The 144,179-nt window shown below is 31.1% G+C and overlaps 6 protein-coding genes and 1 long non-coding RNA gene across 10 annotated transcripts in view; 2 read left to right on the plus strand and 5 right to left on the minus strand.

Annotated features, from left to right (window-relative positions):
• LOC136986979 (uncharacterized) overlaps positions 1-12,921 on the minus strand; it is a 20,807-nt gene extending 7,886 nt beyond the window's left edge. Inside the window, exon 1 of the mRNA XM_067284607.1 lies at positions 12,833-12,921. The gene's annotated coding sequence lies outside the window, so the exon portion shown is untranslated. The remainder of the gene's footprint in view (positions 1-12,832) is intronic.
• LOC136986990 (uncharacterized) lies at positions 3,790-6,405 on the minus strand. Its single transcript, XM_067284623.1, has 4 exons — positions 6,348-6,405; positions 6,109-6,214; positions 4,148-4,292; positions 3,790-4,078 (listed from the first exon to the last, which is right to left on the minus strand). The coding sequence occupies exons 2-4, from the start codon at positions 6,194-6,196 to the stop codon at positions 3,940-3,942; spliced, it is 372 nt and encodes a 123-aa protein (XP_067140724.1). The 5' UTR covers positions 6,197-6,214; positions 6,348-6,405; the 3' UTR covers positions 3,790-3,939.
• A 6,429-nt stretch (positions 12,922-19,350) lies between the features above and the next one.
• On the minus strand, positions 19,351-20,383 carry LOC136987000 (uncharacterized). The gene is made up of 3 exons (XR_010882566.1): positions 20,314-20,383; positions 20,162-20,251; positions 19,351-19,406 (listed from the first exon to the last, which is right to left on the minus strand). It is a non-coding gene; the product is annotated as an uncharacterized lncRNA (long non-coding RNA).
• Positions 20,384-25,443: 5,060 nt separating this feature from the next.
• LOC136986998 (uncharacterized) lies at positions 25,444-28,355 on the plus strand. Its single transcript, XM_067284632.1, has 3 exons — positions 25,444-26,196; positions 26,601-26,775; positions 28,161-28,355. Exons 1-3 carry the CDS (start codon positions 25,651-25,653, stop codon positions 28,331-28,333), a joined length of 894 nt encoding a protein of 297 aa, XP_067140733.1. The 5' UTR covers positions 25,444-25,650; the 3' UTR covers positions 28,334-28,355.
• Positions 28,356-28,537: 182 nt separating this feature from the next.
• LOC136986999 (ubiquitin-conjugating enzyme E2 A) lies at positions 28,538-77,957 on the minus strand. Its single transcript, XM_067284634.1, has 5 exons — positions 77,742-77,957; positions 57,624-57,704; positions 45,222-45,337; positions 36,270-36,358; positions 28,538-30,073 (listed from the first exon to the last, which is right to left on the minus strand). The coding sequence occupies exons 1-5, from the start codon at positions 77,783-77,785 to the stop codon at positions 29,909-29,911; spliced, it is 495 nt and encodes a 164-aa protein (XP_067140735.1). The 5' UTR covers positions 77,786-77,957; the 3' UTR covers positions 28,538-29,908.
• A 16,582-nt stretch (positions 77,958-94,539) lies between these two features.
• On the minus strand, positions 94,540-107,883 carry LOC136986996 (alpha-latrocrustotoxin-Lt1a-like). 3 transcript variants are annotated; one of them, XM_067284630.1, is made up of 7 exons: positions 107,576-107,883; positions 103,194-103,355; positions 102,454-102,545; positions 100,945-100,983; positions 99,904-100,244; positions 97,279-97,478; positions 94,540-95,483 (listed from the first exon to the last, which is right to left on the minus strand). In XM_067284630.1, the coding sequence occupies exons 1-6, from the start codon at positions 107,855-107,857 to the stop codon at positions 97,312-97,314; spliced, it is 1,083 nt and encodes a 360-aa protein (XP_067140731.1). In that variant the 5' UTR covers positions 107,858-107,883; the 3' UTR covers positions 94,540-95,483; positions 97,279-97,311. The 3 variants fall into 3 exon arrangements, with proteins under 3 accessions (XP_067140731.1, XP_067140730.1, XP_067140732.1); XM_067284629.1 differs by having other exon boundaries at positions 94,540-96,063; XM_067284631.1 differs by lacking the exons at positions 94,540-95,483; positions 100,945-100,983 and having other exon boundaries at positions 96,788-97,478.
• An 8,154-nt stretch (positions 107,884-116,037) lies between these two features.
• LOC136986994 (uncharacterized) lies at positions 116,038-132,936 on the plus strand. 2 transcript variants are annotated; one of them, XM_067284626.1, is made up of 11 exons: positions 116,038-116,129; positions 117,259-117,400; positions 117,483-117,749; positions 117,879-117,982; positions 118,433-118,652; positions 120,185-120,364; positions 120,452-120,684; positions 122,899-122,974; positions 123,769-123,932; positions 132,211-132,339; positions 132,803-132,936. In XM_067284626.1, exons 1-11 carry the CDS (start codon positions 116,109-116,111, stop codon positions 132,917-132,919), a joined length of 1,653 nt encoding a protein of 550 aa, XP_067140727.1. In that variant the 5' UTR covers positions 116,038-116,108; the 3' UTR covers positions 132,920-132,936. The 2 variants fall into 2 exon arrangements, with proteins under 2 accessions (XP_067140727.1, XP_067140728.1); XM_067284627.1 differs by lacking the exon at positions 132,211-132,339.
• Positions 132,937-144,179: the final 11,243 nt, after the last annotated feature.

The following is a 144,179-nucleotide window of genomic DNA, read 5'->3' on the forward strand; positions in this document are numbered from 1 at the left end:
ATAATACACTTGTATAAAGTTACGAATTAAAATTGCAATGCACATTTTGTTGTTTTATAAAATATTTATTGATTATACAGAGTTTATGTTTGCAAAAATGTTTGCATATCTCTTCTTTGTCATTATATATATATATATATAATATATTATTAATAAAATATATTGCCAGTTTATAAACAGATCTTGTTGTATTCAATTGTTTTCATTATATCGATTATATATTCATATTATATTTTCAATTGAACTTTTATACTTTGTAAATATTCACATATCACATTATATTTCATTTGTTTAAATCTATACTACTTGTAATTATGTAAAAAATATTTTTATAACATTTATTTTCTTTTTATATGTTTTTAATTATTTTTTAAGCTATTGTGACCTAATCTACGAACGGCAGCTTCCCATGCATCACATAGAATTTCTATGGGAAAGCCATCATTGCACACGTAAAGTTGCCTCTAAAGTTGTTTATCCGGGAAAGATGCCATTCAGAAACTATTTTCGACATATTCAAACAAAATAAATATACACACTTTTTAAAATTTCTAATAAATATTTATTTCAATAATCAAAAGCTATACATTTTTCCACATCCCTCCTCATCACTTTTTCCTTCTGAATTTTTCTTCTAAACTTGCCTTTTTTCCTTCGACACATTATGCAAATGAGTGCTCATTTGCATAATGTGTTGCATTTATCAGAAAATTCGAGGTGAAGACCTGCAGTAATTAGAAGGAGACATACACAGTAATTAATGACAGATTTTTTTCTCTATATTATTTATGTCTGTTACCCTGAAATTAAATACAATTGTCGAGGGAATCAATAGTATATAAAGCCTTTGCTGAAGTGCGGGATTAATCGTTTCGCCATGCCGAAGCCTATAGTAAACGAAATTTGTCAACTGGTGATCAGCCATCAAGAGGATGGGAAGCCAATATCTAAAATAGCGGAATGCCTGCGTATTTCTCCAAGAAGCGTGTCGCGCATCTTAAAATTGTACAGACACTGAGTCAGTGTCGCCTGGACACTCATCTGGCCGACCGTGCCTGACGAGCGACTCAAGGCGGAAAGCCAGGCGAATCCGTTCGCCACGGCGTCAACCCTCAGGTCTGCAGTGAACCTGAACGTGTCAGTAAATACAGTAAAGCGGAGGTTAGTAACATTCGTAGTATAATATTCCAACCTTGCAATGAAATATATTTCTATCGATAAGATGAACCGCCAGACATTTCTGTTAACGTGCTCTTGCATATACAGAAATGTAGGAAGCAGGATCATACATATTTTTTTTATTCATAGGTTGCGAGAAGCAAACCTCTTTGGCAGAATAGCTGCCAAGAAACAAGCCTTAAGTATAGGCAATCAAATGGACAGGGTTGGGTTCGACCAACAATTTTCACAATGGACCACGGCAGATTGGTCAAAAGTAATATTTTCCGATGAGAAGGTATTCTGCTCATGCAGCAGTGGGCCGATTTTGGTGCGTCGCCCATCAGGTACTCGACATGATCCGAAATACGTGTGGCGCACCCAAAGAAGCGGGCGTTTTTCGTTAGGTGAGTGTTTTTAATGTGTTTTCGTGTATATATGTCATTACCTCTTTGAACATGACAACTTATCTGCTTTTTCTGTTTACAGGCGTCTGGGGATGGATGAGCGATGCGGGTCCCGGGGAGTTGGTTCGCATAGACGGTCATCTCACCGCCGTGCAGTATGTCGAGATCTTAGATCAAGTATTACTGCCGACGGTGAGGGCCGTCTACGGCAATGAGCGTTTTTTTTTTCGTTCACGACCGCTCCCCGGTGCATACATCACGCATCGTTAGGCGGTGGATAGACTAACATCCACAAGTAGTGGATATGGGATGGCCGGGGAGAGGGGCGGACCTCAACCCAATTGAACATCTTTGGGCGAAACTCACCAAGGGCTCCATTCAGGCAGCCAATCCCAACGAACTTTGGGACATCGCCTCTGTTCGTTGGGAGAGGCTTCGCAAGGGCACGTTTTGTCACACTCTTGTGGAAAGCATGCCTGAGCGAGTGAATGAGGTCGTTGAAAGAGTTGGATTGTGGTCGAGGTTCTAAACCTCTCCCCTCCATCTGCGTTTTTTTTTCCTTTTTTTTTTGTTAGCGGGAGCTAACACAGTTTTGTTTTGTTACGTGTAATTGCTATGTTCTGTTAGCAATTAAGCAACATTTTGATTCGTTATGTTCTGTTAACGAAATGTTTGTAAATAAAGTTAATAAATGTATTTACTCATTTCTAATCTGTGTTTTTCTAATTCTGAATAAGTCCCAAAAACACTTAGCGCGTTGTTGTCATTTAGGGTGGGGAGTGGGTGGCAGCTCAGATGACACCCTGTTGCGAAAGTAATAAACTTTCACTGACCTTGACACACGATCTACCCCTCTTCAATTACTAAAAATAACAACTGGGGAGCAGTTGTTTAAACAGTAATAAAACATTTGGCGGTATATTAAGTAACTTCTCCCCTCTACTCAGATTACCTCAAAAACAATTAACACTTAACAGTGGAAATTGACACAGGGTCCTATTCCTCTCCGATTACAAAGGAACTGACAACAATCGGTGAAAGTTGAGATAATCTATTGGCAAGTGAGACCTGATCTGTTTATTTTAAAGCTGTATAGTCTCAAATTACAGGAAAATAAACGTAGAATAAAACATTATACAGAAAGAAAAGTATAAAGATAACGGATAAAATCATATTTCTGACGATCAGTGGCGGCAAATTTACAATATTAAAAGAAAAACGGCCAATGCTGCACACGCAGTGCTAGGCAAGCGATGAGCGATAAGTCTTGTCAACCTACTGCACGCTTAAGTCCCTCCGGCTCGATTTCCTCACCCCTATTACGGCTCAAATCGGATCAGTCCACCTGAAACGCCTTTTCTAAGAGATAGAACGTCCTGGCGTAACAAGCGATCAATTTCCAGAGCTGCGCAACCGATCGACTGATAGTCAACCATTTTGGTTGGGACTGTACGTCATAAGAATGGACATTAAGAAGAGATTTTTGAAAATTACCCCCGCTGGGGAGAAAGAGAGAGAAAAGGATATAAGTTAAACATTACCCTAAAAAACTCGATTTCTATTGTACTATTTTAGACGCGGTTTTTTGCGCGTTTTGTGGGAAATCGAACATATTTTTAAACCCATCTAAAAATTCTCTAATTTGCCTCGGAAGAGAGAAACCTAATTCTTGCACCTGGTGAAAACGGATCACATCGGCTATATGACAATAAAGGTTATCTGACGTAAGGGTTTTATCACACTGAGTGCCCAATCTAACACATTTTAAAAATACTTTATTCCTCTACTATAGACAATTTAAAGAATTTTTAAAATGAGTTACATTGGGCACTCGGTGTGATAAACTCTTATGCAAGATAACCTTTGTAAATATAAATCAAATACTACAATATAATATAGTACAAGTGTTAGAAGTACGAAATGATCTAATAATTTTAGAAACACTTTCACCTATAATCGGAGTAAGCATAGAATATTTCTGAACATTTTAAAAAATATTTAGGCTAACTTCTCAAAAAATTTAGAGCAATTTACAATTACTTTTTATTTGAAATAAATGTATAATTGGACTATTTTTAATGATGTTTTTGATGTAAACAACCGTTAAAATTACATATGTACAAGAAACCCGAGAATTATTCGTTCTCGAATTTCTTTTACATGGGTCTATGTATACAAAATTAAATTTCTTTAAGATTATACATATTCTACACAGTAACTCAAATTAGTTTCAATATTGTTTATTGAATATTTCATGAATAATTTTACTAAGAATTACATAGTATGAATGTTGTTTAAGACATTAGAATTAAGTTTATTTAAGATAGTATTATAGTATCTTCTATTTGGTCGTTAACATGTATTTCAGATATATTTATTTGAAATCGAATATATAGTTATAATCTTCTTCCTTACATTCTAATTCTCCAAAACAGCAATCCGGATATTTTCCTGTTGTGCTTTTATAGCTGCAAACAGTACCATTACCATACGTCATCTGTGCTGTCCCGCATCTGTTTCAATGGAACATACATCGTTATTTGAAAACTCATAAAAAGTAATATTTAACTGGATTTTCTTACCCTGATACATTGACGAGAGCATATTTCTTATCAACTTTTTCCTTTCTTCTTGGTGATCTTTTCGTACAAGTCCATAATTGACACTTTTGTTCATCCATATATTCTTCTCCAGGTTTAAACAATTTCCCATTAATCTCGCATTTTCCTATTTAAATTTTAAAAGAAAAAAATTAACTTCCTTATTAATGTTTCATATGGCCAACACGAAGAGCGAATTCTGAAAGTCATTCAAAGAGTAATTGAAAGAATAATGTGCTGAAGTAAAGTTGAACACGAGAGGTCCTATGTCCATGAGATCTTAGCGATAAGAAACGTGGTAAAATTCTATTGATAATAGTAAGAAGGAATGAACTTGCCATGTGGCAACAATGAACAATAGAGTAACATTGAAAGTAACTGTACGTTAAACATTCTGTATATTAAATATTAATTTAAGAATATTAAAAAGCCCTGTCAACATTAACAATTAATATTGAATCTAACTTAGAACTATCTTTTTATGTTTTCATATCTTATAAATCGATTAAATTCATCTGTTTCATTATTTAAAAGTACAATGTGTCCCAAATTAGTAAAAATTTCCAGCATTTCGTTAAGGCATTCTCAAACTTTCATGATTTTCTTATAAATAGTTTTTGCTGTAGTCAACTGGAAAATGTCAAGTTTAATTTGAGGCATTATATATATACACTTTGTATATACATTATATATACAAAGTGTTTCAAAATGGATGCCATTTATTTTACTGTAATTATGTTAATTATTATCTGAGAAAGATTCTATGTACTTTCCATCAATCGATAGAGTAATTATCCAAGTTTCAACTCTCAGTGCTACAACAAGATGTTTGAATGTAAACTATCTCCAAGAAACGCCGTAAACGAAAATAGCGAGAAGGCGTGCTTTTGCTCTGTTTACTGTTTTCATTCAAATATAACAGGAGATTAAAGCTACATTCAAAAAATAGATGTTTAAACTCAAAATATCTGAGTAAAAACTATTTTTATTTCTTAAGCAGGGTACACACGTACTGTGATATCTGAACACGTGAATGCAAATATCTGTCATCCACACGTTAAGACGCTCTTTCAGATATACCAGTACATATGTATCCGACGTTATACTTGGTGCTTCCATAATGAAAATGTTATCCATATCCTCTAAAAATATATTTTAAACAATTTGCAAGTAGTTATAACGTCTCAAACGAAACATCGAGTAGTGTTTTGTATTTTCAGATTATTACTTTTCTGGCTGTTATATAACGGCCTAACAGAGGGAAGGTATAGCGGTCGGTCAAAATAACCTTCCAAAATTTTTACATTTTAAGAGTCAGGAACCATTGAGACGTCGAAAAATACGAAAAAAAAAAAATCGCGAGTTGTTTTCTGTATGCATGGTTGTTAGTGTTTTGTGTTGCACGATTACGTTTACCTTCTTTCAATCTTTTTCTTCGAAAATCTCTGAAATTTTGCAAGGTTGTTTGTATATTAAAGGGGTTGATGCGGTTAAATTTTGTTGGTTAAAGATTTACCGGGTGACCGGGTGGAGAGAAAAGGGAATCGTGTGTAATATGACTTTACTCGTTATTAGCATTCAGATTTTCTTTATAAAACTCATTCCTACCCTCAAAATTAAGCTTTTTGTTATTTTATAATAATTAAAAAGATTAAAAAGATTTTAACAATAATATATCATAACGGATGGCATCACACGCAGTTTTAAATGTTGCCAAAAAAAAATTAGGCAACTCGTTGCTGGATATTTTAAGAGTTGATCCGGAAATGTTTCGTTAAATAACATGACCATGAAATATGATTTCTGATAAAATATACCTTTAATTTGTTTAAATGGAGATTGCACGATTGGAAAATTAATTTCAAACAGAATATTGTTATTTTAAATTTAATAAATTTAATGCTTTAAATTATGATAAACATCTAAAATTAATTTATACTTACCGTTAACTTTAGGAACATCTAGAATCGCTGTGGAACCATTAACTTCGAACACAACACACATCAAAGAAATTAAAAAGATGTAAATCATTCTTGCTTTCCTTTTCTTCTAAATTAACAATAAGAATGTTCTATAGCCTATAGTATTTATTTCGTTATATAGAATTTACTTTATCTTTCATATAGGAAAGTGCAATTAACTTACTAGGTTATTCTAGAAATTGTAACTTGATATATCTTACCTGTTCGATGCTGAGGAATTATCAAGCGATTCCTGCAGTTTGCTTACATTTTATGGACTAATAATTAGCCAAATTATCTAATCCACATGTGTTTTTCCACTGCGCAGATGCAATACGAAGAGGATGTTCCGCCAATTTCGGTATAGTTTCAATTTGCATCTACGATTCGAACTTTGCTTCTCATATAGACAATTTTTAATTCATATCGCTCAATTCATCATGATAAAATATAGAATTATTATTTCATTACATAATAGTAGATGCCATTTTTATGGTTTAATTAGTTCCTGTTAAAGATCCACAAAAGTGGGCTCTTTTATTACCCATTAGCTCAATGTTATAAATTAAGATCATGTTCCTGGATATCCATTTTAAAAATAATGTTTATTACGAAGAGACGTCAAGTGAAAATTGCATTATTTCGTACAGTCATTATAGAAATCTAGAATCTGTCATAAAGCAGGAGTCGTAAAGCGAGCGGTCGTAAAGCGGGGTTTTAACTAACTGCTTAAATTATTGTGGAAATATATATACAGTCTAACTCGTTTATAACGTCATCCATGGGACCGGCAATTTTTTGACGTTATAACCGAGTGTCGTTATCTGCGAAGTCTATTATTATCATCATAAATTTATTATCATATGTATAAAAATACTTTGCATATTTTAAATATACAAAAAGTTGGGCACAACTTATATAGTTGATTCTCTTCTATCATTTTAATTAAGAAAAAAATAAATAAATAACGTACAAAATTTAAACATAATTTGTAACTTTTATTCACTTTATTTTATATTTTATAAAATTATATTTAGAATATTATAGAGCTATTCGTACAAATTTCGGTAAATATTCTTTGTTTGGCAGCTGCTGGCCATTCGTTGCGCTTCAATTAATAAAATTTTTATTGGAATTTCGGATTTAATGTCTATAAATTATGATTGTGGATATTATAATGAATAATTTATATACAATTTTTATAATTATTTGATAAAAAGCATATTTTCAATAACAATTTCTATTGTCTAAATCATAAATCAATTAATAATGATTATTATTCGTATACACAAAAGTGTAATAAAAAATATTAACAAATAAATTTTCGACAGTTTTCTTATGCATTATTCGTTCTCTCCAGTCTTATTAACGTTTGAAAATTATTTTACAATGCTATAAAGTTTTATGCTACATCTGGGTAATGGTTTAATTATATTTTCTTTACTAATCATAAAATGAAGAAAATTACTCAGAAAATTCCATTATTTCAATTTTATAAGTTTGTAAATGATGATAAAACTCTTTTAAATAAATAAAACTACGTCCTTTTTTCGAATCAGTATTTGTTCCTAAATGCAATTTTGTACGATCTCGGTAATTCGGCATATTTGGGACCGAAATAGTATCGGATTCAATATGTTGGAAGTAAACTGAATTTAATGAAAAGGAAACATTTGTTTATTTGCATGATAGTTCTGTACATTGTATTAATCAAAAACATATATGTGACCGGGGGGGCGGCACCTCTTCGATGCCTCGTCAGGATTGACACCACCGTGTCTTAGCTGACACGGAAGCCGCGGCGGTTCAAAGATTGGACACGCGAGCGGTGGCGTTACGGAGCGATCGGATTCGGGATGGAGGGAGAGACAACGCACCGGAAGTACACACAGGCCTCGTTAACTAAAGTACAACGTTTATTTACGCAGAGCATGACTCTACATACGAAGAAAAGCAAAGGGGAGATAGGCCTAACACCGCGATTTTTAGAGAGAGAGAGAGTTTACATAAGATCCGCGTGGCGATAAATACCTGATGGTAATCGGTGGTCTGACTTAGGAGCTTCCGGGACGTTAGTTCGGCAATTAATCCAATAGGCGATTAGTCCAATAGACGATAATCCCCAAGGCGATGAGTTGAAAGGATCACACACACAAGGAATTGGAAGTCTCGACGATTCTAGGTCCGCGCGACAACTGACTAATTTGATGTGTTGTTTTTCTTTGGATGAATGAAATCAGAAACTTAGATCGAAAAGGTGGTGAGAAAGTGTCCCTTAGGTGACTGAGAACCGAGCAGATGTTTCTCTCTCAGGCGTAAAAGTTGAGAGTTAGTCGTTAGATAGTTGACAAAAAGGTGACGAACTATGATGTCATGCCATAACACGGAAAATATAATGTAAGCCAATAATTCGGATACTCACATATACCAGGGTGACTCGATTTGACTCACCCTGTATATGTTTTTGTCCCTTCCACCCTTTTCGTTCCAAAAGTACTTACCAGTGGCCGAGTGGATATAACCACTGAACACTGGTAACTTATTTAGTCGTGGGTTCGCTGCTCGCCAATGGCCTGGTCAAGTAAAGTTTTCGCGGTTTTCTTCTCGTTTGTAACTCCTAAATAGGTGCCAGTTTCCCATAAAATACTTTTCGGTATTTGTGTTGAACTATTTTGCTTTATATAATCGATCCCCATGGACCAAACATTTTGGAATTTAGAAAAATACCTTTATATGGTAATAGCATCAAAGTCCCACTATGCAGAAGTGTATGGATATTAGGTTAATGTTACCTATGGTAGCGAAACATGGCGGCTCTTCCGGTAATCTCGACGTCATGAGTTTTTAGAAATGAAATGTAGATGGCGCTTATCGTACCGATGAATTTGTATGCAAATTTTTAGCAAAAATTTTCCGTTCTGGGCATGTGAGGAATAATGTGAATTTCGGTTTCGGTTACGATGTAAGAGGATCGTGCATATTGTTAACTCTTCTAAAGGTGTCCGTGTTTATTTAAAGTTTGTACAATTTTTTCTATTTTTTTTTTTTTTTTTTTTTTTTTAATTTAACGAGTAGGAAAATTTAGCCAATGTTAATTATCGTGTTAAATGTGTCCTAAATGTGTTAAATGGGTGTTAATTGTGTTAAACGTGTTAAATGGGTGTTAAACGTGTCATAAACAAGGATATATTTCTCGTGATTTCCGACGCCATGAGACAATGCAATTGACACATGATAGGCGAGGTGTTCGTGGATCGTAGGAGCCAAGCTCTGTGGAGACGTTGCCTCTCGTAGTCGTAAAGGCGAGAGATGTGAATCGCAAGGTTGCAGTTCTTAGAGGCTAAAACTTTTACGTACTGTACACTCCAGGAAAATTCTGCTCGAACCACTGATGTATCCAATCTCGTAAATCACTACGACCAGTTATCGATGGATTTAAGGTAGAATGATGAACTTTTTGTTTTTCGTCTTCGATCTGAAAAAAGGAAATGAAACCAAAGTCTCAGGAAAAAGTAAGTAGCAAATTCACGTTTTACAAATGTTTTAGTTTAGAAAAAAGTTTAAATGTAGTCGCGTATTTGTTAATCTCGACGGTCGCCATCTTGTTTGCACATATGCGTGCGCAAACAAGATGGCGACCGGAAGAGCCGCCATGTTTCGCTACCATAGGTAACATTAACCGGATATTATAAATGAATAAAGGAAATAGAAAGGACAGGAGTCATATCTCTAGTGAAATAAGACTTAATGAGAATTTTCTTTTTTATGTGCATCTAAAATATTTTGAAAAATTTACTCTATTTTAAAACACGGTATAGCTTTTGCCTTTACTAATAATAATGACTTACAAAATTTTATTATAAATAATATTTTAAAACAGATGGCTCAACACACTATTTTACCGGTAATACTGAGCCTTTTCGTGCTCCTCTGTAATATTAATAATTTATTCTTAAAGTTAACTATTTTTATTAAATAGAAAAATTTCTCATAATTCAACAAAATTATCCTTTTAACATTTATTATTATTTAAATTTTATATGATAGTATAAGTGAAAATAACCGTACTTATATTTCTGGTTCCTTTAATTTTCCTGCTTGAAAACCGTGAAAGTCTTGCAAGAGCCCTTGCAGCTTTTTTTCATGGGAAGCAGTAATGTGCCGTGACATTTGATGATAGGGAAGCTGTGTTTCCGTAAAAATTTGAAACAAATACTGGAAATGACAAAAAAGAAACAGCTTATTTATTTTAATTCTATAGTAGATAATTGACACGAAACAAAGATATAAAAACGTTTTTATTATTTTTTTATAAACTAATTCTATTCCGCAATTTTTTCCGGAAAGTCGTTAATTATTTTATCATAAAATCACTTGTCGCTTACTCCATCAAAGTATTGTAAAAGCTTTTTGTCTATTGAAAGCAACGCACGTGACGACAATCTTTCTTCTGACAGTGTGTTCCTTTTCGAATGTATCAATTCGCTTCAAGGTTGAAAAGCTGCGCTCAACAGATGCACTCATATTAATATGCAAATACGAATTTATATTCGAATATACAATAATAATCTTATCGCTGTTTTTCACATGCATAGAAATTTGTAATAAAATACATAATGCAGTTATAATAGAATATTAATTTTAAGTAACTCAGAGTCCGTTAAAATATGAAAATAATCGCACAATATGTATTTAGGTTTTAGAAAATACGAGGGAAGCAGCAGTTTCGCAGCTTCACTAGACAGCCCGCCACTGATGGCAAGCGTGGTTCGGATAGCTCTGGCCCAATATGAAGAGACCCGTCTTTCACAACCGGCCAGTTCTTAGTCGTCCTGGCCAAACCTACGATACGTATGACATAATGTCTCTCTTAATGTGACAGAGACTTACAAAAATACAAAACTCTAATCAGTGACTTCAAAATAAAATCGATAAACTATACTCTGTGGTTTAGCGATTGCATATTTTTGACACTGTCGTCATTACTTTACATATCGATTATCCAGACGGCATGATCGTAAGACTAGGTTTAGGCGCCCACATGGCAAGCAGCCAACAAGCAAGCCAATGACAGCATCCGTTTTATATATCAAACAAAGTATTTAATTATCTTGCAATTTCAATATAGTAACTTCATATCTTAAATCTTGAAATTGTTTGTATTGTAATACCCGAAAAATTCTTCTATTTTGATACCGATGTATTGTAACTTTATTATTATTATTATTTTATGATTTACACCAAAACGTAACATTTCTAAAACATAAATCTAATCATCACAGTGAAAGACACACTTGTAATGACATATTCGTTAATTTTGTTTCACAATTTAATGTTCTATGAAATATTCTACTGAATCGAATTGAGACTGATGGTAATCAGAGTCTAATTGTAGCTATTTGTCAAAAAACATTTTTAAATAAAAATTTTTCTAATTACAATACATGATTATCAATACAGTAGAGCATCGATTATCGACCCCCGATTAACCGACTTATCGGTTAACCGACCGCGTTCTAGTCGGCAAATTCAAATGTCCGCTAGTGATGTGGCGCTACAATGTTTGGTTATGTCTTGGCTACTTTAATATTATTTTTGTTAAATTTTTGCATATTTTAGCTGGCAGCACTGGCTCGACCATGAAAGGGAGGCTAGTATTTAAACCAGGCCTAATACACTATACTAATAATGTATTTTTTCATACTTTTCGGTTATCCTACTTTTCAGTTATCCGACCAACCCCAGTCCCCAATTAAGTCGGATAATCGATGCTCTACTGTATATGCATTCGTAATTTTTACATAAACAGAAGAACACCATTATTTTATTGTGATTCAGATTATAAATGTATTCCGTCGCTTTTTTCGTAATTCGTAAACGAACAAAGTTAATCTTGAAACAGATATTCTACTCCGAATATCAATTGTTTAGAACTGCAGCTAACCGAGTAACAACGTTAGCGTTGATCCTTTTTTATTATTTTATTATTTTCTGTTTAATATACCAGTGTTTTAAGAAAAAAGCGACAAAAACATCTGCTTTGAAATATCTAAATATTCAATTAGAGTAAATTTCTCTGTTAATTTTAGAGAAATTTCCATTTTTACTCAACACCTGTCTTCCTTTCTGATTTGTCGTTCTTTCTAATTCAATCAAAGAATTCAGCAGCGAGTAAATTGCACTGATTACCTGAAAATAGAAATAATTATATATTATAATAAGCTGACAACTTCACATACAAGATTATAATATTGCATTTAAATATTGAAAGGTTTTATTATTTTTATTTTTTATTTTTCCAACCTGAAGACATTAAGTTGTACTTTTAAACGGTCAAATAGCGGAATAACCTGTCTCAGAGAGACTATTCCGCTTCCACGCGCTAATCGTGACTGCGCGACTGCCCTGACATACACGTACCCATCGACAAACCTCAAAGAATTAGCGAATTGCTGTTAAAAACTAACTTAACATTTTAAAACATAAGAACTTACTCTTATAAAGAATGTCTTTTTGACGTAAAAGAATCCCCCGATATTCAAATCAATTGGAAATCTTCCGAATCTCTTCATGAAGTTCAAGATCTAACACAGAAAAACACAATTAAACACGGAGTCCATTGTTACGACAAATAAAATAAATAAAAAATCCGTAACAAATGGGAAAAAGAATCTCTCCAGATTCATTTATTTTCTGAATAAAAGACCGTAAATGAAAGTGCTTCTGAATGACTTTTTCAAATTGATGAGCATTTTTGCTTACTTTTCCGACGATCCGAATGAAAGAATGCTTCAAACGCTGGAATCAATAGTGTAACACAATACCCATTGTCATCGAAATTAACAAAAAGCTCAGGACGAAATAATTTACGTATATAAGTATGAGCGATATATTTATATGGCAGAATAGAATTTCCTGTAAAGATGCATTTGTGAAACAAAGATAAAGATAAAAATCTATACACAATATTTCAATTATAGTCAAATTTAACCAAGTGACTAATGTCATCATACACAAAAGACTTATTTTTCGGGCGAAATTACAATCGACAGAATAAAGATATTCATTCGGATCTGGAAAACTATTTCTTCGAAAAAAACTGGAAATGAAATTATGAAATGCAAGTATCAAAATTTCAATTGATAATAAGAAAACGTTTGAATTTGATAGTAATTTGAAGCTATCTTTACAAATAATATCAACGCCAATCATGTACAAAAAACGAATAAAAAATTAAGATAAAGAAAAACTTCGATAATGTACTGATAGAATGCGTATAACTTGGATTGTAGTTTTGTTTTCTTGAAATTCTGTTCTTCGAAATAACTGATCCCGTATATACGAGAAATTCTGTGCATGAAGTATAAGTTCTCCATGTGTGCAGATACACTCTCCTGAGATGCAATGCTATGTCTATTATTTTAGTGAATTATGTTGAAATGTACAAATTAGCATTTCTTGCATGTTTTAAATTTTTACGATAGTGGATATTGGTATATAAACTTACAGTTCTCATAAATCATTGATTACAAAAGCGTAAAGCTAATGGATGCACTTAAAATTTTTGAACTATTTTAACGTAAAGTTTTCGATTGTAATAAAATTTAGTAGCCTGCAATGTAATAAATTTTTATACTTATTCTTCATAATTTTATAATAGCAAACTAGTTTAGCATGTAATAAATTTAATGCTGCATCGGCAATGTTTTTACTATGACATGCAATATAAATTCCTTAAAAATATGTAAAATCGTAATGAATTTCCTATGAAATTATCCTTAATAGCAATCTAAGAAAAGCAATTTCTTAGTTTCTTAATTTTTTAATAGGAATTTAAAAGTTCATGTTCCTTTTGATTTTAATTAACGGATACTTTCAATTAATTTTGTTTTTATACAGAAGTTAGGAGGCTGTCCATTAATGAATTGAGCTTAGCCTCATAGAAGAAAGTAGTGAAGCGAGGGATTAAGTTGTCGCAGATGGAAATGCTAAGAGAATTTAGAGAATAGTTAGAAGGGGAGGAATGAAAGAGTTGCGTAGGTTGGAAAAGAAGGTGGGTGGGCCTAAGTGCGACCGCATCGCAATTATTAATAAAATACAGATTAAAGCGCAAGATCAACAATGCAGTGATGGAAACAATAAAAGCCCGACAATTTGTTTAAGCGCGGAGATGAGGCTGCAGAAGACCGCTATGTACAGAAATAAAATAAAACCGTATAAGCTTGGTAACAGCTTGAGTTGGGGATGACAATGGCAGGGCAGACTTTATAAGGGGTTATAAATTGTTAATAACCAAACAAATTAAGGAAGATCGCGGTTACACAGGATCGTAAACACTGTCGGCGGGAGACCCGGGATCGAATCCGAACGAGTCGAATAATCCCCAGGAATTTTTCGGGGGATGGTCCGTTTGGATATGTCGGGCCCCGTCCCTCACCACCCGGTCGCCCCATTGTGGGCCTGGCCGAACCCATAATGGGCCTACTAAAAGAGGCCCTCTTAGTGCCCACAGGGCGGAAAGAGTTAAAAAAACACTGTCGGCAATCCGCGGTACAAAATAACTGGGCTGAAATTCTTAAAATCGAAATAAAGAATTGCGTGTAGATATAGAACCAGTGTAATATAAATTAAAAGTGATCGCGGTTACAAGATGCATTAAGCAATGTAAAGGATCCAAGATACAGAAGCATGGGAAGGAACCGTACTCAGGGTCGCGGGATGAGATAAAACCGAAACCATAACCAGAGTTATATGCAAAATGAACGTAAATTAACAATAACAGTTCGTGATTAAGTATTAGGCGTGGTAACCAGTCCAATGTTTCTTGCAAGGGGATAACCACAAATGTCGACAGTTAAGCAAGGGTGACAGCCAATGGGGAAATGGTGTTCAGTCACTAAAGAGTCTATTCATCCACTGAGGTGTTCTTCTTCAGGTAGGCTAGTGTTCTGTTGTGGGTAGGAGATAAGGGCTCTGGTCCTGTTGAGGAAGTTGATTAAATCCTTCCAGAGTTCTGTTTTGGAATAAGTCCATTGCTCCGGGTGGCCAAGTTAGCCCTTCAGGCAATTAGTAATTAGTCCTAGTCATAGGTGGCCGAAGTTGGGGCAATGGAACGCTAGGTGTAACGCATCTCCGACGGATTGGGTTGAGCACGTACAGTTGCTGTTGTTAGGTTTCCCGAACCGGTGAAGGTAGGCGGGAAAGTTACCATGTCCTGTGATGTGTCCGCATCAGGAGTGTAATGCTTGGCGTTGTTTCTAGCAAGATGTTCGGGATGAACTTAAAATTACTCCTGCTGCCAAAGGGCCTCAGCAAAGGCTCGAAGGCGATTCATCAAAGTGGATTGAGGAATCTCGTCGAATGAGTGATGGATGACACGAGGATCTGCTGCCAATTTTCACCAACTTGTCCGCTGTTTCGTTTCCCTTGATGCGACTGTGCGAAGGGATCCAACTAAATTGTAGGATGCGAATTGATCCAAGGTCTTTTGCTGCTAACAACATTCTGGAAGCAAGCCTAGTAAGGCGGTTGTTCCTGTAGAAGGTACAGAGCACCATTCTGCTGTCCGTTAAAATAAGGATTTTCCCTTTGAATTAACGAATGTTATTGGTTATATGAATGATGGCTTTCAGGATGACCCACATTTCTGCTTGGGAGATGGAGCAGTGGGTGGCCAGCTTACGATAAGCCTGGTAAGAAGTCCTCCATTTAGAATTGATAATGACGAAGCCAGAACCATTGCCTGTGTCGTTGCTCGAACCATCAGTGTAAACGGTCCAATTTGCCTTAAGGTTTTGTACGTCGTGGAAGTCCCAGTTGATGGTGTAGCCGAGATCGTCAGCTGGATGGTGGTTGTGTTCGTCCCTTTTCAGAGTTCTGTCTACACCATATTTATGTATGTTGCGGACTAACGAAGTATTTATTGTCTTTAATGAGGTCTGCAAAGATGTAGTTATGGGTAGCAGTGTTATCCTGCCACGGATAGGTACTGGGACTAGTCAAGTGCCAATACCAATTTAAAAGCTTCGCCTGGATGTGAATAGGAGGAGATCTGCCATGACAAGAAGTGCATTACAAGGAGCCGTCCTGTAGGCTTTGCAGATCCTAACGGTGAATTTTCTCTGGGTAGAGGCAAGCTTGCGGCGAATATGTTGTTTCTTTAGCGCCTCTTGCCGAACCGGGACAGCATAGAGAATGGCGGACTCGATCGCTACTTTAGCCGCGTTTCTTTATGCAGCGAGAGTGTAGCGAAATGACGTGTTGGACGATTAGAAACCAGTTCCAGTGTGTTCGCTGTGAAGCACTTCTCGAGCGCTGCATAAAGAAACGCGGCATTTGTAAATTAATCTACTATTTTTATATTTAGTAATTATAATTGCCTTACAGTCCTTATTTCTAAAGTTATTTTTAATTGTCTACATGGACATTACTCATTAATAGGACTTTACACTGGTGTTTAGATTTGACACAAGAATGAGAAATTAATTCAGAAAAAACAAATTTTCTTTTATTATATCACCTGTAGTAATTTTCCCTGTACACATATTACACGTGTTTCGGGCTTGCATGCCCCTCATCAGCAGTATTACTACAAAACACTAAAAATAATAATAAAATAAGACGTTGCATGTAATAATTTCCCGACAATAAAATACTATTTGAAAAAAAACTCACAATAAATACGTATTCCAACATTGAGTACAACAACAAGATGACATTTCTCGTTTTAAATTTACATAACATTTCACTGTATAATTAAAAATAAATAAGTAAAATAAATAAAGATGGAAATTAATAATTGTATGCTTTTAATAATTATACAGGTATATTTAATAATATACCTGTGGTCGCTTGCTGACAGGCAGAGAAGCGTCTCACAGTTCTCGATGAGGTGGGACATATTCTCGGAGACCAGGAAGACATCTGTCCAGCCTCTACCATGCGGAATGAAAAAAGTAGGGTGGGTAGTCATATGACGTTGAATTCGCTCATAGCATTGGCAATCAACCGTCCCCTCCTGTCCTCTTTCTCATGGAACCAGATTGCCGATTTTCCGTTCAAATCACCCGCAATGATCAGTCTCCTGTTTTCAATTTTTCTAATCACCTCCGTTAGTTCCATAATGCATTCTTCGTCGTTTGCTTCCGGAGAAAAGTATGGATAAATATTATAGGATTAGCTTGGTGCAGTATTGCGGTAGTAATCCTGCTCGAGCTAAGATGAGGGATCGTTGCAATGTCCAAATTTGGGTTGCAGACAACGATGCGCTTTTCGGCTTGGTATCCTTGCTGCCCATGAGAATGTTCCAGTTGCCGAAAAGTACGATACTATTGTTGATTACACACGGCTCTTGAAGGAGAACCACGTCAATCTATCTGTCGTTCGCAGTTTTATTAAGAAGAGTGCTGGCCGCCTTGCTGTGCTGGGTATTGATCTGTAGAATGTTTAGTAGAGCCTCTTCGCGAACAGGTGTAGGATTAGTAGCTTGACTGTTGGGTGTACTTGGGTGAGGTTAGCGAGTTTTAAAGGTCAATATCCATAATATGTGGTGTTTATCGATTGTTCCTTTAGTTTTAGTAAGGTCGGACATCTTAATGCGCTGTGATGAATATGCCTCTTTTTATGTTCAGGCTGCCCATGGTTAAATTTGTTACAGTTTATGTATACAGGAGTTAGTTAAATTTAAATGGAATATTAATATTTTTATTAGTAGTTTTATGCACAATGGTGCATAATACTACTGTAACCCAGAGGGGAGGAAAAAAACCTTGGCATCCACCAAAAAAAAAAAAAAAGGAAAAAATACCAAATTTTTCAAACATCTTTTCCTGACTAATATTTTTTTTTTGGGCTGCAATTCGAAAAAAATTGTATACATATAAATTTTCACTGTCGTCGGTGTGTTTGTCTATTCTTTCTTAATTTTGAAAAAGGAGTTAGATACATGAAAAAAGACGATATTTAGAAAACTGGTTGGCAGGAAGCCTCGATTAACTGCATAGGAACTTCTGGTGCAACCGGAAGTCACGTTATTTCAATTCAAAAGTTTTCTTCCGGAAGGAGTAGATGACGGACACAACATCACTACTTACAAAAAGAGTTTAATATATACTAGCACTACTGATCTACTGATTTGAGGTGAATAGGATGTATTTAAAATCAAATAAATTAAAATTATGATTTAAAATTGCAGCCCGGCATTGTAACGATGTCACAATAAATAATTGCGCATTGTTGTTAAATTTGTTATGTACAGTTTTTAACGTTATCGAAAACTTATTTTTTATGTTCATTCCCATTTTATGAAGTTGAAGATCTAGAATAGTAAGACACTCGAACCTGGGTCTATGTTACGAAAAATAGAATCAAGTTGCGTTCAGTTTGTCTATAACAGAAAACTCGACATTAGAAAGAATATTACAATCAGAGTACATATTCTACAAACAAAATTTAATATTTTTATTACTTATACAATCATTTTCACTGCAATGTATAAAACGAGGTGATTCAGTTCTTTTTAACCTGATTGATGCCTTCTGTTCTTTTATTCTTTTTTTCCAATAATATTGCAGTTTCTCCAATATGATAAACTTTATCTGCACGTGTACACGACATTTTGTATACGACACCGGATTTTTCTAATTTATCTTGTTTAGTAGATATATATTTTTGATCAATTTTGGAAATTATCTTTAGCACAAAGTTGATATAAAGGAACAGTTTTGTGTTTAGTGTGATGGCTACTTCATGTTCTGCTACTTTTCTTAGGGAAATTCTTCGTTTTTCCAATGTAACATATTCTTTGGGTGCACGTAAACATCAGTTTGTACAGTACTGCTACTGTTTTTAATTTGTTTTTTGTTGTTGTTGCTGTTCTCTTCGATCTCAAAATGAAAGAAGGCTACCCATCAAGAATGCACATGTAGTGGTAAATTCTTCGATTTAATTTCTCAGTTTAAAGTTTTATCAAATATTCTACTGAACAAACTTGAAACCGATGATGAACAGAGTGGAATTGAAGCCATTTGTCAATAAATAACCATTTATAAATCGAAAATATTCAATTAAAATATCAGATTATCAATGTAGACATTCGAAATTCTTCACTAAGAACAGAAGAACATCTTTGCTTCAAAATATCAGAATGTTCCATTGGAGTAAAATTCGATGTATATTTTTGAAAAATTTCCATCTTTCCTCAACACGTGTCTGCATTTCTTATTTGTCGATCTTTCTAATTCAATAAGAGAAGACAGAAGAGAGTACATTGCACTGATTGCCTGAAAATAGAAATAAAGGTATGCTGTAATAAGCTTACAGCTCAGAAATATAAAATTACTAGCAGATGAGTCCGGCGTTGTCCTGGCAAACATTAACAACAAAGATAAAGATTATCAGATTATTAGAATGTTCACATTAAACACTTCCGACATGGCCAGATTTATTGTAACGTCGAAGAAATTACGTGTAATCATCCTTAAAAATATAGCAAAACGACGATATATGGCCTGCGTCGAAACGAAGATGACATTTGGAATAGTTACTTCAGGCCGTGCCCTTAATTACGAGATACAAAAAATATAAATACTTATTGAATAATTTACGCTACTATGATTCTGTGTCTGCCTATTATCGACGAGAATATCAGCAGATTGTGTTACGTTAAGTAACGTTCATTTGCCATACACCTACTCCTTTCCGCCCTTTGATGTTTCTGCTTTGCGTGATGAGGATATTTCAAGAACTTTATTCTTCTGTTGTACACAATTTACAGAAATTTTAAAATGGGTTACATTGGGCGCTTTGTGTGATAAACTCTTACGTAAGATAATCCGTATAGTTATATAAATCAAATACTATAATGTAATATAATAGAAAGGTTAGCAGTACGAAATACTCTGTTACAGTATTTCGTACTTTTAATCTTAATCTTTGGTGTTGTTATTTTTTCTTCGGACAATCTGCTAGTTAATATCGATACAAATACAAACTAATGTTACAAAGTAACTTAACATTTTAGAAAGTAAGAACTTACTCTTATAAGGAATGTCTTTTTGACGTAAAAGAATCCCCCGATATTCAAACCAATTGGAAATCTTCCGAATCTCTTCATGAAGTTCAAGATCTAACACGGAAAAACACAATTAAACACGGAGTCCATTGTTACGACAAATAAAATAAATTTACCTTCAATTTGTATATAACAGGAAACTCGACGTTAGAAAGAATATTGCAATCACAGTAATTACCATAAACCTGCAACAAGAACAAATCATTTTATTAGTGAATATCATCAATTAATAATATTGAATAGAATAATGAATGTCAACTAACCGCTGCGGTAATTCTCGATAATCTATAAGCATACAAAAGGCCTATTAATAGCGATAGAATGGAGACGATTGTCCAAATTATTTTCATACCCGGATCCAAATTATACATAATCGCAAAAAATAAAGAAAAACAAGTAAAATAAATACCAAATCCGTAACCAATGGGAAAAAGAATCTCTCCAGTTTCATTTATTTTATTAATGAAAAACCATAAGTGAAAATGATTCTCAATGACTTTTTCGAATTGATGAGCATTTCTGTTTAATTTTCCGACGATCTCAACGAATAAATAGTTCAAACGATGGAATGAATGGTGTAACAAAATACCTATTATCATCGAAATTAAGAAAAAGCTCAGGACGAAATAATTTACGTATATAAGTAAGAGCGATATATTTATGTGGCAGAATAGAGTTTCCAGTAAAGATGCATTTGTGAAACAAGGATAAAGATAAAAATCTATATGCAATATTTCAATTATAGTCAAATTTAACCAAGTGACTAATGTCATCATACACAAAAGACTTATTTTTCGGGCGAAATTACAATCGACAGAATAAAGATATTCATTCGGATCTGGAAAACTATTTCTTCGAAAAAAACTGAAAATGAAATTGTGAAATGCAATTAACATGATGAGAATCGATACGATGAAAATATTTGAATTCGATAGAAATTTTGAACTATCCTGACAAATAATACCAACGCCAAATATGTGTAAAGACAAGACTAAGAGATTAAAATTAAAAATAGTTTCGATAAGATATTGATAGAATGCATACAACTTGGACTGTAATTTTGTTTTCTTGGAATTTTGTTCTTCGAAGTAATTAATACCAAATATACGAGAAATGTTCTGGATAAAGTCTAAATTCTCCATGTGCATATACTTTTCTGAAATGCAAATCTCTGTCTATTCTTTCGCTGAGTTCTGTGTAAAATGTTCACGTTAATATCTCTTGCGTGTCTTAAATTTATAAGATAATGGAACCATTAGCTTTATGCTTTTGTAATCGATTATATACAAGATCCGTATTACTTTATCGATATAGAGCCAAATAGATCTCTTAGACTGTATACATAACTGATTACAGGAGCATAGACTAATGAATTCGCTTAAATTTCCTGAACTATTTGAACACAGAATTCTCGATTGGTAAAAATACTATTAAATAATAAACAAATTGCGTATTGCTTACGTATTGCGAAAACACGAATGTTGGAGCCATTACTTACGACGACGTATTTGGCTGTGTATCGCCAATTATTTAAAATGCACTGACCCTATGTCGTGACACACGTTTGATTCGTCTTAAAACTCACATCGTGATCGATATTACTCATTAACAATACAAACAATGAAAATGACAGTTATGAAAATGCAAACTGATCAAAGTAGAACAAAGTTGTTGAGTATTTTATGTGAAAAATACATTTTTTATATGTTTATAATAAAAAAATTTAGGGAGGCCACAAACTATAAAAATACAACATCGTATATTATTTAAGGAGTTTTAAACTCTGTGATACGACGATCATATGTGAATTATTAATTAAATAAATTTATGAAATCAAGTAATAGAATTGTTAGTTCTTTGATCACAATTATGGTTCGTATCTGAAGAGAACATTGAATATATGACTCATGCTTCAAGAGCTGAATGTTCACGTTTGAAGTACATAGGCCTATATCGACCTGTTTACCTTACTGATTAGTCATTTTATGACTATACTTAAAATCATTAGTTTTTTTTAATCATTTTCCTTCAATTAAAACGCATAAATTTTTTATCACCTTCATATAATTCGCATTATCTTGGTGTATACATCTTCCTATATTACATTTTATTGCATGACTTTAATTAAAGAGTGGAAAGTTTAAGAAAGCATTTAGAAAGCACGATTGATATACCGAACAATATTTTAAATGGTTTTACTAACTAAAATGTATATTTACTGGCCTAAGTATTTATAATAATGAAAGTGCAAAACACAAAATAATGGCTCAAGATAACATTAACAGTATCTTCGTTTGCCCTATAGACTTACCATTGTACCTTTGCCACTTTGCCACGCATGAACCATTGCACCTTTCTCAAATCTCTCTTCAGTGGCATCATCTACGGGATAAGAGCTTTAATTTGATACTTGAACCGTATTTTTGCCCCAGCCGTTTAGTCAATCTAAGTCAGACAATCTGAAAATCTCTCTCAATTAATATATATATTTCTGCAAGTTGCTGAAACAATAACGATGAGCCCGATTCATCTGGATCTTATTTAATTTCTGGGGTCAAACTCAACCCTGAGCCTACTCTACAGATTGGTAGACAGGATTGGCCCTTTATCACGTCGGACATTCGTCTGTCTTCTTGTCTGTTCGTCAGAGAAAATGATAAAATGTTGAATTTAGAGTAGCACCTAAGGCGAGATTCCACTAATAAATTATAATATTTATTACTGTTATTTTTTATTTTTCTTTATAACATGCAACGAGGGGCACCGAAGCTTGTATGGGGCCTAGGGAATATCTGGCCCTCTGACATTAGGGATAATCCCAGTGGCGTGTTATAGCTCTATTAGGGATTAGGGACCCCATATACTAGTGTTGACTTCAGACATGTTTCATAGAGAATTTTTTGGAGGAAATATTTTCTTATAAAAGATTAGTTCTGGGCCCCATGCAATTGCCTATAAGATAACGCACCACTGGGTAAGATCAGACAGAGTGCCAGCAGGACCATTTAGTTCCAGTCTAACATAATTCACTGATTTTGAGGCCACTCAATGTAAAAAATCGCGTTACAAAATACAGATTAAGTTTTATTTTATTTGTTTGACTTTATTCGCACAATTTTAAGGCTTTGGAGAGAAATGGGCCTCAGATTTCTAATTGATACGGCTCTACCCCCTCTCTCGGGCCTAAATTATGGAATGTAACTAATCTTTAGAATGGTCCTTTATATTTTAGTGAATTTGCTGAATCCAAGGGGGGAAAAATCAGTATTTTATATTATTACGTTACAAAGAAATATATACAAGGTGATCCAAAAGTCAGTTAACTGTTCTTAAAATACATCTAGTGTATACACGGGTAATCTCCCCGATAGCGGCATTTTTCTGCAACAGTTTCATTTGATAAATAATACATTGACATTTCTAGTATGCAAAATTTCTCCCCTTATCACTACTCAATTAACACAAGACATAAATATGTCTACAATTTTCGATCCTTATCAATATGACCCATCGTTTCTTCAACTAAAAAACATATATATATATATATATATCATGCAATATTTGACCAAGCCCAGATACAGAGGAAAGCCGTGAAGGCCCCAAAATTTAGTTTTCTATAAAAAAATACACGCGGTATTTCTGATTTTATTTAACTCATATATTTTTATGGCCATCAGAGAGAGTGAAGCCCTACATTTGCGAGTGATCCGGACCCCATTCACCTCTCTCGGGCCCTTTTATTCACAGTTACAAGTTTCACAAAAATTTTCGGCAGTGTTTTCAGTAAAATCCAGTAGATGTCGCCACTGGAGTTTCTCGTCCTAATTACGTTTTACCGTCGATAAACATCGATTATCGGTAAAACAATTCGTATAAAATGCAATTTTAAATGGTCTTAAATGTAATATTTTAAAAAGTAAAAGTGTTTCCTCTACTCGGAAATGTGTTATGATTAATTTCCTTAGCGAGAGCAGCCAAAAAAAGCCTACGCCAAGCACTTGACCTTCAAAACACACCAAGAAAACTGCTATACTGTTGCAGACTTGAATGAAATAATCTCGAGTAAAATATTTTAAAAAATTATAATTAATTAAATTAATAAAAATAAGCATTCCAAATTTGGTTATTTAATAGATTTAAATTTATTTTAAAAACAGGAAGAAAAATATAAACAAATTTCATCCCTGAAAATTCAAGGATTTCCTGCTTAATATTTTACGTTTATTAAAAATTTTAATTGCTTAAATTAGAATTTAGAATAATAATAATAATTAATTCTTAAACGTAATTAACTGCCCGAATTTTCAAAAAATTCTTTTTTAAAAACAACAAACAAATCTCAAATTAGTTTTTCCTAACCTTTGAACCGTTACAAAATAATCTTTCACCGTTAATGATTTGCTATTTAAAAATGAAAAAAAAAATTCGAGAGAAAGATAATTAAATATATATATATATAAAGGTCCTTTTTAAATTGTAATTTATATCTCAATTATAATTATTATAAAAACTTATTGAATTTAATTTCAAATCCGGAATCTTGATAGAATATTTTGGAAAAAAGAGGTCATTCCATGTGACAAAGCGCAGGCGACATTCCGACAATTGACGTTTATTAATAAATCATGTTAAATTTTCTTCCATTCAACATTAATTCATTGAAGAACAGAAACTTCCATCTAAGAAAACACATTTTAGGCTTGACTTTTTCTAGAACTCTAGAAAAAGGTTTATAATAATAATAATATAAATTAATTCTAGAATTCAATCAATAATGATTACATTGCCTATTGTTACTGTACGTGTTTAATTCTTACAACTGTTTTGTATACATACAGCAGACTCCGTTATCTAGAATTATTACGTAAGTAATTAAAATACTCTAGAATCGAATTTAAATTCGATTCTAGAGTATTTTAATTACTTACATTCTAGAGTATGTATAAATTAATGATGTAATAAGTAGGTAATAGATGATATTTATAGAAACGTATTGATTGGTTAAATTCTAGATAAATTTCTAGCCGTTGTAGACAATTAAATTTAAAGGTAGTCAATTAAAAACATAATTTTTTAAGTAGGGAGGTCTTAGGTAGTTGTGTGGAAGATACGAAAATAAACAGTGTTACTTATGACGCAATCGTAGTTTAAATATAGTTCTGCCAAAGCAGCGCTTCGCCAACCAAAGAGGATAGAGATGCAAGAAGGGAAGGAAAAAAAATAAACAAAAAGAAAAAAAAGGCCATTCGGAGCTCGTCGTTTGCCAAGCGAGATCTAAAAGAACTGGTTCACGTGTCTGCGATGCGTTGACCCTTATATTCTGACACTTTTTCAAACTAGTTTGCGAAGTGCGTACAACGATTTAAGGGCGGGGCCGCGCGGTGGAGGATTACTAAATCGTCTTTATTAAGATATAGGAAATGCGAGCGCCCTCTCGTCTACACTAAAACACAATGTCTAGTTTCGGTTTGTCGTGTAAACCAAGGCCCAGCGATGCAGGAATTTGCAACGATTTGGGATATCGTGACAAGTATCTGGAGGCCCTTTATAAAACACTACTGGCGGAATGCCGCGAAATGACCAAAGAGGACGACTGGAAACGCGTGGAAGTTTTGGAAGTGGGATCGGGATACGGAGTTTCTACTTACCAGATATCGGAATGTATACCCGAAATCAGATCGGTTTTGGGTGTGGATGCGGATCCCGAAATAGTCGACAGCGCTTTCGAGTTGCACGCTGACGAGAAGGTCGATTTCGCTTGCGCCAATATCGAGGACATCACTAGCTTTAATATCAAATGGGCAGGAGCTTTCGACTGGTTGTTTTCCACTCACCCCCTTTTGTGGGCCAAAGAGCAGACCAACATCCTGAGGAATTTGATGTGGTGCTTGAAACCCGGTGGTCGTTGTTTTTTCGCCGTTCCTGCGAGCAAACCGCCTGACGTACACTCGGCAGCTACTAGGGTAATAAACTCGACTAACTGGAAAAAGTACTTTGAAGTAAGTTCTTAGTGTTTAATTCACGTGTTAGGGCACACTGAGTAGGTTAAGTGTCGCGTTGTTACTAAAGTAGTGTGCTATTTCTGTTTATAAAATTATAAAATAGCGTTTTCAACAAGTATTGATGCAGAGGAAAGAATAGTTTTAATGAATCCAATACTTCCGGGAAGTATTTAAATAGCAATTAAAGCTATTTTTAATGAATATCTGAATAATTTTTGCCTATCTGCAACGTTATTAGTTAAACTAAGAATTAATTGTATCAAATTAACATCACTCACGTTCTGTAGCTGACAATACTAATGATTCATTTAGTTACACTTGCCGCGTGCAAAGGTTGTGCGCGTCGTGCCGGGAGGACAAACTATACGTATTTATCATTCGTGTGTCTTCTTTGTTTACAGTCGATTTCTGACGTAGTCGCTGACTTGACGGACGAGAATTTTAATCGTTTGTGGTTCCATCATCCACAAGCCGATCGAGTGTATTCGGCTCTGTTAGAACAAGTGGGGTACCAGGTGTTGCACACCAGACAAATTCAATTTCGATACGTGTTCCTCACAGAAGACGAGTATAAAGGTAAGGGTTTAATGAATCGAAATATTTATAATTTAACAATAGTCAACGTCTCCGCTGTAGGAGTAATCGCGTCGCGTGGAGTCGAGACAACAGTTGTTGCATACTGTTATCCAGTAATTGTATTGTATAATTGAGGTTCGCGACGCGACGCGTGCGATTCCTGCAATTTATTTACACGTCACTCCAAAGCGACGTCAGCATATTCCATTAATAGTGTTTTAAATAACAGAATATTACATCTCCGCACTTAAAAAAAACCTCTTTTAAATTACAATTATTTTGTCATTGAATCTATTTAATTTTTTAAGAAATTTGATTATGCTAGATTAAGGTTATTATTATTACATTTTATTAGAAGTTTTATTTTTATAGAAAATAATACATTTATAATTTAATATAGATTCATAAGGAACTTTTCTCTTTATAACATTTATTTTTAAACTTAAAATCTATTTATTTATTATATAAAAAAGTATAACGTCTATAATTCAAGACCAAGGAAGATTGCCAATAATGCATCTGATGCAAACAGCTAAAAAAATATACTGGAGGGGAGGAAAAAAAATGCTAATTGGTTAAAAATACAGTTTGTCAAAAGGCTATTTTAAAATGTCTTCAAGTTCAAAACTATTTTACGGAAATAATATATATTAATTTTAAAATTTACATCTAATCGTTAAAAGAAAATTTTACATATATACAGTAAAAACCTGTCTAAATGAAAATTCTGCCAAACCAGTATCAGTTTAAGCAGATTTTACTGTATATAATACATGTATTATTTAATGAATTATCTATAAAAGACCCTGCTTCTACTAAATTATGTTTAAATTAAACAATTCAAAATTAATTTATAAATTACAGGGTGGACTAAAAGTCAGTTAACTAGTATAAATACATATGTTTTTCTTTACATTATTTGCTTCTTGTCTTTAAGATTTAATAGTTTAATGGTCCCAAAGTTTTGTTAAATGAAGGAAGGAATTGCACATACTGGAGGCCAGCAATCGTGTAGCACAAGTTTATTGTAAACACGTGCTAAAAATTCGGCATTTAGGACCATAGGCCCTCGTCCTTCTAACACAATGTTTTGTAACTTTTCACCTGTGAAGGGCTACCGCCAAAATGCTGAATTGTTAGCATACAGAAGTGTTTACAATGATGATCTATTATTATTATTATTATTATTATTATATTATTATTATTACTGGTCTCTAGTGTGTGTGATTCCTTCTTTCATGTAACAAAATGTTTGTGAATCAATTAAACCACTAAAACAAATTATTTTCCTTTGTCTTACAATATGCAAGTGTTTCTGTGACCTGGTTAACTGATTTTAGGTCCATCCTGTACAGATATATATTTACACAAAACTTTATATTTAGAATGCTTGAGAGAGATATTCAGGAAACCCATTGAAACCGTACAAGAAAGCAAGAGGGCGGCATTGATTAAAGACCTGATCAAAGCGGCCACCAAAAAAGTCAAGAAGACCAACAACAGAAAGTATGTCTGGTCCATACACTATGTAGCGGTTATAGCGAAAAGACCAGATTAAATTAATCTCTCTTAAACAAAGATTTCAATTTTAGATGTTTCACTATTGATTGTTGCTGAATTTTCACTTAAGATATTAATAAAAATTAGAGTATATTTAAAATTTTATATATATATACATACATACACACAAACATAAAAAAAAGACTTTGTCAGTTCAAACTAAACAATAAACAATGTATTTTTATAAATTAAATAAAAAGCATTATCAGTTTTTGAAGAGAATTTTTCTTACACATCTTTATTACTTTTTTTAAATGTAAATGAACATTACAGGGATTTTTGCTTATAGCAACTTAAAATAATGACTCACATTAATAATAAATTTATTTATTTTTTCATTCTTTTAGTCAGTTTTCCAGTCAACTGAAAGATCTGTAATGATACACACAGTTTTCTATACTCGAAATATTTTTTTCTTTATGTCTAAACCAGTAAAGCAAAGACTAAGAAGAAAAATAATTGTATTTTTTTGTTTTGTATGCTATAGATAGGAAAACATACATTCCCCTAGATATGGCTTGCAACTAGTTCCAGCAGTGTTCATTTACAAGCTTCTTTGGTATACAGATGAACAAAGATATTCATATATTCCGACAATATTCATTGTCGCTTTATTTTTTTTTGTTTTTCTTCTAAATTTTTAACAACCAATGAACTCAAATGAAAGATGATATACTCCACAAGTACATGTATACAACTATTGTCACTTTAAAAGGAAATATTAGATGAGGATACCAATTTCTTGATATATAGCATATACATATATGTATATATATACTGTATATATATATATAGTGGTATATAACATTTTCTTTCGATACTGGAACCATATCAATATCAACTCTGAAGTTTTTCGCAGAATTAGTTTTAAGGTAATTTCTCGCTTTTTTTTTGTTTTTAAACTATTCCTGAAAGTAAAATTTCTATGGATATTTTGATATAGAGGTAAGGAATCTCCCAACAGAAATCTTTAAGCTAATTAGAGAAAAGCGTAAAGATCCATTGCACTCAAATAAAAATATATTGTACATTACTGGGAGTACTGACTAAACCCATTCCTTAAAAATTGAAAGCCACTGCTGGTGCAGTTTTTGTAATAATTAAACAGCCCAAATATCTACATAGATTTTCTCTAATTGTATAAGTTACGGCAGTAAAATCATAAGTGGAAAATAGTAATATTACAAAAAAAAAAAAAAAAAACAAAACAAAAAGCCGAAGACTCTCTCTATATATATTTGATAAACAGGAAAAAATATAAATTACATAATAACTAATTAATTATACATACAAGATGTACAGCACGTTACTATCTCTTCCGAATTGATTTATGGCTACTAATTACACTGACAGAAAACAAATAAAATAATTGAGAAATCCGTACAGTTTATCAAAGTGAATTTTTCTGGGAAAAAATGTCGAAACTTTCAGGCAGGCAGCAAATATTCATTCACAAAAGTATTCAGAATTCACTGGGTCATGACGAGATGATGCCATGTTATAAGGGAAAAAAGTGTACAGTGCGCAATCACAACTTCATAATTTTAGCTAAGATATCCATGAAGATTAGTCTCTAAGAATCTTTTCTAGCTTCCTTTTCTTCATCTTCATTAAAGTTCAACCAGCTCTGCTCTACAATGGTAGCTACCCTTTTTTCGTATTCCCGTCTATTCTCCTGGTATAACTGCGCTGCTAAACTATTCGCAGGACTATTTGGATTCGGTTCGTCCAGAAGAGACTAAAAAATTATAAACAATCAGTTTACAAATAATGGAGAAATAAACAAATCAAAATATATCAAATTTATTACTTATTAATTTAAAAGAAAATAAACAATATATTAATTAAACATAATTTCAGGTTAGAAACAATTTTCAGTCTATAAAACTAAGTTTCAGATTAGAAGGTTATTCCAAAATATGGGAACAAACTTCGGGTGGTGATTCCTGCCAAAATAAGAAACAAAAATGCCCCTATAAATATTTATCTAGAAATGCATAGCTAACACAATAAAGGATTTCTTACACTGCATAAATTCACAAAATAGTACATCACATCTGTCTGTCCAGTCACAGTTGCTTGAAGTGTCTCTAACGAGTCTCTATGCAAGCATTACATCTCATGGACTGATTCACCTTTTCATATGTTTGTATCTGAACAGCATTACAGATGGCATTCATACAATTTACAACAACTATGTGAATACCATCTTTATTGTGTGTTAACTATGAATTTCTTGTCTTGGTAGGAATCACTATCCAAAGTTTGTCTCCATATTTTGGATATACCCTGTAAAATTTACTATGTCCATGATCATGAATCCCTATATGTAAACATTTTTATTCTATATATCAATGTATTTTTAACCTTACTTTATATATATTTTGTTCTTAATATAGGACAAAGAAAACAATATCATTAACTACTATAAATAATGCTTTATTTACACTAAGATGCCTCCACAACATTTGCAACTTTTTCTAAAATACTAGATAGAATTATATAGGCTATTTGGGAAAAACTGACAAATAGTGTCGTAGTGTCTTACATAGTGGTACTTTAATTATCTAAGAATGTAACAAGGGAGGTGATAAAAGACAAAAAAAATTGAAAGTTAACTTTAGCTTTGTGTTGTGAATTAATACTTACTTAAACAACTTTTTGTCTGTCTTCTCATTTTAAAATAATAATTGCAAAATTCATTGTATAAATTAATCATTTTAAAAATTCAATAATAATTGTCTTTTAGAAGGATGCATTTAATTTTAGCAAGTATCGACATTAAAACAGAAACAATTAGGCAAGCTTTAACTTATATAAGTTTCAAAAGCTAAATATAAAAATTACTAAATTTGCACAACTGTTCTTCACATGAATTTGAAATATGATTTAGAAAGTCAGAAATTACTGTGATTTCTTTCTTTTAAGTTTGTTACATCTAATAATCTGTCACAATAATTTAAATAATGAAACTGATTGTAACTGTTATGATTATATTACACATAGTTTGCAGTGAAGGAACACTTTTAAAGTGACATATAATATCACAATTACACAGTTTTTAAAGAATTATATTTAAATGTCGAAACATGATAACTTTATAAATTAACACCACCAATCATAAAATCTAAATAATTGAATTCATTAAAGAACTTAAATGGAAGTTGACTTAGAGTATCATCCATAATTTTTGAGTTTCTGAAAATCATATATATGGCTGTAATGAATAATAAACTAAATACTGATATTTCTGTTTTCTCTATTTATAATATTTAAATAAAACTTGAAAATAGAGGAAAATTTCATTTCAAATAAACTCTCAGAATGTGTGCAAAATCACTGGAATATTTTTATCCATAATTTAGCAACTTTCTGAAAAAAGCAAATAAATTATCTTACAGTTTTGATGTCATTGCCATTTTTAATAAGTGATTAAGCTACTACTGTTGTTACACACACACACACACACACACACACACACACATATATATATATATATATATGTGTGTGTGTGTGTGTGTGTGTGTGTGTGTGTGTGTGTGTAATGTTTCCAAATTAAGATATTAGAAATAATTTTTAGTTCAGAATTTTCCAAAATATAAATTACCCAATGATCCAAAATATACAATACATTCTTGTGCAGTGGAACCTCACTTAACGAGCATAATTCATTCCAGAGTCTTACTCGTAATGCTAAATACTCATTAAGTGAAACAATTTTTTCCATAGTAATTAATGTAAAATACGATAATGCATTCTGTGCCGAAAATTCTCAAATGTTTTATGTATAACGTTTACTCAAAAAAAATTGTACAATATACACTGTTAAGGAGTGTGAATCATCATCATCTTTTCATCTAGAGTGGAATGAACCATCCTGGAATGAGAATTTGATTTGCAGAAACAACAAAAAAAAAAAAAAAAAAAATCACAGCTAATGTGTTTGATAAACACTCCAAATGATATGCCAAATTCTTGGGTTATGTAAAGGCTATAATTAAATATTAGAAATTAATTAATTTGACTTGAGATAGGCAGTTACGTTTCCATCTCGTATTAAATTTAATAATTATAAATAGTTAATTTTTAATTCAGACATTAAATTTAATGACCCAAGAATTTGGCACATCGTTTGTCGTGTTTATCATATAACAGGCTATGGTTGTTGATGTTTATAAGTAATATGTGTGAACACAAGTTTGGAAAAATATGTGATCGCAAGCGTCACTAAGATGCTAACGGAATGAGTGCTAAACACAGACTGATGAAGCATGCCGCATGCGCACAATTTGGGACTTCCCCTCCCTCATCACTCGTTATGCGAAACATCGCTTGTTAAGCGAGGCAAATTTTTACAATTTGTTTTGCTCGTTATGCGAAATACTCGTTGTGCGAGGTGTTCGTTAAGCGAGGTTCCACTGTATTTAAATCATATTATAAACCTATAACCCTGTAATTGTAAAATATAGTGTTAGTACAAAACTACTAATTATTCTTCAAAACCTCCTTGGAAATGAATTTCAAATAGATGCCTATTTATTTTTGAACAATTTTAGTGGGTCAAAATTCAGAAGTAAAGTTAGAATGATGCTTAATAACCTTACCATAATGCCTATTTTTTCACTAGTGTTAATAATTAAGTAATTTAAAAGTTAATTATTTACACTAGTTATACGATTGCTGTAATGCATTTCGCTGTTTTTCCACTACTGTGGAAAAATAGCAAAATGCATTATGGCAATTGTTTGACATTGATTAATAATGTCTGGTTTTGAGAGGCTTAATTAATCTTAAAGTTTATAAAGATATAATATTCATACCTTAAACAATATCTTACATTGATCTGCTTACTATTAATGCATACTAGCAGATTTTATTTCTGATTAAATGTCTTAAAGATGTAAATTTATTTTTCTAATAAAATTTTATATATTATTATAAACAAACTGTGAGAATTTATCCAAAATGAGCATATATTATTTCAGACATATACAAAAGAAATAAACTATCTGAAGAAAGCCAAACAAAAGTTGGTAACATTATATGTAAAAAATATTCTGCAATATTTATAAATTTAGAAATTAAATTGAGTGAAGTTTTATAAACAACTGATTTATTGACATTTTTATATAAACACAAAGATGGTTTTAAAAAATGAGACTTTAACACACCAAATAGAACTTCACTTGAAACAATGTCATCTTACTGGCTAATCTGTCATTTAAAGACACCTGCATTTTGTTAAATATGAAAGAAAGAAAATCTACAAATATAAACATCTCAAAAACCAATAAAGCCAAATAATTGCCAAATTAAATTGGGCTCTATTAATATTTGTATTTAATTATTAATAGTAGCAATAATATAGCCCAATTTAATCCAGCAATTAGGTTTGAAGGAAAATCTACAAGATAAAAAGATGATTTTTTCTCTCAATGTTCTTATATTCTACTTCAATAGAATATTAGGAAACTAATTATTTAGACATAAATATCAAGAATATTTATACAGTAAGACCCCCACTTAACTTGGGGAATGCATTCCTAGATGACAAAGCACTAAATGAAACTGTTAAACCAGGTCATTTTAACATAGAGTGAATAGGGAAAAGAGAACACGCAACCAAAAATATGCAAATTTTACTATAATTTTTAAGTTATTTTTATATTAATTTACATAATAATGTATGTTAAATAACACGTAAACATATGCACACAGAAATGTAAATTTCATTTTTTGTGACAAAGACCCTGGCTCTTCTGAAATTCTTGTGTTTTGTGATAAAGTACATCATACTTTTCCTTTCACAATAGTCATGCCAGTCATCTAACACTTTTCAGGGGAAAATTTTTGAATTGAAATAACATGACTTCCAGTTTGCATCGGATGTTCATATATAGTTAATTGGGGCCTCCTGCCCTAAGGTTTCCATATCTGATCTCATCTTTCGCCTATCTAACTCCATTCTCAGAATCAAGGAAAGATGAACAACAGACACAGTGGAAATTTATAGGTTTACAATTTTTTCAAATTGCAGCCTAATCTTGTTTAAAAAGAGATTTAACAATAATTATTTGTTTAAAACACACTGATATACTGTACTGCAGTCTGTATTTTATAGTATGAAAGTGTATTGAAATAATTTCATATATTTTGAATTCCCAATTTTTCTATTATTTTTTCTATGGATAAATCTTGGAATAGAGAATCGAATAGTCATTTTGACATTAATTTAGAACATATAAGGTAATTATGTTATAACCAGTGTGTAACTCTCAATCCAAACTAATTTTCATATTAAGTTGCTTTGATCAGTGGTTCTCAACCTTTTATGTCTCACTGCCCACCTTCAACTGAGAAGTTACATTCCTATTAAATGGTAAGCAAGGATTGAAATAATAACAAGAACTGGAAGATGTTGACTTGAAAGAGAGACTGACAATGTTTAAGTATGGTTTTCTTAAGGAAAATTCCTTCATTTATAAATTGTGAATTTTTAATTTATGAATCAACTGTGCAATTCTTTTGTACTTTAAAACACCAAAAAATTATTATTATAAGTTAAATAATGTTTAAAAAAAATATTTTTACCAAGACCTTTAGTGTGAGGCTTGCAGCTGATGAGAAGAAACAAGTTTTTGTATATTGGCTGGAAACTTATTAGGTATAACCGAAGATCTCCCGTTTTCAATATCAGATGAGTGACTCTACTAAAACTCAATTCAACCAAACTAAAAATTTAAAAACTTATAAAGAAATTTTTTTTCAATATCTGCACTAATCTAGAAATTGTCTTGGTTGTTCCTGAATCTGATTGAAGTGCTGAATTGCTTTTTGGATCCACAAGACATTCTTGTAGTTCCAGATCCATATTAGCTGCATTTACTCCAAATGGATCCACACCCCATTCAAAGATTTCCATGTCTAGTAATATATGAACTTTACTTTCATCTCATCATCTAAATTTTATTTTCCCATGTTTTTTCATTATTAGATTTTCAATTAGGACTTCTGTAACATGAAACTTGAGAGTTAATTTGTACAGAATAGAAAATAAACTTTAATATTCTACTTTGTGAATTATTATATGGCTGCCCTTAATGACCATGGCCCCTATTGAGAACCACTAGTTTTGATAATTTGATTTTTCACTAATCTGTGTTTTATATAAAAAATAAATACTGTAGACAGAAGCAAATATTGTACAAATTATATTAAAATGTGTAATACATATTATATTGACTTCGTAAAAATATGACAAACAGAAATTACTGAGAAATTTGTTTCTACACTAAATGTTCCAGGGAAAAATCAAACAAAATTGGTACACTACATTATAAAGTCAAAACAATCATAAACCTATAACAAACGTAAAAAAATAAAATTTCGATAACCTCCATGGTGAAGAAGCCAAGTCTAGTGTCTGCTGACAATTTATGCAAGAAAGACACTTACTTTACCATCATCCAATATTTATATTCATTTGTGACTCATTTAACATGTATAAAATCCATACTTCTGAATTTAGGTTTCTCTACATAATGATTTTCTGCCTACACTTTGTCTACTTACTTTCTGTAATAAAATATGAGAAGTTACCTCTCACATAAATTGTATCAACAATCACAATGATTGGGAATGAAAATAAAAACATTTATAAGCAGAAAATTTTAAATGGATTATTCATTTTTAATATAAAGTATTAATTATAAATTATTTTGTGTAGTATATTTGATGAAGTGTTAAATGTAAATTTTGTTGTCTCTGAATTTCAGTTGTTTTTTTTTTATACTGAATATAACTTCAAATTTTTTTTATATATTTAAAATATTAATTTTCCTGATAGAGGGGTAAAATTCAACACTTAACTGAATGGAAATCAAAATAATTATAAGAAAACATTAATATTAGAAACTATTAAAAAAAATACTTGCTTGTATTGAAGTTAAAATAGCTGAAACATCATACGTTGGGCTCCACCTATTCTGAAGAATATCAAGGCAAATGCTTCCATCAGCATATACTAAAAATAAAATAATATAAATTACTACTGATTATATATGTTATTACTATTAAAGATTTAATAGTAAAACTTAATGACACAAAGGCAATTTAATAAAAGAATTTGAAAAACTTACTTTTTCTCTTTATTAAATAATTTAAGAAAGTATACATTCATATCATTAAATAATCAATGAAAATAATAATGTCAACTTGCAATATAACTGTGTGTAAAGAATATTTATATGTATATAAAAAAAAGTGTTCTTATATTTCCTGTTAACTTAAAAATAATCAAACAGGCCTATACAAAAGTTCTAAATGAAATTATCATTTGTTGAATTTTTAATTATAAAATTTCTAAAATACTATTGATTTACAATTTATAAATCAATAGTACAGGATATTTCATAATGTTTATCACAGTTACAACAATCACTGCAAGAGAACTACTGAAATTTCCTCAATGAAGCCAACATTAGATGGGGCATAAACTCGATTGTTTTTTAAATTTGGCAACAATGGAACAAACATTTTATCTTTCATGTAACTCCACAAAAATAAATAAAACAATGTGAGATCTGGAAAGACTGTGGCCAAGATCACCTGACCTCAAACCGTATTTTTTTTTGTGAAGTAGAATAAAAGATAAGATGTTCATCCCACTGTTGCCACATGATATCATCAAGCTAAAAGAGAGTTTGTCACAGCAGTGTCCGTTATCAATGGGCCCATGTTGCAAAAGGTATGGCAAGAACTGGATTATTGTATTGATGTCTGCAATGTCATCTATGGTGCACATATTGAACATTTATAAGTGTTAAAAAACTGTTTTTCTTTTCTGTCCAGTGATGGTTTCGTTGAGGTGAGTTCGGTATTTCTCTTGTATTTTTTACTATGTAAACATTATAAAAGTTTGTAAGCTTTGTTTTTATATTTTTGTTACCTGTTTATTAATTTCAAATGTTCTGAAATTAATAATGAGACATGTTCTATATTAATGAACATAAAAAAATTTTCTTAAATATCCATTCAATTTACTTTAATATATAAACCAGACTCAATTGTTTTCACTCTATTTCTCAAGATATTTACCAGTTTGTGTTTATTAAATAAATAAAAGATAAAAATTCCACCTCCATTTTTTAAATCAAATATACATAAAGTCTGCTTATAACAACAGAAATCCAGTATTTAATTACTGAAAAATTTATTTGAGGATTCTTCAATTGATTCAACAAAAACTGAGTGATTATAAAAAGAGCACAGAAACTTGTGACTTTTTTCTCATTACCGTTTCGAAAAAAGATTTTGTAAACAGTTATGTCTAGTAAAGAAAAATATTTTTTTATTGTTACATAATTCATTTTTTATGTGAATTTTTTTTCATTGTAGTTTTTGGCTAGTTTCTGGCAATACCCGCAAAAGAATTTAACAGATATATCCGTCCCTCACCACTGCCATACAATTGCCCTTGACGGATATATATGTCGGTCATTGCAGAGTGGTTAATTTTTCCACTTTCAGAGCAATTTGCAATGATAATAGAAACATTAAAATCCTAATTTCAAATCTATTTTGCAAAATAAATTACAGATTCTTGCTCAAAGGTCTTGAACAGCAAGATGTACTTATATTGAAGCAGAAACTAGGAAACCTCACTGACAATATATCAGTAAATTAATAACTAAGTGAAAGTGCCAGTTTAGTACATTTTAAATCATGCCATTATATTCCTCATAAAAAATTACATCTATTAGACCCATTTTTGGCCTTACAGATAGTTCTCCTTTAATTTCTAGAACAGACAGAAACACATTCAAAAAATATGTATGTTAGGTAACATTTTTAGTCAACAGTTTTATCAATTAAACTAAAATTAGACAAACTTTTAATATGAATTATGTGAGTGAATAAGTACACCTGCATAATACAGTTTATCTAAATTTACAGAATTAAGAAATGCTTACAATACAATTGTTAAAAAATTTAAAAATTTCTGAATAATTTTATCTTGAAATATAAACCTATCAAATAGAATAATATATATATATATATAATTCTACATTTCATATGTGCATTATGTGTATATAGACAAGAGTAATTACTTTAAAAATTTACACTTATAAAGATATAATTCTAAAATGAAGAATTATTAAATCAAAAAATTATGTACAATAAGGATAACTATTAATATCTTAACAATATGCCAAAATCTTTTGTCCAGAAGATTTGTTAAAAGACACGTCAATGATTTCCTGCAGGGAAAAAAAGATGATTTTTAAACAAAACTTAAACAGTTGCATTTAAATAATACATGAATACAATACAATACAATACAATACTTAAACACTTTTGTTTTGCAGATTTAAAAATTCATAAAATGTGATCTCATATTTTTTTTTTTTTTTAAAAAAAAGGAGGAAAATCTTCTAAAATTAAAAACAAACAAATTGCACAAAAATCATTCTGTATAATTAAATTAAGATTTGCACTTTATTTTTTATAATTATTTAGATAAAATTCATTAAATTATTATATTACAAATAATAATATAAAAAATAAAAGATATTTTAGTCATAAGTGATCATCAGTACATAAGAATTAGAATAAAATTAATAGTTAAACATATTGTTTACAATTTAAAACAACTATTTCTCTTGCTCTAGATCCAAACTGCATTTCAGTTTTCAAGGTTTGAAATTATTAATGGCAGAATTTGCATGGTAAAAATAAAATAAGAATTAACAAAAATGAATGCAATTAACATAATACATATATATCACACATTTGTTAAATTATCCTGAAATTTAACCATAATTATAAATCTTTACAGTCCATAATTATGCACAATATTTTTTTGTAATAAAAATATGCCAAATTTCTATTTTAATCAGTCATAACCTAATTTAATATATTCAATTAAACTTGCCTCTCATCATTTTCTTATTTATTTGTTTGGTTTACTTAATATATGCTCCCATTAAATATTTTTAGATCATTCATATAACATTTACAACTAGTAATATTTACTCCTTTCAATTAACGTTTCCAATTACTGTCACCTCACTTCCCAATAAAAACATACGAGTTTCAGTTATTTTCTTAGCATTTCTATTCTATGATCTAATTGCAGTTTTTGATTTTATTTAAGTATTCTTAAATAATTTCATCTACTAAGCTTTAAACAGCATATCTAATAAATGTTATTGTTTACTAACACAAAACTTGAAAATATAATCTTATTTACTTAAAAAAATAGATGAAATAATATTGTGAACTCAAATATTTATTCATAAAATTAATATCAGTTTGTTTTCAAACATCCTGCACATTATGAGACAAACAACTGCAATATTGAATTGGGATACTTTACCACTACTATTAATAATTAAATTCTGAGTAATTTGGTACTAAGGTAAGGTGTCTCTTACTAAATTTAACAATTTGAATAACAATCAATAAAGTAGCCCAATTCAATATGGCAATTGTTTGGTTTTATTGGTTAATAATAATTTGGTATTGTAATATTATAGTAACATTTTTGTCTTTGACTATATAATTACATATGTCAAAAGTAATGAAACAGCATACAGGATATAAACATCTCAAAGCCCAATGTTTATATCCTGTACACTGTTTCATTAATTTTGATATATGTAATTATACAGTCAAAGACAAAAATGTTACTATAATATTAAAATATCAAATTATTAAAACTTCAAATGACTTTAATAATAATTATACAGTAAACTTTTATCTGATAATAATCTGGCATGACAAAATAATAATTTCTCTCAAACATTTTTGGCCATATCAAACTGCCTACTTTGGACTTTTTACTGCAAAGTTCCAATTGAAAATCCTAAGATGAGATCATAATAAAAAGTCCAAAGGTGGCCATTCAATATGGCCAAAAACATTTGCCGTATTATTTACTTGTATTTTACATCTTGATTAAAAGTTACTTAAAGTATGTAGTGTTAACCAGTTTGCCTTTTTTAAGTATATTAAAACATTATCAAAATATGGAACTGTATTTATATAAATAATAAAATGGTTAAAGTTTGGATAATACTCTTTAATAAAATTAAACCTTAATGCACAAATCATATTTACCTAAAAGTTTCAAATCTTACCTAGGATCAAATGCATTATTTTGATAGGTCTTTTGTTCTTTGGATTGATACCTGATTTATAAACTAATACATAATCTTTATCAATATGAAATTTTTTAAAATAGAGATTAAGTATAGAAGTCAGTCATTTGTTATATAAACATTTTTGAACTTCATAATACAAAATCGGCTATTTTCTAACAGAACAACTTCCAAACTGAATAAATTAAATTTTAAAAATAATTTACATTTTATGATAAATTTTTTATTATGTTCTTAAATTTCACATATAATCAAATCTATGTCCAACATTCTAATTCTTTTACCTATTTACTTCAAACCAATACAAACTAAACCAAGTTAAAAAAACCAATAAATTATTAATTATCTATTAACCTATAAATACATTTAATCATCATCTAATGCAGGGGTCCCCAACCTTTTTGTACCTAAGAGCACATTCTAGAATACCGGCCGGACGGCGGGCACCATTTATTTTTCAAAGTGAATTTATACATGGACATAGTTAATAATAAATACACATAATGTACAGAAAACATTTAATTCCAAAAATGTAATAACATACACAAGACTATTAACAATAATTTTTACAAAACAAGTAATTACTAAACAATGCATACAAAATCTACAGAGTATAAAAATTCTTTATAAAAAATATAAATCTGAAAGTAAATGTGATTTTTGGCATTGCATTTCATTGACCATTGCTTCATAATTAGGAGAGTACGATGATATTCCTGCTCGTAAGCAATCGTCAAAGTGTTCATCTGTAAGTCGTGATCTGTACTTTGATTTTATGATATTCAAAATGGACCGGTTTATTTCATTTCAAGTATGGAAAATTTGGTTGGTGAAGATTTGGCGGAGGGGAAAAAGAAATCGGTCGCATTTCGCTTTGTGCTTTTATCTGTGTTGAACGCCATTTCTACTTTTGAGTGGTTACATTAAAAACGAAAAAACTTTTACATAGCATTTTATTGAAAACCGAAATATTTTGATTTTTATCGTGGTCGCACAGCAGCGGGCACACGTAAAACGATCGGTGGGCGCTATGGTGCCCGCGGGCATAGGGTTGGGACCACTGATCTAATGCATGTCAGATACACAATCTTTTGGAAATTTTCAAAAAAAGATAATGTATTAAAATGTCTTTACATTTTATTCTTTCTTCATACGTCGGGAAACAATAGAGCAGACCTTTATTTGAAGCTTCCTATCCACCTCAATGTGTAAAATGTTATAAATTTCCCAAAAATGACAATGGCACAACTCTGACATTCTGGTGACTGCTCTGTTATAACATTTTACATTTTGAAATGGATGAGAAGCCTCCAAATAAAGGTTGACTTCACTGTAAGACCTATTTCTGAGATTGAAGAGAGAACAAAATGTAAAGACATTTTAACATATTTACTTTTTTTGTAAATTTTCTAAGCATGTGCTTATTTTCCTTAAATACATGCTCTTAAACTTAAACTTAAGCAAATAATATTAGAGAAGCAAAGACCTAAAAAGCAAAAAGTTATAATAAAATTCTATTTTATTAGAAATTTATTTATATATTAGTTAAATCAATACACATTGATATAATTTTTTTGGTGAATAATTTGTAAAAGCTTTTTAGAAATATTTTTGCATTGCAGTTGATTCATCAAATTCAGATAATTAATGTTTCACATATATTATTTGTTATTTATTATTGTTTATTATTGTTAATTACATAGAAATTTAATAATTTGTGGAAAAACAAATTATAAATTCTGTTTAAAATTTAATTTTTCCATTTTGAAGTTGTTTTCTTACTGAGCAACTGAGGAATTAAGAAATTTGAAAATATTTTTGATATAGTAAATTATTAATTACTGCAATAACTATATTTTTGTATACAAATTTATTTAGCCTAAATAATTTTAATTACAATCACTGACAATTTAACAGATAAAATCAGAAGAAAATGTTAAACTTCGGTACACTTTTTCTTTAATATACACTTTAGTAACACCAAATAACTACTTCATTTGTAAATTTAACCATTAGCTAAAAATTTTACACTGAACAAGCGAGTTTTCATCATTTTAGAATGAACAAAGTTTTCGTCAACAAAATGGCAGCTAAATATTTCTGAAAATATTAGAACTGCAAGAAAATACATTTACAGAATAATCTTACAACTGATTGCTTAGTTAATTATATATAGAAGAATTAAAATATCAGTGTTAATGTTTTCAGTGTACTTCATGCCAAAAGTAATAGCATTAAAATTTTTAAAACCAATATTTGTAAGTGTAAACTTCGAAATATAATTAAATAGTTTTCTAAAATTCACTATTTAAGAAAATGTTTCAAATCACTATGAAATTATGATTTAATTTGACAAAGATAAAATGATATATAAGGAACTAATAAATTGTTTTAGTGTTTTTATACATAAAAATTCAATTCAAAAGAAAGACTCATTATAAAAACTTATTAAATATGTAAAACTTTTGATTACTTTGTGAACAAGAATAATATTTGGATCATATACTACATTAGGAATTTGTCTATAGTAAAACAGAAAACAGTTTAATTTAAAGGAAACAAATAAATATATATGAACTGTTCAATTTAATCAACTTCATATAAATATAAAACCTTTCGCATTATTTGTCTTTTAAATAGTAGCAAGATTATTTTTGGTACTTGCAGGTTATCCTCCTGTACGCAATGTAGTGTGTCGCTTTCCATTCTCACCTATCTGTCATTTTCTGTCGCACTGCTACAGTATAGTTTGAAAGGATGATCAAACAAAATAATTCTTTGATTTGTGCAGAATTTAGTTAAGTTTAATTCGTTTCAATAACATTTTAAAATATTTTTTCATTTACAAAGTCAGAATAACTAATTTTTAAGAAATCAAACATATTTTACAGTGTTTAATACCACAAGCTAATACACAGATTAGTCTTCAGTTTGAGAATGTGTGAGGATGGGACAGTTTGTGGAGAATGGATTATTAATACAAATTTTCAAATTTGTCTATCTCTGATGAAACTGATGCTTCATATTCCACAGAATGGTATTTTACATTTTGAAAGTTTTCACAAAAAAAGATATTAAAATTAAGTTATACTTAGAGCAAAAAAATCCAAAATATGCATGTAACTAAACAAATATAGACAAGATGTTGATATACAATAAATGGAACAGACAAATAAATGGAATGGCATAAAAACTACAAAAAAGGCATAACCTATTCAACATGAATAAGTTATGCCATTTTTGAAAAAAACAACTAAATTGGTATACAGTCAAACCTGTTTTTATGCGGTGGATAGGGACCGCATAAAAAAAACGCATAAGAAAAAAATCTGCACGAAACTTCACGAGTGGCTATAATAAATAGTTTTCGCAACACAATTAAAAAAATATTTTTTTATGCAGTCAATAGGGACCGCATAAAAAAAGTCTCACATAGAAAATAACTCAAAACCGTACGAAATAGAATTTGTTGACAACAGATGTCAGCACTTGACTGCATCGTCTCGTCTATCGTCTGTTTTACATATTTTTGTCCAGGTGGTGTTTTTTGACTTAAAAAATAAATTATTTCATTTTTCGCATATTCATGCAATAATATTACTATAATAAGTTCATTTATGCTATAATAAGTCAACGTGAGACATGACAAATCGCACGAGACTAGTCGCCAACTATACTGCACAAATAAAAAATCGCACAAAAAAAGACCGCATAAAAACAGGTTTGACTGTATTTCCGAATTTGTATGGAGATCATTTCAAATGGAAGGTTATGCTTCATGAGCTACAGAAAACAATTGTATAAAATGTGATCATCCTATTAGACCAGTACTTAAGAGAAGTATTGTAATTATATGTAATGTTATTACATTTTACCATTTTACAAGTATTAAGAATTAAAGAATCTATGTATGATGCAGTAATAATAAATATAAGTATTACTTGTACTTTTATTTACTAAAAAATTAAAATTATTTGAATTATTGTTTCATTGAGAAAAAAAAATTAAGCTTGTGAAATAGACAAATTTATATTTCTATTTTTGCATTGTGCACAGTGACTGAAATGCAGCCCATATGGAAAGATAACCCACAAGTACATTATTTTCTGATAATGCTTTAAATTAAGCATTTATTTAATTAATTTTTTACTGGTACTTTTATGGCTTTTTCGTAGAATGATAATATTTATTCAGGTAAAATGAAGAAAAGTTAATTTTACATTAATATAAGAAATTAATATAAGATTTGTTTTAATTGTAATTAATTTGTGATAACCTATTTTAACCTTTTAATGTAACTTTTATGTATATTTTACTTTGTTACCTTTATAAAAACATCAACTGAAGACAGACTCCAAAAGAAGCCGAAATGCATTTTGGGTGTATTGTATATGTTTTAGATTCAATCATTGTAACATTTCTTTATTCTTTTGTAAACTTAGTTATAAAATAAAAAAAATTTTTGTAATATCATATTCACTAGTGTGATATGATTTAAAATTTAAGTAACTGGTTAGGTTATCACAAAAACTTAATGTAACTAAAGGGCAAAAAGCAATGAACAATATACTTCTATTCATATTGCTTAAAGACAACCATTACATAAAAAAATAATGTATTAAACATAACCAAGAGAATTCAACTAACAAAATTAAGACTGAAAAGAATCAACAAATTACATTTTTATTTCAAAATATAAAAGAAACATTTAAATATTTAACTTACCATTTGGATGAAACATTTTAGATACAAATCTCACTGTTGGTGGTTTATTTGGATATTCTTCCGTAAACTCAAGTGTAAGTTTAAAAGTTCCATCCTCAAAAGGGGTATCGTGAGGCCTAAGTTGGTAAATTAAAATAATGTTAATTGAATGGATATCAATATATAAATTTGCTTTTTTTTTTTTTAATCAGTTACAATTTGTTATAATAATCTATTTATAAAATTCAAAATAACAAATTATTTGAATACAGGTTGTCCTTGATTTTCAGATGAACATGTTCCTAAAAATGTGCATGAAAATTGGATGTTCGAAAGTTGAGGAATAAAGTTACATGTTGTAAAAGTGATTCTGTTCCTTTAGAGTTTATGAGATTTTATAGTTTTTCTCCTATTAAGGCAAAAAAAGTTTAATTTTTATAATGAATAAAGTATAAAACATTATTTTAAAATGTTAACACCACAAAAGAAACAAAAAAAAAAACTAATTTTCACAGATGATTTTTATGTTACTGAAAATCAAATTGCTAGAAAACATCAATTAATAGCTCAAAGTTATTTGTCGGCTTAAAAAATATACAAAAAAGTGAAAATTTAAGTATGGAAAAAATGAGTTGCATAAAAAAAAAAACAATATCCAGAAATCAAGAACCACTTGTACTTTATCTTATATAGGTAAGAGTTTCAAGACATTTTTCCTGCAATATTTTTACTACAGGGCAAAATCAAAGAACTGAAACTTTAATAACTACAAACATACCAAACTTTATTATAAAAAATATTTCAGTTTCTTCTATAACAAATGTTTTTGTTTGGTTTTAGAAATTTTATGCTATACAAAATCAAAATAAAGCAATGAAATAAAAATTTCATATTAAATTTAATCATTAATTAAAAAAAAAAGCTTTACATACAGATCGTAATTCCAACTTTAAAGACATTTGTTATTAATATGTAAGAAACAATACATTTAATGAGAGAATTTTCAATCAAGAGTTTTGTTTTGACTGAAATTCAGTCATTCAGACTAAAGTTCCTTATGCTGTTACCCAATAATCCAGAATCATCGACATGCAAGAATTCCACAAATCAGAAGGTACTTGAACACATGGTGTGCTAAAGACATACTGACTGAAACATTGCAGTATGTACTGTACACATTAATCATTGTGAATGTTCATTTTGAGCAATAACACAATCATTAATGTTTTTGCAGGTTTTTCAATTAATCTTAATACAGTATAGTCATGAAATTTTTCATCTTCAGACAGACTGAACAACAAAATAAATATAGAAGCATATACCAGCATGCACTAACACAAAATGTACAGTACAGCATTATCTGTAACATTTGAATTGCATATAACTTATCAAATTTTGTGAAAATATAATCTAGCATTTTAGATAATATGGCACGACTCTGGTTCTGCAGGTGCTAGATTAACAAATTTCTATTCTATATAATTAGAAGTATTATTCCTACATATAATTATGAATTAATTTCAATCTTTACATGAAGAAAATCAGATTAAATGTTTATTAGACAGCAACAGACTATAGTTCCATCATGAGCAACCTCTGGCCATTGGATCACATCTGGCCCACAAGGTTCTAATATGCAGCAACCTGGACTTCGACAACAATTTTATTCTACTATTTTCTGTCTCATGCCATTATGTAACCCTAATTAAGCTGATATTCTTCACAAAGAACATTCAAACTAAACTTGATCAGTGAAAAGATGAGAACAGACTATACAGTACTAGTTTGTGTATTAAACACATTATCTTAGTACCTGGTGTAGTGGTGGTTATAAAGTATACTGGTACTCAGCAGACAAATCCTGCAACTCTAAAAGAAAAAAATATATATGTGGCATGGAAAAGCTTAAGAAATTCTCATGCAAACCAAAGCCAGAAAAGGTTGCTTATCACTGCTATACTTAATATAAGAATCCGGCCAAAAATCTTATTACTTATTACTAAATCTCATTATCAACCTAAAACCAACTGTCAACAATAACAGGGGACATGATATCAAAAATTCAGATAATTTGAATTACAGCTTTTAGCTCTTGGTGGTTCTGGGAAGTTTGTTGATAAGATTTAAATCTGAGACTCAAAAGAATAGATAATTGAAAATCAAGGAAACAATTGAAACACCTCCTGCAAATGACAGAAAAATTGTGTACTTCATAAATCATTGTGGACTTGAATAAATTATAGAATAATGTAAAAGCCATAATACAACAGGAAATATTTGAAATAAATAAAATCATCAAAATTAATCCAGAATCCTCTCCATCAGTTTTAATTATCATTTCATTATAATATTGTTGATAAGCATTCTCATATTTAGAATATGTATGTACTGTACTGTACATACTGTTTTTTTTTTTTTATTGTATGTATGTGCTGTATGTTTTAATTTTATCAATTTTAATAAACAAAGTTTCAGAATAAACTGTAAATGAATGCATTATCTTTTGTTTCAATTGTATTTACCCTTCCAAATAGATATATTTTTAATACTCATTTCAAGACAGTATTTTCAATAATTCTCAAATAAAATAAATGTTCATGACTAGAGTTTCTCATTTCCCGGTCTTTTGCTTGTCCCGGGATTCCAGGATAAAAGTGAACTGTTTCCCAGGATCCCAGGATAGAATTAATTATTTTTAAGATATACAAAATATCTTGAAATCAAATAATATAATTATTTTTTTATTTTTTAAAGTAATTTAATACGTTCTGCAACCTCCAAAATCATATTAATAATGCTGTGTAATAATGCTGCTATATATTAAAAATTACCCTTGAATTAAGTAGAAATTTACACAAATAGAAAAAAATTTATTAAAGTTTGCTGGAAACTGCATATAACAACAACAAAATGCTTTTAATTGAGTTAAAAATTTAAAGAATAAAATGAACTTAGATCAAACTTCTAAGTTAGAAGGTAATTTTCAATATTTAAATAAAACATAATACAAATTATTATTGTAAATTTTTATAAGATTTTAAAAAGCAAAGATGGTCAATATTCCGATCACTCAATTCTGATTCTCATTTTAGTAATGAAAAGTCCTGCTACTGAGAATGCCCTTTCCGATTTCAATTGATATGAGTGGAATTGTGTTTAATGCATTTTAAGAGAAGACAGATGTTGTGTTTTTCACCTGTAGCCTGGAAGATTTCTAGTTCGTTTTCGAGATTGTAGTACTTCTTTTGCTTTCTAGTATTCTTGATTTGTCTTCCTTGGTTGTGGCTGCTTTAATAGAGGCATCGAGCTTATATCCTGATAATTCAGCAGTTCGTTTGGCTTTAATAATCAGGTTTATGAAGAAAAACTTCATACTTGCAGACTTCGTACTCGTTTTTATCCTTGTCCAATTTGCACACCTGGCGTTACGCAGTTATTGAAGCTACTGGGCATGGTTAAAAATTAAGACAGCATAAGCACAATTATTCCATATATTACAGGTTCTTACAAGTAAAGAATTTTCAGAGTCCTGTACAAATAGGCTACGTATTGATTATTGACAATCTGTGACATGCCATAATGAGGTGAAATTTAAAAAAAAACTAATAAGTAGGTTTAAGATTAATAAATACAAATGTATTCTGACAGTTTATGAGTTAATTATACTTTCTATTTGCAAAATTTCCTCAACTTTAACACAAAATAAGAAAAAAGTGAACTTTTAAGAAAAATTCCAGGTTAAAAAAACAGCCGGGATCCCATTTGAGAAACCCTATTCAAGACTGTATTTACATAAAATTTTTCTATTGCAAAATTAGACAATAAAATTTTATGAATCATCTATATATATAAAAACAAATGTATGGCTGTCTGTCTGTGTGATTGTCCTTCATGCATTACCACACCATTTATCCGATTGCCATGAAACTTCGGGAAGTTGTTTAATACATTCCCGCAAAGGTTTCTGGCATATGTGAAGACCACCATTTCTCCCCTTTCAAAAATATATTTATATATGGATTAAGGCTTTCATGTCCAACAGATGGCGCTAACTTCCGACGACTTAAGTTTGCTTTTCTGTGAGGCATTATGCTTTTCTGTGAGAATGGACTAAAGCAGATCATTTTCTATCTATCTATATAAATAAAATATAACGTTCGTTTGTTCCTACCGATTCCTTTGAAATTTTGACACAACGTTGCATTCGAATACGCACGTGTTTTTATATAATATACATGTCGAAATTCCCCCTACTGGGGGGAGATGGACGGGATTAAGGCTTACCGTGAAGAACTCGGCTTCTATTACACTATTTTACATGCAGTTTTTTGCATTTTTAATTGCGTTTTAATAGGTTACGTCAACAGAATATACACTAAAAAGGGATTTTTCGATATTTCCTTGCGGGGAGAGGGACAGGATTAAGGCTTACTGTGAAGAACTCAGCTTTTATTATACTATTTTAGATGCAATTTTGATTGTGTTTTAATAGGGTACGTCAAGAGAATGTACACTAAGAAGGGATTTTTTGAAATTCTTCCCACGGGGGAAGTGTTATACATTTATAATAGATACATTTTGAGCCACAACAATGCATGGCCGGATCAGCTAGTTAGATAATAATTTAGATATTTCATTTAAAGCAACACTGCAACAGCTTTTTGTAAAATAAAAAATTGGTATTTCTTTATCAAAAATTCAGTTATAATTTTATCTGTTAAAATATATCACAATCAAATTCTCAGATAGTAATACATCTTTATATTAAATAAACATGTCAGAAAAATAAACTAATAATGAAAAGCAATTATTTTATTGTGACATTGTCACAATGCTGGGCTGCAATTTTTAATCATATTTCTTAATTTATTTAATTTAAAATATATGCTTTCCACCTTCAAATTAATAGTGTCTTACCCCCTGTACATCATACTTTTCCTTTAGCAATCAAGTCATGCCAGTCATCTATCTAATTCCTTTCAGAGGAAATTTTTGAATTGAAATAACATTGACTTCTGGTTTGCATCAAAAGTTCACATATAGTTAATGGGGGCCTCCTCCCCTAAGGTTTCCATATCTGGTCTAGTCTTTTGTCTAACTCCATTCTCAAGATTAAGGAAAGACAGATAACAGTGGGAATTTATAGGTCTACAATTTTTTCAAATTGCAGCCAAATAATCTACAATATAAAGCTTTATTTCTTTCACATTAACATGAGATAGTATTTTATATTATTTAGTAAAAAAAATGGAATAACAAGATACCAAATAAATTTATAAAACTATATTATGACATGGATAGTAAAATTGCATTAATGCACACAACATCTAATTCAGAGTTATCCAGTATTTTATGAAGTGAGATTTATATTTTATGAGCTTCCTTAATGCTAAATGCATTTCAGAATGCATTTCTTATCAAGCGTTTGAGTAATAATTCCTTAATTTTATGCAAAAAATGTCTTAATCACTTTTTCATTCTTTAAACAATTTAAATAATAATCAATTTGAAATACAGTAGAGACTTGTTAATCAGAATCCCGGTAATTGGAATCACCAGTAATCGGCACGATTTTCAGTTGGACTGTGTCCTGCTGAATCGAACGTTTTTGATACTAAATTTACTTCTAAAGTATAATTTTCATGTTTTTTATATTCTTCAATATATTTATTTTGTTTGTACAAAATAAAGAAATAATTTTTAACGATACGATAGCCTCGATTATTATTATAAAAATTTTCGTTAGGCTTAAAAACGACGAAAATTCAACACGAGGCGACATGCAACGGAGAAAAATTCAACACGAAGCGACACGCAACGGAGAAAAATTTGAACATCGGACAGGTTAATATATTTATTCGTACATAATCGGTAATCGAAACAAATCACTAATCTGAACAACCCTAGTCCCCAATTGATTCCGATTTTCGGTTCTCTACTGTATTTAAGTAACGTCTCAAAAAGTTGCGTGTGTAAAGAAAAGATAAAAACAATTTAATGGATATGAAAATTTTTCCAACAAAAACATCAAAATATTCTGTTTATCATTATTAAAGTAAGATTTTGATATAATTTCAATATTACTCTTGCAAATACTATTAAATTATTTTTGGTGATGCCATGTAGATTCCCTAGATATACAGAAGTAGCACTTTCAAGTACTACCAAGTTTAATTCTTTCTAATATATAGCATTTATAGTTTCTAGATCAAAATTAATTTATATACTTTATTCAACAAAAATGCAAAAGTCTTTTCTAATGTAAAGTAATATTATTCCAAATATTCACTGAATAGAGTAGTAACAACTGGGCTAAGTAAGTTACAGTGGATTCACAGCTCACAAGAATATCATCTCATGCATATTTTTGTTTCATTCTTACATAAAACAAGTCTATCATTTTACCAATAATTTTCTGTTGTTATCATCATCATCCAGACATCAATTTTATTTTTAGATTTGATTTTGCTTGTCATATGCCCATTGCAAACTGTTGAACATCTGTTGTCTTCTATTAAATTTCAAGTATACTAAACATACATGTAATAATAAACTCTATTATTTCAATTATCTTAGCTATCTATGAGTTGATAAATTAGTAACTTCATTCTGTGATCTGCAAACCAGCATGTCATAAATTTAATTGATTATTTACATCTACTTATGTATTACATTACTTCAGGTCAGATCACTTGAGGGATTTACAGTAGGACATTTAAAATCACACACTGACATACTTTGTGTTGCTTATGTAAACAAAATTTCTGATAATCTTACATTCAAGAATGAAAGTTGAATTGCTCTAGAGACAACTCATAAGTAAATAGACATTAAATGTCTGAAAAATACATTGTCATATTTGAAATGAGTCTTCTTCCAAAATTCTCTGGTAGGCTGATGAACAAAGTATGCACTCTGTTCATGGATGATGGAGCTCCTTGTCACACTACCAGAAAAGACCCAGAACAGGCTTGCAACACAAAGCATCTGCAAGTTTCCATGGGCTAGTCATTGCCTGAAACAAATCCCATCAAACATATCTGGAATCTGCTGGATCATGAGGTGCAACAACATTCACAAGAACCCATTTCCCTCAGAGAACTTTTAAACTGTTTGTGTGCCGAATGGGCCAACATTCCAAGGTCAAGATAGCAGAACTCACTGATTCCAAACACAACTGAGTTAAGGCTTCGAAGAAAGCAAGTGGTGGAGCAAGTTGGTTTTAATATGCATATGTGGCATTTATATCACATGGACACTCTAAAATAAAACACAATGTCTGAATATAAGGGAGTCTATTTACTTATAAATTGTCTCCATATAAGAAAATCCAATAATGACTACAATCTCAAAGAAAACATTAAATATAGGCCTATTTTAAATTTAAAAATTATGAAGACATTTTCATTTTCTTCATAATTTTCAAATTTTTGCCAATCACAAATTAAATTATTGATAATATATATAAATCAAAGTAGCTATTTTAATTTATTTAATAAAGAATCATATTCAATTTTAGTTTTCTACGATTTGAATATCCCAAAAAACAACATTATCTGTGTTTCAATTTTTAATTACCGTATTTATGTGCATATAAGACAATCTCACATATAGGACGAGGTGAGACTTTAAAGATCAAAATAAAGAAAATTAGATTTATTAATACAATTCTAATTTTACGTAAATGCACACATTGTCCCGCAAAAATTATTGGCATTTTAAACTTTAAGGAAAAATTGACAACATAATTTGTTCATGTAGAGCTGAACAATCCAGAACTTTTTTTGACTATTCTTAACAGTCGAATCCACTCTCTGTCAATTACACTTACAGGTTTCTCCGAATCTCTGATTTCCAAATAATCATCTGTTTTCACCTGGGAATAAATTTAAACTTATATTGGGCTCCCACGCAATTTTGGAATTTTAAAAGCTTTGCTTTTCCTATTGCTATTCATCATTAGTCTTGACAATACACAACAACAATTCAAATGACCCAAATAAAATACTTTTGTTTTTAAACACCGTAGGGTGAGCATTCGGTAAAAAATGTGAATACACAGTTCACAAAAATTATTGCAAAACACAAAGAATCCTTCGCTTGCACGTATAAGATGACTAAGCAGCGAAAAATGTTTTTTAAGCAGTGAAAAATGAATAAAAACCTTGTCTTATATGCGAGTAAATATGGTAATTTTATTTAATAGTCAACACTGTGTAGTATCTTCATTTAATTTTCATATTCAAGATACCGATTTCAAAAATAATTTCCATTTCACTGTAATAAAAACCGACATACTATAATTTCCTTTTAATCTATAATAGTATAATTTTAAGTATTTAAATACTGGACCAACAATCTGTCATAAAATTAGTTATAAATCATTTTGGATGAATATATTTAGCTCCCAGTTTTTTGAACTGATATCACAATCTTTTGCCAAAATTTTATAAATATTGTTCGATAATCTAATAACGGTAGCAATTGGCATGTTTACTAATCTAAGCTCATTTTACTTTACTTTTTTAACTGTAACATCTTAAAAACTTTTACTAGTCAAAATTGTTTTTGTTTTGATATTGCAATTGAATTCTCTTATAATAATTTATAGGGTCATCAACCTATGGACTGCAAAAAGTATTTATCCGGCTCATTTAGCTTGTGTGAAAACAAGCAAGTGGACATGTTTTATCATCAATATTTGAACTAGTTCAAAACCTATAAAAAGTCATTTGCTGTAAATGATTTTTATAAAAACCTATTTAAAGAAGACTGTTTTTTTTTTTTTTATTTTACCAATCTCTGCCAGAAGAGAATTCTAAAAGTCTTAAAAAGTTTGCATGGAAACATTTTCTATTTTTGCTTCTACATACCTTTGCAACCAACTTTCTTTGAAACTGAAATATAGTTCTCCTCCACTAACTCAGACTAACAGGGAAGAAGGTTATCCGAGTTAGTGGGGTGTTTTCTCCGACAACATGGCAGAAAGCAAGAACATGGATATGTTACAGAAATTTATTACAATCAGCTCTAGACAGAAGTATTACAGAGTGGTTAGTAAATTACACTTAAATTTATTATTACAGAAAATGAGCTCAAAATATTTCATGACAGTAGTCTTTATCAACTGCAATAATATAATGTGCTGTATTGAAGATGTTTATTAATTATAATTTTCCTATTGTCAAATAATTTTTAAATTACTGTACAATTTTTTTTAAAATTTGTTAAAATGGTAGGAGATTTAGTGTATATCAAATCAAAATATCAAACATCACTGTCCAACAAAAATGTAAAAATTTTAACATTGAGTGCCACGGAATTTATCCAAAATTTTGATGACAATCTTTTGAAAAATTAATTACAAATTTCACATTAATTTAGGTTTGTTTTTGCTAAGAAATTTAAAAAATATATATTAATCTTTAACTATATCTTCCATATCTTAACCTCCAGATTTATCTCTAAGAGTTCAAATGGCTCTTCTCAGAAAAAGGTTGAAGACAACTGGTTTATATTCTTGTAATAATTTATGAAGAGAACAAATGAATAAGTGCACCTAAACATATGTCTATCTTGTGTAATGATATTATCTAAAAATTTTTAGATCCTTTATTTACCAGTCAGATATATTATATATATATATATATATCTGACTGGATATAATATCTATACATACATACATACATATCTTTATATATTTCAACCATCAAAAATTCTTAATTTAAATACAGTACTAATTTTTAAGTTTTGTAGCTTTTATTCTTTGCTCCATATTTAATATAAATTACTTTGAAAATATTAAAATATTTAATTGTTCATATTTTTATTTTTACTGGCATAATGTTTCTATATAAAATTGTTTTATTATTTAAATTTTTACACATTCCTATAAATGCAAATAATAGTAAGAAAATAAAAACAGCAATTTTATGTAATGTAACGTTAAGTTTTTCATACCACTTGCAACATTGAGTTTTTGCCTAAACTGATTCAAAAATTTCTGATTTTTCTTTAACACATTTTTATACAGAAATATTTATTTACTTATGAAAATAAAATATTTTATTATTATCTGTTTCTTTGTGCATACAAACACAAATATATATATTCTGCTATGAGCTTACATGTACAATTATTACTTTAATTTTATTTCTAAGCATTAAAACCAATGAAATTTATATTAATATTTTTATTTACCATATGTTCCAATAAAATTTTATCATACTATAACAAAATTTAAATGTTAAAATTGTTTCCAATAAAAGAAATCTGACTATAAATAACTGTTTTTGACCTTCTTGTGAGAAATGACATCTAAGCAGTAGCATTGAAGGCCAAATAGCAAAAATATCCACTCCCAATTAAAAATCAAAGCCATCTAAACCTGTGCATCTTTCTTAACAGGTATTTCTAAGAATGTATATTATTCAAATTGGAAAAATTGCATCAAAATAAATAATCAACTTATTATATAAATGTATCAAGTTTCAATTTTAAAATATATTCAAATAAATCAGTGAAACGTAAATATAAGATATATTTGAATGTTAGTAAATTAATGAAAGGTATAATAATTTCAGTTTTAAATATGATATTATCTAGTAAAACAAAACTATTTTGCATAAAATTTTGTCTTAGATTATTATAAAATATTGTTTATAAAAAATAAACTTTATGTAGGAAAATAGATAAAACGCTAATAAAATTTTAAGAGTATGTATTAAATGCTATGCAATAATTACTTTTATTATGTATCAAGTTCAATATAAAAATTCTTCTTTGACAAAAAAAGAAAGAATAATTACTATTGTTTTTTGTCAACTGTGTTGGAAGGGTTCTGATTTAGACTGTTAAAAAAAAAAAAAAAAAAAAATATATCCATTGAGAATCTCCTAATAATACACCCTTGATGCAATCAATGACATGGGAATCATATAAACTTTAAAGACAGTATATTGCAAGAATCCATGAATCCTTGCTGCAAATAATATCTAAAAAGAAAACATATCTATCATAATAACTGTTAAAAATTTAAAAATTATTCCAGAAAAATAAATTTTTAAAGTCAAGTAAGTATTTAGTAAGTACTTTTGCTTATTCAATTAATGATTGCAAGTAAAATTTGAGAGAAATTAAGTAAATCGTTTAAGATAAAAACTGATAATAAAGTGAAAAACTACCAATTGACAGAAATGTTACTGGGCAAAAAAGCTAAATAAACTGTTTCGATTTTATGATCTGATCTCATCTTGTATAAAAAAACAAAGTCCAAAATGTCTATGTTGATACTGAAATAATGTGTTTCAAAATTTAAAAACTGGCAGTGATATTAATGGATGCAAGTCTCACAACATTTCTACAAACTTTCTTCTATAAATGATCAAGATCATACTTGCAATATAAAAAATTATTTTTGGTTAAATATATAAAAATATAAAAGTACAAATAAAAATATCAATCAAGAATTTATTTACAAAAAAGTAAAATATGTTTGTATGGTATGAAATTACAGTTACCATCTTAAAATTTGATTTCATTTTATTAAAGTTAATATGTAGCTCCAATATAATAAAAATTATTTATATTCATGATTTTCTCCTCAAAAATAATCAGTGAAAATTTACATATGTTACTAAAATTTTACACATATGTACTGTACACGTGTATATATGTGATGCAATCTATGAAAAAAATAGTATATTTCACTGTAGAGCAAAACATTCAATCTAAACAAGGTTAAAACTGTTGATTTTTAGGTTTCAATTGTTACTAAAAACATTTTGCAATGTTTGGCTATAAACGTCCTCTTATATATGTAGGAGTAGTGATAGAAATATATAACTAGAAATAACAATAATCTTCCAGCGTTCAGCAAAATCTTCCAACCGTCTTCAAACAGTCTGATGAATGGAACAATGGTGTTCTCACCTTCATAACGTTCTTTTCATGCCGTCACCAATTGTTATCTTCCCTCACTTCTGTCTCTTGCATGTTCTGCCATGTCTCCACACCCCTCATCTATTGTCTCAATGGTGTCGGAATGTCATTCGTCCGACCCCCACATTGTCTCTCTCTCTCTCTCTCTCTCTCCTGTTCTCCTCATCTCCCCTGCAACCCCTTGTTTATTGTCTTAACAGTTTAGGAATGTTGCACGTCTAAACCCCATATATATTCCTCGGTCTGTAGAATAGATATACTCAAAAATGAAAATTAAGTTAATTTAAGGTATCTTTTTATAGATTGCATCACATCTGCAAAACAATTTTTAAACTTTCATATTGTAAATTTTGTTTCAAAGCATTCTACTATTTATTCCTAATGAAAGAAAATTATATGCAAAGTCATTATTGAAATGTAAATAAATCAATCATATAAAATAATGAAAACTTAAAATTTTCAAATTCAGAATTATGTATTTACCCAAATATAACAGCATTCCATATCATAATATTATTATCTGTAGGAGCACCACTAACACCAGCAGGAGGATCTTCTTGCAATCTATAAAATATATTTCAAAGTTTAATTAACATTTATTGAAAAACTTAAATTAAAAATTTTAAATTCAATACATGATAAATTTTGATTTTGAAGTTTAAAGTAATGTGACTGAAAATTATTACATCACACAGTAAAATCTTGTAGCTATAAACCCATTTCATGGATTTCTCATATCCAGATTAATTTTCCTCATATTCACAAATAGATAAGTATTTCAAATAAATTTAATTTGTCATGTGCAATTAATCCATTACATTCTAATGAATACTTAATTCTCATATTTTTAAATTATTTTTATTCTGAAGTAAATAAAGTTTAAAAAGATTTATCATCAGTAAGTTTGGATTTTTAGTTCATTATTTACAAATATAATTTGCAAATTTATTGCAATTAATTCCAAATTTGAAAGACTTCTTCCAGAAAATGATTTTAAGCAAAGTATACCTAGAAAATATACTTTGCTTAAGATCATTAAAATCTTTGAAATAACTGAAATAGAAAAATATCATAAATATATATATATTAACTTTTAAAAATAATCCTTGTGCAAATATTAATTTTATATAAACAAATGTCTTATTAATATGCAAAGTTATTCAGAATTAATGAAATGCTAACATATTACCTATCAGGAAAAATCAAGGTCAATTCAACAGTTATGCTTTCAACCAGAAAAATAATTGTCTGCCTTTGAAATATCAGACATTTTAATGTGAATAAAATAATAATGACTACATATGTACTGTATCCTTAAATGATCAAAGTGATTTACATAATAAAGATTCAAAAAAATGAAAATTTACAGGAACTCGTGATTATCTTCCTCACCAGTTCTATTGAAATTAAAGTCTTGTTGATAAATATAAATAAACTATATCCTTCTAATCAAATAGTAAAGTTCATAAAATAATGAAAAATAATTCCGAAACTTAAAAATAAATAAATAAAACATATTATACAATTGATATATTCTCTAACCATCGTGTTATATGAAACAAAACTTTTTTTTATGAGGAAAAAACACTGTTTTTGTAATTTATTTGGATATTAAATGATCATTTAATTCTGTTATCTTCAGTACTTTACTTAAAATTTTGTGTAATGACTTTGATATAAACCCAATCTTTATTGCTTGGTTGAACAATCATCTTTTGTTGAGAACATGTAAAGCAAACATTAAGGACCTTTTTTAATACGTTTTTCTTGGGAATTGACATGTTTAGATAAACTTCAGTTTGCTTTAATAATAGTTGCATATGTTGTTGACAAAACATTGATCAATAGCAATTATAACTTGTTACAAATTTAATTACCTTTCAAAAATGCAATTGCTACTTCAATGCTGAAAAATCAATATCTATGTTTTTTTCATTACTCTCAAATCTTCCTGAACCTACTTTTTTCATTAATATCATCATTATTTCATTTGTTGAATCTGTAAATTATCTAGGAATAATTTTCAATTCTAGGCTAAATTTTAAATTTCAAATCAAAGAAATTTCAAATTAAAGGTTTATCAAATTAAACATGAAATACTGTGACTATTTTGTAGGTCAATTTCATATAAACCCATTCTTCATAAATTTTCAATCATTCATAGACTTTGGTCTAATGGTCATCTGCCATCTTGCTTAATCAAGTGGTGAAGAAACTTGAAAAAGTTTATTTACAGTTAGACAGATTTACTAACCTAACTTTTACAAATTCTGGTAAATTTGCTAATGAAAGGCTGGGCTTCCTTGAATTTTTAAATAATATTTATTTCAATAGATTATTATTAATTTTTTTTATTAGTCTTTTGCAAATGTAATTGGTTTTCAAGTATACTTTGTCACAATAATGTATCATGTTTAATCATCCAAAAGATACCAGCTTTGTGTATCTCAGCATTCCTTTATTATAGCCGTGGCATCACTGAATGGATCCAAGGATTTAGTATACTCTGATTTTTCTTACTTTAAAAATGTGTAAAAAGGTTTGTATAATTACTAATCTTGTTATGTTATTTTTCTTGTTCTCAGATTGTTTTGGTCCTATTGTTGTGTGAGAGGTACTATTTTCTTCTCTCTGGACTGTGTTTATATTATATATTCTTATAAAACAAATAAAATTACTATTTAGAAAATGGATCTACTGGAATTTTCCAATTTACCTAAACGTTCACAAATTTGTGTCAATAATAATAATCTGTAAATTTATTTTTTTGGTTTTTGGAAAATGAATTGTCAGTCTGTCACAATTTCAATTGTTTAAGAAGTTATATTCTGATATCAATGATACACCCACAAAAAATTTAAATTCTAACAACGTAACAAGAAGCTCCCAATTTTGATGAAACATTTTTACCCTGATCATATGTTTGAACTGTCATCTCTGATTAGATCTAAAAATTTTGATGGTATTGTTAATTTTTGCACTTTGAAAACAGTAATAAACAAACTATAAAGTTATATACAAAAACTACTCAAAAATTAGTAATCAACATGTCAGAAACAACTAAAAGAACCATTGATAGCTTTGATAATAAACAAAGACAAGGGCAACTATACAAAGGTAGTTTACAATATAAATTTAACACACACCCTATTCACTTTTATAATTTTGATAAATACAAAAATATTTATTTTACTGAATAAATCTGATCCAAGGTATGTTTCTTCCCAGTGAGTAATATACTATCCCACTTGTTTTATACACCTTTATATGAATTTTTCTTCTATATTCAAATGTTTTATTTTTCCATCCCTTTTCTTATATTTCATTTAATCTAAAATATAAACTAAAACATTAGATAAAAGAATGCAATAAAATAAAAAGCAATCTGGGAGATTATCATAATCTATTCCTGTTTTATGCAAAAATTATAATACATGTAGAGAGTATTATTTTCATACTTCCATCATTTACAGCATGTAAAATTCTACTTTAACTTTGACTATATAAATTACAAATTTATTCATGTAATTCTTTAATAGTGATCTGTTAAACTGTCAAACTGATCAATTGTGTATGTTAAATGAAAAGAATGAAGCAGCAGTTCTATCAAAATACCAATATAAATTTAACTGAAAAATTTTATATAAGTTAAATCAGCAAATAGAATAAATCACTTAGAACACCAATTTTCCTATTGTTTACATTCAGATTGGAATTCTGATAAAAATTTTACAAAGAATTTCAAAACAGTGATTTAAAAGTTGTACAAAAGATTAAATGATAAAATTTCTAACCTAAAATGTTATCTAATCATTTTAAAAGTATATGAACTACAGAGTGTCCAAAAAGTTACCATGCAGTGAAAAATTTTTACTGATATTAAAGTTATACATATGGTATTGCATACAACACCTGTAAGTTGTATGCAACACCATGTGCATAACTTAAATATCATTAAAAATTTCTCACTGCATAGTAACTTTTTGGACACACTGTATATAACATCCTCTATTATTCAATATAATCCTTATATAGAATTTTATCTTGATAACTTTAACCAGACTGTCAAAACATTTCTATTGTTAGCAGAATATATATTATTTTTATAGTTTAACATATAATTAATTATATTTATAGACCTTTTTTAATGTTCCTAAAACAAAATGTGAAAAGTATAGAAAAAGTTTACCATCAAATAATTGTTACCCATATATCTGTTTTATTATTATTTACAAAATCATCCACCTTCAAATTCAACACATACAAAGCACAATAAATATATGAGAAAGAATTTCAACAAACAACATAATCAAATTTTAAATATGAACATTAGGCCTGTAGAAGAAATCTTTAAATAGTAAAAACAATTTGAAAGTAAATAAGAGTACTTAAAAAGTAACTAAAATTATTAATATACTATTAAAACTGTTTAAATATATTTTATTCTAATTTAAATATACTTATATTTAATATTTTGACCTGAATTTTCTAAACTTACAATAAAGTAAATACTTTGAGAGTTCTCACAGAGTAAGAGCTCTGTGTTTCAGATATTAGAACACAAATATTTTAACCTTCTAAAAAAATTTTGAAATATCTACCATCAATACTGTCCAAAACCAAAATCCAGCATACAAAATACAGAGCTGACATTTTCGTCTGTGTTAAACAGATATTGTCAGGCTAAGTGATCCTACAGCTGTTAAAACAATAGGGGATTACCATACATATGTCAGCAGGGAGGTGGCATAAGAAAGAGAGGGAAGGGGCAAAGAATACAAAGTTTACAGTTCGTAGAACATCTTTGATGCAGGGGGAAGGAATCCACATTGCAAAAGTTAATGGCCATATTTTTTTAGCTGGCATTTCAAGAACATTACTATTGGACAACAGACAATCTCTGCAGTTTGATCACCCACAAATGCTAGAAGAAATTGTTTTCAAAACCTAATTTTGTTCACTGTTTGGATAACAGAACTCTGTAATGAATGCAAATTTGAAGAAACAAGCTGATTTATATTTAAAATTTTTATTTTGTGCATCCATAGTTGCAAAAACTCATTGGCTTTCTACCTGCATTTATATAATAAAAAAAGTGATAAAAATAAAAAAACTAAATTATAAACAGCATTCATGCCTAACAAACTTAAACAAAGTTTTCATTAGAGGGCACTCTAAATACAATAAAGTCCTCTCAAGTAAAAATAAATATAAAACATTGCCGACGGTATTACATTTAATTGTATAAACATAAAATTGCAACGTTTTAACAAAAATACTTGTTTACGTTCTACATTTTATTGCGGAGGCAGTAGCCTCTAAAGAAAGGTCGCCTCCGTGTTTGTGAAATTGTGGACTGTCAACTGGAGCGAATGACGGATGAAGAACGTAAACAAGTATTTTTGTTAAAATGTTGCAATTTTATATTTATACAATTAAGTAATAAAGTCCATTCAAAATAGATTTCACCTTAGTGTAGTTCAATTGTTACAATTAACCAGTGACATAATCTAACCAAACACTAATATTTACATGTTTCTGTTCGTCCCTTTGTCAAATGACCTTTGATCTCTGAAAAGATTTGAACAACATTTAAGTACCTTCAGATGCAGAAATGAATATCTAAGTCAACAACACTTAATGGAACATCATTTTTTCCTTCTTCATCTACTCTCAACTTCTTCAATTAGGTGTCATTTTATTCAAAAGAAATTATGCCAGTCCTGACCAAAATTTTACAATAATCTTTCCATTAATAATATTAAAATTTAAAAATTTTTTTTTAATTTAAGAAATGTCTAAAAATATGTTTAATTTAATTTTAAAAATTATGAATGAATGTCAATTCAAGAAATTTTTTCAGAATTGTTTTTATACCAGATGGGGTAAATTCAGTAGCTGAAATGGCAAAGAAAGATACCACAACAGGAAGGGCAAAATTGCACACAGTTTTGTTTCTATTTACCTTAAATAAAATTAAATAGTAAAATAGATACAAGATAGCACATTAAATAAACTCCATAACAATGTATAAAATATAAATGTAATTCTTTCATTATATCTTAACAAATTGGAAATAGATTTCATTTTAATGTATTCAGCATATATAGATAGGACAATTATACAAATCACATAAATGTTAAATAAAATATTTAACTAAAAGATTTAATGAGTATACCATTACCAAGGGAGGTTAAGCATCCTGGAATTTCAGAAAATTCTAAAACATTGTGTGCCAATAGAGACTCTGCACAGACTAACAAGTAAGATACAGTTGCTAAACTCACAGATGCCAAGAACACCACAATGAATGGTCACAGAGAAAGTTAAGGCTATGACACATTAGGTGATTTTTGTAAGAGACATGTCACCAAACATCTCCCAGGCAGTGAGAGAACAGTTGTTGAAGTATCACTGACTTTTGAGAGAGAAAAGTCTTCCTGTCGCTTGCTGTAACCAATGATTACATGTAGATTTATCAGGTGAGTATAGCTCTTATAACTCATAAAAATGAAGGATAGTGGCTCATGGATACTTGATAGGACATGACATTTAATTCATTAATTTGTTCATATTGAATCTGTAAGCTGGAACTACCATAAAACATAGAAAATTCACAGCTTTCTCACACTTTCCAGCAGTAATAGCTTAATAAACAAATGTTTTCAGCCACATTCAGGTGCCTGCGTCAGGTTAAGCTTATAAGAAATTGAACATCTATAGCGAGTTTGAAGTTTGGAAGATCACAAATTTTCTTTGGCGTCATTATTTTTCAAATTAATTAATATCTAGCATATTTATGTAAATATTAATACAGTTGTAATGAAATAAACAAATAAATATGAACAAACATATTAAAATAATAATATTATATTATATATTATTATTATTATACATATTATATAATAAATAACGTAAGCAAAATGGTAAAACTTTATAAATTCAATCATATGAATCAATTTACAGTGATACCTCAGTTTTTGTTGATAATTCATCCGAAAACAATTGACAAAATCCAAAACCGACAAAAACCAAGGCAATTATTTCCATATGAATCAATGTAAATCCAATTACAGTAGAGACTCGTTAATCAGAACCCCGGTAATCGGAATCGCCGGTAATCGGAACGATTTTCAGTCGGACTGTGTTGTGCTGAATCGAATGTTTTTGATACTAAATTTACTTCTAAAGTATAATTTTCATGTTTTTATATTCTTCAATATATTTATTTTGTTTGTACAAAATGCAGAAATAATTTTTAACGATACGATAGCCTCGATTATTATTATAAAAATTTTCGTTAGGCTTAAAATCGACGAAAATTCAACACGAAGCGACACGCAACGGAGAAAAATTTGAACATCGAACAGGTTAATATATTTATTCGTACATAATCGGTAATCGGAACAAATCACTAATCTGAACAACCCCAGTCCCCAATTGATTCCGATTTTCAGTTCTCTACTGTAATTCGTTCTAGACAGTCCAAAATACATACCAAAAACATTTTATAGAGAATTAATATAGCATTAAATACTAAAAGCAATAAGAAATCAATATAAAAAACTAATCTGAAAGAAAGCAATGGAATTGTTTGGCTAGAAATGTGGGGTAATGTCTTGTCTTGTAGAAGTTAGTTGGATATGAGCTTCTAGCCTATATCGTCCCGTGGTAAAGTGTGACGTAATTGTCATGTTATAGTAGTTGTATGTGTTTATGATGGTCATATCACGGAGAATAATGCCTTCTGGAAGGTCCATTTAAGGGAAACTGGCCCCTATTCAGATGTTACAGATGTGAAGAAAACCTGGAAAACTACACGTGACCAGCCCGTCCTGGTGAAGCGTGAACCCACGACTGAACTCCCAGTATTCAGGGAACGGAAACATTGGCCAATGGTGGGCAGTCGTGGAGTAATGCTCACAGAATGAGAAATAATGCCACACAGAGCAGGAAAATGCGTGGGTTGCCTTTTGTTTTTGCAAAATTAGCAGCGAGGTCACTTGGGCATGCCAACGAAATCCACGGGAATCAACGAAAACAGAGAGAAATTTTTTGCGAAAAAAAATTGACAAAAACCGAAGTCAACGAAAATCAAGGTATTACAATATAACCACACTATTAAAGAATATCATGACAATCTACTCAAAGAAACATACTTTTGTGCCACTAGTCAAAATTTAGAATTACCAAGAAAGAAATGTGGATGTATAGCTCAGACAACTTGTCCCATCGCGCCTGATCATCAAAAATGTAAAGTGATTTTTGTCACTCAGAAAGAGACGTCTCCCAGATGAGAAATTGCCTACTGTGTTCAAATCGCCTAATGTGGAAAATAAATGCCTTTATGATGCATTTATTTTCCACCAATCTTCAAGATAGCAGTGTTCATAGTGTAAGGTAAGACAATGATTTTTGATGATATTTTTTACAATTTCTCAAAAGAAAAGTGGGTCACAAATTGAATGATCACAAAACATCTGAATACATGAATATCATCACTTGATATACAATTTTTGTAAACAAGAAGCTAAATTCAAATAATCAATCAAAGAAATCATCATTTAAGTGTGCCAGTTTGACAATATTTCTCAGCAGTAATGTTTTACAAATTCAAATATTTTTGTATTGCAAACTATATGTACACATATATTATACTTTTGTCAACTTTGGACGTTTTTGTGAACTAGGACTTGTTACACCGAAGGAAGAGAAACACCAATTTCAAATTTCACAAGAATGTCCAAAATCAACAAAAGCATAATATGAGTAACTAAGGACAAGAAGCACCTATTAACATAAATATATACATGTCTACAATAATAAAATATACAAATCATGTTAAGGTAGAAGTATTGCACAGCTTGTTTATAGCATAAGCACAAAAAAAAAAATTATTTAATAGCCACAGTTCACCAAATAGATGAGTAGGACACACATCACATACAGTTAGAAACATATCTATATCATAGACATTATTGATATATTTTTAAAGCCTGATATATTAACTAATTTGTAATATTAATTGATTGAATCCAAATTGCAACTCATTTATAAAAGGCACTTTTTTGTCCAGCAATAAGTTTACATTTAGGTAATATATACTTTTAAGTGTTTCAGATGTATTGAAATTTAGTTATACAGTGGGTGATCGGTTAATGAACAAATCAAATAACAAACACTTTCGCAAAAGATTTTTTTTGTTCGGATAACAAACACCTCACAGAACAAACACAAGAAGCAATGTAAAATAACGAATACCAACTGGTCTTCCCTTGTATATAATTACAAAGTAGAACAATACATTATTTAGCATGTATTTATTATAATATATTTAGCATATATTAGAATATTATAATATATGTTTAATCTGTTATAATATGAAATTTCCAACATTTTGCAGGAAATTTGAAATTATTTTTAAAAAAAAAGTATATCATGTGACTTTTTGTGTTTTTATATCATCAAATTTCCTGAAAATTTTTAAAAATTTCAAATAGATTATAATATTTAAACAAAGTTTAAAATCAACTACTTCATATATCTCTGGCACCCATTATTATCAATAGTAAAATGCTTCCTGAAGTAAGCATTTTAGTATTGGGTTCTATTCTATTAAGGTTCTATACTCTAACTGATTCATATTAATAGAAATCGATTTGATGAAATTGCAAATTTCCTGAAATTTTTATATGAGTGTATTTTTAAAATGGGAAAATCCAATTTTTCCAGTATAATAGCTGACTTGTTCTCCATATATTTACAATCTCTGAACACTATGGATAAACATTTTGCTTCAAAACCAAGCTTTATTCCTTTACAAAGGTACTGCAAAGTAACATTTTGTTTTTCAAAGTGAGCTATTTCTTAATGCTGCTTTATTCCAAAATGACCTCTTTCTATCATAGACAACAGTGCTTCGTAATAGTCCACTTTCTTCTACTTACTGTAATTCAATGCCTATTTTGTTTGATTAAAGTTGAAAATACAGTAGAGCATCGATTATCCGACTTAATTGGGGACTGGGGTTGATCGGATAACTGAAAAGTCGGATAACCGAAAAGTATGAAAAAATACATTATTAGTATAGTGTATTAGGCCTGGTTTAAATACTAGCCTCACTTTCTTGGTCGAGCCAGTGCTGCCAGCTAAAACATGCAAAAATTTAACAAAAATAATATTAAAGTAGCCAAGACATAACCAAATATTGTAGCACCACATCACTAGCGGACATTTGAATTTGCCGACTAGAACACGGTCGGTTAATCGGGGGTCGGATAATCGATGCTCTACTGTACTAATATTTTACTTCATAACTAGTTAAGTAACGCTGCATCAGCGTGTAGTCAGAACGAAGCTGCTCGCACCTTTATTTTCTAGATTATGAGGGAAAAAAGAAACAAAGAATCATTCGTTCTCAACAATATATTTGATTTCTATTGGATCATTTAAAGGTACAAATATAAGATCAGAATAAGCCATTAATTAATTACTATGCCAACGTTTCACGAAATTCCGGCTATCACTACGGGCCTTGGACTTACAGATTGACTCGTAGCAATCTTTATTGTAACTCTTTAAAAATACTGAGTCAGTTATTTTTTTCACTCGACTCAATGTAACATAGATGAGACCGATAGCTGTCTCTTTTTTCCCTATATCTATTTTGATTTTTGGAAGAGTTAATCCCTGTGATTTATGTATAGTTATCGAGTATGCTAAGATAAGGGGAAACTGTCTACGAGATTGCAATATACTGCCATCGTTCATAGAGCGTGTTATGGGAATTATTGGAAGCCAATAGATTACCATAGATGAATTCCACTAAAATAAACAGAGGAAGAGCTGGAGGGCAAGCATTAGCAGCATATATAATGTAGCGCATAGTTCCTAGTGAACCATTGACGAGACATGCTTGCACCCATAAGTTGACTCTCGGCATGATTCTGGCATTAACTGAGAGATTCAAATACTTGGAGAGACCAAGAACTGAGTCATCTTTGGACGAAGGCAGGGCAATATCTGGAGTGTTTTCAGATGCTATATAAGCAACAAGGTACCCAGTTGACTGCAAGTAGTCTTCGTTGCTTTGTTTAACTTGCTCGTTTGTTGGATATAGCCGTTTGGAACTGATCAAGTTCGTCTCTGGATAAATAGGCTCCATTTCTTGTCGTCAGAATGTTCAGATCTGTATCAGAGAAATCACCCGAAGCTAGATGTTGTAAGACATCTGTGAAGAAACTATCTGCGCTATTTTGTCTATAAGAATTACTAAGTTCAATGAACTTCTCAAAAGAATCAAATGCGAATGTAATGTAAAAATTTGTGACATTGTAAAAAACACTCGAGGAGAGAGGAGTATCTTTAACAGGAGGAAGCTGACAAAAATCACCAAACAAATAGACAAAGAATCCACCAAACGGCTCATCTTTCTCGGGGTTTATCTCCCTCAATCTTCTCTCGATCATGTAAAGCATTCCTGCACCAATCATTGACATTTCATGATGATGATGAATTTGAGCGACTTCATCTCAATCTAGAATTTCTGTGCAGCTTCTTCATTTAGAGATCGAAATTTCGTACTAACGATAGGAAGATGAAAAAGAGAATGAATCGTAAAGCCATCAATATTGATCACCACAGCTCCATGTTATAGAATAATAAGTTAAAAAAAGAAAACTTTTTTTAACTTATTATTCTATAAAGATTCTTTATATTTGTTGTGTATCTAGTTAGCGATAACATTTACCTTTCAAAATTACTGTTTTAATGCTTGTCGTATTTTCCGACTACTAGATGACGCTTCTACACGTGCGTGCAGGAAGCAACTAACACTTGCATTCCTGCATTCCTTGTCAATATTATAACTCTAGAACGAGTTGTCCGATCTTGATGAAATTTTCTACGACAACTCACCATCACTCAAGGACGAACTGATTAAAATTTCAACTCTCAAAAATGATCCATACTGAAGAAAAACCCCTATCTCCAGTTCTACAAAACGGATCATTTTTGAAAGTTGAAATTTTAATCAGTTCATCCTTGAGTGATGATGAGTCGTCCAAGAAAATTTCATCAAAATCGGACAACTCATTCCAGAGTTATTTTGTTGACAAGGAATGCACGAAGTCAAGTATTTGTCGTCACTACGTTCCTACAATTAATTAGTTTTTTAAATTAAAAAATACTGTACAAGCTTTACTGCTGAATTTTTTGGCAATTATTTTTAATATTAATGATGACAAACTTCAGAAGCTAATGTATATGAACCAACACTAAAATAGAAAATTCTACAAAGAAAAACGTTATTCCAGCAAAATTAATTTTATTTAATTGACGAAATATTTTCAACCATCAGTTTATTGTTACCTTCATAACATACATCGAAGATATAGAATAAAATTTCACATTAAAATACATAAACGTTTCTTGGTGGAGCTGGGTCATAATTTAAATTATAAAACTTCAATTCTTTATGGAACCATTACAAGTTTTGATATTCCAAATACAAATTAAATTAAACCACAATATGTGTAACAATGCATCTTGGATAAGTGGCCTGAGGGTGACTATTAAGTGATGATTGAAAACAGTAAAACTAATTAATGTCATTTTACTAGAACAAGGTGTATTTCTCTATAAAATCTACAAGCCAAATGAAATTTTTAGAATTCTTGAGTAAAACTGAATTTTTCTGCATTGTATAAGCTGAAAAACAATCAAAAAATAAAAAGCAGCAGGCTAAAGATAGCAAGCAAAAAAAAAACAGAAACTAAACAGTGATGGCAAAAAGATTAGATTAAACTGCAAGCATGACAATCTTGTTCATCAATGACTACGTAAGGTTTATGATCAGTATCAAAAATGTGTGATTTGAATTTTAGAACACCAGTGTGAGGATGTTCTTTTAAAAATGGACAAAAACATTCACTTCTCAAAGTGAATAGTTCTTTTTTTATTGTTGGTTCATTGGTTTTGTGACATAGTGGATCTCAGATTAATATTAACCAGTATCAAGGTGTTGGTTTTTATAATAGCAAACTAAATATGGCAATACATCCTAGACATGAAGTGCAGCCTCATAAAGCAAACTCTTGCCCTGCCCCGCCAAGTGGCATCCCAGGGTTATAGAGACTATGCCTTAATCTTGGGCCATGGTCTCTTACCCGAAGGTAGTCCTGGACATCTTTTCTTTTAGTTGGGCCACCAAGAACTTCTCCTGGACTCCCATCTGTCCTCTCAGACCCAACTCACTAACTTTGACGTAACTTTTGTTTATTGTGTAGCCTGTTCTGCACTTTAAAAGCTTTGTCCCTTATAGCTCATGTATTATAACTTTAACTTTATAAAATTATTGGTCAGCGGGGGTCCCCTCCCCTACAAGAAGGGGGACCCATCCTAGTGCATCCACTAAGTCTAAAGATCAAGAAGATCTATGACCCTTTCCATCAATTCCTTTAGTTTCTTTAGGTTTCCTTTACTTGCTGCTAGCATTTGAAGTACTTGTTCAGGCAGCTTGGTCCAGTCGACTTGGCCAGCCCCTCAGCAGAAATCCTCTGTAAGAGGAAAGTCATGTATATAGTGTCTCGCGGTCACCGCGAGGACACCCACAGGAGCAGCAACCATCTCCTTGTCTGAACTTGGACTTGAAATGGGGAAACCTCCCATGTCCAGTCAGTATTTGCGTCGTTAACCTACAACAGCTCACTGGGGTAAGGCCACGAAGGAATAGGTTGACCTACCTACTGTACTTTGAGTCCAGCGCTCTTGCCAGTTTGTCATTGATTGTTGCAGTAGAGTACCTTTTATGCATGTAGTCGAGGGTTCCACTGTCCTCGTTACAAATGGGCCCCTGGTCCCCACCTTCACCAGTTGGTTGGCACGTTTGTTGCCTGGGATCCCGATGTGGCCTCGGACCCACCTCAGGCCTTCAGTACCCTACCTCTGATCTCCTGTACCAGAAGTGCAGAAAGGAAGTAATGAAATTCTGATGCATTAACTGCAAAAACAGAGAGAAAAACAAATCTTAACATTACTAAAACTCACTTTCTGATGTATACAGCAGGCAGAAATTATAGCTGTTAGGTTACGCTGAGTCTCCCTGCCAAGGAACTAAAATTAACTTTCACTTTGGCATTTCCAATTTATAGTTACTTGTTACTTGTACAGTTACTTGTTCACTAACTATGCCTTTGGTCAAATCAAACAGCAGATGTAAAACCATGAAATTATTCTGATGCATAAAGAATACACAGAAATATTCTCCCAAATTGAAACCATTTACAAAATTAGGCAAAACTTCAATCTGCCAGACATCAAAGCAAATGCAAAGAAAATACTTCTATAATCTTAAATCCAAGCAACAGTTTAAAATTATAGAAGCAAGAGTCATTCATATCAGCAGCATTATCATCAAAGTTGAAAACAATTACAATGATCCACAGTACTCATAGACAATTCTGAAATGTGGAAAGTAATTGACTCATAGATTTGAAAATATCTTTGCGAAACAAGGTCAAGAAAGAAAAATGGGTAGTCATACTATAGTTATTGAACAAACTGAGATGTAATTCTAATGCTTGTAAGTGATACCAGTAACTCTGAAAATGAACTACAAAGTATTCAAAATAACAGTCAATAAATCTGTGAATTTATTGACAAGAAGTGATTAAACATAGTCTGACATAAAACTAAAAATCTGTTATTCTATTGTTTCCATCAAATTAATTTCTCAAACTGCAGATATATTATTATTATTTCAATGAAACTATTAAACAAAAATTTATTCAAATACTATAGTTAAATAACAGAAATAATTTCACTTTTATTACATACTCAAATATCTATTAGAATATAAAATTTTGAGGTGAAAGACTAACAATAAAATTTTAAATATGCTATTTTTATCATAATAACTATTGTTTCTCAAAGCATGGTTCTATAACACAGTTACTGGAGTGGAAACTAATCACAATTGTCTTTAAGCAGCTACAGAGTCATTTATGATGTTTTAAGGTTCACTGATCCAAATGCCACTGACACACACTTCAGAAATCAAACCCACTGGGTCTTGTTTATTTGACACCTTACTGATATTTAATGAATACTTGTAGCACTTTCCTATTGACCACAATATGTTAAAAACAGCATCCATGCTTGTTGATTAATAGTAAGAATTGGCATTGAACTTATAACTTTATTTGTACTGAATGATTTAAAAAGTTTAGAAAGCTGTGAATGAGTAATATTGAAAGAAAAAAACTTTTAAAGATGAGAAGTATGTATAATATTTCAAGAGTTTCCATTCCAAAATGGAAAGTGTCAAATGAAGTTCCTTTTACTTTTACTGGAAGTGTTATTAGACGAATTTATTTATGATTTTAGTTCTCTGTCATAGGTCATCTTCTTGTCTAGCAAATACTACACAAACTACTGTAACTCAAGGTACCAATTTGTTTCTATTCTAAGTTCTCTGGATGTTGAGATGATTGTACAGTACATTCAATAGTAAAAATGTTGTTAATGAAAAATATTTTTCTAAAAATTTTGTGTGTAGAAATTTTAGAAATATACTCTTCACATATTGTTTAAAATAAAGATTAAATTAAAATGTTTCTTCCAGAAATTTCCAAAGATCTTATAATAATAAATTTTCAACAATTATTTATAATGTATTTACTAATTACATACAATAATTTGATCAGTCACTATTACTGGAATTACTAAATTTCTTAACATTCTCAAAAATCATTTAAAGTATCCTTAAAACCCCAAAACATTTTTAAGTATAGTAAGATTTCAATACTGTACCCCATTATCTCTGAAATTAAACAAGCGTATAGCCTACCACTTTAACAAATTATTTATAAAATGTAATCTGGAGAATACCAATAACCTGCAAAAACATGCTTACCAATTTACAGCATAACAAAAAAGGTTAATATTACTTTAATCAAAACTTCTCTTAAATATTATCCTTCAAGTCGGCATTTTAATATAAAATTATAATTTTGTATTACATGATTCAAGAAACCTTTTCATCATACAGAAATAAATTCAACACCTACTGATCTATAATATGTTTTGTAAACAATGCAAGAAATGATTAAATATTGTAAATTTTGAACTAAAAATGTTTAAGAAATGATAATGTATTAGTTTTTACAGTATAAATATTTTAAAAATATCTACCATTACAGTTATGCATCACAATTGAGTATTTATTTTATAATTATGCTAAATCTATGTAAGACTAACATTTTGTAAATGCGCACAATTTTATTAATCAATAATAAGCGTTGGCAAAGGTTATTTGTAAAGACAACTGAAAATATAATCCTAATTTAACTTATAGAATGATTTATTAAAAGATATCAATCAATAAATTGAACTTTTCTAACAAAATAAGATTTGATTCTTTACTAAATGTAAGTTATAAAAATTAAAAAATAGTAAGTATTTATTAATAGAACAAATTACACAATTAAAAACTATAAATTGCAATTACATTTCTATAATAGTTGATGAATTTTCCTTATATATCAGAGCTTGCAATATAAATTTATGACTAATTTTTTAATGAAACTTTTACTAACTTGTTTATGATATATTTCTTGAAGACAAAATTTATTTGAAAAACAAGTATTTTCTAATTTCAAAAGTTTCATAAATCCATATAAAATTTTCAAGGAAAATTGATATAGATCAAAAACAATGATACAATTACATAACATTGATATACTATATATACTATTTAGTATACAATTACTCTACAATAAACATCAGTATTATAATTACAAGTGATGCTTGGTATCTAAAAAAATTCATTTGCAAATAACTCAGACTTTAATTGTAATTTTTGAAAAATTTATAATTTATACATGATTAAATAAATTTGTTTATAAAATAAAATTTTCAAATCAATTAATCTATGTTGAAACTTTTCACTTTAAATTAATCTAATAATCACAATTGAACACAAGATAATTAATAAATCTAAAGAACACAATCTCCTTACAAAAATATTAGTACATTCTACAAACATTAAAACCTTTTCTTGAAATTTTGAATGCCACAATTATTTTCCTAAAACATCAGTTACCAGTTTATAAAAAAATAAATTTGTCTTAGAGAAAGCAATTTATTTATCAATTATTTTGTACATATTGTAGTCTAACAAGTAAGTAGAAAATGCAGATTTTTCATAATAAATAAAATTTTATATACCTATTTGATAAATACAAGTAATCATGGACTTCTGCACAGCATTTTTATATCCCCAAATTTAGATTTTAATATATTTTCAGCTGACAGACAAAGATTTCAAGCTATTGTGCAAAGCTTTCTGCTAGTTTAAATTTTGATATTATTAAAATCGTTCGTGAAAATTAATTTTTATTGTCTATTTTCTGCTTAGTTTATGGTCTGAACATTTAAATAATGTTTTATGTATTATATTTACTGTAAAGAATATAAAACATTCTTACCCTAAATAAAAGATTTTATACTTTTTAGCTCTTGGGAACAGAACTCTCTTTATAATATAGAACTCTTATGTCCTAAAGTTGAGTTCTGCTAGTATTGTTAAATTTTATAGTTTTAATTCTGTGTTTATAGTTTTACATTTTAATAATCTAAAAATGGAAATGTCATTCCAAATCATTCTCCTTAAAAATTTTTTAAAATAAAATATGTATGTCTTCTAGTGTAAAATTCAGGATTTATATTATAAATTTCTCTTCTGCTTTTAGTAAACTAATTCATTTTTTAATATCATATTTCTAAAAATCTTGTGCTGAAATGATAACTATTTTGTAAAATGTAAAACAATAATCACTTTATAATAAATCACTTAATAATTTTGCTCAATAGATGTCTTACTACAGTTAAAATTAAGTTTTTAAATCATTTATTATATTCAAATAAAGAGTAAAATTTAAAACATAAAATACGTTTTAAATTTCCATTGTCTTGAAGATGATTTATTAAAAAGATCAAAAACATTTGACATTTTAAACTACTTTTACTGATTTTTTTTTATTAATATACAAATATACACAAATTATTTCTGTAAAATGCCTTTAAAAGGATTAAAATGACATTTGTATTAAATATTTTACTGGTACATTTTTGACTGATCATAGTTACTGATTTCCAATATTAATTAATTGTACATTTAACTATTATTTAAGGTATTTCTTCAACTAGTTAAATGTAAACCAGTCTTAAAAATCTCAATAATGTTATAACATTGAAGTAAATAAATTTATCAATAAAAATATTATCAATTCTATACACATACTTATTTTTTTCTGTTTTATTAAGAGAAAAATTAAAATGATTATATAACCATTTCATATCATGCAAAATATAAATTGATTCTCTAATCTATGATCATTAATCATTGTATTTTTGTCTTTTGCACTACACTTGCACATTAGTTTAATTCTTTTTTCCCCAATATTCTTCCTGATTATTGATTTCTATGTATATAATGACCAATTCATTTATTGTTGTTCTTACTTATTTTTTCCTGATTAGACAAAGAATTGAAATCTTGTTATATTTCCTTAATGAACTATAATGGTGGTTTTGAAATAAGATTATTAAAATTTCAGAATATATTTTCATAAATTATCATCATATTTATTATTAGAATTTGATAAGCTTTTAAAGATATAACGGATAAAAATAATACAACATAAGTGTCATATGTTAAACATCAATACTAAGAGTTTAATAAAAACCATTACAAATTAAACCATCAAATAAATATCAAATTTCAAACAAATGTAAGATTGAAGATATGAACAAAAACCTGTTAGAAATTACCAAATAAAATCAAACAGAATTTACCTTCTCTTTTCTTTTTAATTTTACTTAATTTTTCATTATTTGAGGAATACATTAAACACACTTTCCAAAAATAATTCTGTTAGAAGAAATGAAAGTGATTAAGAGTAATTATATAAGAGTTAAAAGAGGGTACTGGATAGTTAGAGAAAAGAAAATTATAATATAGTCTGCTTCTTTCTACTTTTGAATCTAAAAAACAAAATATATTAGATAATGCACATTCTTCATTTCTTATATAACAAATCAAACAAATATATCACAAATACAGTATATATATTGCTTATTATACTAAAGATACATAAATTTTTAATTAATATCAGTGTGTTTTTTTAAAAAATCAATAAAAATAAATAATTGCTAATATTAAGTTAAAAGTAATAAAAATTTATAAGATTTCACTTGCATTTTGTTTTTATTTTATTTATAAAGTACAAGTATATATATATATTATTCACTTAATATTATAATTATTATATTTTTATATGTACGTGTGTGTGTGTGTGTGTGTGTATATATATATAATATGTGTGTAAAAAATATATATACAGACACCTATTACAGTTCACACAATTTTTTTCTTTCATAATTTTTTAAATTTAATAAATATAAAAAACTTATTGCAATTAATTTGTTAATAATTGGTTTCTTATATAAATTCTTTATAGTCTATAACCATTTAAAATAAAATAGTTTAAAAAAATATATGTTATTTACTTTAGAAAAAAATTATTATATATATCGGCTATTTAAATAGTTGTTTTGACATCAATTTGATTTGTCAAAAACAGCTGTACGAAGGCCGACCTAAAAACGAACAAAGGCATCGAAGCTAAGTTATTAGAGATTAAGAAACCGAAATAATTACAAACCGGAAGACCTCTCACCAATTACGGTTAATCGACTTTCCTCGAGTGAAAATCTAAGCCACCATAGAATTTTTTTTAATCAGAAAATAAACTTCAATTTTTTCATTATAGGAAAATGCATACATTAAACCAAATACTACATACATAAACTCAAATCAATGGCAAAAATTCAACAGTAAGGGCCTAATCACGATTATTTCATACAAAAATCAACGTGGCGTACATAAGCGAGTATTTAAAGATCTACTGATCGAATCCTTTCGTACACTAAACCCAAGAAGTATTTTTTGTATACATAAATTCAAAAGTATTGTAATCACAACCGAAACAGCAACTTTAACATATTGTATGTGTGTAAAATTATTAATTAGAATAATTACCACTCGAGAATGGGAACATTAACTTAAAAATATACCCAGCACCTATATTTTAAAATGTCAAAATTTATAGGTCAAGTACAATTTGACATTATCAAAGGATCTTTAATCATTGTTGTTTGGTATTTTAACACAAGCGAAATACGATTATTAACCATCAAAGCATTGGCAAAAATGAGTGTATAAAACACTGCATTAACTATATACAATTATCGAGTTTGTGTTCAAATATTATTTTGCCTATTAATTCGTTCTTACACTTAAAAATCTAAAAATAATTGTGACGCACTTACTTATATTCGTACGTAACTTAACAGTAACAACTAAAGTTCTATGCGATGTGAAATAATTTTAAAAAATTATCAACGATTCGACAGGCCGATTACGTGTTTATTTGTTTACAAAAGTTGTTTGTTGTTGCAGATTCTAGTGTATTTACCATCGTCTCATTAGGACTAATTTTAGGCTTAGAAACGATCGCAATTCCTTTGTTTCGTCTTTACCTTTTAAAATCTCTCATTAATCTCCTTCTAGCTGGTGTGGACATATCAATGCAAAGTTCTTTTTAAAGGATCACAAAGAAAACAGGATCAACTAATTCCCTTTCTTAGCATAAGATGTTCTTCTCGAGAGAATTCTTTCTCTTCCAAACACCAAGTTGATTTCTACTTGTGACGTCTATCCGGGTTCTTCTATGATGACGTCACGGAAATACTGTCATTAGGTGGCGCTGTAGGCGACTTGTTGATTTTCCTTCGTTTCTGTTGTAAAAATTTATTATTATTGTTATTATTACAAATTATGCGTTTAAGTTTTAAATAATACGTATTAATATTTGTTCGAAGCGATATTGTATGTTTATTATAAATTCAAATGTAGAGTGCTGTGATGGTCGATAATATTGCGTAATGGCTACTTTTGGTGAAATACTTGATAAAATCGATTGTATTTAATAAAATTATCAAATAACGCGTTTTAAAATATTATTTTTAATCTGACTAATACCGGTAACGCTATTTTATATCTTTCGACTACCATCTCAACCCCTGTAACGCGACGGCCGGATGGCCGAGTGGTCAACCGCTCTGGGGGACCCGGGTTCAAATCTGAACGGGACAATAAACACCAGGAATTTTTGGGGGTGGTCTGTCCGGATATGTCGGGTCACGTCCTTCACCACCCGGCCGCCTCATTGTGGGCCTGGCCGAATCCGTAATGGACTTGCTAAATGAGACCTTCTTAGTGTCCACAGGGCAGAAAAAATTTTTAAAAAAACAAATCCCTTGTAACGCTCCGCAACACCGTCTCATATAACCCCTCCAACGTTACGTAACGCATATACTTCATCAATCCACTTAGTTGTACTTTTTTAACTTACAAAAACGCATGTGATAATTTGGGAAAATATCAGCATTGTGAGACTTGTTTATCTGACTCAGAGATATACTGGTCTTTTGTAACTTTTATCCAAAAAATCTAAAGCTTCATCACATGTCATTTTATGGGCACTTTGTTACTTGAAAACTGGTACGTTTTTTATCTATTTTTTATTTTTTTTTTTTAAATTTCGTAGCTGTTCTTGGAGAAGAACTAGCTACTTACTTCACTATTTCTGCTGCATCACGTCTACCTATCGATCGCAAGCTCATTTCACCTACAAGAATAATTTCATCAACACCAATGAGAGCAAAGATTTCACTTTCCATTTACAAGATCTATCGCTCCGCTCATTGAATGACTTTTAGGGTCGGGCAATAGTTTTTCTTTTTTTGAGCACCGTCTACACACAAAAAAGAAAAACCGAAATTTTAACGTTTAACCGTTTACTATTTTTATTCAAGAATTGTTTCAAAATGGAATGACAGTTAGTCCACTGTTCTTTTAGCTTTTTACAAAATTTATCACTCTTTTTTACCCTTGTTCACGAATATGTCCATCAGTATCTTCCAGACCACATTTAGACATTACATATTCACACATGGGCCAATCTTCTTGAACGTTCAGTCGTTCGGTTCAAATAGCTCTCATCTTAAAATTTCGTTCTCCACCAATAAATAATTAATTTTTTAAAAAGTTGGTTCAAAATGTTCATAATACAAGTATATTTATACGCTCAAATGATTAAGTTAAATGTTGAATGTTGTTTCGCAACAGGCTTAAACGACTTTTGCCATTCGCAGGCCTAAAACTTTAATAAATAACATAAAAATTGACAAAATATGGCCTTAGATCAAAACAGAGAATAACATTATGTAAAAATTTTAAAATGCATTAAAACTAAGGATACATGAATGTGGTTTTATTTACCAATACATTTATTTGACTGGTCACAATTACGTGTACACACGGAAAAAATCAGAAGATAATACCGGCGGATGTAAAGATTGCCGTGCTAAATAAGAGACATTTGCTTAGTCCTGTGCGGATCCTGTTAACTATGTTTTAATATTTGTTACTCATAAATACATAATACAGTATATTAAGGCATTATTTAGGCTGCTTTAATGAACAAAAGTTTTAATCTTTTCACCAATCATATTCTTAATACGAATCAGTTTTCCCATAGCGCGCTCTGGGAAAACTGGAACCAAATTCGTGGGAAGAATCCCATAAGTAAGTTTTCATAGGCGATCCTGTACTGATATAGCGGGTCCTGTCCCTTACCATCCGGCGGTTCCCATTTTTGATCTAACCGAACCCACGATAGGTATGTTTAAGAAGGTTCTCTTAGTGCCGATGGGGCGAATGAATTAAAACTAGAAAAACCAGAGCACTTATACCAAGATTATTCGTGTTTAGAATGCTGTGTTAAATATGTTTATCAAGAAAAATAAACAAACTCGGTAGAACAATGCGAAAGGAACACGTTGGGGAAAAACACTATCAGCTTCTGCAACCCTTACTTTATGAATGTTGTTATTGTTCTTTTCGTACTTATAGTAACACACGTAAGAAGTGTTATGGGTGTCACTTCTCATGTGTAAGGACACTTCAGGAGTACCGCGAAATAGTGCTCAGCTCTATTTCGCGGTACTCCTGAAGTGAAAACCACTGCCCTAAAGGTTTATTAGATTATTAGCAACGTTGAAAATACGAGCGAGGAAAATTACCAGCATCACATTGAAAAATTACCGAAAATAACCATGTCTATCCCTTCTATTATTCTGCAGGAAATCGTCAATAGCGTATTTTATCTATTCCTTAAATTGTTTGACATTCTGTTACCGGTCTGTCAATCCAGTTTCTGCTAACTGTTTCGCATCTTCATTTATCTATAAAGTGCGTAAAGCCTCGTCTTTGCTAAAATAATAAACCCGCTAATTGAAAATTATTCTTCCTTTATGGATTTTAAAGGTTTCTAAATATTTGAGTCCATAAAGAAGTAATTTTTAATTAGATGCGTTTTGAACTGACATACATTGTGACCCTTATAATTACAAAATCAAACATATACACAGCATATTTCATGAAGCAATAAATGAATCGGTTAGATACCAACACGCTTGTTGAGTATGCAAAATGACTGATGATTGCAAGAAATGGATTTAACTTTAGAACAAGCCAAATATCCGCTGCGGTTACAGTGTTAGTCTATCGCTTTGGAAGACCGAGATCAAATATGGACGAGCAATTTCCGAGGAACATTTTGTGGGCCAGATTTATAGGGCCCCGTCCCTTATCATTTGGCTTCTCCATTGAAGCTTGGCTGAGTTCGGATGACTAGAGGACAAAAGGCTCTCTTTGTGCCCACAGAACAAAAAGAACCAAAAATAAAAAGTTAAATGTTGAATAGAAATTGCGGATCAAAATGGTGATCACTTTAATTGCAGATTCAGTGTTTGGTAGATATCTCGCATATTATGAACCCAATAGACAATAGCTGGTTAAGTTATGATGATACTTATCATGTAAACACAATAAGTTCAGTAAAATCCGCTTATTGTAATCACTTTGATACTGATAACATTAATCGATTTATAACATTGAGGCTAACCAAAACGGAGTAAATAAATAAAACGATACTTATTTGTATTCGGGTTTATTCACTATGGCACAATTAAAAAACGTCATCATCATCATTCACCATTCACGAATTTAGTCCACGTTGACCCTGTTTCGGTCTCAGCTAGACAGGATCTAGGAGTCGTTTTTGTGGACGTCCAGGTCGTCGTCGTCCTCGTGGTTGATACTGTAAAACTGCATGAGGTATCATACCCGGCGACATTCGGAATACATGTTGAAGCCATTTTTCTCTATATGTAGAGAGTTTTTCAATTAATGGTCTCGTGTGAAGTTCCTCCAAAATATCCTCATTTCGACGATGATTCAGGACCGTATATCCAGCAGTTCGGCGCATAAACCTCATTTCAGCTGCCCGTAATCTTTTGATATCTTTCTTCTTTAGAACCCAGATTTCACTACCGTACAGGTGAGTCGGAACAGCCAGAATTTTATATAATTTCAGTCTGGAGTGATTTTGTACAAGGTGTGGTTTTAGAGTATTATTTATTATTCCTAATATTTGTAGAAATTTTATGAGCTTATTATTTATGTCATTCTCACTTTCATAAGAAATATTGCATCCTAGATAGTGGAAATTATTAACTTGCTCTAAAGTTGTATTATCAATTACGATTTTGCTGTGTATTGGCTCTGTGCCTCTAAATGCCGTATTAAAAAACGTATAATTTAAGTATTTATTAATTATAGCTATTTAGTTATTATTATTAATTTTAAATAATCCATCCATTGTTGTTAGCCTATTATTTTTATAGCGCCAGCGTATAATTGAAGTAAGAAATGTTAACAATTTAAATTACTCAACTGCAAGCAAATAATTAACATTGAAATAGCGGATTAATAACGATAATCAATAGTGATCCAATCAATATCTGTGATTACAATTAGCAGATCCTACTTTTCTTTTTAATTCTTTTCCCCCTCTGGGAACTGAGGGTGTTTTTTTAAGCCCATTATGGATTCGGTCGGGTGCACAATGTGGCGATCGGGTGATGATAATGAGTCCGACATATCCCGACGGATTATCTATGAAAAATTCTGGGTTTCGACTCATGTTAATTCAATTCCTGTCCCCAGGCGGTAAGCTGCTACCTTAACTGCTCGGCCATTATACCGTTAATTCGAAAATTAAAAGAACTAAAGGAGTGATCCACAACTGTGATAACACTGCTGTCGTTGCGCTGCATTCAGCACATTACTGCAATTTCTATCCATTTCGGATAGGCCAAACTTGCCATGGGATCGATCAACAAGGATGAAGGATAAAGGAGATTCCTTGTGTTAAACTAACGATGGCAAATTATTAGAATTCAAATGGAAGTTAAGTTCAGTTTTTCCAAGTTGAATTCTTTTTGAGTGGTAGTCCGGCCTAAGAATATGAGTGAAGGGCAGTGGCGTAGCGTAGTGGGGGCGGCAGGGGCGGCCCGCCCCGGGAGCGCTTATAGGGGGCGGCAAAATTTCACAATAAATAATAATATCTTGTAAAAATACCTAAATAAGGGGGCGGCGAAATTTTCCTCCGCCCCGGGCGGCTGACACCCAGGCTACGCCGCTGGTGAAGGGTTTCGTTTATTTGAATTACGGCAACGCATGAGCACTTTTCTGAGAGGGATACTTCCTGGGGTATCTTTTATGGGTAATTGGCCGCTATTTAGGTGTTAATAACGTGAAGAAAACCCGGAAAACTTCACGTAAACGCTGAATCCGACTGATGATTATTCCTAAAATGCATGATACTCACATCCAGAAGTAGGATCAAATTTAATGCCCATTATTTGGTAGTATGAATCCATCATTCCACATAGACGCTAGCCAACCCCATTGCGAATCAGCCCTTAATGGAGTATTCTTGCATTACCAGCAAGATGTTGGTGCTTTATGTTGACAAATCAATCAATCACGCTTCATTCTGTGTAATGATTTTCGAGCATACGTGCTGACGCTCAGTGTCTTGTATAATTGAAAATTTTATCCGTGTTTATCCGAAAATAACTGATTTTAAATGCATTCGACAAATAGAGGAATGTGGTGAGAAATTTTATTACAAAAATTGCTCTTCGTTTGATGCTTTTACATCAAAAAGATATTCCGTTAACAAACGGCTTAAATGTATCAAAATCATTTCAGCAAGTAGAAAATTTGCGAGATGCCCAATTAAAGTATCCTCGATGATACGAATCCCGATATTAACATGATTTCTAACGTAAAAATTATTTTTATTGCAAAATTATAATGTAAAATGGTGTAACGTGTGTGTTTAATATTACTTAATTCCTTAATTGATAGAAAAGACAAGGCAACACATGGTGAACTGTTCAGTTAAGTTTCTCCCCAGAGAACTTTCTATGGGGAAACTGGTCCTTATTTAAGTTATAAACACGTGAAGTAAACCCTAAAAACTTCACGTGGCCAGCAGGTTAGAACCCGCAACCAATTAACTAGCAGTGTTCATTGTTTTTATCAAGAAAGAGTTGCAAATTTCTTTAATGTCATGCAATTTTCAAATTGTAGCCCACTTATTGATCATTTTATTTATTAATTATTTCCGTTCTTCCTCATTGAGATCAGATCTCTTCTGTTCTCTTGTCCTTTTACTTGTATTGTTGGGTTGCAGTTTTGAAATTGCACAACTACAGATTCCCATTGCTGTCTGTCTGTCCTTCCATAATCTCGAGAATGGTGTTAAATAGATGAAAATTGAGACGAGATATGGAAAGTTAAGGACTGAAACCCCGATTAACTGTATAGGAATTACGATCTAAACCGGAAATCACGAACAGGGCAGTTCTGAAAAAGGTGTTAGTAGGCATTGTGAGGCGTTCTTCCTAACTTATAATATTTTCCATCAAAGAGAACGTTTGCGAAGATAAATTCTTTATAAATTGATTTATTCGATGGAGGGGCTTACACTGAAAATACTTCAGATTTTGAGGCTAAATGCCTCAAAATACTTCAGATGTAACCCCAATCTGTTTGCTACAACAGAATACTCAATACATGTAAACACTTCAAACCTTTCTCAGTAGGGTTTGAAGTGTTTACAAGTAATAGCATTTTCACGGGGATAGGTTCATGAGTCATTCAGATAATAGGAGTCAAAAGAATTTTGAGTATATAGACTACTTATGTTTACACACTAAAGTACTTTATGCAGGGTGATCAAACAAGGACATATTTTTGTTTATGTAATACTTAAAAACACCCCCATATCATTATATAATATCTATTTATACATTTCATTATAATAATACATTAAAGGTGACAGTTTTGGCAAGCTAACAGTTATATAATTTATGTATTTTGAAATAGTCAAAAGGTCAATTAAAAGTAATTTAATTGTCAAATATTACAATGAGAAATGATGTATGTGTCTAAGAAACTGCACTATTTATTCACATAATTATGTATTAATGATTTTTTATGCAAATATATTTCCATAAATCACATTAATTCATAATTTATTAAAGATTCTGTTTAGTTTAATTTAAATAATGAGCCATTTTTAATTGCATTTTTATGCTGGACAATGCATCTTTCTATAGAATTAAAGCTGAATTTAGAAGTGTTGTGACTTTAAAGAAAACAAAAATAACTTTGGCTTATGTAATTTCAAGATTTATTTCTACTAAGTGTGATAAAATCGTTTCAAATGACTTATTTTTCAATGTTATTTCCAAAATTAAAACTACTTTTAAATATTATTTATCAATTTTTGAACTTTTAAAGCATAAGTATATTTAAAACAAACAATAATTTTATACTGTTTAGACAGTTTAGAAGGAGTTTTTATCATAATATATATAAATGTATTAAGTGCATAGAGTAAAACTTGTCCGAAACGGAACCTGACAAACTGGAAAAAATATTCGGTTCGACTCCGGTTTACACAGGTTTTACTGTATTAAAATAATCTGGCAAATTGGCAAACTTTTCCTTATCAAAATAATAAATAATGAATAAAATATTTTTAAATTGATTTTAAATTGCATATAAATTATATTCTAGTTTAATATATTAAGTTACTGGCATTAAACTTGGGTCAATGTCAAGGTCTGGAGAGTGAAATTATACAAAAAAAATTTGTGACCTACATACATTTTTAATATAATTAAGCCAGATGAAACTCATAAATCTGCTTTTTTAGTTGAAAAAATAAATAATTCATTAAAAAATATATAAAACCTATCATTACAATAATTATATTTAACATTACATCATGTACTGTACCTGTACAGTACAGTAAAACCTGCCTAAAACGGAAAAAATTCTTCGAAACAGAGCAAATTTTTGTTAAAGAAAAACCCTGTTTTAAACGGAAACCATTCAAACGGGAAAAAATACAAAAATTAACGTGCGATTCCGGTTCACACAGGTTTTACTGAACATTAATTAATTATGGTTAAAATTATCGATAAAATTTCATATTTTAACTCGTTAATTTTGAATGATTTCCTTAAAATATTAACTTAATTATTTACTAAATTCAAATTAAAATTCCAACAATTTTCTGTGGCACGTTATAGCTTCTTGGGACCAGAAAATATTTGAATTAAGGGCCCTACGTACTGTACTTAACTTCAGACGGGAATTTTTGAGAAAATCCCGTTCGTTTAACTCGATCTTTGGAGGGCCCCAAATTTTAAATTTCGATATTCTTACTACAGTAATGAGTTTATAAAAGATTGGTTTGGGACGGGGTCGGTGTTGCTCACGTCCGTAGGTTTAACCATAAAGTATCCCACACGCAGTGGCGTAGCTAGGGTGGGGCAATTAGGGCAAGTGCCCCGGACGCCTTTCAAAGGGAGGCGCGCAAAATCGCCAATTATTAAATTTAAAAATCAAAATAAATCAATTCATATCAAACAATCTCGTCCGCGACTCACGCGCTTCGCGAATGAGCGAGAGGGAATGAGTGGTGCGCGCAGGCGGTGCACTTGCTCGTTCAAATTCGACACTTCTCGCGCAGTTGTTTATTTTGTTTACGTGTGATTTGTGATTCTGATTTAAATACTCTCGAGCGAGCGAGCGTTATTGAAGCTACTTGATTTGTTATCTAATTGTCAGTGTCGGGATAGAATCGTCTGGAAGTACGATTCCCGCCCTTTCTTGTTTCTTTTTATTTTATTTCAAATTAGTCCACGCTGCAGAAGTCGGTTGGAAAACGACCAGTAGTTTTGAATTTACGATCGCTGATTGGCCACGGATCATCGGATCATAGCCGGACCTACGACAGAACTAGGTAGCGCTTATTGATTAATCAAACTTAACTTCAATCTGTATAAAAGGAAGCGCGGTAACTAGCCTTTTATGCGCCCGGTGCGAGCTTCTGTAACTATCCCCAAAACTATGACCCGAAACTTGGTCCAGGTCATTTCTGCGCCCTCTCGGGGGTCTGCGCCCTGTGCCTGGGCACCGCTGGCACCGCCCTAGTTACGGCACTGATAAAAGGTTAGAATTTTTGGCGGGGAAAAGGGGAGTTGGCCCAGTGGCGTAGCGTGGGTGTCAGCCGCCCGGGGCGGAGGAAAATTTCGCCGCCCCTTTATTTAGGTATTTTTACAAGATATTACAGTAGAGCATCGATTATCCGACCCCAATTAACCGTCACATCGGTTAACCGACCGCGTTCTAGTCTGCAAATTTAAATATCCACTAGTGATGTGGCGCTACAATATTTGGCTATGTCTTGGCTACTTTAATATTATTTTTGTTAAATTTTTGCGTGTTTTAGCTGGTAACACTGGCTCGACCATGAATAGGGAGGCCAGTATTTAAACCATGCTTAATTTTTCTTATTTTGTCTTTATTTTGTGGAAAATAAAGAAATAATTTTTAACGGTACAATAGCGACGATTATTATTTTTTTTAAAAAATTTGTTAGGCTTAACATCGATGAAAATTCAACGCGAAGTAGTTTAATAGCGATATACTAATATACAAATTACATAGGATATACTTTTTTTTAAACTCTTTCCGCCCTGTGGGCACTAAGAGGGCCTCTTTTAGTAGGCCCATTATGGGTTCGGCCAGGCCCACAATGGGGCGACCGGGTGGTGAGGGACGGGGCCCGACATATCCGAACGGACCACCCCCGAAAAATTCCTTGAGATCTCTCGACCCGTTCGAATTCGAACCCGGGTCCCCCAGAGCGGTAGGCTGCCACCTTGACCGCTCGGCCATCCGGCCGTTACATAGGATATACTAATATACTATACTTACGGCCGGATGGCCGAGCGGTCAAGGTGGCAGCCTACTGCTCTGGGGAACCCGGGATCGAATCCGATCGGGTCGAATAATCCCCAGGAATTTTTCGGGGGTGGTCCGTTCGGATATGTCGGGTCCCGTCCCTCACCACCCGATCGCCCCATTGTGGGCCTGGCCGAACCCATAATGGGCCTTCTAAAAAAAGGCTCTCTTAGTGCCCACAGGGAGGAAAAAGTTAAAATATATATATATATACTATACTAATGTATTTTTTCATGCTTTTCGGTTATCCGTTTTTTTTTTCTTGTTATCCGACCAACCCGAGTCCCCAATTAAGTCGGATAATCGATGCGCTACTCTATTATTTATTGTGAAATTTTTCCGCCTCCTAAAAGTGCCGCCCCTACTACGCTATGCCACTAAGTTGGCCAAATGAACTGTTTTATTTAGTGTATCTGTTTTTATATTAAGATAATTTACGAAGGGGCGCAACTTTGATCGTGTCCTAGGCCCGATTTTCGATTGCTACGCCCCTGCCTACACGTGACCCCTGGGTGGTGCTAAGCGAGCAGCAGTCTTCTGGCAGCCAGTCTATCTGAAAAGATCTCCTGGCTAATTATTCATGACACCACAGACTCTTCGAGACAGTTCTTCTGAGAGCTCTTTCAGGAGCTCAGGACCACATTCCCGAGTGTTTGAAACCACCATGTGGATATGCCAGCTTAACATAGAGGGTATAAACAAATCCAAGTGTGAATATCTGTCAAAATTGCTGTTGGACAATGATGTTGATGTGGTTGCTGTCCTAGAGACTCATGTCCCAGATGAAGATCAGTTCCGGAAGCGATGCCTATTGCAGTGAATCCTGGGATGTGGCATAACATATGACAGTTCTTATGGTGTCGGAACATATGTCCGCAATACCATCCAAAATGTCAACTTACTGTCACAGAGTGTGCAAGAAAACATCCACGCGCTCGTAACGAAAGTGAACAATGTGACAATCATAAATGTCTACAAGCCGCCTGGTATTGCTTGGCCAGAAACAGTTCTACCCATCACTGACCATCCTTCCGTCTATGTAGGGAACTTTAACAGCTTAATGTTACGATACGCCTGTTTCTGGTACCATACGATCCACACCAGCACATTGGCTGTCATTACTCGCAGGAATCATGCTACCTGACCTGCGACGATCTAAGGCCTTTCTTCGCGAGTCCCTGAAAATAAACAAAAATCCTCAACTCCAAGTTCATCAAGACATTTCATCTTTGAGTATTGACCGTTTGAAATCTCGGAATCCAACCCTTCGCGCAGCTCAGGTGAACATGGCTACAACTGACGGTGACTACATGACATTATGGAAAAACCGTTGGGAAACAGGAACGGGGCCCCACTTGCACTTCGTTCTGTCGCGGAGAAAAAGTCCAGGGGTTTGACTTACCTCGCAAAACATGGACCGCATTAAACCGTGTCAGGACGGGTCGTGGCAGGTGTAGAGACTCTGTTCAAATGGAAGAAAGTTCCAAGCCCTGAGTGTGATTGTGTTGCGCCTCGTCAGACTGTTGAGCACATTGCACGTAAGTGTAGACTGCGGGCTTATCCTGGTGACTGGAATGACATTCTAATGTCCACCGCAAAAGTTGTAAAGTGGATAATCGAATTAGATCTACAGCTCTGACCTCTTTATATATGTGCAGTCTCATAATTGTAGGTTTATAATTGTTTAATTTTATATAGTTTTACTAATTCTTACTTTCCTATTTCATTACTCGTTTTGTGTTACTCCATTTTGTTACGCTTTGTTTGTGTCATGTATAAGCCATACGATAAATAAATAAAATAATGGTTTGGGGCCTCCTATTGGTGGGGACCCAAGGTAATTGTCCTATTTGAACGTAGGGTAACGCTCCAATGAAAATTTCCGATTAATTTAGGTTGTTTTTATCTCCTTCCCTGCAACGGAATTATTAACGTCACGTAGTACATATATTATGCAAAGGTTTGTATGTCAAGGAAAAAATATAAAGGACACGCCCTTAATCGAGAGTTGTTATCCCTGTGGGTGTTCGTTTTCCTTTTCTTTTTCAGTATTATTCTGAATAACGTTTCCGTGGATTCGTGACTGTCTTTGTTTATCTTTACGCTATCGTTTTTCTTGCAGAATGCATGGGAGCTTACGCAGTTTCATTTTGTGTTCCTTTAAGGCCCCAGGCGCAATTTATCACAAGACTATGGTGTTTCTATAAAGGGCCTTTAAATAACAACTATTTTCTTTTCAATACACAACTTTTTAAACGTTTACTGAATTTTAGAGGCAAATTATCTTTTCGTTGTTTAATTTTTGAGGCTCCTGAGACGACGAGGCCCTCGTGGGCCTACTGCGTAATCTGCCACTGAAGTAACAAGAATGAAAACAGTAACTCTCGCTTGTTTTCTCGTTAATGTATAAGAGTAACGTTACGTATATTAGAAGGTTGTTTGTACAATGGGGCCATTTGAATAGAGGAAGTCCCTAAATTCTAGTATTTTATGTAAAACAAATACGGCTTTGCCGTTTTACTTGAGACAACACTGTCTCGGAGACTCACTATTAAGCGGGATCACTTTGACGCTCAAGGCGGATCTCGTTCTCATTCTCCAATCTTCTTTGATATCGCTGGTTTTGAGCGCGATGGTCGTTCACGATGCATTTTCCGTGAAATTAACCTATCCAATGTCGAAATTTCATTTCGTTGAATGACGGCCAGAGTTGAATTTTTGTCGATGCGTAACGAAAATTTCCCGTTTTTGAAAAAAAATAATCGTGGTTATTGTATCGTCCAAATTTAATTTTTTTTATTTTGCACAAACAATACTGGGTTGCGTCCTACTTTGTCTGTTGACCTCGATCACTTGAGCGTCTTTTGTTCTGCCGGTAAAAATTAACTGAGAAACTGATAATTTACTTAATTTGTATCGGCTTCGCGATATTTACAACAGTGTCGAGATATAATATAAATCCAAGATCGGCACGACTGTCAAATCAACAGGTTAACTAAACGAAATAAAAAGATTGCTCCTAAACTCTAACGAGGAGACAAGTGAGGTCAAAGGGCGAAGGTCACGCGGTGGCGCCCTCTGACACGTCAAGTTTTAATCGGTCCCACGATTTTACTATACTAGATAATGTTAAAAATACCCACTTGTAACGACATATAACCCTATTTTAATGTCATATTTGAAGCACTCCCAAATTTACAAAATTAGATTATAAATTTTATTGAACATAGAAGATACTACGTGTCCAGTCCTAAGGTCAGAGTTCAGGGACGGCCGGATGGCCGAGCGGTAAAGGTGGCAGCCTACCGCTCTGGGGACCCGGGATCGAATAAATCCCCAGGAATTTTTCGGGGGTGGTCCGTTCGGATATGTCGGGCCCCGTCCCTCACCACCCGGTCGCCCCATTGTGGGCCTGGCCGAACCCATAATGGGCCTACTAAAAGAGGCCCTCTTAGTGCCGACAGGGCGGAAAGAGTTAAAAAAAAAAAAAAAAAAAAAGGTCAGAGTTCACTTCTTAGAATGACTGTGGGTGGTACTCTCCCCACCTGACTTCGGTGGGGTGAGGTGCCTGTTTTGCCAGTTTGTAGAAGAGGGTCGCCATTTTGTATTTTATTTTAACTGTTCTCTACCCTCTGACTACCTACAAGTCTGGATTTTTTATGCGTAAATGATTTGGGCAACTAATACTCTGTGCCAAATATCAACTCTCGACATGTACTCCTTCATACCTCTAAGCTGGTAACATTAACCGGCAGTACGATTTTATAAACAAGACCATAGTCTTGTCAATAAATAAAGCTGGCAAGGGCTCTTGCTGGACTTTTCTGGCACTCGAACAGGAGATTAAGGGGACCATTAGATGTTATTGAATAAATAACTTTTATATTATTAATTATTGTAAAAAGCAAAAAGGCTCAACTTTGAGGAGTTTAAATGAGATTTTTAAAAATATCGTAAATGCCAATAATGTGTAAAATTTCCATTAAGTCCAACCCCACTTTAAAAAAAAAAAAAACTCTTTCCGCCCTGTGGGCACTAAGAGGGCCTCTTTTTGCAAGCCATTATGGGTTCGGCCAGGCCCACAATGGGGCGACCAGGTGGTGAGGGACGGGGTCCGAAGTATCTGGACGGACCACCCCCCCCGAAAAATTCCTGGGGATTTTTCGACCCGTCGGGATTCGAACCCGGGTCCCCCAGAGCGGTAGGCTGCCACCTTGACCGCTCGGCCATCCGGCCTCCTAGTCCAACCCCACTAGAGATACGATACATGACCCCTTTGAGTTACGTACTCCAAAATTTAATAGCATGGATGCCACTTATATACAAGTTACTGTGCTAAATTTCTTTATATCATCCTGAGATATTAAATGAAATGAATGCCAACACAAACACGCATACAACATACCATACCGCACAAACAATTCCCCCTTTTTTCATATTTTTGGATTCAAAGGGTGCAAAACGCAGAAAGTCCAATTTGGAACGATTACAATACTTTCCAGTGTTACGTTATAACTTATAACAGGTGGAAAAGTAAAATATAAATGTGATATATAAATTAAACACTGTTTTATTGATTTTATTGAAATACTTTTTATGGCATTCAGAGATGAAGCCTGACAATTGTGAATAACTCTATACTCTTCTCAGGTTCAATGAATAATAGATGAAGCACAGCTCTGATTATGTTATTCTTGCAAAACGTGTAGATGCTCGTGTTTTGCAAGAAGCAAGACTTTTTCATGAGGATTAGCCTGGACATATCGGATTCTGTCACTCATCAACTGGAAGATCCTACTGTAAACTTAGACGAGCGTACAGTAAACATGGAAAAAAGGCCCTTTTAAAGCTCGTAAGATGAAAATTGCTAAAAAGTATTAAAATGATTAAATAATAAAATTTGCCAAAAAGTGAAAATATATTATATAAAAGGTTTCCCTTCTTAAAATGCGATGAAATAAATAATAGTGGGCCCTAAGAGTCTCTCTATTCGATGCCCATTATGGGTTTGTCCAGGCTCACAATGAAAGTCGGTAGGAAGGGAAAATGGGGCTGGTACATTAGAATTTCATAAAAGAATTTTATGAAATTCTCAAAATACTTGTGAAGTGTAATTATAATTCCTCATATAAATAAACATTTTTAAAAAATCAATAACTTACCGTAATTTCTTGCGTATAACCCGCAAAAATTGCTAGAATACAGCCTGCATCTCCTTTCAAATTGACATTAATTTAAATTCAAATTAAAACAATAACTGGCCACCAGTGACCGATGGATAAAAACACTAAACACTGGTCGTGGGTTCCAGCATCGTCAACGAGCTGGCACGTGGAGTTTTCCGAGTTTTCTTCGCGTTTTAACACCTAAACAGTCGTCCCAGGAGGCATCCTCCCTCAATAGATCGCCCACGTGTCACGTTGTCGACCAAATAAACAAAAACAACAAAGATAACCCGCGGGTTATACAGTTACTGTGCTATTTCATTTTATTATAACAAATTAAAACAGTTCTCAATTTTTTATAATGCAAATCTTTAATTGTGAACTTTATTAAATTATATAATTTTAATTAAAATTATTTACCATTCTAATTGGATAAATAATACATTCAATTAATTGATGTGAGGCGACTTTTATTGCTTCTGTAATCATAAAAAACGGAACCTTGATCATTAGCAAGCATTAATTTGATCCAGAGATAACATTTTATTACATTTTTAATGTCCTTTTAAATATTTATATTGTTTATAAATGTTAAACATTCAGAGCCTCCAAATTACTTAAAGCCTAGATGCTCAGATGTGTTACTTTGCTACCATAATCATGTTGAATGCCATTGATTGTTCATAATTTCATTTCATAGAAGCACTGATTCTGATTGTGTCATTTGGCTTTCCAGAACAGTAGGTGTACCTACTGTTCTGGAAGATCTGGGTTCGAGTGAGAGTCACACAACATATTTTTATGCCCGGTCACAAGTGCCGAGATTTAAAATCAGGCTTATGGACATTTTTCTTTGTTGAGTGACATAACAAAGTCTTTGTACCAACAACAACAAAACAGAGATAATATCACTAAAGAAAATCTATATTGAATTTGATTTGATTTTGTGAAGATCAATAAAATCAATCAGTATTTTATCTTTGTTTTATAGGATTGATTCTGAAGACAGAAAATTTACTCCAGGAAGTATTTAAAAAGCACTAGAAGAGCACCACTTATCTTTAAGATCAATCAATATAATTTTATTACGTCATTGGGGATGTGTAATGGACATGTAGTTACTAGAAAAGTATTAAATCTGTTTTATCAGTTTTAAAAAATTCTATTATCTTTATAAGATAAGACCATGAATATATTTATAGAATTTCACTTGCATTTTTTTGATAAATTTTTAAAATGTAATGTGGCTTTAAGATAGCTTAAGGAATGAATAGATATACTTTTGATTTAATCATTACTGATACAGCAGAAAATATAAGATACAATTTATTATAGCTTTTTTATGGTTAAATTGTATTTTTATAAATTAAGACTTGTAATTTAAACTATATTTAAAATAAAAAATTTGCTATTAAACAGACAAATGCCCAAAACTTAAAGATGAACAACATTTGTACATGAATACAGAGAACTGTAGATGAATGCAGATAAATATGGCAAGAATTGTATTCCTCTACATCTAACACAGGGTAATACACAACAACTTGTAAAATTTTAAATTCAAAACAATAAAATTAAGTCTTTGGTGAAAGATACATACAGCAATTGGACATAGATTGTGAACAGATAGAAAGTACTTATTAATATCGGATAGAGACCTGTCAATGATATGTCCATCTTAAACTACGATGCAACACTCAACATTGTGACTTGTCATCAAGACTTTCTAGTTATGGCCACTAGCAAATCTGTTCACTCCTAAGTTTTGGACATTTGTTTTTTCTTCATATTTATAATTTAATTTTTATAGTTCCTATATGTTTTATTGAAAATATATTACATTAATTATAAAGTGACTGAATCACCACAACACTCGTTATATAACTTTTTATTTACAATAAATTAAACCAATGTGGCTTTAATTTTTTTTAATGCCACTAACTAAACTAATAACATTTAATCATATAGAAAAAGCCATAATATATTCATATATTTCTACGTAACTATTAAAAAAGTTCATTTTGATAAAGGATTGCTTCCACGGGAAGCAAAACAACCCTATTTTTAGCAGTGAATAGCATACAATAATATTCTTACTTATGAATATTATCACAACAGCACAATACATTTGACTTCACAAATGTTTTTAAGTTATGAAATATTAAAATATACATCTATAAATAAAAAATATACTGCAACAGTAAAATGGAGATTCTTATGAAATGCATAAACCTTAAAAATTCAGTTTATCACATTACAATTGTTATAAATTATTATTAAAAGGTTTTAATATCAAGCAGTAGCTATTAATAAATGCAATGAATTATGCAAATCACGTAATCTCCTATACAAAACTGCTATTCTTCAACATCCGGATGAATTTTTATGAAATACATTTGTTTATAATCTCATATACAACTAAAAATAATTACAAATGATAAGTACTCTACTATGAATTCAAGCTTACAAGTTTACGATAATGGCAAAGTTAACTAAAATAATTATAAATGAATCTAGGTCATTGAAAAATAAATAAACTATGCCTATCTGATATACACGTTCTTACTTCAATACATACTTACGGTATTTAAAACATTTCATTCATGCAAGTGTTTTGAAATTATTGGTCTATACCCCACATACTCTCATATAATTTTTAAATATTAGTAATAAAAATTATTTTAAATTAAAACCAAAGTTACTTAACTATAAATATTTTCGGAGTTCAAACAATCCAAGAACATAAATTACATTGAAAAACTAACAGGCAGTCATAATAAATTTATGTTTTGATCTTCACAAGAATAAATTACAAAGCTATAAAAAGAAAAATAAACAACACTACATGCAAAATATCAGTAATAGCATGGTTTATATACATCCATACAGTGTTTAAGTTTCAAAAAACAAAAAATTAATTGCCTATTTTCTTACACAACTTGAAAACACATGTATCATCTACACTGTGGGTTGAATAGCCAATAATTGAGCATAAAGTGTCAAAGTTAATTTCATACATTCTCTCTTAATAATTTATTTTTAAAAAAAAATTTGAATTATATAAAGGAATACAATTTTTAACTTTACTTTCATCAAAATTTGCCATTTAAAAAAGTTTCATGACCTGTTACAATGGTTAATTATATTATAAAAGCTTGATGTTATGAAAAACAATTTGTATTAAAGTAACCATTCACATACATTTTAATATTATATTATGAAATCTTAACATGAAAATTAATAAATATATTGTTACAAAAGCAGATAAGTAGTTACAAATTACAAAAATATAATTTTCAAGCCTAATAATAATATCCATAAATAATATTTATATTAACTTGCACTTTAATTCAATCAATCAATTCAGAGGTTTTTATTCTTTCCCTCTTAGTGAATACTGAAAGACATTTTTGAAATATTTTAATATAAAATATTTGCATTTTTGCATATTAAATATAAATATAATTTGTTACAGCATTTATAAAAAACAATTATTATACCAAATATTTTAAATTTTTGATAAATATACTCATTAAGTTTTAATTATATTAACTTCATGTCTAAAAAATTTGATTGACAATACAAACTATTAGACAGAAAGTCATTTTTTCACTAGTAAATATTTTACCGTGTTAAAATAAATAAATTTATTGAAAAATATTTATCTTCTTAGTTTAAAAAGTTTTGTATTTAAAAATCAATTACAAAAAATTAGATTTAATGTTTTGTTAGACAAAATTCTGTTTGTTTGTTAAGATTGAATTTGTCATTCATTAAATTTTAATATATTTTTACATCTGTATTCAATATTAAATAAAAATCATAAATCGTGAATGTATAAAGTCTCAAATGAAAGTATCACTCAAATTATTTAAAACATAATAAAAATCACACAACAGATATAAATTTATTTTAAAAACATTCTTATTAAAAATAAAGATGTTCTTTATTGATTTTAACAGAATGAAGCTATTTTTACATTGTTAAGCCTAAGCTTAAATTTGATTTATTCTTAGTTATATTTCACTAATTTATTAATCAACATAAATATAACCTGAAAATAATCCAATCTTTACATTTCAGTTTGTATACATTTGTGCTTTAATTAGATTATGTGTATGTAATTACTTTATATTGTCGTCTTTTAAAAATTGTTTTATATTTAATAAAATACACAATTTGAATGCTCTTGTTATCCTTTCTGATATTAGCAATAACTATTAAAAAATGTTCATGTAGCAAAATTATTTTGGAAATGTAAATTATATATACCTTATAACATGTGGTAAAATGTTATGAATATTTATGAACGGTTTAATTCTATTTTAGTTTGCTGTGATATTAATTAGTAATTAACAGCTATATTTAATAGAACATAATTAAAATATAATTTGTGAGGGTAAAAATTTGTTTTTATCTGTTACTATTCTATAATTGCTTTAAGTTCATAATTTATTATAATTTTTGATGTCACAAATAATACAAACATAAAAATTGTGTGTATTTATCAAAATACTCATTAAAATTCAGAAAATTTAATTTAAAAAAATGTGGTGATAATTCAGCAAATAACTGAAATATATATATTTTTTGTAATGATATATATTATTACCTTTCTTAACATTATAATATACTGAAGAGTATTTTAAATATAGTGACCGAAACAACGAGGTACATGTCTATTAATGTCATGAAGCATTTGAATTCCAAATGAACTTTGATGCTGAACAATACACGGTATCATTGGTTCCTCAGAAGGTATACCAGAAGTACTATTACAAAGCACTGATGGGTTGGAATAAAGTTCAGATTCTATTGAAAGAAAAACAATGCAATCATTTATGAATTAACATAGGTTTTATTATGTAAGAATCAAAAAATTTAACACTTAAATTCTACGTTTAATGTGTTTGAGAACAAGTTTTTTAAACAAAACAAATTTAAGAATTTAAAATGTTATTAAATATAACTTATACAAAAAATAATTACATTAATACCATATACAGGTAACCCCCGTATAACACAGCACTTCTATACCACGGATTCACTCTAACACGGTTCGAGAATTGGATAAAATCCTCGCACAACATGGAATGTAATAAAAACTATTAAAAGCAAACTTTATCTAATTTGAAATAAAGGAAATCCCTGTACAACAGTTCAATAAATGTGATAAACCTTTTAACTGCAAAAGACACCTCATTTGACATTTTTCATTCAAGCGCATACGTACTATCAGATTTTCCTGAATTTTTCGTGAACTATTAGTACTTAAATACAGTATATAAATTTTTTTCCCCCGCCTTCTGTCGATACACACGGTCCTTCTCAAAACTTGTTTCAGTGTTGCCAGATCTTGACGTTTCTGCTTTTGGGGAGTTGTTATTAATACATATCACTTCTTAAGAAAATTTTTAATAAAGATCTTTATCTTAATTATGAAAATATAATAGCATGCTTTTTAACTTTTGGAATCTAACTCCCCCTTTTCATACTAGTTCTTTGTTTCATATAGCACAGATTCACATAACACGGCAATTTTTTGGAACATAACTCCCATGTTATACGAGGGTTACCTGTAATTATTGAATATTTCATATTAATTATTTTCTTTGATTTCCACAAAACTATAGAACAAATATGGAAATTTCTCAGAACTGTAGTAAGAATAAGAATTTCTTTAACAATTAGTCTACAGAAAAAATGAAAAATATTGAATTTTTAAATATAAAACATTTAATATTTTATATATAATTTGAACTGATCATTTAAAAAAAAACTATTTGAATTTCCTATACTAATTAACATATAAAATATTATAAACTTGCAATTCCTAAATAATGATGATATAGCTATAAATCATAACTCTCATGAATTCAACATGCAAATTTAAATTAATCTGCTTAAAAAAGTTTAACAAAATGAAATCCTTTTCATCTCTGAAGAGAAATCTTCTGAAATCTATGCAAGCTATTCACAAGAATTTTTGTTAACCTCATACGTATCATCATATTAATTAATCATTAATCATAAATATTACAATAATTAATCACACTGTAACTACTGCATTGATAAATGAGGAACTTTAATGGAGCACATTCAATGGAATTTTTAGTAAATAAATCATTGATGCTAACAATAAAGTTTTTAAGAACAACTGTAGTTTAATTTGCATTTGTTTTAACACTTTTGTATAGTTTATTATATAAACAGATGTTATAGCCTACTAGTAGAAAAATGCTGAAGGGTATCTGTACTGTTTTGTTTGTGTTCTGCTACATATAAAGTATATGTTCTTGTAAATTTTGAATGTGTTCAACATATTACTTGTTCGAGTTGTATTCAATGTGTTCAATGTATTCAATGTGCATGTATGGTCCTGTGCTCATTAGAGTAGAAACAATATCATAACAATGCTTTCAAATCATCCCATAATCAAAATATTAACAGGTTAGGAGACAAAAATACTCACAATATAGGGAATAAACAAAAGAAAAAAAAAAATATTTGTACTGAAGCAAAACCTATACTTGGAAATCATGTTTTTACTATAAACATACCATTCTGCATAATCCAAGAAATTATATAAATTTTATTTGCATATTGCTCTTTTAAATATTGCTAAAAATATCTTCACATGTAAACTTTTTAATCTACATTATATTACTGTATTTGAATTTCACAACACTCCTTTTTTAAGTTATTAAAAAAATATAAACGTTTTTCAACTCTATACTTCAAATATATGCACTCATATCACTCATGATACTACATTATAAATAAACAAGATAAATGTACACACATCAAATACACAAATTACCATTAGTATCAAATATACTATTCCAATTATTGTTCTTGTGTGCTTGCAGCAATTAATCTATGTCGAAAAATTAATTAACTAAGCCACTTTTCAATAATTAGACCATGGGAGATCATTTTTTGACCGATCATCATACATTTCCTATGTTATATATAACAGTCAGGAAAGTGGAAGTAATATATGAGTAATAGTTTGATTATTACACAATTATTATACTGGGTGATCAAAAATACTTAAAAATTGCTAGTAGTAGTGTGACAGGTTTGGTGATACTGCAAGTCAAAGTTGGAAATGCTGTGAGCTAGCCTAACCGTTGCACCATTGGTTCATAGCATTGCCAAACTTTTTATACCATTTTTGTTTGAGAACATGTATAATAAATTATACTTAATAAAAGACAAAAAATAAATCACTTACCATTTAGTTTTTTTCTTTTTGAAATTTCCGAATCATCATCAGTAAATGATCTTTTCCTATTGTTTTTTATATTTTGCGAAGAAATTTCATACTGCATATCAGAACAGTCTTTTTTTACTGAATTTATATCATTATTTATTGATTTAATTTCTGACATAATAGAAAGCGGCAAATGAAATTCAGCAGTAAAATTTTTCATCACAGTTTGCAAGATGTTTTCTGCATCTGTCAAATTTTTTGTGGCAATGCATTCATTAATCTTGTCCATTAATACTGTTAAAATGGAATTACCACATGCTGTCGCTAATTCACTAGGACTCTGATCATTAATGTTATGCAACCTGTCATAATAAAAATGAAAGTAAAGTATTATTTATTAAACTTTTAAACATAAAAATTATTAACATTTTAATTATGGTAGAAAACGATTATCATTTTACATTTAAAAGCCCAAAGAAAATGATAAAAAGTAATGACTTTACTAGTTTGTTTTAGTCTTTATTTCAGTACCATTAACATTTAATTAAAATTAAAAATAAACGTCAAATATTTAAATTAATAAGAGAGTTTGTAAAATTAACAATTTTTTTCACAGTAAGATCTGTAAGGAAGTGCTCATTAATCTAAAAGTTCTTATTTTGATACAGCATAAATGTATTAAGGAATTCCTATACTTATGAAAAATATTTCTGAATTATTAAAATTTAATTAATATGAAGAGGTACATAGCTAACTTAAAGTCATTTATAACGTTTCTGTATAACATTGCACAAAAAAATTTTAAATGTTTTAAAAAATTTAAATATATAAAATGTTGAAGGTTTTGAAATTTTTGATCAACACACAAACAGAACTTTTAATGCCAAAAGACAGTTGTTCTTTGTGTAATATAAAAATATTTTACAAAAATTATACTGATAGTTTTTTACTTCAGTTTTGTTTCATCATATTTGTAATTAAATTTTTTTTTTTTTATGAGATTAAATAAAATTTACATCTAAAATTTATCTTATATTCAATAAACAAACAAATTTACATAACTTTTCCTCTAGAAATTCTGGGTCTTTGTAGTAGAAAAATCTAACAAGGAGAATTGAAAGTCATACATTAAAAAGTCTTGAAAGTACACACATTAAAATCATAACAACTCTGAAAAATTTTTATTTACAATTTTTTAGCAGTATTTTCTTTGTCTATAATTGTTTTAAAAACTTGATAATAGTGAACAGATAATTATTTTGGTATAAAAGAAAACTATTAAAATTTTCTGATAATACATCAAAAAACTTTTAATGTTCTTAGTAAGCATTTAATATATATTAAAATATTATTATTTTATAATTAGTCAAATATTTCCAATAATTATTTTATTTATATTCATTGACTGTACTTTGTTTATATATGCTTACTACAATCAAAATTTGAACAATAATCGAAATGTAACAGAATAATGTAACAAGTCTTCTATTCAATCACCCCCTATTAATTTAAGCTATCTCATTTCAAAAAAATTCTCATTATTTTAATTTTCATTTTTATTTTAATTTGATGCTATTTTATATTGTATTTTTATAACTAGTCTGATTCCAAGATACCAAGGTTTTCTTGAAATATTAAATTATTGTGTAAGAATTAGAATGCACATATTAGAAGTATTAGTTTCTTTATATGTATGTAGAAAATATCAAAAAAAGTGTACTGATTTAATAAAAAAATTTATTAGACCTACATGAAAGGTAGGTCTAATAAATTTTTACAAATTATTACAAATTATCTCTTTCAAAATTTTAATAGTGAGAAGTCACAACAGTCCTAACATTTTTCCACTTATCATATCAGTGCTGGAAATCATCTGTAAGGATTTTTTAGTATATTGGTCATACTTTTTTGGATATTGTCCAGTCCCATAACAATGATCTTTCATCTTGGATTTCAATTTCAGTAAGAGATAAAAAAAAGTCACAGTATCAAATCTGAACTGTAGGTATTGTGGATGTAAAAGTAGGTGTTTTTGGCTAAAATCTCTTGAACTGACTGTGCAATGTGACTGGCAGGTTGTCATTGTGTAGTTTTCACTCATCTGCAATGTCCTTTCAGACATACTGGATCTGTTTTCCAAAGGCATTGCATTTCATATTAATTCAATCAATCATATCAAGATATGCATTTCTAAATAGATAACAACAGGGATATGCAACATGATGCTGTAGTACAAAGTTAAACATAAGGATTTTTGTACAATTACTTTTGAGACATCTCATTATGCAAATTATGAAATAAATTTTAATTATAAGAGCATTAGAATTAGTTGTATAGTATTTTTGTATATAATTTGTTTTTCTTATAAAATGAGGAACTAATAATAATAAAACATACAGATTGTAATTCATAGTTTATAATTTATCACTGATTGTTCAATAAGAATTAAACTATTCAGGGATACAACATACCTTTCCAAATATAGGCTATTTCATATGGCATTTAAAAACTTCTCATATAGATCTTAAAAATTAATGTATCTTAAATTCATATTATCAAATTTTCCGATACCTTATATCAGCATTTTTTAATAATAAAATTGCAGCACATTCAATGCTTCCACTTCTAATAGCTTTATGCAAAGCAGTTTCTCCCAGTGAATCCTAAAATAAAAGTAATTATATTCCAAAAGTTAAACAATAAAAATTATTCAATTTTTAACAATTATTTTTAAATATTAAAATAATATTTATATTCATGAACTAATAATAATAATATTTTTAAAATTACTTTTTGCTTGCCTTACAGATATCTAATTTTTATTTTTTAGTTACAATTTATGAATGAAAATGCCTATTATTATTATCTGCAACTTTGTAATTTGTAATATTTCTGTTTATAATATTGAATTTGATAAATTTAAAATATATTTAAGAAACATAATATTTTATTTATGTAACTGTAGTAACCACTTAATAGGCCAGAATAAAAAAGTCATTAAGAATATAATAGTCATTAGAATTTTTGTATAATAAAATTCTTTCTGTTCAACATTATATATATATTAACTTAATAACTTAAAAAAGAAATGTTAAACCTGTTAGATTTGCTACTCCCACCCCATATTTGCAAGTGAATTTATCAGATATCAAAATCATTAGCAATTATAGGTTAATATCAAGTATTGTATTTCATTAAGAAATCCAGATGTGTGATATTACATTACCCAATATCTAGGAAAATTTTGTTTGTATACTCATTAGCTTGTATTTAATCTAATATAAAGAATTAATTAGCAATAACAAATGTACCTGATTATTTGCATCAGCACCAGCCTGTAATAACCAAAGCAAACAATGTGATTGACATGCTAAAGCTGATATATGAAGAGGAGTTTGTAAATTTCTTGTGGATTTGATATCAATACTTGCATCAGAAGGAAGATAGGATGCTAATTTCTGGAGACAATCCAACTAAAAAAAAATAAAAATAGTAGTAATTTATTGTTATGATTTAAAAAAATATATCAATATATATTCAAAAATGTAGGCCAAGCAAGTAAGTTAAAATAGTTTAAATCGCCTTAAAAATGAGCACAAAATTTTTTATTGGTTTATTTATAATTTCAAGTAATATTTTCAAGTAGTAATTTATTTAAATGGAGAAATTAGTATATGCATGATAAAATATAAGCATGCTTTATTATATTCATTGTATGAATATGTTTACTATAAATAGATTTATTAGTTTTAATTTAAAGTTTACATAATGTAAAGAAATTGGATCATGTTGCAGGAAGTTTATTAAGATTGTAATATCTGAACAGACAACTCCATTATTATTAAAACATAAAAAAACATACAGTAGACCCCCCTATAATACAGGTTCATATAACACAGATTCATATAACACAGTGAAAAAATTGCAATCGTGTTCATATAACATGCTAAAAGAGACTCGTATAACACTGTAAAACGTCATCGCCGACTCGTGTCACGACAAGATTGGTCAAATCTGGACCAATAGCGGACATTGCACAAACCGCTGAGTTTAAATGAGTAGCAGACCTACTAAAACCAATTATTATTTAATGGCCATAAAAATTATATTTTTATTAATCATGTCTCCAAAGTTCAGCAAATTTTTCACAGAAAAATAACTTATCAGGAAACACATGCCGGCCGTTCAGCGAGCTGCTCCGTGATGAAAACAAGCTTAAGCAATGGCGTCATCAAATGGTGCACACTCAGTAAATAATCCTACAATTTTTTGTTTATAGCATAGCTTTTATGGATTATTCCCAAAAAATTATATGTGATTTGGAAATGTCGAGTCAAGTTAGTCTAGAATCGATTAATTTTATGGAAGAAAACGTTTCAAACAGCCATAGCTGCTAAACTGCACATGTACCGAGCTGCGATTGGCTCGTGTATTTAAGTGACTCGTACGACACGGAACGTATCTACCATATCATAGGGGGTCTACTGTATATATCAGTGAAGTGTCAAAAATTCAGACTAATCAGAGTCACACCAAATCCAGATTTTTATATATGCGTAAATTAGCATTTTAACCACTGTAAACTTCAAACTTGATTTACTGTGAATTCGGATACTCAAATTCAAACCAGTATTTCACAAGGAATGTTACAAAGATTCAATATATAATTTGCAAAATCACTATGTTTAAACAAAAACAATTCATTAATTATATCATTTTAAAAATTCTGAATTATAAATCAGTGTTACAACATTAACAACACAAGTCCAAAAGAACAACAACAACAAAGATACCATTGAAAGAGGTTACTATCCATTTTTAAATTTCTTTTTTTTTCAATTTTAAAAAAGTCATATTTAAATTTTAATAGGAAAAAAAATGGGAACTTTAAATGAGACAGTTGAAAGAGGAAATGGAGGAGAATGAAGAAAGTTGAAAGGAGGAGGAGGAAAAAATTGGAGAGATAATATATAAAATAATTGACTGTATAATGAAAAAATTCTCCTAAATAAAAAGAAATATTAGCTAACTTCTGCAAACTGTTAATGTTTTCATTTAATTAATTAATCAACAAAGTTAAGACTAATATTATGTAATGTATGCTTTTATTAAGACTGATTTAGTGCTTATTTTAAGAAACTGCACAAAAAGATAATATTCTACTAACAACATTCTAACAAACATTGCACCACAAACTTTTCTTAGAAAAGCTGAGCAAAAATAAAGTATATGTGGAAAATTATAAATATACTTTGGATAAAAAGAGATGTTTGTTTCTTATGATCTGACTTCTTAAAATCATTTAATTAATACCAAAAAAAAAAAAAAAAAACCATAAAGATCAATTTAACAAATTTTATGGTCAATATTGAATTTCTGGAAAAAATGTTTTTAAAATTATCATTTTATTCAAATTCAATAACTGGATTTGTTGAGAAAACAGATGCAATAAAAAAATAATATTATTTATAATAAAAATTTAATTATTAAATTATCTGCTATACATTTATCTAATTGATAGAACATATTAAGATTTTTCTCACGATATTCATTAAAATATCATATTTAAAATTAAAAATCAAAGATTTAACTAAGCACCAAGCATGAGTGTCTGCAGAGAGGGAAAACAAGACACTTTCCTGTCCTTAGATCCAGTAAAAATTTTCATAAATTATAATCATAAAAGTGATTGAGATGCACAACTTTACACCACGGAACGCTTTGATACAATACTGTATTCTATAGTCTACTTGTAGAAAAAATCCAAAACAAATTAAATAATTAAAAATTTATTGATGTAATTATCTTCAAGCTTTGCCACCCCCTGGAAAATTTTCTCCGGACACCCACGGTGCAAAGCTATTAATAATACTCAATGCTGTTCTATTCACTTCCATTCTAATGAAAATTTTTTAATAATTAAATTAATTAATTAAATTTCGAGCAAACTTATTCACAATACAATTAAAATTCAATCTCAGCATTTTGTTATTACTATAGGTTAATAAATGGCATCACTAGAAATTTAAGATAAATTTATTTATAGCATGTAATTTTATACTCTAAGAAGCATATAATTTGAAGATTAGTTTTGTTTACAATTCTATTAAACATAAAAAAAAAAAAAATCAATGTTTATTTAAAATTCTTTTTATTTATGAGTTCTATTTATTTACATTACAGATATAATTTATGTTTAAGCATTTTAACATATTTCAAGAGCATATTTTTTATCAGATTTTTTTTATATTTGCTTGAAACTCAATCTGATAAAATAATTAATTTTTTTTATTAATATAACATTAAACAAAATAATTTTAATTAATTACTTTTCTGTATTAATCTTAGAAAATAACTAATTAAATAATATTAAAAACAAAATTAATTAAAGTCTAAGATTATAAACTATTGGATTTTTGGTTTTTATCGGCATGTTTTTTCACCGATTTCATTAAGTCAAATTTAAGAATTTAAAACACAGACTGCACTTTTGATTTTGTAATGTCTGGCGGCCGCCAGAAAGGTGCATAAAGTACCGCTGCTCGTACCGAGAATTTAATTTTTATAAACTACAATTTATTTAAAATTTAAACTTTAAAATGATCGGAAAATTATAAATATACAAAAAATTTCCCATATCTTATTTAAAAAAACAAAACAAAAAAAATCTGGCAAAATTTTACATTTTTCTTTGCTAGATTTTTGATTTTTTTTGCATGTTTTTTACTTTAATTTTATCCAGAAATTATTCATTTATAATCCTGACTTGAAATTTCTCTACCCCCTTTTTTTATTTGAATTTAAAAAAGTTTTGTAAGCACGAAAGTTTTTTACACACCATTAAATTTTTTAAAAATAACGTACAAAGTATTTCCTAAATATTGTTTATTTATATGTCAAAGTATAAAGACACGTGTTTAGCGCATAGCAACAACACCTACATTAAACGTTCAATTCAACTACCTCTATTGAAGGCCACAGTGGAAATTTCCATTGAGAAAATAGTTACATTCGTAACAGATATTTTAAGATACTTATTTTTCTCACCCAGCTTATTATTTTTCCGCCAAATAATTTATTTTCGCGTAAATACATCGCATTTATTCGACTAAACAACGTTAAACAATTTCATTTCAGCGTACTTTTTTTTAAATTTTTTTATGTAACTTCTGAAAAATTAAATAATTTACTTATTTTACCGAGTAATTTGTCTTTATACGAGTCTAATATATTTAACTTTGCAGTGAAACAGTTATTTGTACTATTTTAACACAGGAAATAGGCCTATGTCAAACTCGTATATATCGTGAATATTGTGCTTTATCGTTTATTATTTGAGTAAATGGAGCATAAATGTATAAATAGATGTGTTGGTAGGTCTTTTACTGTGGTGTATTACATACGTGTATGCACCATTGTTTTGTTTCATTAACACATCACTAATACGTCACTAAACTGACCATTTCGTTTCAGTAACACGTCACTAATACGTCACTAAACTGACCATTTCGTTTCAGTAACACGTCACTAATGGTCACCATTGTTTTATTTCGGTAACACGTCACTAATGGTAACCACTGTTTTGTTTCACTAATACGTCACCGATACATCGCCAATCGATATAACAGCGATATATAACGGTCAAATCATAAAACGGTCATATGCGATAAAATATTCAAAAATTTGAACTTACTTTACCGAAACGACATGCCCAATGGAAAGGAGTCCAACTGTGAAAGCAATCTTCGGTTTGTATGGGCGAACAACCGCAAGAAAGTAAATATTCTACCGTTTCTATGTCACCGTCCCTACAACAGCGATGTAAGGGATAATTATTCCTCAAAACATTCTCGTTATATTCACTCCAAACGCTAGTATCCATGATGTTTCCCTTACTCCTTCTCCACTCGATAATGGCAAACCGCCAAATGTCGGCCGGCAAATCCAGCGATCTGATTGGTCGATTTACCTCCATCGTCTGCTACTCATATAAATATACTCGTTCCCAGTCATTTCGAAATTTAATGTAACTCTCAAGCCGATGCTTTTTATGTAATAAAAATAATGAAAATAAATTCGTAATGTTTAAAATGTAATTATATTAATGGATAAAACGTTCGGTAATTTAATAAAATAAATAGTAAAAGCGAATAGGATGAAAGTTAATTTATTTAGGAATAATTTAAATCGTTTATTAGTGAAGATAGAGAGAGAGGGTGGAAATATTTGAAATTTCTCAATCTTTCTATCTTTTCAAATTTATTTTTAGCGGTTGTTTTTGCTTACAATTTTTATCAAATATTGTCGATTTTCTACTTAATAATACATTTATTTTCAATAAATTTAAATTTATAATAGGAGCGATGAAGAAATACGCCTTAACCGATCGAATATGCCTGTCCGATTCTTAAGTAAAAAAGTACATCAGGTCGTTGACTTGATATATATCAAATAGGACAGTGAGAAAACGTAACATTCCTTATTTGGATGTTATGCTTTGTAGTTCGCACACGCAAACTCTCGACTAAATGAAGCGATAAGTCACACAAAATTATTTCCTTAATCGTATTAATAAGTACAGTCACGGATTGAAGCGGACAGTCGTAAAGCGGGGTTCTACTGTATATCATCAAATTCAATGTTTTTTATGTTTAATTGTTTGATAATTCTGCAAAACTATCGTAAGCAGTATCTAAATAAACACCTTTTAACCGAATGAACAAACAATTGCTTTCTTCCCACTTATTTAACCCGCCCAATATATGCACACGTATAAGTGTGCTCTTGTGTTTTGTGCGGAAACTGTGTCCTGTTTATTATAATTAAATTTAGAAATATGGTAAATACATATCTGAGCGACAATTTTTCAAAAATTAAATAATTCGGTTACTATATAAAGTAAACCCTGGTTTACAACATCTAGTAATGCAACACCCTCTTTTACGACTGGTATAAATGTTCTCTTACGATTATGAAATGACATAGTTTAAATAATGTTATAGCATATAATTATCAGTTATGTAACAGAATTAAAATGGCTATTTTAAATTACGGTGGCTCCTATGTTTTACCGACGAACAGGTTTCTGTAAAACCGTCGTAAAGCGGGGTTTTAAATGAACGGTCGTAAACTGGGATATGTGTTATGTAAAAACTAAATTTTGTTTCATTTTTAGAAATTTATATTTATATATTTTGCGAGTCATTTTTATTTTTTACATATTATGAATCTATTTCAGTCATTAATTTGTGTTCAACTCGAAGAACAAACTCATCCTACGTGTGAAAAAATGTCCTTTATAGTAACAGTTTTGTACAGGAAATTTACTTTTTAAGGAAACAGGAAAAACAGGAAACTTTTGATAAATTTGACATTATAAAATTGAAAGACTTAGCCATAATTATAAATTTATGTGCCATATTTTGCGCGTGTTTGTGTGGCGCGCATGAGTAGGATGGCCCAAAAGTCTGTTAACTATTGTAAAAGCTATATAATTATCCTATTCAAATACTTTTTCACTCAAACTATGTGAAAGTTGTTCAAAATAAAAAATTTTCTAGTTCAGTACACAAATTACAACGCTTTGACACACTCATAAATTGCTGAATTGCTTGCGAAAACATGGTTACTTTTGATCTACCCTGTGTTTGCAAATAGAATATAGACTCTAACTTATTTTAATTAATGAATAAACAGAAATATATATATTTATATATACATAATTACTATAATTAAATATCTTTACATTCACCGAGGAGGCTGATGATCTCACCGATGATTTCGTATTAAGTGACATCTTTCCACACGTTCGTGTTGCTATATAAATAACTCGAAATAAATCACTGGAGGTAGAACGACAGAATCATTTTAAGTATGAGATTAACCCTTATCGGATGAGGCACAATAAATATATAGTTTCAACGATTTAAAAATAAACCGGAACACTTTTTGAGCCATGCTGTTAAGCCAATTGTTCATCAATTTCAGAGATCTTCTGTCCATGAAAATTCCAGATTTGATTCTATATCGGATTATAATGATGATTATTTAGTTCCTTCATAAGAATCGTCAGGTTTTTCAATGGTTCATTTAAAATGGATAAACGAATTATTTATAGAAATTTTATGACTTTGGTACTGAATGCTTCAAGCATCATTATAATTATGCACGATTTATTTGGAATTTATTTTTCAATAAGACGTACTCCGAATAAGTCTTTTCTCAAGTCTTGCAAACATCGAAGGAAGATTTAAGAGGAAAGAAGAAGGAAGAGTGACTTGGAAGAAACTTATTAATAACTAGATGTTACCCGCGGCTTCGCTAGCGCGAATTTTGCAAGCAAACCCTATTTACATTCAATATTTCAACAACCATAGTAATTGTAAGTACTAATAGTTCACAAAAATTATTTGTACTTAAGTATGTAAAAATTATTACATTTCATGTTGTACGAAGGTTTTACCCAATTCTCGAACCGTGTCAGAGTGAATCCGTGCTACAGAAGTGCCGTGTTATACGGGGGTTACCTGTACTCAATTAAATCTAAACGTAATTAAAAACAAATATCGCATCTAAAATAGTACAGTAGAAGCCGTTCTTCAGGTTAAGACTCAATGCTCTCCCTCTCCCCCCGCGGGGGAATTTCGAAAAATCCTTTCTTAGTGTGCGTTTTGGTGACGTACCCTAACTGTGTACCAAATTTCACTTCTAGATTCTGGAACTTCCTAGAAAAAAACTGGAACATTCTCATTGAAGCGTCACACATTTTCGAAGTCAACCACTTTCAACCCCCATATCTCCCACAACCTTATAGCTATCGAGACACAACCACAATAGTGCACGATGGGAGACTTGGGGCTACTACCACACACAAACACCATTCATGTGCGATGTGTAGTTTTGGCTGCAGAGTGAAATATAGGCACAAACATGTCCATTTATATATATATAATACTGTATATAGATTAAGTCTTACATACGAGGAATGTGTCTTTAGATAAGCTACGATATAGTACTTAGATAAAGTAATTTAAGCCACAGGACTTCTAAACTGTATAAAAATCTATATTTCTTTCATTTACTTTATTAATTAATGCCAAGTATCAGCACATAATAAACTACATAACCTCCCACAATTACGTTCACTATACCAGCGATTTCGACTCCCAATGATATTCATTAGAGTGATTAAAGACGGGGAATTACGATCTGGTTCGTATTGCCCATAATCAGATTCAAACCCAAATTTTTCATGGCTATAGATAATAGCAACTCTAATTGTTACGATCTAACTGATACCTGAAAAATCGTCGTAAAGTGAGCCAACCTATTTCCCATAAGACCAGTGTTATAAAATGAGATAGTTTTTCTACTTTTATACAATTTAAACTTTGTAAAACTATACAAAGATGTCTAAAATTACGTAACATCTAGTATCCATTAGTGATCGAGTAGGTAAGACCACTGAACACTGGTAGTTAGTCGCGGGTTCAGTCTTTATAAACAATGCTGATCTTCTTGTAATTGGTATAGTCGTATGAATAGCTTTTGGGTAATTTGCAATATTCTAGCATAGTTACTGAATGTATTCATATCTTATTGAGCCTTCATATCTTTGTGTGGATGGATGAAACGTGAACGTCGAACGTGGCTTACGGCGCTCGATGTTCACGTTTTAGAGATGAAAACTTCAACCGCAACCTCACTAATGTGAATCACCATAGAGGATACAGTTACTCCTATTAAGAGCCGCCCTGAAATGCAATAGGATCATGGCTGGGGATGGATACCTCGATTCACATTAACCATGATAAGCTGTGAGATATCACTTTACATGTGACATCTGGCAGATTTCTGAATTGTAAAGAGAATTTAACGTGTTTCTGGAAAAGAGGACATTTATATCATTTAACAATTCTTGAGAATTATAAAGTATCTATACTTGTATTTATTTAAAGAAAAATATCGAGTTCGTAATGAAACTTGTGGGTGATCTATTGATAGAGGATATCTCCCGGGGGAGAGTTTCAAAGGGAAACTAGTCCCTATATGGGTATTACAATATTGTTCAGTAGTTTTATCCATTCAGGCTACTGGTGTGGTAAGCTAGAAAAATATTGAAAACGGCATTAATAATAATGAGTAAATAGTAAAAATGCTTATTTTGCATTTATTTTTGAACTATAGCTATTACAAATGTAGAAAATCTCAAGTATAAAACTGACTTAATGAATAAGTTATTTACGTATATATATACTTTATACATTCATTATTTATTCACATCATACATTTACAGTAATTTTTGTTTTTAACAGGGAAATTATTTTAAATGATAAATAAGAGACACGATTTCCTTTTCGTTTCTATTAATTTAAATATTCTTTCATAATCAAGGGCATAGTTTCAATTTTATTTTTGATTTTAATTCTCCGAACTGCTTGTAGATGTGGTAGTTTTAATTAATATTTATTTAACTTCTCAGATTTAATAGCTTTAATTTATCTTCTAAATTGATATACTAAAGTATTAAAGCAGTTTTCTAAGGACAATATAAATGTATGAACTTATAAGCATTACATTATATGATTAAAAAAATAGAAAATAGCCTTCCATTTTGACTCTCCGTCCTATGTGGACTAATCAAGAATTAGAAATAGAAGTTAACTAAATCGAATATTAATTTTGGAACCAATTCATTATTTTAAATGCCCAAAATATCTGTTAAAAACTAATTATAAAGTCTAGAAGGTCGATTTATGTAAATTCAAGCGCATACAGGAAGGAAGAATGTAATAACCTGAGAGCATCACAACAGAAGAAGGAGATGAAAGGATCTAGCTCCAGGATCTCCGATCCCTCTGCAAGGCTCTGGAGATCGTGTAACAATACTGGGATATAAAAAAATTATAAAGCAATATAAACGATATTAAATTTATATTGAAACACATTAAAATATTAGGGAGTTTGCTCATTCTTCTTATAAGGTTCCTTAACCTTACCTAATGACGTCATTACGTAAGGTTAAGACCTTACTTTAAGCAGAAAAATGAGTTGTGCAATTTTTTCTATAATTATAATCTATTTGTTACCATTATTGTGTATGAAAAGTAAATAAACATGGCTTCTATGCCGAATCAGTTGTTATTTTCTAAGGAACGTGAAATCCTGTCCTTGAAAATATAGAAAAAATAACTTTATCGATAATTTTTTTTTCAATTTAAATTACATTAATTTAATATGCTTATAAATTTATTCTCATAATTCATTTATTTAATTAAAAAGTTTAATTAAAAACGAAATAAAAGTGTGAAGTTCTCGATCGTACAAAGAGAAAATGGCTACGCAAAGTGCTTCAAATGTGGTGAGAGAAAAGTAGGCTTTACTTTACGTCATCACGTACTGCGTTGTGATTGGTCTAAAAAACGGGCCTCACTCTATTTTTATAACGAACTCTCCTTATAGTTTTTGCCTTTAAAGTAATGACGTCACAGGATAAGGTTAATTAAGGTAGGACTTTTGTCTTGTGTAAACTTTTTACTAACGGTGTTCTCACTCCTTGATAAAATAAGGAGCATTTCAATCGGAACTAGACTAAGAAAAATAAGTAAGAAATTAATATTTAACCTTAGTTTCGACCTTTACATCATCCTTTCGGTTGTTTTAAAGGAGTTAATTTAAATACAGTACACAGATTTCCTTTCTGTATATTTAACTTCACGAGCTGCAAACTAAAATGGTTATCACCGTGAAAGAAATTTTAAAAATAAATTCTTCATTACACAATGTAGAATACAATTTAATTCGTTTTGGATATATGATATTTTAATTACAATTTTATCGATAAAAGCACGTCTGTAGAACTGTACGTGAGCTAATAAAAATTCAAGAAGTTAAACATTACTTCATCACCACTCACAAATATTAAAATATTATATGAAAATATTTACTTTAAAATTCTTGAATTTATTTAAATGTTTAAATATTTAATTTTAACTTATTCGAAAGATTAATACAATATTCGATATTTGATCATATTAATTAATTACTCTAAAATTACTTTTACTGTAATTTTCGATTTAATTAAACGTTTCTTTCAAAGATTTTTGTAATATTATAAAATTACTTTTTATGTTTATATCAATAAATTAATTTGAGTGTAAGAAAGTACTTCTAATTAATTAATTTTGTGCTTTTTTAAGAGTATATCTCCAATATTTGTTTTAATTTATATTACTTTCACGGCTTAGGAAATAAGACTAATACAGTCGAACCTTCAATGACGGCCACCTCCGAATGACGGCCATTTTTTAATGCTCCCGTCAGTGGCCGTAGTTCAGAGACTTAACTGTATTTTAAAAACATAATTACTTGATTATATTCTTCCAAATGAAAGTGATTTTGAAAGGTAACGGAAGAAACGGAAGGCTGTTAAAATCAGGATCTTCTATGGTCATTTATATCCTAATCCCAATAATTTAAGTCAATAACCCACCAACGGGCGAGTGGATAAAACTACTGAACACTCTTCATGGTTCGCGCCTCGCCAACAGGCTAGGCATGTTGAGTTTTCCGGGTTTTTTACACGTTTGCAATGCCTACATAGGAGCCAGCTTCTCTTACAAAGTCCTCCTGGGAGGCATCCTCCCTCAGCAGATCGCCCACTAGTTGAGTTACTGTAATCAAATAAACCAAGTCAATTATGGGTCGTGGCATTGTACTCTATAATGTTGGGAATTAGCAGGTCTAATCTTTATTGAAGGTCAGGTCCTCATAGTGTTGATTATCATTTGCGCAGGCTGCCCGCAATGGGCTTAATTGGTAGACTACACAGCCTACAATGTGCTAATTAATCAATCAACTATTGAGAACGTATTCAGGAAGTGTGCATGAAATTACTAACAGAAACATGATTTTATCATCTTTTATACGATCACATCAAATATAGCCTAAATAAATAAAGTATGTATGTAAAACAGCATCCATTTTTCAAAATTCTAAATACGCCTTTGCCCAATTGATTTTCGCACGGTTGCAGACTGCACGTGAATTTTTATCCTGCTCATCATTAACATATTCATTAGCATTAACTTGTTCAACATGTCGAACGTCTCGTTTTTATATTTACTTGTTATACAATAATTTATTTACTTTTGACTGTCGCTTAATAGGTTCTTGCACCAGGAAGAAAAAGATATTAATTAACTTATTTTCACTACGTTTTGTAGCCAAATTCTTCTTTCTTTTTCATAATCCTTAAAATTAGATTTTTTAAAAATATTCTTTTATTTAATCTCAATTTAAAAATCATAGATTTATAAATAAGTTATTAAGTAAATTATAAATTCATAACCATGCTTTAAAGTGTGAAATAATAAAATTATGAAATGCCATTCTGAATTCGATATACAACAATCTCTTGATATAGCGAATTTTCGATACTGCTGATCCTTACTACTTGTTATACGTGCAAGAAACCATTAATGTGGTGAGTGCCAATGTCCTTTAAGAGGTCATTACACGATGCCCACTAACGGTGGAGTAGATAAAACCACTGAAAACTGGTAGTCGTAGGTTCACACCTTGTCAACGTGGTTCGCACAACGTCAACGTCTAAGTGGATTTTCTGGGCTTTCTTTACGTTTGTAACACCTAAATAGATGCCATATAAAGTCCTGCTGGAAGCATTCCCCTCGGAAGATCGCCTACTTACGCGTTGCTGTATACAAACAAACACTACGTATATTGAAAATCCACTGTATAGCGAAATACAGCGCAATGTCGCGCCATCTGGTGGTAAATAAATTAAATAGAGTATTTATTTATTTTAAATATTCTTCGAAAGCGTGAATAATGTTATACAGAAATATTCAAAATAGAAACTATTGTCGTATTTATATAAAATAACTTAATTAAAAAATTAATTAATTCTTAATTCTTAATCAATTAATCAAGGGAAATACATAATTAAAACCTGGCACTGCTAGGAACTTTGGATTCGAATCCTCTTTATAAATTGCCTGAAGCAATTTTTAATGATTAATGAATGCTTTTAATTATTAATTTTATAAATATAAAATTTAAACTTGATATATTTAAATAATAATCATTCTTAATTGTTTCAAATTATTAATTTGCTTATTTTCTAACAATAAATAATTCATGTTTATTCTGTCTGTAGTATTGTTAATTTGATTAAAAGTAATCACATAAATTTTATTTTGATAATCATGGAAAAAAACAAATACCAGGTATATTTTTAAATTTAAATCGTACTTAATTATAATTAAATTAATTAAAGAATATTAAAAATTAAAAATAATTCTTTTAAATGTTGTAAAATTATTTTGAACTTACTTCCTGCTTTGACGGCCGGATGACCGAGAGGTTGAGGTGGCACCCTACCGTTCCTGGGAACCAGGAATTGAATTCAGATGGGTTAAAAACTTTAAGAAATCCAAATATGTCGGGCCCTCCCTCCCTCACCATTCCGTTGCCCTGATTGTGGGCCTGGCCGAACCCGTAATGAACTTGATAAAAAGGCCATCTTAGTGCCCACATGCATCATCATTCAACATTTGCAATCAATTAGTATTGATTGTAAATGCTCAATTCAATATTCATTACTTAGTTTATGGCAACGCAACATTTGGGCGATCTGTCCAGGGGGATGCCTTCCGGGAGGACTTTTTAAGGATAACTGGCCCCTATTCAGATTATAGACGTGGAGAAAACTCGGAAAACTCCATGCGGCCAGCTCGTCCTGGCGAGGCATGAACCCACCACCGAACTCCCAGTGTTTAGGGAACGGAACCGCTTCTCCATTGATAGGCCATTCATTACTTAGTCGGTGGTGCTTTATCCTATTGGCAAAAAGGCCCAATTGCCTGAGGTTCCCAACAGAGTACCCAAACCAAACTTTTATAAACTCATTACTGTAGTAAGGATAACGAAATTTAAATTTGATGCCATATTTGGGGACCCTCGATTGCCGGTGTAGTCAGGCGGAGTGTGGAACTTAATCCACAAGAGGTTTCTCTTCTGGGCAATTTTGGGGGGAATTCCCCCAAAATTGCCCAGAAGAGAAACCTCTTGTGAATTAAAGTCCTCTTGTGAAGTGAAACCTCCAGAATTAAAACGTTTAAAGTCAACACTGTACATGGGGCTTCTTGATTTAAATTCGCCTGGACCCATGAAGCTTACCGCGCCACTGTACTTAGTGTTGATTGCAAGTTCGATGCCAAATGCCGCGATTAAATATGTAAGTTACAATGCAAATAATTTATTTTTTACCTGGGAAATTAGCATTTTAATGCAGAGTAAAAATATGAAAAATATCCAAAAATTATTTCTAGTAAAGAAACTATTTTTAAATCTTAGAAAAATCTACATTCTGAAGAAATCTTGGAAAAACAAAGAGCAACTGCTTTGGATTCTATTCCGGACAAAGATCTCGAAACTTTTAAAGATGTAGATGAGTTATATTTGAATATACAAGAATATGCAAAAGAAAGATCTCAAGGTATTCTTTGAGCATATTTTGAAATTATCCTAGTTCATCTCATTAAACTGAAAGTACTAATAATTTAATGGTTATTGAACAGATTACAGTGAAGACGAAGAGCATACCGAGTTTTATTCAGCATTCGATTCAGAACAAAATTATTTCGAAGGATATTCTTCAGCTGAAGAATATTTGACGACAACAGGTTCTAGTAAAATTTTAGATGTAAAATTGCCTAAAATTTCTTCCACAAACGAATCAAAGGAGAAGCAGTCTTGGTTTAGTAGTTCAAAAACTAGTAACTCGAAAGAAAGCCTTAATCCTTCTGATTATATACCTATGATTTTTCCACCGAAAGTTCATAAAGGTATTTTTTAATTGGTGTTACTTTATATAATTTTAAAAACTGTCAAATTATATCTTAATTTGGATCTTTGAATCGTAATTGATTTATTGAAACACTCAATAATAATCAAAGTTCTGGTATATTTTTAAGGAATGAACACTTCTTTAAGAGGAGGTGCGGCAGACAGATTTATACGAGAAGCTCTAGAAAATGAAATTAATCCAAAATGGTTTATTAAATTAAGCAGATATCAGGTATCGTGATTGAATAAATTTAGCAATACCTCATTAAGTTAAAATGTTCATATTCTTAAGCGGAATGCACACGTACCGTAGGTTCGCCTGTCCAGTATACCTGAACGTAGAGTTAACAGGACTGTCATGTTCTTTCATCCACATGTTCAGGTATACCAGACAGGCGTGCCTGTTCAGATGCATCTGTAAGGTATATCAGTATTTATGTATCCGGTTATAAAAAACATTCTTTCAAAATTATAAAATCTCCTTTTGTTATAGTATACAAAATAGCTTAAAAGTCGGTTAACCAAGATACATTTATTACAAGGTAATGTATAGTACAGCTGTTTTAAATCGGCTTCAGCTGTTCTTAAAAATGCGAGTTGGTTGCCTGACTTTTGGACTATTCCAAGTAAAAATTATTAAATTACGGTATCTTAAAACAGTTTCTATTGTGTATATTTTCAGTTGAAAGTATTTTTTGCTCTGTTCAAATTCTTAGCAGTAACAAAAAACGTGTTGGCTATACAAATATTTGGAATGTTGAAGAATCTGGATATTGCTCTTACTTTGGAAGAAGTTGAATCAGTTATTAAAAAATTTCATGAAGAATATAAAAGAATCGATTTTTATCACTTGCTATTTGCTCTTTGTAATACTAACGATTATTTACAAAGGTTAAAGAATGGTAAGTAAATTGTATAGATCAGAAAACAATGTTTCCCAACCGATAAATTCTGATCCTCTTCTAATGGATGACCCGAGGGACGTGGAAACAAAAATCGACTTGCTGCTCTTGAGGATCGATTTAAAAATGATAACAGATAGATTAGTCTGGATATATAAGGCTATCGAGCGATGAGAGACAGGGCCTGCCCTGTCTCATCGCTCGATAGCCTCATGTGAACCTGGTTGAAGTCATAAACACCACGATTAAAATGCTTAGTGTTAGTGGAATGATAACGCAGAAAACATCTTTACTTCTGCATACTATGTGATCTTTCTATGTGCAGAAGAACTGGAAACTGAGGAGTTAGGGCAACGCAACATGTGAGCGGTTTGTCAAGGAAGATTCCCCGGAAGAGTTTTCTGTGAGAAACTGACCCTAAAATGGCGCATTATCCTATAGGCAAAAAAAAGCAATTACCTCCCAAACCAATTTTTTATAAACTTATTACTGTACTAAGATCGAAATTTAAATTTGGGCCATTTCTGGGGAACCTAGATTGCTGGTGTGGCGCAGGTGCATGGTGCATTGGCACAGCGCAGAGGTCGCATTAAAAAACGAACGAAGATATCAGGGAATTTCCAAAAAATTCCCCGAATAAAAATGTTTGTCAACACTGTACATGGGGCCTCCTGATTCAAATTTTCCTGGGGCTCCATGAATTTATAACGCGCCGCTGTGACCCTATTTAGTTGTTAGACACGCAAAGGACGACTGAATACTTCACATAGCTAGCCCATTAATGAGACACGAACATGCCACCAGTGTTCAGTGGTGTTATCTACTCGCCACTGGTGGGCTATGTGAAAAATTTGATGATCAATTCAAAAATATTAGAAAACATTATCTAGAACAGTGGTTCTTAACCTTTTTAGTGGTCAGCACCCCGTTGAATCTGAAAATAAGCTCTTGCATCCCCCCTAAAAAATGTGTGTATATTTTTTATTTAAGAAAAGACATTTATTGCATAAACAAATGCCATGTTTATTTACAATATATATTACTATATAACATAAAAAACAATATTTAAGTTTTAATGGCTAGGTTGTTATTGTTTATTCATAATAATTCTATTAAAACAAGGCTCTTTTTTTGAAAAAGCCACGCGTAAGTCATCAAATGCATTTAAGCAATTTCTGGCTTTTGTTTTGATGTGCAAAAGTGCTGAAAATCCCATTTCACAATGGTAGATGGTGGCAAATGGTAAAAGTGTTTCTAGTGCTGCTTTTGCCAGTTGTGGATAAGCTTCTAACTGTTTACACCAGAACTGTTCTAAGTCTAGTTTTTCAAATTCCATTACCATACGCGCATTATCCTCTTTTTTTTTTTTAAGTTTTGAAATTTTTCTCGCGCCCTGGAAATGCTCTCTCGCACCCCTGAGGGTGCACGCACCCCAGGTTAAGAACCACTGATCTAGAATATTAAAAATTCTATGATTTTTATTATACGCTGATTAAATAAGGAAATTCTTAACGTTTCGATGGCAATTACAGATGCAGAACTACGTAAAAACCAAATGCACGAAACTTTTACAAAGAGGCAATTATTATTTTATACTATTACCTCTTTAGCCATGTTTCCAGAGTATCCTATCGATCCGATATATCACAGATTAAAAACAAAATATAATTCTCACCCTCTTCATCAGTTTCTTATTTGTCAAAGAATGCAAGGCAAGGAATTCAAAATTTGTAGAATAAAAATAAAAAAAAACATTGAAAAATAAAATATATAAGGGATGTTGATGTTATTTTTTACAGGATTGCCTCCTAGATTAGCGCGCAAAAGAGAATTGGAAATGATAGAAGAAATAGCTAAATGGAAAAAGAAGATTCTATCTGCATACAGTGATATACCACCCGTGCCCTCTGAACCTCCTCTGGTTTATTTACAAAGGAAAAGAAGGGAAGCAATCAAGAGAGATGAATTTTTAGGAAATATACCAAGTCCCATTTGCATTAAAGAAGAAGAAAGTTATAAACGACGAAAAGAAGTAAATATAGATCCTTTCGAACAGCTTCGTTGTTTGTAGAACATAATATTCTTCCCAACATCTGTTTGAAAAGTTTTAAATCTGATTTTATTGCAAGAGGGTGAAACATTTATCCGTTGACACTAAAATTATTCAATATGGGTTATTGATTAATTGTCGGAACGAAGTGATTGTCGGAACGAAGCTGACGACTAATACTTGACTTCATGCATTTCTTGTCAACAAAATAACTCTAGAACGAGTTGTCCGATCTTGATGAAATTTTCTAAGACGACTCATCATAATTCAAAGATAAACTGATTAAAATTTCAACTTTCAAAAATCACCCATTTTTGTAGAACTGGAGATAGGGTTCAAAACGAAGATCGCGTTTTTCTTCGGTATGGATGATTTTTGAGAGTTGAAATTTTAATCAGTTCATATTTCAGTGATGATGAGTCGTCCTAGAAACTTTTATCAAGATCGGACAACTCGTTCTAGAGTTATAATGTTGACAAGGAATGCAGGAAGTCAAGTGTTAGTCGCTTCCTGCACGCACGTGTAGAAGCGTCATCTAGTGGTCGGAAAATATGAAAAGCATTAAAACGGTAATTTTGAAAGGTAAATGTTATCGCTAACTAGATACACAACAAATATAAAGAATCTTTATAGAATAATAAGTTTAAAAAAGCTTTTTTTAACTTATTATTCTATAACATGGAGCAGCAGTGATCAATATTGATGGCTTTACGATCCATTCTCTCCTTCGTCTTCCTATCGTTAGTACGAAATTTCGATCTCTAAATGGAGAAGCTGCACAGAGATTCCAGATTGAGATGAAGTCGCTCAAATTCATCATCATCGATGAAATGTCAATGATTGGTGCAAGAATGCTTTACATGATCGAGAGAAGATTGAGGGAGATAAACCCCGAGAAAGATGAGCCGTTTGGTGGATTCTTTATCTATTTGTTTGGTGATTTTCGTCAGCTTCCTCCTGTTAAAGATACTCCTCTCTCCTCGAGTGTTTTTTACAATGTAATGTCCCAACAAGGTCCCTACCTTGTTGGGACATTACATTACATTCGCATTTGATTCTTTTGAGAAGTTCATTGAACTTAGTAATTCTCATAGACAAAATAGCGCAGATAGTTCCTTCACAGATGTCTTACAACATCTAGCTTCGGGTGATTTCTCTGATACAGATCTGAACATTCTGACGACAAGAAATCGAGCCTATTTATCCAGAGATGAACTTGATCAGTTCCAAACGGCTATATCCAACAAACGAGCGAGTTAAACAAAGCAACGAAGACTACTTGCAGTCAACTGGGTACCCTGTTGCTTATATAGCATCTGAAAACACTCCAGATATTGCCCGCCTTCGTCCAAAGATGACTCAGCTCTTGGTCTCTCCAAGTATTTGAATCTCTCAGTTAATGCCAGAATCATGCTGAGAGTCAACTTATGGGTGCAAGGATGTCTCGTCAATGGTTTACTAGGAACTATGCGCTACATTATATATGCTGCTAATGCTTGCCCTCCAGCTCTTCCTCTGTTTATTTTAGTGGAATTCATCTATGGTAATCTATTGGCTTCCAATAATTCCCATAACACGCTCTATGAACGATGGCAGTATATTGCAATCTCGTAGACAGTTTCCCCTTATCTTAGCATACTCGATGACTATACATAAATCACAGGGATTAACTCTTCCAAAAATCAAAATAGATATAGGGAAAAAAGAGACAGCTATCGGTCTTACCTATGTTACATTGAGTCGAGTGAAAAAATAACTGACTCAGTATTTTTAAAGAGTTACAATAAAGATCGCTACGAGTCAATCTGTAAGTCCAAGGCTTGTAGTGATAGACAGAATTTCATGAAACGTTGGCATAGCAATTAATTAATGGCTTATTCTGACCTTATATTTGTACCTTTAAATGATCCAATAGAAATCAAATATATTGTTGAGAACGAATGATTCTTTGTTTCTTTTTTCCCTCATAATCTAGAAAATAAAGGTGCGAGCAGCTTCGTTCTGACTACACGCTGATACAGCGTTACTTAACTAGTTTCTATAGGAAAAAAAAACCTGTATTATATCCATGATGTACAGTACCTACAAAGAGTTATATTTTATGCTTTAACATTATATTACAATATTTTTATAATTTAATTAAATTAGATTATATTAATTAAACTAATTTATAAATTATCCTACGTTTTATCCCAGGCTGTTGTGAGAAGAGATTCTGATGCAGAAGACACATGCAATTTAATTGATAAAATTGTTAATAGTACCTACAAAGGTAAAGAAGCGTTCAACTTTAAAATAATTTACATCTAAAATGTAATTAATCAATATAAAAGTAATTTTGTAATGAAAATGCAACGACGAGAGTAATTATTAGTGTACAACCGCACTTTGACTTAGTGCCATCATTTGTTTTCCTCTAAATTGAAGTACCTCAAACAATAAAAATACCAAAGGATAGTACCCTATTGAAGGGATATTAGAAATCCAAATCTAAATCCAAATAAATTTGATATGGTGGCATTTCAAGACACAGAAGACATTTCCTTAACAAAAATTAGTACCAAAAATCTCCACTTTAGCACTTTTTGCGCTGCAAATAACAAATACTTTATTTGTTTACGATACTTATGCTATATATGTACGAAGATCTTCGTTCTAAAAGCGTAAAACTTGAAGGCAATGAACAATGTGTTCGAGTGTAACGGTGGTTAATTCTCTGTAGTGCTTCTTACATTTAACATGTCCTTTAATGCAGCCAAGTTTGCAGCATGTCATTAATAAACTACACTTATTAAGAGTCCTTATAACAAAATGTTACACAAATTATGATGTAAAACTTTAAAGTGCCATAGGTAAGTTTCGGTATTAATTTTAATCTTACAAAAGTGTTTCCCACGTGTTTTGAAATGTCATTTTACCAAATTTGCTTGCGTGTGAACTGCTAAATATTTATCTACATTACGTTGAATAGGAGTATGGTAATTGCCATCACCCGATCTAACAGAAAAATTAAATATATACAGTATTTAAAATTATTATTATAAACAAATTAATTAATAATTTTAGATAAAGCAAAACCAAGTCGAAGAATAAAACCAAATGACTGGGTGCAACACACCATGTTTAGACTTTTGGCTCCACTTCCGCTGATTCCAGTTCCGAAAGCCCAATTAGAAGCCATGAAGAAATATCACGTGTCGGTATTTCAACTACCTGGAACGTACGATAAAGTAAGTAAATTTAAGTTTTCCAATTAAAAAACAAAAAAAAAATTAAATATTATGTCCTTTATTTGTGTGATAAAGGATTTGCTCCTCAAGTTTTGTTAATTATTTTAATAACAGCATTCATAATAAGTTCAAAGGATAATATTTTGGCATAATGATTCTTGATGTATGATGCTGTGATAATTCATAAAGTTCGGAAAGTATTCATCTTTATTGCATTGGGAAATGAATTCATTATTGCGGTCCACCGTTGCTGGTGCATCATCGGTGGTTATTGCTGATAACTTGCGCAAAGGCGTATTAATTTCTGTTGAGTAATTTTTAAAGATATAAATATTTTCAACCGTTGTTCGCTCTTGCATTGATAGTAACTTTAATAGTTCTTCTTTCACACTAAAACCACTGAATACCATTCTTATCATTACTACCAATTGCGCTGTATCTGATATATCTGTTGACTTGTTTAATTGTAATGAGAAATACTCACATTCTTCCAAATTATTTCTCAAATGACTTTATAAATCTGTTGAAATCGCCTTGATTCTTCTTGTACTTGTTTGATAACGGCAAATCTTGTATTGCTGAAACGATTTCTCGCTTATTAGAAAATCCTTCAAATAACGAAATGGAGTTTTTTTTTCGTTTTTAGTTGAAATTAGTTGAAAATCGTTGAAATTCGTTCGAAGTGAATCGTTCGAAGTGAAATTAATCGATTTTATCGAATATTTATTGTCTTTTACGCAGCCCTGAAAATGGCTGTTGCCGGTCCCAAGCCCGGATAAAGGAGGAGGGTTGGCGTCAGGAAGGGCATCCGGCCGTAAAACATCTTGCCAAAACTACATGATGAGTCTCAGAAACTGTGATAGAAGGAGAACTAGGGCGTACCCTGTAGGCGACGCGCAGCTAGATCGCCCTAAAACTGCGAAAAGTGGGCAAGGGCTACCTCACCAGTGGCGGATGAGGTTAAAGAAGCAAGCCCTACATGAGGAAAAGGTGTTGAGAGTGGGAACACTGAATGTGGGAAGTATGACGGGAAGAGGAATGGAGGTGGTGGATATGATGCGGAGAAGGAGGATTGATGTACTGTGCGTGCAAGAAACGAGGTGGAGGGGAGACAAGGCGAAGGAACTTGGAGATGGATGTAAATTGTTTTATAGCAGTGCAAACAGGAATGGAAGAAATGGGGTTGGAATAGTGGTGGCTGGCAAGTGGAGGAGCGAGGTACTAGAGGTGTACAGGAGAGGTGATAGGATGATGCGAATGAAACTGAGTTTTGGAGATGATCTACTTGTGGTGTTTAGTGTGTACGCACCCCAGGTAGGATGTGCAACAGAGGAGAAAGAATGTTTTTGGAGTGAATTGGATGAAGAAATGAGGACACTGGAAGGAGGGGAGAGAGTAATTGTGGGAGGCGACTTCAATGGGCACATAGGGGGGCGGAACATGGGCTATGAAAGGATCCATGGAGGCCATGGGGTTGGGGAACCCAACAAGGAGGGGGAGAGTATATTGGGTTTTGCTGTGGCTTTTGATCTGGGGATTGTGAATTCGTTTTTCACCAAGCAGGAAAGTCATCTGATAACTTTCAACAGTGGGCCTCATAGTTCGCAGATTGACTATATCCTTACTAGACGAGAGCACCTTGCGACGGTGATAAACTGTAAGGTTATACCAACAGATCAGGTATCGGCGCAACATCGGTTGATGTGCATAGACATGAAGTTAAGAATGTATAGGAAAAGTGGAAATACACAGATGAAGAAAATCAAGTGGTTTCGTTTGAGGGAGGAGAGGGCGAGGGCGGAGTATGTGGAGAGGGTGCTGCTACAAATCTCGCAAGAATGGGAGGGGGTGCAGGACTGGTGGGCATATAATGCCCAGGCTATCAGGAACTGTGCGGAGGAGGTGCTTGGTGTAACATCTGGAAAGATTAGGGTGCAAAAGGAAGGTTGGTGGTGGAATGAAAATGTGCAACAAGTTGTTCAGGTAAAGAAGGAGGCAAAACGGAAGTGGGACAGGTCACGTACTGAGGAAGATAGATTTGCGTATAAAACGGCAAAGCGTGAAGCTAAGAGAGTAGTGGCACAGGCAAAGGCAGGAGCATATGCGAATTTATACGAGGAGTTGGATACAAGGGAAGGACAGAAGAAAATATATCGTTTAGCCAAAATCAGGAATAGGGCAACGAAGGACATCTCGCATGTAAGGCAGATCAAGGACACAACGGGGACGGTCCTTCGAAGGGAGAACGATATACGAGAAGGATGGAGGGCATACTTTGAGGGACTTTTGAATACAGAGAATGAAACAAAGAACAGAGAGGAAGGAAGCCAAAACATGGGCATGGTACAGATGGTAACCAGAGAAGAAGTGGAAAGGGCCCTAAAGAGGATGAAGAACGGTAAAGCGGAGGGCCCGGATGGAATTCCTGTAGAGGTGTGGAAGTCATTGGGGAGGAAGGGCATTGACCTGCTATGGGACCTATTCAAAAAAGTCTTTGAGCAGGAGGAAATACCTAACGAATGGAGAGAAAGTATACTTGTACCTATCTACAAAGGAAAAGGGGATGTTCAAGAGTGTAAAAACTATAGAGGAATAAAGTTGATGTCCCACACGATGAAGATTTTGGAAAGGGTTTTAGACGGAAGGTTGAGAGCAGAGGTGACCATTGCAGGAGAGCAGTTTGGATTCATGCCAGGACGGTCAACAGTCGATGCCATTTTTGCCCTTCGGCAAATGTTGGAAAAATATTGGGAGAAGCAAACCCAGCTGCATATGGCATTCATTGACCTGGAGAAAGCTTATGATACGGTGCCTAGACAAGAACTCTGGAGGTGTCTAAGGGAAAAGCTAGTTCCTGAAAAGTATGTTAGATTGATACAGGAACTGTATAGGGATGTGGCCACAAAGGTTAGGAGCTGTGTTGGAGTGTCCCGGTGCTTCAAGGTGGGAGTTGGTTTACATCAGGGGTCAGCACTGAGCCCCTTCTTGTTTAACATGCTGATGGAGGTGATCACGGACGGGGTCAGAGAAGAGGCGCCTTGGACCATGTTGTATGCAGATGATATCGTTCTGTGCGCCGAGACTAAAGAGGAGCTGAGGGTTAAATTGGAAAGGTGGTTGGGCACGTTGGAAGGGAGGGGCTTGAGGGTGAGTAGGAGTAAAACAGTGTATATGTGTAGTGGGGAGGTGGATGGTGCCCGGGAGAGGGATCTGGAGTTGAGGGGAGACGTATTTCGCAGAGTCAATACCTTTAAGTACCTGGGGTCAACTGTGGCGGAGGATGGAGGTGTGGATAAGGAGGTGACAGGCAGGATTCAGGCTGGCTGGAGGAATTGGAGGGATATGTCAGGTGTGTTATGTGATAAGAGGGTGCCGCTTAGGTTGAAAGGGAAAGTTTATCGGGTGGTGGTGAGACCAGCTATGCTGTATGCTATTGAGACTGTGAGCTTGAGGAAAACCCATGTCAAAAGGATGGAGGTGGCGGAGATGAGGATGCTCCGCTGGATGTGTGGGGTTACGAGAAGGGATCACATTCGAAATGAATGTGTGAGGGGGACTGTGAAAGTTACGAACATAGAAGCAAAGATACAGGAGGCAAGGTTGAAGTGGTTTGGTCATGTGGTACGAAGAGAAGAAGAGTATGTGGGAAGAAGGGTTATGCAGATGTCAGTGAGGGGGAGGAGGAGGCGGGGACGACCGCGGAGACGGTGGATGGATCTTGTGGCGGAGGACTTGAGAGGGAGGCATCTGAATGTGGAGGCAGCCCAAGACAGGGAGCAGTGGAGGCGACTCATCAGAAACAGCGACCCTACATAGAGTGGGAAAAGCTGAGGAAGAAGAAGAAGAAGAAGTTTTTCTTTCGTTTTTCCAACAAATGAGAAATTTTAAAGGAAGCAATAGTAGAATTTATATTTTTATTTGTATGGCTGGTAAAAAATCCTTGCTGGGTAGATAATCCCGATTTTAGTTGATTATATTTTCTTTCTCTTAACTCGGATTTAGGCGGATAACTAACCTCAAAAGATTTGTGATTGGTTTTGTAATGACGTTCGACGTTGGGTCTTTTTTGCCACTGACACAACACTGTTGCATATTAAGCAAATACATTTTTCCTTACTTTCGATAACAAAGTAGTCTTCTTCCTAATCTTTGTTAAAATGATAGATTCGTTGTTTTTTACTTGGATTACTCATTTTGGGGTAAAATGTTTATATACAAAAAAAATCTCGACACAACGATAGCATGTGATTACAACAGTACGAGTTTACAACAACAACAACAAGCGATGACAACTAATACCATACCAATAATTCAATAGAGACACCGTTGGAAGCATGATTATAACAGGTGTGATGGATTAGACAACAATCAAGTGTAGCTCAAGTGTAGCCAATTTAGCAAATTTCTCACTACATCTAGCAATATTTTAAAAACTAAAGTAACTTTTTATTTTCTTTATCTTTAAGATTTAATTTTTTTATTATTAGTTTAGCACTTTGCCACGCCGCGCGCACAAGATTGGGAATTTCTGGTATACGGCATTGCGACTCGTGGGCGATCTGCCAAGAGGAATGAATGCCTCCCGGGAGGTCTTTCTATGGGAAACTGGTCCCTGCTTATGTATTGCAAAACGTGAAGGAAACCCTGTCAACCTGTTGGCGAGGGGCGAACCCACGACCAACTATTAATGTTGAGTGGTTTTTATCCACTCGGCAATATTATGTAGAAAAGGCTACTGTTCTGAATGTAATTGTGAAAACTGGGGGTACAAAAGGGAACTCTAAACCCCTCTTATTGGCTACCTGATGGCGAAGCCCATTCACGGTCGTCAATGAATGGCTAGGAGGGCAAAAATCGAGTGGATAGTGTGACGAGTAAGTCGATAGGCTCTGAGTAATGACAGGTCGACAGATTAACAAAACAACAAATTTTAATATAAACATAAAGAGGTTAAATACATAGGGGCAGTTACGCGTTATATTACTTATAACTAATAAACTGAGAGAGAGCTTACAAATGTTTACCAAGACATTAAATACCTCAGAGAAAGACGCAGCTTTCGATTTCGGTGGCGGGTTCTATGTAGATCATTTGGCGAGACAGAAGACTTCTTCTATGGGGATGTTAACTCCTAAATGTGTCGAGGCTGGAGCCTTGGGTGGAGATGTCCGCCTTGTACTGTCTCTTTCAGCTCGCCTGGCTGTAGCAATCTGTATGCCTGCGTCCCTACACTACGCATGAGCAATGTATGCATTAAGGTCATCTTGGATCACAATCTCTCCTGGGATCAGCACGTTAAATACATCTCTCAGAGAACTGGCCTTATCTTTCAGGCTTTCGCCAGGGTTGCAAGGAATACTTGGGGGCTTAATGCCGAAGCAATGGACATCATTTACAACGCAATTTTCTCCCAATCATCACGTACTGCTGTAACAGCTGAGGGGACGTTGTGCGCAAGGTCCATCCCAGGCGCAAGTTGATTTCAGCCCAATGTAGAATCCTTCTTCTAAGCACAAAACCCTTCCACACCACATCAAACACCAGCTTACAAGTTATTGCTCTCAGGCACCCCATTGACAAAACTATTGTTTCCTACCAAAAGTTCTGGCATCTAAAATGGGGCAGCAATGCCATTGATCTTCAAACGTACATCATTTCCCCCAGTGATCTAGAGAGGATAGTTTTTTTTAAGCATTTTGCAAGCCCCTACACCACAATTCATTATAACGAAGGTTACCCTGAAGACTGTCACACCACTATCTACACTGATGGCTCGAAATGTGACAGGAATGTCGGCAGCGACTTTGTGGTTTATCAAGACAATGATGAGATCCACTTTGAGCAATTTCGGCTCGGCCCAAACTGCTCAACGTTTCAGGTTGAGCTTTTTGCCATCTTAAAGGCCATTCAATGGTGTGAGTCTTCCTTCACAAGCAACAACATTCTTATTGCCACTGACTGTGCCTCAGCATTGTCTTTGGTCAAAAGGCAGAGAACTCTTCATCCCATTGCCTCTCAGATTCACATATGCCTTACTAACCCCAGGAATACATACTATATTAACTGAATTCGTTCCCATAATGGCACTGTTGGCAAAACAATCCTTGGCCAGAGAGCTGACTCTCTGGCCAAGGATGTAGCCAATAACCACTTTCTTCCCATCGAGTACACCAAAATCCCTGCCAAAGTTCTTAAATACATGCTGAGGAAAGACCTTGTTAATAACTGGCAGGCTGACTGGGACAACAACAACTCTATACCAAACAGTTCTTTCCAAATTTACATGATCTGCTCATTAAGAAATGGATGAAGCTTAACCACCATAATGTTCGTTCATTATCGATCATGGTAAATTGAATGCTTACCTACACAGCCCGTGCTTCTCTCGCAGCAGCAATATCCTTTGCCCTATCAGTGGTGTTCCTGACGGCAGTCTGCACTATATCTATAATTGCCCCATTACTGAGCACGAAAGGACACAACTCGAAATCTTCATCAGAAGCAAAAACAAGTTTTGGCCATGTAATTGAGAGGAGCTTACTCACGACAACGACACCTACAAGTTATTCCTTAAATTAGTAGACAAGTACTTTTGGGTTACTCCAATCAATTATTGTAAATCTCTTTGGCTGTACCTTGTCTGTTATTCCACGTTTATTATTTGTTTTTATTGTAATTTATTATTATATGCTGGTACTGTTATGCATTTATACTTACTGTTGCCTTTTATGTAACCGCCTTCCTTTAGTTGTAGGCCTATATACTGTACATATCTTATTTTACTTTTTTTTTACTTCTTGTATTGCCTTGTATTACCATGTAGCTATTGATTTCACTACTTATAAATGTAATCTCATCTTATTATTTCTTGTATTTTGTGCCTGGTTGTGCATTGCAGTGCCAGGCTATGTAAGTTGTTAATTTACGTTAATAAATATATAATTAATGAATGAATGAATAATGGTCTCCTGGGGAATGACCGCCCGAATGATGGAATGAGACCTCTTTTTATACGCGTCTCGCGTGAGAACTGTCTGAGATCATTATGATGTAATATGTTCTAAGTTCGAAATTAGGTCCGTGTTTTGCGGATACGGGCTGTCAAGAATAGGATGTATAGATGATTTATAGATATTTTCTATCCGTTATTATGATTCGTCTTACCTCATTCGTTTGTTTGGCAGTTTGTTATCATATTTGATCGGAGTTTTATCTGCCAATAAATCGGAAGAAAAAGGATGTGTGCGGGTTTTCCCACTTTCTCATCCTTTCCCCCGTTGACCTTTTTGTTCACCCTCTTCTCGGATGGAATATTAGACTCGGATTAGCATATAACTTCAAATATTTAATTATTACTTTAAATATTTCATTAATTGGAAGACGAAATCTCACATAATCCATGCAATATTCTTTAATACTTGTTGATTGAAAACAATATAAATGTTAAAATTAATAAGTGTTTAAGAATTTTATTAACTTAATAATAATTAGTAAAATTATACTTGCTCCTTTATTCAAGGTTATTCCTCGGGACACAAACTATATATTTAAAAATCGTGTACGGAGAGGATCACCAATGAAACGCTCAATTATTTATTGTGACATCGTCACATTGCCCTCGATTTTAGCTCCTGATACCTTACTCCTGTACATCATACTTTTCCCGTTAATAATGGAGTCATGCCTGCTATCAATCTAGCTCCATTCTGGAGAAAATTTTTGAACTGAAATCATTGAACACTGATACTTGGTCACGAGTTCGAGCCTATAATATTGCTGCATTTTAAAAAATAGTATTACATTTTATATTTATGTGTTTTAGATAAAACTTTTTATCTTTGTAAATCAATTTAATTCAAGTATTAAGTTAATAAATTGCAATTTATTAAGAGCTTTTATTCTGTTTACAAACGAGAAAGAACAAACAGTACTTGAATGTATGACGTAGATTCTATTAGTGCACTCCATTGAACTGTACATAGTAGTGGTTATCAATAGGTGTGTTGCAATACACTAGTTTTTCACGAACTCCTCGTAGATATGTTATAAAATTTCAAAAAATCCTTTAGAAATAATAAATTTGTCTACTTTTTAAAATTATTTGCATATTCTTTGATGAGACACTGGTCTCTCAGATTGCCACCAAAAGGGTTGTGCCACCAATTCAATAAGGTTGAGAAACAACAGTATATACTTAAATTTGAAATTTTATTATAATTTATTTCATATTATCACAATTCTTTAGTATTTGATAATAAAAATATTCTTATATTTTTAGATAAAACGAGAAGTTTCGAAATATTATAATAAATTACAAAATACTCTAACGGAATCTTCTCACGAACATTGGATTACAACATACACCAATGCATTCGAGTCTCAAAGAAGAAAACAACAGTTCTCAAAGGTAAGACTTTATTCCGTATAAGGGATGGCCAAAAAGTTAGTTAACCTTGTTTATCAGAAGTAACTCAGAAATTTGTATGTTGATAGAGCGTTGTAATTGTAATATCAAACAAGAAGGATCTCGTGTTAAACAGTTTTTGTAAAGTTTATAAGCAATGAATAGGACAAATTTGTAGCCTAATAATCGCCGAGTAGATAAAATCACTGAACAGTGGTAGTTAGTTGTGGGTTAGCCCCTCACCTACGTGGAATTTGCCGAATTTTTTGTCTGACATTTAAATTGCCATAAAAGTCTTCCTGGGAGGCACCTCCGCTGTGTTGCGTTGCTTAATTCCATCACCAGAAAATTAGACATAACAATGGTAAAACGACTTTTGCGCCATCTTGTACATCAAAACTTTTCTTGAATAACTATTTCTTTTTAATATAGATAAATAATTTCAAATAATTGAAATTTTAATTAGGTTTTCAAAGATTATTTTATCATGAAGAAATCGGATTCGTATGTGAAAAAACCTTGGTGCAAGCCAAGTTTCTGGACTTCAGTTCGCACAATACACGAAAGACCACCTTTTGCTTAACGAAAGTTTTCGTCATTTTCGGCATTATAATTATTAAAAGAATCTCATAAAATAACTTTTAAATAAATTTTAAAAACTCTTAATCATATCTAAAATTTATTAAATTGTTATTATTAATTTATAAATAAATATAGAAATTTTCAAAAATAAGATGATTTTATCAATATAACTAAACTTTTTTAATTTCTGTTTATTAATCACACAAAATTTGAATTAACGAATATCAAATTGTATAAAATAAACTTTATATTTTTTCTCCTCATTTAAGAGTAGAAAATATATCATTTAACAAAATAAAATTCTTTCATTAACAGGTCGGTGCTTAGAATTTCAGTGTATGGGGGATATTTTTCAAAAAACATCCCGTTATATCGAATATTCATACATCAAGTACTAGTAAATCGGGATCATATTGAATAGTATGAAGCCCACCAGTAGCCGAGTGGATAAAATTACAAAACACTAGTAGCTGGTCATGGGTTCGAGCCGCCCCAACGTGCTAGCCATATGGAGTTTTCCGGTTTTCTTCCCGTTTGTAACACCTAAATAGGGGCCAGTTTTCTATAAAAGACCTCCAGGAAACATTTTCTCACGACAAATATCCCACGTTGCCGTATATGAACAAAACCAAACTGGCAACTTGACACATGTTCGATCTGTCATGGTGGATATGCTTTGCAGATCTTTCTATGGGAAACAGGTCCCTATTTAAGTGTTGAAAACCTGATGTAAACACGGAAAAGTGTGGCCAGTCCGTTAGCGAGGCGCGAATCCACGACCAGTATTTAGTGATTTTATCCACTTTTTTTTGCAAAATCCTTTTCTTAATCCTCTGCATAGTCTACGTACAAATTTTGGTGTCAATCCACTTATTGGTTACAGCTGCAGAAGATTCTGAATAGTGGAACTTCGATTATGGCCACCCTGTATTTATATTTGAATATGGAGTTATAGTATAAACTTGAGAAGCAAATAATATCGAACGTCATTATGATAGAAAGATTTATTTCAAATAAAATAATAGTAATTTTACTTTAAAATATTGGTTTGTTTGATTGATGAAAATAAAAAGTAAACTTTATAAAATATGATGGATTTGATTTTTAAAATTATACATTTTTAAATTACAGTGTTTAATGCGCTATCCTCTCTTCCGTTTCATCTCAATTCCAAATTTTTTCCTTCTATCTTATATTTTTTCATCCTATTTTTCGGCATTTTGATATAAAAGTTTAAAAGAAAATAAATCTCTTTTACTGATAATTTTCTAAGGAGTGTTCATTTTCATCTTTTCCGTATGCAAATGATTGTGTAAAGTATGTCCTATTACAAGAGGATCAGCGTGTTTATTTTTGGTTCTGCCACCAGATTCATTGGCATCGAAAACATTAATTATAAAGTATTGATTACCTGCATTCGTTGCCGAATAAAGAAAATCTCGTACTCTAGACCCGGATTTTCTTAATTTGGTATTGATTCGAATCCTCGATACGAGACAACAATCAGAACTAGCTTCATATTTTGTAGGATTTAGTGCAAAAAATAAATGTAAGGCCTTTTTAAAATGTCCAGGACAAGCATTAATTAAGCGTGGCGCCCCCACGCTTAGAGGGTTTAGAGTGGCTCTGTGCCAATCGCAGTCCCAACGAAGCCTCTGACAATAATTGTCTTAAGCTGTAAATGTTCTGTTCTCACTGTTCAATTTACACTTAAAAGTTTTATTTATTTGTGAATTCACAAATTAATTTATGGTTGTTTAGTTTGTCCAGCTTTTTTATTTTTTTAAAAAAATATAATTACAATTTCTAAAATGCATTTTTTTTTTGTTTTTTAATGCATTAAGGCCTCAAAAATGAGTAAATAGCTAGGGCCTTTCTTACCTAACAGAGCTCGTAGTCTAAATTAAATATTTAACAATATTAAAAGTTAAGTATATGATCTGAATATTTTAAAGTTGTAGAATCATTCTAGTTTAATGATGATAACTTTTATGAATTTACACGTATTTAATATATTATTATTATTATGAAAATTATAAATTTAAAATGTAAAGTTTAAATTATAAATGTATATTTTTGTTAAATAATTTATAGAACTTCTCAAACTTTTACGATTGTTTCTAGAATTCGTTAAAGAATTTTTAAGAAGTGAAAGTCTAAACAAATGCATTACCAGTGGGCATGATGCAAGGTGTCGCATTTCTTACAAGTGTCTTTTAAAATATGCTTCTTTTAACCTTTTATATTTATAACCTGCTCTTGTGTGGAATTCATGAACCCTTCTAACTCTCCAGCAGTTTGTGGCAGTTTCTGTCAATATGATCTTTGATGCGTGATGCTGGGTGCAAGAGAGAAGATGCAGAATAGAATACACAGACAGAAAGTCACTGCGCACCTATATCACGAATGATGTGCTGTAGGTACACAGGACTTATTATTTAAAAAAATTGAATTCTAAATACAAATAAAAATTTGATGTTTTCATACAACCATAGGAGCACAATGAACATGAGCAGAGTCGACCTTTCTTTTAAGCCTCTTCCCTGCTTAGAATATGTACGAATAGAAATTGTTCAAAAAATATTTTTACAAGAATTCGATACCAGAAGGACTTTTAATCAATTTACTTATTCGTAAGCCGGGAAGATCCTCAAAAGAAAGGTCGACTCTGCTCGTGTTGATTGTGTTCCTATGACTGTAAAGAATTTGTGAAGACATCAAATTTGTATTTAATATTCAATTTTTTAAAATATATTTCATCCTAAATTGTTAGAAAATTTTCAAGACATTGTTATTTTAGATCCTATAAATTAATCTCTTCTCCTTTAAATCCCTGATTATGTACGAAAATGTTTTAAAGTTTCCTCAAAGGTCTGCTCTAAACAAATCTCGAGTTTACTCTGAAGTGATTGAATTAAATTATTTATTAATATATAGTTTATAGCCTCGTCGACACGTATTTAAATATTTTGAATAAAATATAAATATTTGCACTTATATTACTGTTAAATGTATGATTTTAACCACCTAAACGGTACTTTTAGCGTAATATTTATTTAAAAATAAACTAGCTTTAATTTTATTTATTTTTCTAAAAATTTAGACTTGATTTTATATAATTCTTAATAATATAAATAACTCAAATTAAGATTTTCTGGTTTTTGAATTTATATATTTACATTTTATGCATATAATAAGGTCTTTCAAAGAGAAAAGACTATTCGAAACAACATCTAGAATTCGTCATACCATATGTCATTAATGTTGACAGATGAATTCGTGAAGAATTTTAATGCAAAATGAAAATTCTTTACATTTCTTCACATACTTTCAGTAAATTCATCATTGACTGTATAAAAAATAAATTACAAATTGAGACATTTTAAAATTCTCAATTGTGATGATTTATGTTTCATTATGACATCGTAAAGAAATATATCACCTTGAATAAGCAACGTTAATAATAATTAAAAGTACATAATTTATAAAATAATGAAAAAACAATTTTAAAAAGACTTCCTTATCATCCTCATCAGCAATTTAGAAATTAGGTCGTTTTCGTTGTAGTTTATGATGATCTTGTCCTTTATCTTTCACTGATGCTCTTTCCCTTATAAAATCTTAAATAAAATAAAATTAAAAATTAACTTTTAAAACAAAAGAATTTCACCGATAAAAAAAAATTACTTCTAACCGACCACATCAGTGGCCGAGTAGGATAAAACCATTGAACACTGGTAGTTGGTCGTTGGTTCGCACCTGACTAATGGGCTGACCACGTGGAAATTTTCCAAGTCCTTCACGTGTCTAACACCTAAATAGTGTTAATTCCCTATGGAAAAGTATCCCGGATCCTTCACATATCTTCGAAAGTATTCCTTTCGAAAAGTATCCCGGATCCTTCACATATCTAACACTTAAATTGGTTCCAGTATCCTATTATGAAGTCCTGAGAGGCACCCCCATGGCAGATCGTTCAAGCAATCGCCTTGTTCCATCAATTCAATTCAATTCCATCCACTTCTGACTATCATTCATTATTGGAAATATTTATTATTTTATAAAATCTATAAAAAAAAATAACGGAAAAATTTAAAAGAACTTCACTAATCAACCATAAAATGTCATTCTTTAAAAAGTTTGTGCTTTATCATCAAGCATCTAAGCGAACGAAATAAAATGAATTTAAAAAAAAAAAATTCTAAAATTTTAAAAGAGTTGGAAATGGAAAGAGTGATAAACAGTCGAATTTATATAAAAAACAATAGAATTGCACATATATTTTCTACTCTGTCAGCATGTTATATATTGAAAATGAATGTGTATCCATGAAGGAGATTCGAGTGTCTTCAAGTATCTGTATTTATCTTCATTTTTAAAAATCAATATCTTTATTTTATATTATTATAATTTGAATTTTTATAAGAATTTATGGATTAACGTAACAACTTTTGGTTGTGTGCGCTGCCCACCAACAGCCGAATGGATAAAATTACTGAACACTTGTGTAAAGACTTACATAAACATAATAGGGTACTCATAAATTACTGGGGATTATATAAACCCATGTGCAGTTTGCCTGTTTACCTCAGTATTCTTTTTGGCTGCAAAATTGTCTCTAATGAGCCCTACCTTGCGCCACATACATGACAGTGGTGGACGTTTCAGGACACGCAGAAGACATTTCCATAACATAACTAGTAACAAAACTCGCCATTGTGGCACTTTTACAAGTTTGAATTCTATTCCTTGTAACTTAAGATTATGAGATAATTTTTAGTTACGAGGTACGATTTCGTCCACCCACTTCAAAGCTTAATAACTCTCGTATTATTTGTTGAAAATTTCTGAAATTTTGCAGGGACGTTTAAGTATTAGGGGCATTGATGCCATTAAATTTTAGTGGTTAAAGATGGAGGGAGTTGGGAGATACAGAGGATTGTTTGTCCTATCTCGAATGGGGTCGGACCTAATAAAGGTTTAACTAGTAATCAGCATTTACAATTCTTTTTTATAAAACTCATTCCCATCCTGAAAATTAACCTTTTTGCCATTTTATAACAATTAATTATATAAAAAAATTTATAAAGTAAAATATTATAACAGATGGAGCTACGTGTAGTTTAGTTTTTTTTAAATGTTTCCGGGAAAGTTAAGCAACTCGTTGCTGGACTTTTTAGATACTTAATCATAATATGTACTGTAGAGTGTATGAAATATCAAAAATAAGTCTTCAATTCTTTTGTATTCTTGTCTTTTATTTTTAATTAAAACATTGTTACAGGGCATTAGTTAGAAAACAATTTTACTATTAATTAGAGAAAATCATTCTAGATTTTCTAAGCTATTACATTATCTAAGTGTAACTAATGTCAATTAAATTTTATAGCCTATTAGTTAATAATGTACGTCGCTTTAGGAAAAATATAATGACAAAATCGATATATTTTTTTATCAATTACTTTAAGTAGCAATTAACTTTTAAATTTTATTTTGATAAATGTTTGTTTTCTTTTTAATTTTTTTATTAATTTTTTAAATTATTTACATTAATTATTTTTCCTGTTTAATTTTTATGCAGTTCATTTATAAATTCTAAATTTTTTTATTTTTGCTTAAATATAATTAATCATTTAAATAAAATTTTCTAATTGGGTTTAAAATTAAACACTTTTTTAAATGATTGGAAATAAATTTTAAAATAGTTTATTATAAAATTAAATTCATTTTTTGTTCGTATTTTAATTTTAATTTCGAATAAAATCTCAATTGTTTTCAAATTTTATAAATGATAAAATACAATAGTTTTTACACAATATATTTCTTCCTGTTTTAGTAACTTTATACTACCGAACCTTTTAATAACGGCCACCTCTTAACGGAGGACATTTTATTATGCTTACGTTAGTGGCCGTTGTTTAAAGGTTTGACTCTTTATATACCGGTAGATATTGATAAAAATATAAGGTATTAAAAAAAACCTTTAACATCTGTTAATAATTTCGTTAAATTAATACATTAGCATGACTAGGCGTATAAATGAAATTCATATGCATAAAAATCTAGCAAAGAGTTGCATGACTTTCTCGGTAACATTTAAAACTACGTGTGGCGCCATCTGTTATGATATTTTATTTTTAAAAATATATTTCATTTTATTATATAATTCTTATATTGCATTTTCACTTAAATCTCGTAAAAACATAAAATTTAAATCATTTAAATCGCACAATTAAAGACACTTTTACTAATTGTTAAAGTACACACAAAACACAGACCACTCGATGAAACATTCCTGTGTTCACGTAGCATCATAGTTATGTTTTTTTTCATATTAAAAGTTAATTTTATCAGCAATTATTGAGTGGAATTTGTTATAAACACTGGTAATATGCTCTCAATTTTAGTAGTCTTGCCCCTGTATATTATACTTTTCCTGATAACAATAGAGTCATGCGGGTCATCTATCTAACTTGAGGACAGACAGAAGGTTGTCGGTGAGAATTTATAGAGCTGCAATTTTTTAAAATTGCAGCCCAGTAATGTCATACGTAAAATAAGAATAAAATAAAATACCAGAAGTAACAATGGATCGATCCTAACGTAGAAAGAGCAATAATCAACTGCTTGGAAAGAACCTTGACTAGATACAGGAAATGACAATATAAATAATAGGAGGATGAAAGATTTGCAATGAGCTAGCATAGAAGAAGACTGTTTATCTAGCAAAGGAGGAGGACAGGAATGGAAGGAACACCCTTGGCGACAGCGTCATGCAGTGGATTGTTCTCAGTCCACTGCAGGATGAATATGAATGGGAATGAAATAACGTTACAGATAAACATTAAGAGATAAATTTTATTTTCTATTAATTGTATAAACCTCATATGCGAACACATATATCTATAAGTATGCATTTTATTGGAAACACCTAGTGCACTTGGGGGTGAGTTTTCCTCTCTAAAAGTTAAAAATCCATCCGAAAAGCTCCAAGCAAGCTCTGGTAAAATTTAAGCTCACAAAATTAAATTAATTCATGCTTACAAACACAAAATCCCACCGAGTTATGCAGATTTTTTATAAATATGATATAACAACTCGTCTTAGTTTAATATCAGAGAGGACTGTGACATTTAAGCTTTATCTCGATCCTGTTCTTTGACTCCTCCGAATTCGATGTATAGAAGCATTACCAACATCTCTAAAATTCATAATTTACTATAAATTGAATTGGGGATTTAATAGAAATTATACTGAATTTAGAAATTTGATAGTTGATTCAAATGCTTAAATATTACTGAGGGTTTTACAGAAAACACAAATACAAATACGTAAAACACATCTCAGAACACCACAAAATAAAACTTGGAGAGACTTGTAAAGTATAATTTGTAAATGGATAGATCTTGCAAGAAAAAATAACGAGTGAGATAAATCTATTGTTACACAGTACGAAAGTACTGTGTAACAATAGCGGACATCGTCAGGACCGAGAAGTTAGTTCGCTATTTAGAAGTAAATATTATGACGTCGTGTTTGAAGGGTCTGGGAATTGTAAAAATGTCCGTTAAGTAGAGATGTCGGATATTCGGGAGTGTCCGTTAATGGAAGTATCACTGTATTCCTTTTGTATATTTCTGTACCGAGAGATTCCTCATAATATAATCGCTATAAAATTTATTATGAGAGATGTCTCAGTACAGAAATCTACAGAAATTCCTCAGAAATAACTTTTCTAACAGAAATAATAAAAGATTCTCATATATAAGCAACACTTCGTGTTTAAATTAAATTTGTACCGGTAGCTTCGTGTTCTTTTCGTCGTAATTCGGATCAGACTTTTGTTTCATATCCTTTATTCACAATGTCTGGCCTCATAGTGGATTTGCATAATGTGATAATCAACAACAGTGAAGTAATTGAAGCGGAAAAGTCTGATTCCATGTGTATTATTAGATCAATTTCAATTCGCATACATAATATTAGATACAATATACATAAATTATATAATGTATTCAATGGCATGTTAGTAAAAAGCACGCTAGGGAGAGTAGCAGAAATCTGATAAATAAATAAATGTGTGTGTGTGATTCCTCTCAAAAAATTAAATTTTTAAGAAGAAATTTCGATTATATATTAAAGAATTTTTGTAACTTTATGGACGATATTTTCTTTATATTAAGGTTGAAGCACGCCAACAAAAACGTGAGTGAATCATTCCAGAATAATCGAATAATCGATTACTTTTTACTCGAATTAACCTATTATTCGATTATATAAGGGAAAATTCTATGATGTATATTAATTAATGTAAAATCAATTAATATATAGGGTGTCTTATAAGTCTGAAACTATTGAGCTCTGTATATTCTGTTACAAATAAAGCATGGCACTAAATAAGAAAGAACGAATTAAAATTATATTGACGGTGGGGACTTGAAGTCAACGTAAAGTTGCCAAAAAGCTTAAATTAACAAGCAGCATCCAGACTTCTCGCCAATTACATACAACTGACTGGATGCAGTCTGTTAAACTCTTCTCCAACTTCTCTCTTGCAGGCGACTCTAGCAAAATAATTTCAGTTTGTTCCCCTTTCCTCAGTGCTACCTTCTACTTGTAACAGAGTAAACAAGGATCAACATAACTCTTATGGTTCTAGATTTATGGGACACTCTATATATTAATTAATTTCAATTATATTTCATTATTGATTCGAATGGTTATTAAAAATTCTTCTATAGTTTTATATTATCTTCACTTAAATATATCTTTTTTTTTATTTGTTATTATTGAGCTGCAATTTTCAAATTGTATTTCTACTGTTGTCTGTCTGTCATTCGTTAATCTCGAGAACGGATTTAAATAAATGAAAATCGAGACCAGATATGAAGACCTCGATTAACTGTATACGAATTTCCAGTCTGGACCGGAAGTCATGTGATTTCAATTCAAAATTTTCACCAGAATAAAGTTAGAGAGATAAATCGAATGTTATCAAGAAAATTATGATGTACAGGGGCAAGACACTATTAAAATCGAAAGCACATATGGAAAACAGTTTAAATTATAAAATATGATTACATTGTGACGATGTCACACTAATTTTGTCGATTTTAAATTGTTAATATATTTAAAAAAAACAAATTCTGTGATAAATTAAAATACTTTACTACAAATATCTCATTTTATATTTTTCAAAATTATCTTAAACACATCTTTATTTTGGTGATTATTCGTGGATACTGCAAGTAATTGTACAATTTTAACATTAATGATATAGTAGGAAGTAGAAAATGTAAACAAGATTTTCAATAATAATTGGTTTATGTGTATCATTCACAATAATTTCAAAAGTTTCATTAAATTTTAGAATAAAATAAAATAGCATAGGAATGATGAATCAAGACAACTCAACAATGCCTTCCGGGAAAACTGGACCCTATTTATCTGTTAGACACGTGAAAAAAAAGCCTAAAAACTCCACAGTCCGTTGCAATCAGCTACCAGTGTTCAGTGATTTTGGCTTAACTTTAGAAATGTTTAAGCAAATTATTATTACAAATGTGTAGTTTTTAAGTTGGGTTAATGTAAATGAGGATAGGACCAGAGAAGAGGAGTATTTTGAAATTGGAAATTCACATCACACATCTGAGGGATCTCATATCTCTGCATGTTGTATAGCGCTTCGTATAAATACATAAATTCAGTACGCATAAACTAAAACTATATATAAACTGTACTCAGATAGATGTTTTTGTTGAAGAAAGAACAGAAAACATATTTTCATAACTCAAAATTCATGGCTACACAATTAAACTCTTGTTTTATGTTTTTATCAGACCATACTAGAAGGTATAAAGGAGTATTTGACCTGAAAATCCGCAGATTCCTCATCTTTAATATAGAATGTACGTATTTTTTGCATTTTATCTATTAATTTACTTCATACTTCAAAAAGGCTGTATTGCTTTTTAAAGAATATGAAATCTGTAAAAACAGTAAAAAGTGGCCTTTTTCTCGCGAAATCCAAAGAGAGCCCAGGTAAAAAACACAAAAAAAGCGTTATAAAGTATACCGAAAAATAAACAATATACCGTATATAAGATGTGTGATCTTGTCATCTACGTTTGCTCTTATAGCGTAATTGTGATTAGTCAAAATTTAGTGACAGATTGCAAAATTTCTCTTATTACTTTGTAAAACTTTTAAAATACTTTTAATTTTATAAAATCATTCCGTTTTTGAATCAAATTAAACCAGATTGCTCTCTTGAAGCCTTAATGGATTAATGCCTTAATTTCTCTCATGAAGTTTTAATGGCAAATCTGAAACCTTGGGCATGATGCGAGATAACAATGGCTTAGAAAAGACTGGATAAGGTAGAAGGATCCAGGAGATGAGAAAGGCCACAAAGACAGTACATCAATGACATTAAGGACATCACAAGAAAACTCTATGAACTAGGCAGGTGTAAGTGGAGATCTTTTGTCCATGAAGTCCCAGAGTCGTTCTCGATTCGATGGACCATAAAAATTTTCATTAAAATGTCAATATTTTTTAAAATTCCATTTCGTATGAATATTTGGTATAAATTCTTAGTTTTAATTTTAAATATTTTTTTTTAAAACTAAAAATTTAATTAAAACTCTTGGAGATCCATAACTAATATAAACGTAAAGTAATTTTCTCATATATAAATATTTACAATAATATAAAACTTTATCAAGTTTTTACATTTTATATATTGTAATTATAAGTTTTATTTGTGTCATTTATGTAAGAGATGTATTTTGAGAGAGTACAAATAGCCTGAAGCCATGGTTAAAAAATACATCTCTTGAAGAAGATAGTCACAACAAGGATCTTAAAATTTCCTTACATTTATTAAACAAATAAATAAATAAATAAAAATTAAACTTATATTAACTAAGATTCATTTAACTAAATGTAATATAGTCAATAATAGTCTAGTCTATACTGCATATAATTAATCATATACAGGCTAAACAGATTAACAATAGACTATCTTTAAGTTATACAAACGATAGATAAAATAATAATTATTTTATATTTATAGGCACATTCTCAGACGTTTAAATCATTTAAAAATTAAAAAAATAATAGCTTTAAGACTAGAATTTTATTAATTTTATACACTTTTTTGAATCTTTCTGTCTAAAAATGGCAAATATATTCTATTTTATCTCTCAAATAAGAAATTATATATATATATATCATAATCTTTCAAAATCCATATCGTA

Source organism: Centruroides vittatus, unplaced genomic scaffold, assembly GCF_030686945.1.
Source record: "Centruroides vittatus isolate TY-2023 unplaced genomic scaffold, ASM3068694v2 scaffold_1431, whole genome shotgun sequence".
NCBI lineage: Eukaryota > Metazoa > Arthropoda > Arachnida > Scorpiones > Buthidae > Centruroides > Centruroides vittatus.

Bases quoted from the DNA above. Each gene is read 5' to 3' on its own strand.
- LOC136986990 (XM_067284623.1), bottom strand. From the start codon at position 6,196: ATGATTTACATCTTTTTAATTTCTTTGATGTGTGTTGTGTTCGAAGTT. The intron at 4,293-6,108 runs GTAAGTATAAAT...AAATTTAAATAG, and splicing joins AGATGTTCCTAAAGTTAACG to GAAAATGCGAGATTAATGGG. The intron at 4,079-4,147 runs GTAAGAAAATCC...CCATTGAAACAG, and splicing joins GCTCTCGTCAATGTATCAGG to ATGCGGGACAGCACAGATGA.
- LOC136986998 (XM_067284632.1), top strand. From the start codon at position 25,651: ATGTCTAGTTTCGGTTTGTCGTGTAAACCAAGGCCCAGCGATGCAGGA. The intron at 26,197-26,600 runs GTAAGTTCTTAG...CTTTGTTTACAG, and splicing joins ACTGGAAAAAGTACTTTGAA to TCGATTTCTGACGTAGTCGC. The intron at 26,776-28,160 runs GTAAGGGTTTAA...CTTTATATTTAG, and splicing joins CACAGAAGACGAGTATAAAG to AATGCTTGAGAGAGATATTC.
- LOC136986999 (XM_067284634.1), bottom strand. From the start codon at position 77,785: ATGTCCACACCAGCTAGAAGGAGATTAATGAGAGATTTTAAAAG. The intron at 45,338-57,623 runs GTAAATACATAA...TTACCAACTTAG, and splicing joins TGGAATGCTGTTATATTTGG to GCCTCACGATACCCCTTTTG. The intron at 36,359-45,221 runs GTAAGTTAAATA...TTTTATTTTTAG, and splicing joins TAAAATGTTTCATCCAAATG to TATATGCTGATGGAAGCATT.
- LOC136986996 (XM_067284630.1), bottom strand. From the start codon at position 107,857: ATGGAGGTAAATCGACCAATCAGATCGCTGGATTTGCCGGCCGACATT. The intron at 100,984-102,453 runs GTATCGGAAAAT...TCTCCTTGTTAG, and splicing joins TTAAAAAATGCTGATATAAG to ATTTTTCTACTACAAAGACC. The intron at 100,245-100,944 runs GTTATGTAAATT...TTATTATGACAG, and splicing joins CCAGAATTTCTAGAGGAAAA to GTTGCATAACATTAATGATC.
- LOC136986994 (XM_067284626.1), top strand. From the start codon at position 116,109: ATGGAAAAAAACAAATACCAG. The intron at 116,130-117,258 runs GTATATTTTTAA...TTTAAATCTTAG, and splicing joins TGGAAAAAAACAAATACCAG to AAAAATCTACATTCTGAAGA. The intron at 132,340-132,802 runs GTAAGACTTTAT...AATTTTAATTAG, and splicing joins GAAAACAACAGTTCTCAAAG to GTTTTCAAAGATTATTTTAT.